The sequence below is a fragment of the Scyliorhinus torazame genome, chromosome 4 (assembly GCF_047496885.1).
Source record: "Scyliorhinus torazame isolate Kashiwa2021f chromosome 4, sScyTor2.1, whole genome shotgun sequence".
NCBI lineage: Eukaryota > Metazoa > Chordata > Chondrichthyes > Carcharhiniformes > Scyliorhinidae > Scyliorhinus > Scyliorhinus torazame.
Window position 1 is genome coordinate 371,819,629 of NC_092710.1, and position 141,767 is coordinate 371,961,395.

At 56.5% G+C, this 141,767-nt stretch overlaps 1 protein-coding gene across 1 annotated transcript; it reads left to right on the forward strand.

Moving 5' to 3' along the window:
• Positions 1-15,607: 15,607 nt before the first annotated feature.
• Positions 15,608-101,347, forward strand: LOC140411242 (protein yippee-like 5). Its single transcript, XM_072500353.1, has 3 exons — positions 15,608-15,703; positions 100,212-100,386; positions 100,548-101,347. Exons 2-3 carry the CDS (start codon positions 100,246-100,248, stop codon positions 100,770-100,772), a joined length of 366 nt encoding a protein of 121 aa, XP_072356454.1. The 5' UTR covers positions 15,608-15,703; positions 100,212-100,245; the 3' UTR covers positions 100,773-101,347.
• Positions 101,348-141,767: the final 40,420 nt, after the last annotated feature.

The following is a 141,767-nucleotide window of genomic DNA, read 5'->3' on the forward strand; positions in this document are numbered from 1 at the left end:
TCAGTACTGAGGGAGTGTCACACTGTCAGAGGTTCAGTACTGAGGGAGGGCTGCACTGTCAGAGGGTCAGTACTGAGGGAGGGCTGCACTGTCAGAGGGTCAGTACTGAGGGAGTGCCGCACTGTCAGAGGGTCAGTACTGAGGGTGCGCCGCACTGTCAGAGGGTCAGTACTGAGGGAGTGCCGCACTGTCAGAGGGTCAGTACTGAGGGAGCGCCGCACTGTCAGAGGGTCAGTACTGAGGGAGTCCCGCACTGTCAGAGGGTCAGTACTGAGGGAGCGCCGCACTGTCAGAGGGTCAGTACTGAGGGAGTGCTGCACTGTCAGAGGGTCAGTACTGAGGGAGTGCCGCACTGTCAGAGGGTCAGTACTGAGGGAGTGCCGCACTGTCAGAGGGTCAGTACTGAGGGAGTGCCACACTGTCAGAGGGTCAGTACTGAGGGTGCGCCGCACTGTCAGAGGGTCAGTACTGAGGGAGTGCCGCACTGTCAGAGGGTCAGTACTGAGGGAGCGGCGCACTGTCAGAGGGTCAGTACTGAGGGAGTGCTGCACTGTCAGAGGGTCAGTACTGAGGGAGCGCTGCACTGTCAGAGAGTCAGTACTGAGGGAGTGCTGCACTGTCAGAGGGTCAGTACTGAGGGAGCGCCGCACTGTCAGAGGGTCAGTACTGAGGGAGTGCTGCACTGTCAGAGGGTCAGTACTGAGGGAGCGCCTCACTGTCAGAGGGTCAGTACTGAGGGAGTGCTGCACTGTCAGAGGGTCAGTACTGAGGGAGTGCTGCACTGTCAGAGGGTCAGTGCTGAGGGAGTGCTGCACTGTCAGAGGGTCAGTACTGAGGGAGTGCCGCACTGTCAGAGGGTCAGTACTGAGGGAGTGCTGCGCTGTCAGAGGGTCAGTACTGAGGGAGTGCTGCGCTGTCAGAGGGTCAGTACTGAGGGAGTGCCGCACTGTCAGAGGGTCAGTACTGAGGGAGTGCTGCACTGTCAGAGGGTCAGTACTGAGAGAGTGCAGCACTGTCAGAGGGTCAGTACTGAGGGAGTGCCGCACTGTCAGAGGGTCAGTACTGAGAGAGTGCCGCACTGTCAGAGGGTCAGTACTGAGGGAGTGCTGCACTGTCAGAGGGTCAGTACTGAGAGAGTGCAGCACTGTCAGAGGGTCAGTACTGAGGGAGTGCCGCACTGTCAGAGGGTCAGTACTGAGAGAGTGCCGCACTGTCAGAGGGTCAGTACTGAGAGAGTGCCGCACTGTCAGAGTGTCAGTACTGAGGGAGTGCCGCACTGTCAGAGGGTCAGTACTGAGGGAGCGCTGCACTGTCAGAGGGTCAGTACTGAGGGAGAGCTGCACTGTCAGAGGGTCAGTACTGAGGGAGTGCCGCACTGTCAGAGGGTCAGTACTGAGGGAGCGCTGCACTGTCAGAGGGTCAGTACTGAGGGAGTGCCGCACTGTCAGAGGGTCAGTACTGAGGGAGCGCTGCACTGTCAGAGGGTCAGTACTGAGGGAGTGCCGCACTGTCAGAGGGTCAGTATTGAGGGAGAGCTGCACTGTCAGAGGGTCAGTACTGAGGGATGGTATGTTGCCTCCCTGGTGCCAGGGTCCAGGATGTCTCCGAACGGGTAGAGGGAATCCTGAAGGGGGAGGGCAAACAGGCAGAGGTCGTTGTACATATTGGTACTAACGACATAGGCAGGAAGGGGCATGAGGTCCTGCAGCAGGAGTTCAGGGAGCTAGGCAGAAAGTTAAAAGACAGGACCTCGAGGGTTGTAATCTCGGGATTACTCCCTGTGCCACGTGCCAGTGAGGCTAGAAATAGGAAGATAGAGCAGACAAACACGTGGCTAAACAGCTGGTGTAGGAGGGAGGGTTTCTGTTATCTGGACCACTGGGAGCTCTTCCGGGGCAGGTGTGACCTGTATAAGATGGACGGGTTGCATCTAAACCGGAGAGGCATAAATATCCTGGCCGCGAGGTTTGCTAGTGTCACACGGGAGGGTTTAAACTAGTATGGCAGGGGGGTGGGCACGGGAGCAATAGGTCAGAAGGTGAGAGCATTGAGGGAGAACTAGGGAATAGGGACAGTGTGGCTCTGAGGCAGCGCAGACGGGGAGAAGTTGCTGAACACAGGGGGTCTGGTGGCCTGAAGTGCATATGTTTTAATGCAAGGAGCATTACGGGTAAGGCAGATGAACTTAGAGCTTGGATTACTACTTGGAACTATGATGTTGTTGCCATTACAGAGACCTGGTTGAGGGAAGGGCAGGATTGGCAGCTAAACGTTCCAGGATTTAGATGTTTCAGGCGGGATAGAGGGGGATGTAAAAGGGGAGGCGGAGTTGCGCTACTTGTTCAGGAGAGTATCACAGCTATACAGCGAGAGGACACCTCAGAGGGCAGTGAGGCTATATGGGTAGAGATCAGGAATAAGAAGGGTGCAGTCACAATGTTGGGGGTATACTACAGGCCTCCCAACAGCCAGCGGGAGATAGAGGAGCAGATAGGTAGACAGATTTTGGAAAAGAGTAAAAACAACAGGGTTGTGGTGATGGGAGACTTCAACTTCCCCAATATTGACTGGGACTCACTTAGTGCCAGGGGCTTAGACGGGGCAGAGTTTGTAAGGAGCATCCAGGAGGGCTTCTTAAAACAATATGTAAACAGTCCAACTAGGGAAGGGGCGGTACTGGACCTGGTATTGGGGAATGAGCCCGGCCAGGTGGTAGATGTTTCAGTAGGGGAGCATTTCGGTAACAGTGACCACAATTCAGTAAGTTTTAAAGTACTGGTGGACAAGGATAAGAGTGGTCCGAGGATGAATGTGCTAAATTGGGGGAAGGCTAATTATAACAATATTAGGCGGGAACTGAAGAACATAGATTGGGGGCGGATGTTTGAGGGCAAATCAACATCTGACATGTGGGAGGCTTTCAAGTGTCAGTTGAAAGGAATACAGGACAGGCATGTTCCTGTGAGGAAGAAAGATAAATACGGCAATTTTCGGGAACCTTGGATGACGAGTGATATTGTAGGCCTCGTCAAAAAGAAAAAGGAGGCATTTGTCAGGGCTAAAAGGCTGGGAACAGACGAAGCCTGTGTGGCATATAAGGAAAGTAGGAAGGAACTTAAGCAAGGAGTCAGGAGGGCTAGAAGGGGTCATGAAAAGGCATTGGCAAATAGGGTTAAGGAAAATCCCAAGGCTTTTTACACTTACATAAAAAGTAAGAGGGTAGCCAGGGAAAGGGTTGGCCCACTGAAGGATAGGCAAGGGAATCTATGTGTGGAGCCAGAGGAAATGGGCGAGGTACTAAATGAATACTTTGCATCAGTATTCACCAAAGAGAAGGAATTGGTAGATGTTGAGTCTGGAGAAGGGGGTGTAGATAGCCTGGGTCACATTGTGATCCAAAAAGACGAGGTGTTGGGTGTCTTAAAAAATATTAAGGTAGATAAGTCCCCAGGGCCGGATGGGATCTACCCCAGAATACTGAAGGAGGCTGGAGAGGAAATTGCTGAGGCCTTGACAGAAATCTTTGGATCCTCGCTGTCTTCAGGGGATGTCCCGGAGGACTGGAGAATAGCCAATGTTGTTCCTCTGTTTAAGAAGGGTGGCAGGGATAATCCCGGGAACTACAGGCCGGTGAGCCTTACTTCAGTGGTAGGGAAATTACTGGAGAGAATTCTTCGAGACAGGATCTACTCCCATTTGGAAGCAAATGGACGTATTAGTGAGAGGCAGCACGGTTTTGTGAAGGGGAGGTCGTGTCTCACTAACTTGATCGAGTTTTTCGAGGAGGTCACTAAGATGATTGATGCAGGTAGGGCAGTAGATGTTGTCTATATGGACTTCAGTAAGGCCTTTGACAAGGTCCCTCATGGTAGACTAGTACAAAAGGTGAAGTCACACGGGATCAGGGGTGAACTGGCAAGGTGGATACAGAACTGGCTAGGCCATAGAAGGCAGAGGGTAGCAATGGAGGGATGCTTTTCTAATTGGAGGGCTGTGACCAGTGGTGTTCCACAGGGATCAGTGCTGGGACCTTTGCTCTTTGTAGTATATATAAATGATTTGGAGGAAAATGTAACTGGTCTGATTAGTAAGTTTGCAGACGACACAAAGGTTGGTGGAATTGCGGATAGCGATGAGGACTGTCTGAGGATACAGCAGGATTTAGATTGTCTGGAGACTTGGGCGGAGAGATGGCAGATGGAGTTTAACCTGGACAAATGTGAGGTAATGCATTTTGGAAGGGCTAATGCAGGTAGGGAATATACAGTGAATGGTAGAACCCTCAAGAGTATTGAAAGTCAAAGAGATCTAGGAGTACAGGTCCACAGATCACTGAAAGGGGCTACACAGGTGGAGAAGGTAGTCAAGAAGGCATACGGCATGCTTGCCTTCATTGGCCGGGGCATTGAGTATAAGAATTGGCAAGTCATGTTGCAGCTGTATAGAACCTTAGTTAGGCCACACTTGGAGTATAGTGTTCAATTCTGGTCGCCACACTACCAGAAGGATGTGGAGGCTTTAGAGAGGGTGCAGAAGAGATTTACCAGAATGTTGCCTGGTATGGAGGGCATAAGCTATGAGGAGCGATTGAATAAACTCGGTTTGTTCTCACTGGAACGAAGGAGGTTGAGGGGCGACCTGATAGAGGTATACAAAATTATGAGGGGCATAGACAGAGTGGATAGTCAGAGGCTTTTCCCCAGGGTAGAGGGGTCAATTACTAGGGGGCATAGGTTTAAGGTGAGAGGGGCAAAGTTTAGAGTAGATGTACGAGGCAAGTTTTTTACGCAGAGGGTAGTGGGTGCCTGGAACTCACTACCGGAGGAGGTAGTGGAGGCAGGGACGATAGGGACATTTAAGGGGCATCTTGACAAATATATGAATAGGATGGGAATAGAAGGATACGGACCCAGGAAGTGTAGAAGATTGTAGTTTAGTCGGGCAGTATGGTCGGCACGGGCTTGGAGGGCCGAAGGGCCTGTTCCTGTGCTGTACATTTCTTTGTTCTTTGTTCTTTGAGGGAGTGCCGCACTGTCAGAGGGTCAGTACTGAGGGAGTGCTGCACTGTCAGAGGGTCAGTACTGAGGGAGTGCCGCACTGTCAGAGGGTCAGTACTGAGGGAGAGCTGCACTGTCAGAGGGTCAGGACTGAGGGAGTGCCGCACTGTCAGAGGGTCAGTACTGAGGGAGTGCCGCACTGTCAGAGGGTCAGTACTGAGGGAGAGCTGCACTGTCAGAGGGTCAGGACTGAGGGAGTGCCGCACTGTCAGAGGGTCAGTACTGAGGGAGTGCCGCACTGTCAGAGGGTCAGGACTGAGGGAGTGCCGCACTGTCAGAGGGTCAGCACTGAGTGAGTCCCGCACTGTCAGAGGGTCAGTACTGAGGGAGAGCTGCACTGTCAGAGGGTCAGTACTGAGGGAGTGCTGCACTGTCAGAGGGTCAGTACTGAGGGAGTGCAGCACTGTCAGAGGGTCAGTACTGAGGGAGTGCTGCACTGTCAGAGGGTCAGTACTGAGGGAGTGCTGCACTGTCAGAGGGTCAGTACTGAGGGAGTGCTGCACTGTCAGAGGGACAGTACTGAGGGAGTGCTGCACTGTCAGAGGGTCAGTATTGAGGGAGTGCCGCACTGTCAGAGGGTCAGTATTGAGGGAGAGCTGCACTGTCAGAGGGTCAGTACTGAGGGAGTGCGGAACTGTCAGAGGGTCAGTACTGAGGGAGTGCTGCACTGTCAGAGGGTCAGTACTGAGGGAGTGCCGCACTGTCAGAGGGTCAGTACTGAGGGAGTGCGGCACTGTCAGAGGGTCAGTACTGAGGGAGTGCCGCACTGTCAGAGGGTCAGTACTGAGGGAGTGCCGCACTGTCAGAGGGTCAGTACTGAGGGAGTGCTGCACTGTCAGAGGGTCAGTACTGAGGGAGTGCTGCACTGTCAGAGGGTCAGTACTGAGGGAGTGTCACACTGTCAGAGGTTCAGTACTGAGGGAGGGCTGCACTGTCAGAGGGTCAGGACTGAGGGGGCGACGCACTGTCAGAGGGTCAGTACTGAGGGAGGGCTGCACTGTCAGAGGGTCAGTACTGAGGGAGGGCTGCACTGTCAGAGGGTCAGTACTGAGGGAGTGCCGCACTGTCAGAGGGTCAGTACTGAGGGTGCGCCGCACTGTCAGAGGGTCAGTACTGAGGGAGTGCCGCACTGTCAGAGGGTCAGTACTGAGGGAGTGCCGCACTGTCAGAGGGTCAGTACTGAGGGAGTGCCGCACTGTCAGAGGGTCAGTACTGAGGGAGCGCCGCACTGTCAGAGGGTCAGTACTGAGGGAGTGCTGCACTGTCAGAGGGTCAGTACTGAGGGAGTGCCGCACTGTCAGAGGGTCAGTACTGAGGGAGTGCCGCACTGTCAGAGGGTCAGTACTGAGGGAGTGCCACACTGTCAGAGGGTCAGTACTGAGGGAGTGCCGCACTGTCAGAGGGTCAGTACTGAGGGAGTGCTGCACTGTCAGAGGGTCAGTACTGAGGGAGTGCTGCACTGTCAGAGGGTCAGTACTGAGGGAGTGCCGCACTGTCAGAGGGTCAGTACTGAGGGAGTGCTGCACTGTCAGAGGGTCAGTACTGAGGGAGTGCCGCACTGTCAGAGGGTCAGTACTGAGGGTGCGCCGCACTGTCAGAGGGTCAGTACTGAGGGAGGGCTGCACTGTCAGAGGGTCAGTACTGAGGGTGCGCCGCACTGTCAGAGGGTCAGTACTGAGGGAGTGCCGCACTGTCAGAGGGTCAGTACTGAGGGAGCGCCGCACTGTCAGAGGGTCAGTACTGAGGGAGTGCTGCACTGTCAGAGGGTCAGTACTGAGGGAGCGCTGCACTGTCAGAGAGTCAGTACTGAGGGAGTGCTGCACTGTCAGAGGGTCAGTACTGAGGGAGCGCCGCACTGTCAGAGGGTCAGTACTGAGGGAGTGCTGCACTGTCAGAGGGTCAGTACTGAGGGAGCGCCGCACTGTCAGAGGGTCAGTACTGAGGGAGTGCTGCACTGTCAGAGGGTCAGTACTGAGGGAGTGCTGCACTGTCAGAGGGTCAGTACTGAGGGAGCGCCGCACTGTCAGAGGGTCAGTACTGAGGGAGTGCTGCACTGTCAGAGGGTCAGTACTGAGGGAGTGCCGCACTGTCAGAGGGTCAGTACTGAGGGAGTGCCGCACTGTCAGAGGGTCAGTACTGAGGGAGCGCCGCACTGTCAGAGGGTCAGTACTGAGGGAGTGCTGCACTGTCAGAGGGTCAGTACTGAGGGAGTGCCGCACTGTCAGAGGGTCAGTGCTGAGGGAGTGCCGCACTGTCAGAGGGTCAGTACTGAGGGAGTGCTGCACTGTCAGAGGGTCAGTACTGAGTGAGTGCTGCACTGTCAGAGGGTCAGTACTGAGGGAGTGCCGCACTGTCAGAGGGTCAGTACTGAGGGAGTGCTGCACTGCCAGAGGGTCAGTACTGAGGGAGTGCTGCATGTCAGAGGGTCAGTACTGAGTGAGTGCTGCACTGTCAGAGGGTCAGTACTGAGGGAGTGCTGCACTGTCAGAGGGTCAGTGCTGAGGGAGTGCCGCACTGTCAGAGGGTCAGTACTGAGGGAGTGCCGCACTGTCAGAGGGTCAGTACTGAGGGAGTGCTGCACTGTCGGAGGGTCAGTACTGAGGGAGTGCCGCACTGTCAGAGGGTCAGTACTGAGGGAGTGCTGCACTGTCAGAGGGTCAGTACTGAGGGAGTGCCGCACTGTCTGAGGGTCAGTACTGAGGGAGTGCTGCACTGTCAGAGGGTCAGTACTGAGGGAGTGCTGCACTGTCAGAGGGTCAGTGTTGAGGGAGTGCCGCACTGTCAGAGGGTCAGTACTGAGGGAGTGCCGCACTGTCAGAGGGTCAGTACTGAGGGAGTGCTGCACTGTCAGAGGGTCAGTACTGAGGGAGTGCTGCACTGTCAGAGGGTCAGTGCTGAGGGAGTGCTGCACTGTCAGAGGGTCAGTACTGAGGGAGTGCTGCACTGTCAGAGGGTCAGTACTGAGGGAGTGCTGCACTGTCAGAGGGTCAGTACTGAGGGAGAGCTGCACTGTCAGAGGGTCAGTGTTGAGGGAGTGCCGCACTGTCAGAGGGTCAGTACTGAGGGAGTGCCGCACTGTCAGAGGGTCAGTACTGAGGGAGTGCTGCACTGTCAGAGGGTCAGTGCTGAGGGAGTGCCGCACTGTCAGAGGGTCAGTACTGAGGGAGTGCTGCACTGTCAGAGGGTCAGTACTGAGGGAGTGCTGCACTGTCAGAGGGTCAGTGCTGAGGGAGTGCCGCACTGTCAGAGGGTCAGTACTGAGGGAGTGCCGCACTGTCAGAGGGTCAGTACTGAGGGAGTGCTGCACTGTCAGAGGGTCAGTACTGAGGGAGTGCTGCACTGTCAGAGGGTCAGTGCTGAGGGAGTGCTGCACTGTCAGAGGGTCAGTACTGAGGGAGTGCTGCACTGTCAGAGGGTCAGTACTGAGGGAGTGCTGCACTCTCAGAGGGTCAGTGCTGAGGGAGTGCTGCACTGTCAGAGGATCAGTACTGAGTGAGTGCCGCACTGTCAGAGGGTCAGTACTGAGGGAGTGCTGCACTGTCAGAGGGTCAGTACTGAGGGAGTGCTGCACTGTCAGAGGGTCAGTACTGAGTGAGTGCCGCACTGTCAGAGGGTCAGTACTGAGGGAGTGCCGCACTGTCAGAGGGTCAGTACTGCGGGAGTGCCGCACTATCAGAGGCTCAGTGCAGAGGGAGTGCTGCACTGTCAGAGGGTCAGTACTGAGTGAGTGCCGCACTGTCAGAGGGTCAGTACTGAGGGAGTGCTGCACTGTCAGAGGGTCAGTACTGAGGGAGTGCCGCACTGTCAGTGGGTCAGTACTGAGGGAGTGCCGCACTGTCAGAGGGTCAGTACTGAGGGAGTGCTGCACTGTCAGAGAGTCAGTGCTGAGGGAGTGCTGCACTGTCAGAGGGTCAGTACTGAGGGAGTGCTGCACTGTCAGAGGGACAGTACTGAGGGAGTGCTGCACTGTCAGAGGGTCAGTATTGAGGGAGTGCCGCACTGTCAGAGGGTCAGTATTGAGGGAGAGCTGCACTGTCAGAGGGTCAGTACTGAGGGAGTGCGGCACTGTCAGAGGGTCAGTACTGAGGGAGTGCTGCACTGTCAGAGGGTCAGTACTGAGGGAGTGCCGCACTGTCAGAGGGTCAGTACTGAGGGAGTGCGGCACTGTCAGAGGGTCAGTACTGAGGGAGTGCCGCACTGTCAGAGGGTCAGTACTGAGGGAGTGCCGCACTGTCAGAGGGTCAGTACTGAGGGAGTGCTGCACTGTCAGAGGGTCAGTACTGAGGGAGTGCTGCACTGTCAGAGGGTCAGTACTGAGGGAGTGTCACACTGTCAGAGGTTCAGTACTGAGGGAGGGCTGCACTGTCAGAGGGTCAGGACTGAGGGGGCGACGCACTGTCAGAGGGTCAGTACTGAGGGAGTGTCACACTGTCAGAGGTTCAGTACTGAGGGAGGGCTGCACTGTCAGAGGGTCAGTACTGAGGGAGGGCTGCACTGTCAGAGGGTCAGTACTGAGGGAGTGCCGCACTGTCAGAGGGTCAGTACTGAGGGTGCGCCGCACTGTCAGAGGGTCAGTACTGAGGGAGTGCCGCACTGTCAGAGGGTCAGTACTGAGGGAGCGCCGCACTGTCAGAGGGTCAGTACTGAGGGAATGCCGCACTGTCAGAGGGTCAGTACTGAGGGAGTGCCGCACTGTCAGAGGGTCAGTACTGAGGGAGCGCCGCACTGTCAGAGGGTCAGTACTGAGGGAGTGCTGCACTGTCAGAGGGTCAGTACTGAGGGAGTGCCGCACTGTCAGAGGGTCAGTACTGAGGGAGTGCCGCACTGTCAGAGGGTCAGTACTGAGGGAGTGCCACACTGTCAGAGGGTCAGTACTGAGGGAGTGCCGCACTGTCAGAGGGTCAGTACTGAGGGAGTGCTGCACTGTCAGAGGGTCAGTACTGAGGGAGTGCTGCACTGTCAGAGGGTCAGTACTGAGGGAGTGCCGCACTGTCAGAGGGTCAGTACTGAGGGAGTGCTGCACTGTCAGAGGGTCAGTACTGAGGGAGTGCCGCACTGTCAGAGGATCAGGACTGAGGGGGCGACGCACTGTCAGAGGGTCAGTACTGAGGGAGTGCTGCACTGTCAGAGGGTCAGTACTGAGGGTGCGCCGCACTGTCAGAGGGTCAGTACTGAGGGAGGGCTGCACTGTCAGAGGGTCAGTACTGAGGGTGCGCCGCACTGTCAGAGGGTCAGTACTGAGGGAGTGCCGCACTGTCAGAGGGTCAGTACTGAGGGAGCGCCGCACTGTCAGAGGGTCAGTACTGAGGGAGTGCTGCACTGTCAGAGGGTCAGTACTGAGGGAGCGCTGCACTGTCAGAGAGTCAGTACTGAGGGAGTGCTGCACTGTCAGAGGGTCAGTACTGAGGGAGCGCCGCACTGTCAGAGGGTCAGTACTGAGGGAGTGCTGCACTGTCAGAGGGTCAGTACTGAGGGAGCGCCGCACTGTCAGAGGGTCAGTACTGAGGGAGTGCTGCACTGTCAGAGGGTCAGTACTGAGGGAGTGCTGCACTGTCAGAGGGTCAGTACTGAGGGAGCGCCGCACTGTCAGAGGGTCAGTACTGAGGGAGTGCTGCACTGTCAGAGGGTCAGTACTGAGGGAGTGCCGCACTGTCAGAGGGTCAGTACTGAGGGAGTGCCGCACTGTCAGAGGGTCAGTACTGAGGGAGTGCCGCACTGTCAGAGGGTCAGTACTGAGGGAGTGCTGCACTGTCAGAGGGTCAGTACTGAGGGAGTGCCGCACTGTCAGAGGGTCAGTGCTGAGGGAGTGCCGCACTGTCAGAGGGTCAGTACTGAGGGAGTGCTGCACTGTCAGAGGGTCAGTACTGAGTGAGTGCTGCACTGTCAGAGGGTCAGTACTGAGGGAGTGCCGCACTGTCAGAGGGTCAGTACTGAGGGAGTGCTGCACTGCCAGAGGGTCAGTACTGAGGGAGTGCTGCATGTCAGAGGGTCAGTACTGAGTGAGTGCTGCACTGTCAGAGGGTCAGTACTGAGGGAGTGCTGCACTGTCAGAGGGTCAGTGCTGAGGGAGTGCCGCACTGTCAGAGGGTCAGTACTGAGGGAGTGCCGCACTGTCAGAGGGTCAGTACTGAGGGAGTGCTGCACTGTCGGAGGGTCAGTACTGAGGGAGTGCCGCACTGTCAGAGGGTCAGTACTGAGGGAGTGCTGCACTGTCAGAGGGTCAGTACTGAGGGAGTGCCGCACTGTCTGAGGGTCAGTACTGAGGGAGTGCTGCACTGTCAGAGGGTCAGTACTGAGGGAGTGCTGCACTGTCAGAGGGTCAGTGCTGAGGGAGTGCCGCACTGTCAGAGGGTCAGTACTGAGGGAGTGCCGCACTGTCAGAGGGTCAGTACTGAGGGAGTGCTGCACTGTCAGAGGGTCAGTACTGAGGGAGTGCTGCACTGTCAGAGGGTCAGTGCTGAGGGAGTGCTGCACTGTCAGAGGGTCAGTACTGAGGGAGTGCTGCACTGTCAGAGGGTCAGTACTGAGGGAGTGCTGCACTGTCAGAGGGTCAGTACTGCGGGAGAGCTGCACTGTCAGAGGGTCAGTGTTGAGGGAGTGCCGCACTGTCAGAGGGTCAGTACTGAGGGAGTGCCGCACTGTCAGAGGGTCAGTACTGAGGGAGTGCTGCACTGTCAGAGGGTCAGTGCTGAGGGAGTGCCGCACTGTCAGAGGGTCAGTACTGAGGGAGTGCTGCACTGTCAGAGTGTCAGTACTGAGGGAGTGCCGCACTGTCAGAGGGTCAGTACTGAGGGAGTGCTGCACTGTCAGAGGGTCAGTACTGAGGGAGTGCTGCACTGTCAGAGGGTCAGTGCTGAGGGAGTGCTGCACTGTCAGAGGGTCAGTACTGAGGGAGTGCTGCACCGTCAGAGGGTCAGTACTGAGGGAGTGCTGCTCTCTCAGAGGGTCAGTGCTGAGGGAGTGCTGCACTGTCAGAGGATCAGTACTGAGTGAGTGCCGCACTGTCAGAGGGTCAGTACTGAGGGAGTGCTGCACTGTCAGAGGGTCAGTACTGAGGGAGTGCTGCACTGTCAGAGGGTCAGTACTGAGTGAGTGCCGCACTGTCAGAGGGTCAGTACTGAGGGAGTGCCGCACTGTCAGAGGGTCAGTACTGCGGGAGTGCCGCACTATCAGAGGCTCAGTGCAGAGGGAGTGCTGCACTGTCAGAGGGTCAGTACTGAGTGAGTGCCGCACTGTCAGAGGGTCAGTACTGAGGGAGTGCTGCACTGTCAGAGGGTCAGTACTGAGGGAGTGCCGCACTGTCAGTGGGTCAGTACTGAGGGAGTGCCGCACTGTCAGAGGGTCAGTACTGAGGGAGTGCTGCACTGTCAGAGGGTCAGTGCTGAGGGAGTGCTGCACTGTCAGAGGGTCAGTACTGAGGGAGTGCCGCACTGTCAGAGGGTCAGTACTGAGGGAGTGCTGCGCTGTCAGAGGGTCAGTACTGAGGGAGTGCTGCGCTGTCAGAGGGTCAGTACTGAGGGAGTGCCGCACTGTCAGAGGGTCAGTACTGAGGGAGTGCTGCACTGTCAGAGGGTCAGTACTGAGAGAGTGCCGCACTGTCAGAGGGTCAGTACTGAGGGAGTGCCGCACTGTCAGAGGGTCAGTACTGAGAGAGTGCCGCACTGTCAGAGGGTCAGTACTGAGAGAGTGCCGCACTGTCAGAGTGTCAGTACTGAGGGAGTGCCGCACTGTCAGAGGGTCAGTACTGAGGGAGCGCTGCACTGTCAGAGGGTCAGTACTGAGGGAGAGCTGCACTGTCAGAGGGTCAGTACTGAGGGAGTGCCGCACTGTCAGAGGGTCAGTACTGAGGGAGAGCTGCACTGTCAGAGGGTCAGTACTGAGGGAGCGCTGCACTGTCAGAGGGTCAGTACTGAGGGAGTGCCGCACTGTCAGAGGGTCAGTACTGAGGGAGCGCTGCACTGTCAGAGGGTCAGTACTGAGGGAGTGCCGCACTGTCAGAGGGTCAGTATTGAGGGAGAGCTGCACTGTCAGAGGGTCAGTACTGAGGGAGTGCCGCACTGTCAGAGGGTCAGTACTGAGGGAGTGCTGCACTGTCAGAGGGTCAGTACTGAGGGAGTGCCGCACTGTCAGAGGGTCAGTACTGAGGGAGTGCTGCACTGTCAGAGGGTCAGTACTGAGTGAGTCCCGCACTGTCAGAGGGTCAGTACTGAGGGAGAGCTGCACTGTCTGAGGGTCAGTACTGAGGGAGAGCTGCACTGTCAGAGGGTCAGGACTGAGGGAGTGCCGCACTGTCAGAGGGTCAGTACTGAGGGAGTGCCGCACTGTCAGAGGGTCAGTACTGAGGGAGTGCTGCACTGTCAGAGGGTCAGTACTGAGGGAGTGCTGCACTGTCAGAGGGTCAGTACTGAGGGAGTGCTGCACTGTCAGAGGGTCAGTACTGAGGGAGTGCTGCACTGTCAGAGGGTCAGCACTGAGGGAGTGCTGCACTGTCAGAGGGTCAGTACTGAGGGAGTGCCGCACTGTCAGAGGGTCAGTACTGAGGGAGTGCTGCACTGTCAGAGGGTCAGTACTGAGGGAGTGCTGCACTGTCAGAGGGTCAGTACTGAGGGAGTGCCGCACTGTCAGAGGGTCAGTACTGAGGGAGTGCTGCACTGTCAGAGGGTCAGTACTGAGGGAGTGCCGCACTGTCAGAGGGTCAGTACTGAGGGAGTGCCGCACTGTCAGAGGGTCAGGACTGAGGGAGTGCCGCACTGTCAGAGGGTCAGTACTGAGGGAGTGCTGCACTGTCAGAGGGTCAGTACTGAGGGAATGCTGCACTGTCAGAGGGTCAGTACTGAGGGAGTGCTGCACTGTCAGAGGGTCAGTACTGAGGGAGTGCTGCACTGTCAGAGGGTCAGTACTGAGGGAGTGCTGCACTGTCAGAGGGTCAGTACTGAGGGAGTGCCGCACTGTCAGAGGGTCAGTACTGAGGGAGTGCTGCACTGTCAGAAGGTCAGTACTGAGGGAGAGCTGCACTGTCAGAGGGTCAGTACTGAGGGAGTGCCGCACTGTCAGAGGGTCAGTACTGAGGGAGTGCTGCACTGTCAGAGGGTCAGTACTGAGGGAGTGCCGCACTGTCAGAGGGTCAGTACTGAGGGAGCGCTGCACTGTCAGAGGGTCAGTACTGAGGGAGTGCTGCACTGTCAGAGGGTCAGTACTGAGGGAGTGCTGCACTGTCAGAGGGTCAGTACTGAGAGAGTGCTGCACTGTCAGAGGGTCAGTACTGAGGGAGTGCTGCACTGTCAGAGGGTCAGTGCTGAGGGAGTGCTGCACTGTCAGAGGGTCAGTACTGAGGGAGTGCCGCACTGTCAGAGGGTCAGTACTGAGGGAGTGCTGCACTGTCAGAAGGTCAGTACTGAGGGAGCGCCGCACTGTCAGAGGGTCAGTACTGAGCGAGTGCCGCACTGTCAGAGGGTCAGTACTGAGGGAGTGCCGCACTGTCAGAGGGTCAGTACTGAGGGAGAGCTGCACTGTCAGAGGGTCAGTACTGAGGGAGTGCCGCACTGTCAGAGGGTCAGAACTGAGGGAGTGCTGCACTGTCAGAGGGTCAGTACTGAGGGAGTGCCGCACTGTCAGAGGGTCAGTACTGAGGGAGTGCTGCACTGTCAGAAGGTCAGTACTGAGGGAGAGCTGCACTGTCAGAGGGTCAGTACTGAGGGAGTGCCGCACTGTCAGAGGGTCAGTACTGAGGGAGTGCTGCACTGTCAGAGGGTCAGTACTGAGGGAGTGCTGCACTGTCAGAGGGTCAGTACTGAGGGAGTGCCGCACTGTCAGAGGGTCAGTACTGAGGGAGCGCTGCACTGTCAGAGGGTCAGTACTGAGGGAGTGCTGCACTGTCAGAGGGTCAGTACTGAGGGAGTGCTGCACTGTCAGAGGGTCAGTACTGAGGGAGTGCCGCACTGTCAGAGGATCAGTACTGAGGGAGTGCCGCACTGTCAGTGGGTCAGTACTGAGGGAGTGCTGCACTGTCAGAGGGTCAGTACTGAGGGAGTGCTGCACTGTCAGAGGGTCAGTACTGAGGGAGTGCCGCACTGTCAGAGGGTCAGTACTGAGGGAGAGCTGCACTGTCAGAGGGTCAGTACTGAGGGAGTGCCGCACTGTCAGAGGGTCAGTACTGAGGGAGTGCTGCACTGTCAGAGGGTCAGTACTGAGGGAGTGCTGCACTGTCAGAGGGTCAGTACTGAGGGAGCGCTGCACTGTTAGAGGGTCAGTACTGAGTGAGTGCTGCACTGTCAGAGGGTCAGTACTGAGGGAGTGCCGCACTGTCAGAGGGTCAGTACTGAGGGAGTGCCGCACTGTCAGAGGGTCAGTACTGAGGGAGTGCCGCACTGTCAGAGGGTCAGTACTGAGGGAGTGCCGCACTGTCAGAGGGTCAGTACTGAGGGAGTGCTGCACTGTCAGAGGGTCAGTACTGAGGGAGCGCTGCACTGTCAGGGAAGTACTGAGGTGGCGCTGTCCGATTCAACTGTCATTTAATCTGGCCCCACCCTCTCTTGGCGTCACAGGCCCCGCCCCCGGATACGCTGTGTGTGTTGTTGTGGTGACGTCACGCAGCCTGGGCCTGAGTGCGGACGCGGGAGGGACAATCTGCTGCGGAAGAACCACAGGTAGGCCCGGGGGGGGGGGGGGCTCGTTTCCCCGGCAACAGGGGAGGGGGGAGCTCGTTTCCCCGGCAACAGGGGAGGGGGGAGCTCGTTTCCCCGGCAACAGGGGGGTGGGGGGCTCGTTTCCCCGGCAACAGGGGGGTGGGGGGCTCGTTTCCCCGGCAACAGGGGGGGGGTCTGGGGATCAGTATTGGGGGTGGGGGTCTGGGGTTCAGTATTGGGGGTGGGGGTCTGGGGTTCAGTATTGGGGTGGGGGTCTGGGGATCAGTATTAGGGGTGGGGGTCTGGGGAACAGTATTGGGGGTGGGGGTCTGGGGTTCAGTATTGGGGTGGGGGTCTGGGGTTCAGTATTGGGGGTGGGGGTCTGGGGTTCAGTATTGGGGTGGGGGTCTGGGGTTCAGTATTGGGGGTGGGGGTCTGGGGTTCAGTATTGGGGTGGGGGTCTGGGGTTCAGTATTGGGGGTGGGGGTCTGGGGTTCAGTATTGGGGGTGGGGGTCTGGGGTTCAGTATTGGGGGTGGGGGTCTGGGGTTCAGTATTGGGGGTGGGGGTCTGGGGTTCAGTATTGGGGGTGGGGGTCTGGGGATCAGTATTGGGGGTGGGGGTCTGGGGTTCAGTATTGGGGTGGGGGTCTGGGGATCAGTATTAGGGGTGGGGGTCTGGGGATCAGTATTGGGGGTGGGGGTCTGGGGTTCAGTATTGGGGTGGGGGTCTGGGGTTCAGTATTGGGGGTGGGGGTCTGGGGTTCAGTATTGGGGTGGGGGTCTGGGGTTCAGTATTGGGGGTGGGGGTCTGGGGTTCAGTATTGGGGTGGGGGTCTGGGGTTCAGTATTGGGGGTGGGGGTCTGGGGTTCAGTATTGGGGGTGGGGGTCTGGGGTTCAGTATTGGGGGTGGGGGTCTGGGGTTCAGTATTGGGGGTGGGGGTCTGGGGTTCAGTATTGGGGGCGGGGGTCTGGGGATCAGTATTGGGGGTGGTGGTCTGGGGTTCAGTATTGGGGTGGGGGTCTGGGGTTCAGTATTGGGGGTGGGGGTCTGGGGTTCAGTATTGGGGTGGGGGTCTGGGGTTCAGTATTGAGGGCGGGGGTCTGGGGTTCAGTATTGGGGGTGGGGCTTTGGGGTTCAGTATTGGGGGTGGGGGTCTGGGGTTCAGTATTGGGGGTGGGGCTTTGGGGTTCAGTATTGGGGGTGGGGGTCTGGGGATCAGTATTGGGGGTGGGGGTCTGGGGTTCAGTATTGGGGTGGGGGTCTGGAGTTCAGTATTGGGGGTGGGGGTCTGGGGTTCAGTATTGGGGTGGGGGTCTGGGGTTCAGTATTGAGGGCGGGGGTCTGGGGTTCAGTATTGGGGGTGGGGGTCTGGGGTTCAGTATTGGGGGTGGGGGTCTGGGGTTCAGTATTGGGGTGGGGGTCTGGGGTTCAGTATTGGGGGTGGGGGTCTGGGGTTCAGTATTGGGGTGGGGGTCTGGGGTTCAGTATTGGGGGTGGGGGTCTGGGGTTCAGTATTGGGGTGGGGGTCTGGGGTTCAGTATTGAGGGCGGGGGTCTGGGGTTCAGTATTGGGGGCGGGGGTCTGGGGTTCAGTATTGGGGGTGGGGGTCTGGGGTTCAGTATTGGGGGTGGGGGTCTGGGGTTCAGTATTTGGGGTGGGGGTCTGGGGTTCAGTATTGAGGGCGGGGGTCTGGGGTTCAGTGTTGGGGGTGGGGGTCGGGGTTCGGTACTGGGGGTGGGGGTCTGGGGTTCAGTATTGGGGGTGGGGGTCTGGGGTTCAGTATTGGGGGTGGGGGTCTGGGGTTCAGTATTGGGGTGGGGGTCTGGGGTTCAGTATTGGGGGTGGGGGTCTGGGGTTCAGTATTGGGGTGGGGGTCGGGCGTTCAGTATTGGGGGTGGGGGTCTGGGGTTCAGTATTGGTGGTGGGGGTCTGGGGTTCAGTATTGAGGGTGGGGGTCTGGGTTTCAGTATTGGGGGTGGGGGTCTGGGGTTCAGTATTGGGGGTGGGGGTCTGGGGTTCAGTATTGGGGGTGGGGGTCTGGGGTTCAGTATTGGGGGTGGGGCTTTGGGGTTCAGTATTGGGGGTGGGGGTCTGGGGTTCAGTATTGGGGGTGGGGGTCTGGGGTTCAGTATTGGGGGTGGGGGTCTGGGGTTCGGTATTGGGGGTGGGGCTTTGGGGTTCGGTATTGGGGGTGGGGGTCTGGGGTTCGGTATTGGGGGTGTGGGTCTGGGGTTCAGTATTGGGGGTGGGCGTCTGGGGTTCAGTATTGGGGGTGGGGGTCTGCGGTTCAGTATTGGGGGTGGGGGTCTGGGGTTCAGTATTGGGGTTGGAGGTCTGGGTTCAGTATTGGGGTGGGGGTCTGGGGTTCAGTATTGGGGTGGGGGCCTGGGGTTCAGTATTGGGGGAGGGGGCCTGGGGTTAAGTATTGGAGGTGGGTGTCTGGGGTTCAGTATTGAGGATGGGGGTCTGGGGTTCAGTATTGGGGGTGGGGGCCTGGGGTTCAGTATTGGGGGTGGGTGTCCGGGGTTCGGTATTGAGGGTGGGGGTCCGGGGTTCAGTATTGGGGGTGGGGGTCCGGGGTTCAGTATTGGGGGTGGGTGTCCGGGGTTCGGTATTGAGGGTGGGGGTCTGGGGTTCAGTATTGGGGGTGGGGGTCTGGGGTTCAGTACTGAGGATGGGGTCGGGTTCAGTATTGAGGGTGTGGGTCTGGGGTTCGGTATTGTGGTGGGGGTCTGGGGTTCGGTATTGTGGGTGGGGGTGTGGGGTTCGGTATTGGGGGTGGGCGTCTGGGGTTCGGTATTTGGGGTGGGGGTGTCTGGGGTTCACTATTGAGGCTGAGGGTCTGGGGTTCAGTATTGAGGGTGAAGGTCTGGGGTTCAGTATTGGGGGTGGGGGTCTGGGGTTCGGTATTGGGGGTGGGGGTCTGGGGTTCAGTATTGGCGGTGGGGGTGTCTGGGGTTCACTATTGAGGCTGAGGGTCTGGGGTTCAGTATTGGGGGTGGGGGTCTGGGGTTCAGTATTGGGGGTGGGGGTCTGCGGTTCGGTATTGGGGGTGGGGGTCTGGGGTTCAGTATTGGCGGTGGGGGTGTCTGGGGTTCACTATTGAGGCTGAGGGTCTGGGGTTCAGTATTGAGGGTGGGGGTCTGGGGTTCAGTATTGGGGGTGGGGGTCTGGGGTTCAGTATTGAGGGTGGGGTCTGGGGTTCAGTATTGGGGTTGGGGGTCTGGGGTTCAGTGTTGAGGGTGGGGGATCTGGGGTTCAGTATTGAGGGTGGGGATCTGGGGTTAAGTATTGAGGCTGGGGGTCTGGGGTTCAGTATTGGGGTGGGGGTCTGGGGTTCAGTATTGGGGTGGGGGTCTGGGGTTCAGTATTGGGGGTGGGGGTCTGGGGTTCAGTATTGTGGGTGGGGGTCTGGTGTTCACTATTGGGGGTGGGGGTCTGGGGTTCAGTATTGGGGGTGGGGGTCTGGAGTTCGGTATTGGGGGTGGGTCTGGAGTTCGGTATTGAGGGGTGTGGGTCTGGGGTTCGGTATTGGAAGGGTGGGTGTCTGGGGTTCGGTAATGAGGTGGGGGTCTGGGGTTCAGTATTGGGGGTGGGGGTCTGGGGTTCAGTATTGGGGGTGGGGGTCTGGGGTTCAGTATTGGGGGTGAGGGTCTGGGGCTCAGTGTTGGGGGTGGGGGGTCTGGGGTTCAGTATTGAGGGTGGGGGGTCTGGGGTTCAGCATTGGGGGTGGTGGTCTGGGGTTCAGTATTGGGGGTGCGGGTCTGGGGTTCAGTATTGGGGGTGCGGGTCTGGGGTTCAGTATTAGGGGTGGGGGTCTGGGGTTCAGTATTGGGGGTGGGGGTCTGGGGTTCAGTATTGGTGGTGAGGGTCTGGGGCTCAGTGTTGGGGGTGAGGGTCTTGGGCTCAGTATTGGGGTGGGGGTCTGGGATTCAGTATTGGGGGTGGGGGTCTGGGGTTCAGTATTGGGGATGAGGGTCTGGGGCTCAGTATTGGGGTGGGGGTCTGGTGTTCTGTATTGGGGTGGGGGTCTGGTGTTCAGTATTGGGGGTGGGTGTCGGGCGTTCAGTATTGGGGGTGGGGGTCTGGCGTTCAGTATTGGTGGTGGGGGTCTGGGGTTCAGTATTGGGGGTGGTGGTCTGGGGTTCAGTATTGGGGGTGGGGGTCAGGGGTTCAGTATTGGGGGTGGGGCTTTGGTGTTCGGTATTGGGGGTGGGGGTCTGGGGTTCAGTATTGGGGGTGGGGGTCTGGGGTTCAGTATTGGGGGTGGGGGTCTGGGGTTCAGTATTGGGGGTGGGGGTCTGGGGTTCAGTATTGGGGGTGGGGGTCTGGGGTTCAGTATTGGGGGTGGGGCTTTGGGGTTCGGTATTGGGGGTGGGGGTCTGGGGTTCGGTATTGGGGGTGGGGCTCTGGGGTTCGGTATTGGGGGTGGGGGTCTGGGGTTCAGTATTGGGGGTGGGGGTCTGGGGTTCAGTATTGGGGGTGGGCGTCTGGGGTTCAGTATTGGGGGTGGGCGTCTGGGGTTCAGTATTGGGGGTGGGGGTCTGGGGTTCAGTATTGGGGGTGGGGGTATGGGGTTCAGTACTGAGGATGGGGTCGGGTTCAGTATTGAGGGTGTGGGTCTGGGGTTCGGTATTGTGGTGGGGGTCTGGGGTTCGGTATTGTGGGTGGGGGTGTGGGGTTCGGTATTGGGGGTGGGCGTCTGGGGTTCGGTATTTGGGGTGGGGGTGTCTGGGGTTCACTATTGAGGCTGAGGGTCTGGGGTTCAGTATTGAGGGTGGGGGTCTGGGGTTCAGTATTGGGGGTGGGGGTCTGGGGTTCGGTATTGGGGGTGGGGGTCTGGGGTTCAGTATTGGCGGTGGGGGTGTCTGGGGTTCACTATTGAGGCTGAGGGTCTGGGGTTCAGTATTGGGGGTGGGGGTCTGGGGTTCAGTATTGGGGGTGGGGGTCTGCGGTTCGGTATTGGGGGTGGGGGTCTGGGGTTCAGTATTGGCGGTGGGGGTGTCTGGGGTTCACTATTGAGGCTGAGGGTCTGGGGTTCAGTATTGAGGGTGGGGGTCTGGGGTTCAGTATTGGGGGTGAGGGTCTGGGGTTCAGTATTGAGGGTGGGGTCTGGGGTTCAGTATTGGGGTTGGGGGTCTGGGGTTCAGTATTGAGGGTGGGGGATCTGGGGTTCAGTATTGAGGGTGGGGATCTGGGGTTAAGTATTGAGGCTGGGGGTCTGGGGTTCAGTATTGGGGTGGGGGTCTGGGGTTCAGTATTGGGGTGGGGGTCTGGGGTTCAGTATTGGGGTGGGGGTCTGAGGTTCAGTATTGTGGGTGGGGGTCTGGGGTTCAGTATTGGGGGTGGGGGTCTGGGGTTCAGTATTGGGGGTGGGGGTCTGGAGTTCGGTATTGGGGGTGGGTCTGGAGTTCGGTATTGAGGGGTGTGGGTCTGGGGTTCGGTATTGGAAGGGTGGGTGTCTGGGGTTCGGTAATGAGGTGGGGGTCTGGGGTTCAGTATTGGGGAGGGGTTCGGGGCTTCAGTATTGGGGAGGGTTTGGAGTTCAGTATTGGGGGGGTCTGAGATTCAGTATTGAGGAGACGGACAGGTGTTTGGTATTGAGGAGTGGGACAGGGGTTTGGTGTTGAGGTGTGGGGGTCTGGGGTTCAGTATTGGGGGTGGCGGTCTGGGATTCAGTATTGGGGGTGTGGGTCTGGGGTTCGGTATTGGGGGTGGGGGTCTGGGGTTCAGTATTGGGGGTGGGGGTCTGGGGTTCGGTATTGAGGGGTGGGTCTGGGGTTCGGTATTGGGGGTGGGGGTCTGGGATTCAGTATTGGGGGTGGGGGTCTGGGGTTCAGTATTGGGGAGGGGTTCTGGGGTTCAGTATTGGGGGAGGGTCTGGGATTCAGTATTTGGGAGGGTCCGGGATTCAGTAATGAGGTGTGGGTCTGGGGTTCGGTATTGGGGGTGGCGGTCTGGGGTTCAGTATTGGGGGTGGGGGTCGGGGGTTCGGTATTGGGGTGGAGGTCTGGGGTTCAGTATTGGGGTGGGGGTCTGGGGTTCAGTATTGGGGTGGGGGTCTGGGGTTCAGCATTGGGGTTGGGGTGTCTGGGGTTCAGTATTGAGGCTGGGGGTCTGGGGTTCAGTATTGAGGGTGGGGGGTCTGGGGTTCAGTATTGAGGGTGGGGGGGGTCTGGGGTTTAGTATTGGGGGTGGGGCCTGGAGTTCAGTATTGAGGGTGGGGGCCTGGGGTTCAGTATTGCGGGTGGGGGTCTGGGGTCCGGTATTGGGGGTGGGGGTCTGGGGTTCAGTATTGGGGTGGGGGTCTGGGGTTCAGTGTTGGGGTGGGTGTCTGGGGTTCACTATTGAGGCTGGGGTCTGGGGTTCAGTATTGGGGGTGGGGGTCTGGGGTTCAGTATTGGGGGTGGGGGTCTGGGGTTTCAGTATTGAGGTTGGGGGTCTGAGGTTCAGTGTTGGGGGTGGGGGTCTGGGGTTCAGTATTGGGGGTGGGTGTCTGAGGTTCAGTATTGGGGGTGGGGGTCTGGGGTTCAGTATTGAGGGTGGGGGTCTGGGGTTAAGTATTGAGGGTGGGGGTCTGGGGTTAAGTATTGAGGGTGGGGGTCTGGGGTTCAGTGTTGGGGGTGGGGGCCTGGGGATCAGTATTGGGGGTGGGGGTCTGGGGTTCAGTATTGGGGGTGGGGGTTCGGTATTGAGGGTAGGAGTCTGGGCTTTGGGGTTGGGGGTCTGGGGTTCGGTAATGAGGGGTGGGGGACTGGGATTCAGTTTTGGGGGAGGGTCTGGGATTCAGTATTGAGGGGTGGGGGTCTGGGGTTCACATTTGAGGCTGGGGTCTTGGGTTCAGTATTGGCGGTGGGGGTCTGGTGTTCAGTGTTGGGGGTGGGGGTCTGGGGTTCAGTATTGGGGGTGGGGGTCTGGGGTTCAGTATTGAAGGTGGGGGGTCTGTGGTTCAGTATCGGGGGGTGGGGGTCTGGGGTTCAGTATTGGGGGTGGGTGTCTGGGCTCCAGTATTGGGTTGGGGGTCTGGTGTTCAGTTTTGGGGGTGGGGGTCTGGGGTTCAGTATTGGGGGGGTGGTGGTCTGGGGTTCTGTATTGGGGGGTGGGGATCTGGGATTCAGTATTGGGGGTGGGGGTCTGGGGTTCAGTATTTGGTGTGGGGGTCTGGGGTTCAGTATTGGGGGTGGGGGTCTGGGGTTCAGTATTGGGGGTGGGGCTCTGGGGTTCATTATTGGGGGTGGGGGTCTGGGGTTCAGTATTGAGGGTGGGGATCTGGGGTTAAGTATTGAGGCTGGGGGTCTGGGGTTCAGTATTGGGGGTGGGGCTCTGGGGTTCAGTGTTGGGGGTGGGGGTCTGGGGTTCGGTATTGGAAGGGTGGGGGTCTGGGGTTCGGTATTGAGGGTGGGGGTCTGGGGTTCAGTATTGGGGGTGGGGGTCTGGAGTTCGGTATTGGGGGTGGGTCTGGAGTTCGGTATTGGGGGTGGGGTCTGCGGTTCGGTTTTGGAAGGTGGGTCTGGGGTTCGGTATTGTGTGGTGGGGGTCTGGGGTTCAGTATTGGGGAGGGGTTCTGGGGTTCAGTATTGGGGAGACGGACAGGGGTTTGGTATTGAGGGGTGGGTCTGGGGTTCAGTATTGAGGGGTGGGTCTGGGGTTCGGTATTGAGGGGTGGGTCTGGGGTTCGGTATTGTGTGGTGGGGGTCTGGGGTTCAGTATTGGGGAGGGGTTCTGGGGTTCAGTATTGGGGGAGGGTCTGGGATTCAGTATTGGGGGTGTGGGTCTGGGGTTCGGTATTGGGGGTGTGGGTCTGGGGTTCGGTATTGGGGGTGGGGGTCTGGGGTTCAGTATTGGGGGTGGGGGTCTGGGGTTCGGTATTGAGGGGTGGGTCTGGGGTTCGGTATTGGGGGTGGGGGTCTGGGATTCAGTATTGGGGGTGGGTGTCCGGGGTTCGGTATTGAGGGTGGGGGTCCGGGGTTCAGTATTGGGGGTGGGGGTCCGGGGTTCAGTATTGGGGGTGGGTGTCCGGGGTTCGGTATTGAGGGTGGGGGTCTGGGGTTCAGTATTGGGGGTGGGGGTCTGGGGTTCAGTACTGAGGATGGGGTCGGGTTCAGTATTGAGGGTGTGGGTCTGGGGTTCGGTATTGTGGTGGGGGTCTGGGGTTCGGTATTGTGGGTGGGGGTGTGGGGTTCGGTATTGGGGGTGGGCGTCTGGGGTTCGGTATTTGGGGTGGGGGTGTCTGGGGTTCACTATTGAGGCTGAGGGTCTGGGGTTCAGTATTGAGGGTGAAGGTCTGGGGTTCAGTATTGGGGGTGGGGGTCTGGGGTTCGGTATTGGGGGTGGGGGTCTGGGGTTCAGTATTGGCGGTGGGGGTGTCTGGGTTTCACTATTGAGGCTGAGGGTCTGGGGTTCAGTATTGGGGGTGGGGGTCTGGGGTTCAGTATTGGGGGTGGGGGTCTGCGGTTCGGTATTGGGGGTGGGGGTCTGGGGTTCAGTATTGGCGGTGGGGGTGTCTGGGGTTCACTATTGAGGCTGAGGGTCTGGGGTTCAGTATTGAGGGTGGGGGTCTGGGGTTCAGTATTGGGGGTGGGGGTCTGGGGTTCAGTATTGAGGGTGGGGTCTGGGGTTCAGTATTGGGGTTGGGGGTCTGGGGTTCAGTGTTGAGGGTGGGGGATCTGGGGTTCAGTATTGAGGGTGGGGATCTGGGGTTAAGTATTGAGGCTGGGGGTCTGGGGTTCAGTATTGGGGTGGGGGTCTGGGGTTCAGTATTGGGGTGGGGGTCTGGGGTTCAGTATTGGGGGTGGGGGTCTGGGGTTCAGTATTGTGGGTGGGGGTCTGGTGTTCACTATTGGGGGTGGGGGTCTGGGGTTCAGTATTGGGGGTGGGGGTCTGGAGTTCGGTATTGGGGGTGGGTCTGGAGTTCGGTATTGAGGGGTGTGGGTCTGGGGTTCGGTATTGGAAGGGTGGGTGTCTGGGGTTCGGTAATGAGGTGGGGGTCTGGGGTTCAGTATTGGGGGTGGGGGTCTGGGGTTCAGTATTGGGGGTGGGGGTCTGGGGTTCAGTATTGGGGGTGAGGGTCTGGGGCTCAGTGTTGGGGGTGGGGGGTCTGGGGTTCAGTATTGAGGGTGGGGGGTCTGGGGTTCAGCATTGGGGGTGGTGGTCTGGGGTTCAGTATTGGGGGTGCGGGTCTGGGGTTCAGTATTGGGGGTGCGGGTCTGGGGTTCAGTATTGGGGGTGGGGGTCTGGGGTTCAGTATTGGGGGTGGGGGTCTGGGGTTCAGTATTGGTGGTGAGGGTCTGGGGCTCAGTGTTGGGGGTGAGGGTCTTGGGCTCAGTATTGGGGTGGGGGTCTGGGATTCAGTATTGGGGGTGGGGGTCTGGGGTTCAGTATTGGGGATGAGGGTCTGGGGCTCAGTATTGGGGTGGGGGTCTGGTGTTCTGTATTGGGGTGGGGGTCTGGTGTTCTGTATTGGGGTGGGGGTCTGGTGTTCAGTATTGGGGGTGGGTGTCGGGCGTTCAGTATTGGGGGTGGGGGTCTGGCGTTCAGTATTGGTGGTGGGGGTCTGGGGTTCAGTATTGGGGGTGGGGGTCTGGGGTTCAGTATTGGGGGTGGGGGTCAGGGGTTCAGTATTGGGGGTGGGGCTTTGGTGTTCGGTATTGGGGGTGGGGGTCTGGGGTTCAGTATTGGGGGTGGGGGTCTGGGGTTCAGTATTGGGGGTGGGGGTCTGGGGTTCAGTATTGGGGGTGGGGGTCTGGGGTTCAGTATTGGGGGTGGGGGTCTGGGGTTCAGTATTGGGGGTGGGGCTTTGGGGTTCGGTATTGGGGGTGGGGGTCTGGGGTTCGGTATTGGGGGTGGGGCTCTGGGGTTCGGTATTGGGGGTGGGGGTCTGGGGTTCAGTATTGGGGGTGGGGGTCTGGGGTTCAGTATTGGGGGTGGGCGTCTGGGGTTCAGTATTGGGGGTGGGCGTCTGGGGTTCAGTATTGGGGGTGGGGGTCTGGGGTTCAGTATTGGGGGTGGGGGTATGGGGTTCAGTACTGAGGATGGGGTCGGGTTCAGTATTGAGGGTGTGGGTCTGGGGTTCGGTATTGTGGTGGGGGTCTGGGGTTCGGTATTGTGGGTGGGGGTGTGGGGTTCGGTATTGGGGGTGGGCGTCTGGGGTTCGGTATTTGGGGTGGGGGTGTCTGGGGTTCACTATTGAGGCTGAGGGTCTGGGGTTCAGTATTGAGGGTGGGGGTCTGGGGTTCAGTATTGGGGGTGGGGGTCTGGGGTTCGGTATTGGGGGTGGGGGTCTGGGGTTCAGTATTGGCGGTGGGGGTGTCTGGGGTTCACTATTGAGGCTGAGGGTCTGGGGTTCAGTATTGGGGGTGGGGGTCTGGGGTTCAGTATTGGGGGTGGGGGTCTGGGGTTCAGTATTGGGGGTGGGGGTCTGCGGTTCGGTATTGGGGGTGGGGGTCTGGGGTTCAGTATTGGCGGTGGGGGTGTCTGGGGTTCACTATTGAGGCTGAGGGTCTGGGGTTCAGTATTGAGGGTGGGGGTCTGGGGTTCAGTATTGGGGGTGAGGGTCTGGGGTTCAGTATTGAGGGTGGGGTCTGGGGTTCAGTATTGGGGTTGGGGGTCTGGGGTTCAGTATTGAGGGTGGGGGATCTGGGGTTCAGTATTGAGGGTGGGGATCTGGGGTTAAGTATTGAGGCTGGGGGTCTGGGGTTCAGTATTGGGGTGGGGGTCTGGGGTTCAGTATTGGGGTGGGGGTCTGGGGTTCAGTATTGGGGTGGGGGTCTGAGGTTCAGTATTGTGGGTGGGGGTCTGGGGTTCAGTATTGGGGGTGGGGGTCTGGGGTTCAGTATTGGGGGTGGGGGTCTGGAGTTCGGTATTGGGGGTGGGTCTGGAGTTCGGTATTGAGGGGTGTGGGTCTGGGGTTCGGTATTGGAAGGGTGGGTGTCTGGGGTTCGGTAATGAGGTGGGGGTCTGGGGTTCAGTATTGGGGAGGGGTTCGGGGCTTCAGTATTGGGGAGGGTTTGGAGTTCAGTATTGGGGGGGTCTGAGATTCAGTATTGAGGAGACGGACAGGTGTTTGGTATTGAGGAGTGGGACAGGGGTTTGGTGTTGAGGTGTGGGGGTCTGGGGTTCAGTATTGGGGGTGGCGGTCTGGGATTCAGTATTGGGGGTGTGGGTCTGGGGTTCGGTATTGGGGGTGGGGGTCTGGGGTTCAGTATTGGGGGTGGGGGTCTGGGGTTCGGTATTGAGGGGTGGGTCTGGGGTTCGGTATTGGGGGTGGGGGTCTGGGATTCAGTATTGGGGGTGGGGGTCTGGGGTTCAGTATTGGGGAGGGGTTCTGGGGTTCAGTATTGGGGGAGGGTCTGGGATTCAGTATTTGGGAGGGTCCGGGATTCAGTAATGAGGTGTGGGTCTGGGGTTCGGTATTGGGGGTGGCGGTCTGGGGTTCAGTATTGGGGGTGGGGGTCGGGGGTTCGGTATTGGGGTGGAGGTCTGGGGTTCAGTATTGGGGTGGGGGTCTGGGGTTCAGTATTGGGGTGGGGGTCTGGGGTTCAGCATTGGGGTTGGGGTGTCTGGGGTTCAGTATTGAGGCTGGGGGTCTGGGGTTCAGTATTGAGGGTGGGGGGTCTGGGGTTCAGTATTGAGGGTGGGGGTGTCTGGGGTTTAGTATTGGGGGTGGGGCCTGGAGTTCAGTATTGAGGGTGGGGGCCTGGGGTTCAGTATTGCGGGTGGGGGTCTGGGGTCCAGTATTGGGGGTGGGGGTCTGGGGTTCAGTATTGGGGTGGGGGTCTGGGGTTCAGTGTTGGGGTGGGTGTCTGGGGTTCACTATTGAGGCTGGGGTCTGGGGTTCAGTATTGGGGGTGGGGGTCTGGGGTTCAGTATTGGGGGTGGGGGTCTGGGGTTTCAGTATTGAGGTTGGGGGTCTGAGGTTCAGTGTTGGGGGTGGGGGTCTGGGGTTCAGTATTGGGGGTGGGTGTCTGAGGTTCAGTATTGGGGGTGGGGGTCTGGGGTTCAGTATTGAGGGTGGGGGTCTGGGGTTAAGTATTGAGGGTGGGGGTCTGGGGTTAAGTATTGAGGGTGGGGGTCTGGGGTTCAGTGTTGGGGGTGGGGGCCTGGGGATCAGTATTGGGGGTGGGGGTCTGGGGTTCAGTATTGGGGGTGGGGGTTCGGTATTGAGGGTAGGAGTCTGGGCTTTGGGGTTGGGGGTCTGGGGTTCGGTAATGAGGGGTGGGGGACTGGGATTCAGTTTTGGGGGAGGGTCTGGGATTCAGTATTGAGGGGTGGGGGTCTGGGGTTCACATTTGAGGCTGGGGTCTTGGGTTCAGTATTGGCGGTGGGGGTCTGGTGTTCAGTGTTGGGGGTGGGGGTCTGGGGTTCAGTATTGGGGGTGGGGGTCTGGGGTTCAGTATTGAAGGTGGGGGGTCTGTGGTTCAGTATCGGGGGGTGGGGGTCTGGGGTTCAGTATTGGGGGTGGGTGTCTGGGCTCCAGTATTGGGTTGGGGGTCTGGTGTTCAGTTTTGGGGGTGGGGGTCTGGGGTTCAGTATTGGGGGGGTGGTGGTCTGGGGTTCTGTATTGGGGGGTGGGGATCTGGGATTCAGTATTGGGGGTGGGGGTCTGGGGTTCAGTATTTGGTGTGGGGGTCTGGGGTTCAGTATTGGGGGTGGGGGTCTGGGGTTCAGTATTGGGGGTGGGGGTCTGGGGTTCAGAATTGGGGTGGGGGTCTGGGGTTCAGTATTGAGGGTGGGGATCTGTGGTTAAGTATTGAGGCTGGGGGTCTGGGGTTCAGTATTGGGAGTGGTGGTCTGGGGTTCAGTATTGGGGGTGGGGCTCTGGGGTTCATTATTGGGGGTGGGGGTCTGGGGTTCAGTATTGAGGGTGGGGATCTGGGGTTAAGTATTGAGGCTGGGGGTCTGGGGTTCAGTATTGGGGGTGGGGCTCTGGGGTTCAGTGTTGGGGGTGGGGGTCTGGGGTTCGGTATTGGAAGGGTGGGGGTCTGGGGTTCGGTATTGAGGGTGGGGGTCTGGGGTTCAGTATTGGGGGTGGGGGTCTGGAGTTCGGTATTGGGGGTGGGTCTGGAGTTCGGTATTGGGGGTGGGGTCTGCGGTTCGGTTTTGGAAGGTGGGTCTGGGGTTCGGTATTGTGTGGTGGGGGTCTGGGGTTCAGTATTGGGGAGGGGTTCTGGGGTTCAGTATTGGGGAGACGGACAGGGGTTTGGTATTGAGGGGTGGGTCTGGGGTTCAGTATTGAGGGGTGGGTCTGGGGTTCGGTATTGAGGGGTGGGTCTGGGGTTCGGTATTGTGTGGTGGGGGTCTGGGGTTCAGTATTGGGGAGGGGTTCTGGGGTTCAGTATTGGGGGAGGGTCTGGGATTCAGTATTGGGGGTGTGGGTCTGGGGTTCGGTATTGGGGGTGTGGGTCTGGGGTTCGGTATTGGGGGTGGGGGTCTGGGGTTCAGTATTGGGGGTGGGGGTCTGGGGTTCGGTATTGAGGGGTGGGTCTGGGGTTCGGTATTGGGGGTGGGGGTCTGGGATTCAGTATTGGGGGTGGGGGTCTGGGGTTCAGTATTGGGGAGGGGTTCTGGGGTTCAGTATTGGGGGAGGGTCTGGGATTCAGTATTTGGGAGGGTCCGGGATTCAGTAATGAGGTGTGGGTCTGGGGTTCGGTATTGGGGGTGGCGGTCTGGGGTTCAGTATTGGGGGTGGGGGTCGGGGGTTCGGTATTGGGGTGGAGGTCTGGGGTTCAGTATTGGGGTGGGGGTCTGGGGTTCAGTATTGGGGTGGGGGTCTGGGGTTCAGTATTGGGGTTGGGGGTCTGGGGTTCAGTATTGAGGCTGGGGGTCTGGGGTTCAGTATTGAGGGTGGGGGGTCTGGGGTTCAGTATTGAGGGTGGGGGGGTCTGGGGTTTAGTATTGGGGGTGGGTTCTGGAGTTCAGTATTGAGGGTGGGGGCCTGGGGTTCAGTATTGCGGGTGGGGGTCTGGGGTCCAGTATTGGGGGTGGGGGTCTGGGGTTCAGTATTGGGGTGGGGGTCTGGGGTTCAGTGTTGGGGTGGGGGTCTGGGGTTTCAGTATTGAGGTTGGGGGTCTGAGGTTCAGTGTTGGGGGTGGGGGTCTGGGGTTCAGTATTGGGGGTGGGTGTCTGAGGTTCAGTATTGGGGGTGGGGATCTGGGATTCAGTATTGGGGGTGGGGGTCTGGGGTTCAGTATTTGGTGTGGGGGTCTGGGGTTCAGTATTGGGGGTGGGGGTCTGGGGTTCAGTATTGGGGGTGGGGGTCTGGGGTTCAGAATTGGGGTGGGGGTCTGGGGTTCAGTATTGAGGGTGGGGATCTGTGGTTAAGTATTGAGGCTGGGGGTCTGGGGTTCAGTATTGGGAGTGGTGGTCTGGGGTTCAGTATTGGGGGTGGGGCTCTGGGGTTCATTATTGGGGGTGGGGGTCTGGGGTTCAGTATTGAGGGTGGGGATCTGGGGTTAAGTATTGAGGCTGGGGGTCTGGGGTTCAGTATTGGGGGTGGGGCTCTGGGGTTCAGTGTTGGGGGTGGGGGTCTGGGGTTCGGTATTGGAAGGGTGGGGGTCTGGGGTTCGGTATTGAGGGTGGGGGTCTGGGGTTCAGTATTGGGGGTGGGGGTCTGGAGTTCGGTATTGGGGGTGGGTCTGGAGTTCGGTATTGGGGGTGGGGTCTGCGGTTCGGTTTTGGAAGGTGGGTCTGGGGTTCGGTATTGTGTGGTGGGGGTCTGGGGTTCAGTATTGGGGAGGGGTTCTGGGGTTCAGTATTGGGGAGACGGACAGGGGTTTGGTATTGAGGGGTGGGTCTGGGGTTCAGTATTGAGGGGTGGGTCTGGGGTTCGGTATTGAGGGGTGGGTCTGGGGTTCGGTATTGTGTGGTGGGGGTCTGGGGTTCAGTATTGGGGAGGGGTTCTGGGGTTCAGTATTGGGGGAGGGTCTGGGATTCAGTATTGGGGGTGTGGGTCTGGGGTTCGGTATTGGGGGTGTGGGTCTGGGGTTCGGTATTGGGGGTGGGGGTCTGGGGTTCAGTATTGGGGGTGGGGGTCTGGGGTTCGGTATTGAGGGGTGGGTCTGGGGTTCGGTATTGGGGGTGGGGGTCTGGGATTCAGTATTGGGGGTGGGGGTCTGGGGTTCAGTATTGGGGAGGGGTTCTGGGGTTCAGTATTGGGGGAGGGTCTGGGATTCAGTATTTGGGAGGGTCCGGGATTCAGTAATGAGGTGTGGGTCTGGGGTTCGGTATTGGGGGTGGCGGTCTGGGGTTCAGTATTGGGGGTGGGGGTCGGGGGTTCGGTATTGGGGTGGAGGTCTGGGGTTCAGTATTGGGGTGGGGGTCTGGGGTTCAGTATTGGGGTGGGGGTCTGGGGTTCAGTATTGGGGTTGGGGGTCTGGGGTTCAGTATTGAGGCTGGGGGTCTGGGGTTCAGTATTGAGGGTGGGGGGTCTGGGGTTCAGTATTGAGGGTGGGGGGGTCTGGGGTTTAGTATTGGGGGTGGGTTCTGGAGTTCAGTATTGAGGGTGGGGGCCTGGGGTTCAGTATTGCGGGTGGGGGTCTGGGGTCCAGTATTGGGGGTGGGGGTCTGGGGTTCAGTATTGGGGTGGGGGTCTGGGGTTCAGTGTTGGGGTGGGGGTCTGGGGTTTCAGTATTGAGGTTGGGGGTCTGAGGTTCAGTGTTGGGGGTGGGGGTCTGGGGTTCAGTATTGGGGGTGGGTGTCTGAGGTTCAGTATTGGGGGTGGGGGTCTGGGGTTCAGTATTGAGGGTGGGGGTCTGGGGTTCAGTGTTGGGGGTGGGGACCTGGGGATCAGTGTTGGGGGTGGGGGCCTGGGGATCAGTATTGGGGGTGGGGGTCTGGGGTTCAGTATTGGGGGTGGGGGTTCGGTATTGAGGGTAGGAGTCTGGGCTTTGGGGTTGGGGGTCTGGGGTTCGGTAATGAGGGGTGGGGGACTGGGATTCAGTTTTGGGGGAGGGTCTGGGATTCAGTATTGAGGGGTGGGGGTCTGGGGTTCACATTTGAGGCTGGGGTCTTGGGTTCAGTATTGGCGGTGGGGGTCTGGTGTTCAGTGTTGGGGGTGGGGGTCTGGGGTTCAGTATTGGGGGTGGGGGTCTGGGGTTCAGTATTGAAGGTGGGGGGTCTGTGGTTCAGTATCGGGGGGTGGGGGTCTGGGGTTCAGTATTGGGGGTGGGTGTCTGGGCTCCAGTATTGGGTTGGGGGTCTGGTGTTCAGTTTTGGGGGTGGGGGTCTGGGGTTCAGTATTGGGGGGGTGGTGGTCTGGGGTTCTGTATTGGGGGGTGGGGATCTGGGATTCAGTATTGGGGGTGGGGGTCTGGGGTTCAGTATTTGGTGTGGGGGTCTGGGGTTCAGTATTGGGGGTGGGGGTCTGGGGTTCAGTATTGGGGGTGGGGGTCTGGGGTTCAGAATTGGGGTGGGGGTCTGGGGTTCAGTATTGAGGGTGGGGATCTGTGGTTAAGTATTGAGGCTGGGGGTCTGGGGTTCAGTATTGGGAGTGGTGGTCTGGGGTTCAGTATTGGGGGTGGGGCTCTGGGGTTCAGTATTGGGGGTGGGGGTCTGGGGTTCAGTATTGAGGGTGGGGATCTGGGGTTAAGTATTGAGGCTGGGGGTCTGGGGTTCAGTATTGGGGGTGGGGGTCTGGGGTTCGGTATTGGAAGGGTGGGGGTCTGGGGTTCGGTATTGAGGGTGGGGGTCTGGGGTTCAGTATTGGGGGTGGGGGTCTGGAGTTCGGTATTGGGGGTGGGTCTGGAGTTCGGTATTGGGGGGTGGGGTCTGCGGTTCGGTTTTGGGGGGTGGGTCTGGGGTTCGGTATTGTGTGGTGGGGGTCTGGGGTTCAGTATTGGGGAGGGGTTCTGGGGTTCAGTATTGGGGAGACGGACAGGGGTTTGGTATTGAGGGGTGGGTCTGGGGTTCAGTATTGAGGGGTGGGTCTGGGGTTCGGTATTGAGGGGTGGGTCTGGGGTTCGGTATTGTGTGGTGGGGGTCTGGGGTTCAGTATTGGGGAGGGGTTCTGGGGTTCAGTATTGGGGGAGGGTCTGGGATTCAGTATTGGGGAGGGTCTGGGATTCAGTATTGAGGGGGGTCTGCGGTTCAGTAATGGGGGTGGGGGTCTGGGGTTCGGTAATGAGGGTGGGTTTCTGGGGTTCAGTATTGGGGGAGGGTCTGGGATTCGGTATTGGGGAGTGGGTCTGCGGTTAGGTATGGGGGGTGGGGTCTGCGGTTCGGTTTTGGGGGGAGGGTCTGGGGTTCGGTATTGTGTGGTGGGGGTCTGGGGTTCTGTATTGGGGAGGGTTTCTGGGGTTCAGTATTGGGAGTGGGGGTCTGGGGTTCAGTATTGGGGGTGGGTGTCTGGGGTTCAGTATTGGGGTGGGGGTCTGGGGTTCAGTATTAGGGGTGGGGGTCTGGGGTTCAGTATTGGGGAGGGGTTCTGGGGTTCAGTATTGGGGTGGGTTTGGAGTTCAGTATTGGGGGGGTCTGAGCTTCAGTATTGAGGCGAGGGACAGGGGTTTGGTATTGAGGTGTGGGTCTGGGGTTCAGTATTGGGGAGTTCTGGGGTTCGGTATTGAGGGGTGGGTCTGGGGTTCAGTATTGGGGGTGGGTCTGGGATTCGGTATTGGGGAGTGGGTCTGCGGTTAGGTATTGGGGGGTGGGGTCTGCGGTTCGGTTTTGGGGGGTGGGTCTGGGGTTCGGTATTGTGTGGTGGGGGTCTGGGGTTCAGTATTGGGGAGGGTTTCTGGGGTTCAGTATTGGGGAGGGTTTGGAGTTCAGTATTGGGGGGGTCTGAGGTTCAGTATTGAGGAGAGGGACAGGGGTTTGGTATTGAGGTGTGGGTACAACTAGGGAAGGGGCGGTACTGGACCTGGTATTGGGGAATGAGCCCGGCCAGGTGGTAGATGTTTCAGTAGGGGAGCATTTCGGTAACAGTGACCACAATTCAGTAAGTTTTAAAGTACTGGTGGACAAGGATAAGAGTGGTCCGAGGATGAATGTGCTAAATTGGGGGAAGGCTAATTATAACAATATTAGGCGGGAACTGAAGAACATAGATTGGGGGCGGATGTTTGAGGGCAAATCAATATCTGACATGTGGGAGGCTTTCAAGTGTCAGTTGAAAGGAATACAGGACCGGCATGTTCCTGTGAGGAAGAAAGATAAATACGGCAATTTTCGGGAACCTTGGATGACGAGTGATATTGTAGGCCTCGTCAAAAAGAAAAAGGAGGCATTTGTCAGGGCTAAAAGGCTGGGAACAGACGAAGCCTGCGTGGAATATAAGGAAAGTAGGAAGGAACTTAAGCAAGGAGTCAGGAGGGCTAGAAGGGGTCACGAAAAGTCATTGGCAAATAGGGTTAAGGAAAATCCCAAGGCTTTTTACACGTACATAAAAAGCAAGAGGGTAGCCAGGGAAAGGGTTTGCCCACTGAAGGATAGGCAAGGGAATCTATGTGTGGAGCCAGAGGAAATGGGCGAGGTACTAAATGAATACTTTGCATCAGTATTCACCAAAGAGAAGGAATTGGTCGATGTTGAGTCTGGAGAAGGGGGTGTAAATAGCCTGGGTCACATTGTGATCCAAAAAGACGAGGTGTTGGGTGTCTTAAAAAATATTAAGGTAGATAAGTCCCCAGGGCCTGATGGGATCTACCCCAGAATACTGAAGGAGGCTGGAGAGGAAATTGCTGAGGCCTTGACAGAAATCTTTGGATCCTCGCTGTCTTCAGGGGATGTCCCGGAGGACTGGAGAGTAGCCAATGTTGTTCCTCTGTTTAAGAAGGGTAGCAAGGATAAACCCGGGAACTACAGGCCGGTGAGCCTTACTTCAGTGGTAGGGAAATTACTGGAGAGAATTCTTCGAGACAGGATCTACTCCCATTTGGAAGCAAATGGACGTATTAGTGAGAGGCAGCACGGTTTTGTGAAGGGGAGGTCGTGTCTCACTAACTTGATAGAGTTTTTCGAGGAGGTCACTAAGATGATTGATGCAGGTAGGGCAGTAGATGTTGTCTATATGGACTTCAGTAAGGCCTTTGACAAGGTCCCTCATGGTAGACTAGTACAAAAGTTGAAGTCACACGGGATCAGGGGCGAGCTGGCAAGGTGGATACAGAACTGGCTAGGCCATAGAAGGCAGAGAGTAGCAATGGAGGGATGCTTTTCTAATTGGAGGGCTGTGACCAGTGGTGTTCCACATGGATCAGTGCTGGGACCTTTGCTCTTTGTAGTATATATAAATGATTTGGAGGAAAATGTAACTGGTCTGATTAGTAAGTTTGCAGACGACACAAAGGTTGGTGGAATTGCGGATAGCGATGAGGACTGTCGGAGGATACAGCAGGATTTAGATTGTCTGGAGACTTGGGCGGAGAGATGGCAGATGGAGTTTAATCCGGACAAATGTGAGGTAATGCATTTTGGAAGGTCTAATGCAGGTAGGGAATATACAGTGAATGGTAGAACCCTCAAGAGTATTGAAAGTCAAAGAGATCTAGGAGTACAGGTCCACAGGTCATTGAAAGGGGCAACACAGGTGGAGAAGGTAGTCAAGAAGGCATACGGCATGCTTGCCTTCATTGGCCGGGGCATTGAGTATAAGAATTGGCAAGTCATGTTGCAGCTGTATAGAACCTTAGTTAGGCCACACTTGGAGTATAGTGTTCAATTCTAGTCGCCACACTACCAGAAGGATGTGGAGGCTTTAGAGAGGGTGCAGAACAGATTTACCAGAATGTTGCCTGGTATGGAGGGCATTAGCTATGAGGAGCGGTTGAATAAACTCGGTTTGTTCTCACTGGAACGAAGGAGGTTGAGGGGCGACCTGATAGAGGTATACAAAATTATGAGGGGCATAGACAGAGTGGATAGTCAGAGGCTTTTCCCCAGGGTAGAGGTGTCAATTACTAGGGGGCATAGGTTTAAGGTGAGAGGGGCAAGGTTTAGAGTAGATGTACGAGGCAAGTTTTTTACGCAGAGGGTAGTGGGTGCCTGGAACTCGCTACCGGAGGAGGTAGTGGAAGCAGGGACGATAGGGACATTTAAGGGGCATCTTGACAAATATATGAATAGGATGGGAATAGAGGGATACGGACCCAGGAAGTGTAGAAGATTGTAGTTTAGTCGGGCAACATGGTCGGCACGGGCTTGGAGGGCCGAAGGGCCTGTTCCTGTGCTGTACATTTCTTTGTTCTTTGTTTGTTCTTTGTCTGGGGTTCAGTATTGGGGTGGGGGTCTGGGGTTCAGTATTGGGGTGGGGGTCTGGGGTTCAGTGTTGGGGTGTGGGTCTGGGGTTCGGTATTGAGGGGTGTGTCTGGGGTTCAGTATTGGGGAGCGGGTCTGGGGTTCAGTATTGAGGGGGGGTTCTGGGGTTCAGTATTGGGGGAGGGTCTGGGATTCAATATTGGGGGAGGGTCTGGGATTCAATATTGGGGGAGGGTCTGGGATTCAGTATTGGGGGGTGGAGATCTGCGGTTCTGTATTGAGGGTGGGGGTCTGGGGTTCAGTATTGGGTGGGGGTCTGGGGTTCAGTACTGAGGGTGGGGGTCTGGGGTTCAGTATTGGGTGGGGGTCTGGGGTTCAGTATTGGGGAGGGTCTGGGGCTCAGTATTGGGGAGGGGTTCTGTGGTTCAGTATTGGGTGGGGGTCTGGGGTTCAGTATTGGGGAGGGTCTGGGGTTCAGTATTGGGGAGGGGTTCTGTGGTTCAATATTGGGGGTGGGTCTGGGGTTCAGTATTGGGGGTGGGTCTGGGGTTCAGTATTGGGGAGGGGTTCTGTGGTTCAATATTGGGGGTGGGGGTCTGGGGTTCAGTATTGGGGAGGGTCTGGGGCTCAGTATTGAGGGGTGGGTCTGGGGTTCACTATTGAGGGAGGTCTGGGGTTCAGTATTGGGGACGGGTTCCGTGGTTCAGTATTGGGGAGGGGTTCTGTGGTTCAGTATTGGGGGGTGGGGTCTGCGGTTCGGTTTTGTGGGGTGGGTCTGGGGTTCGGTATTGGGGGGTGGGTCTGCGTTTCGGTATTGGGGGTGGGTCTGGGGTTCGGTATTGGGGGGTGGGGACTGGGGTTCGGTATTGGGGGGTGGGTCTGCGTTTCGGTATTGGGGGTGGGTCTGGAGTTCGGTGTTGGGGACTGGGGTTCGGTTTTGGGGGATGGGGTCTGCGGTTCGGTTTTGGGGGTGGGTCTGCGTTTCGGTATTGGGGGGGTGGGTCTGGAGTTCGGTATTGGGAGGTGGGGACTGGGGTTTAGTGTTGAAGTGGGGACTGAGGTTCAGTATTGGGGGTGGGGGTCTGGCGTTCGGTATTGGGGGGACTGGGGTTCAGTCCGTGGAGGGGGTTTGTGAGACTGTGGTTAATTCTGGGGATGCAATTGGGGTTCAGTCCAGGGTGGGGAGGGGATTGGGGAGTGTTGGAGTGGATATTGAGGTGAATTTAGAGGGAGACTTGATGTTCTCGCCCTGGGCTGAAGGGTGACATGATATACAATGTCGATGTATCGCTGGAAATGGTGATAGGCTGGTTACCGGACGATTGATCTGGAAACAGGAGTATAATGTATCGCCCAGCACAGAAGCAGAGAAATTTACGTTCAGTTGATTCAGTCTCTGTAATAGTGACCACCAGATTGGGAGAGGATTTGTGTGAACGTTTACTGGCAATAGTCCATCAATTCTTTATTATCAGAGCTACCTCTCTTCCTTTGTCTGTCAGTCTTTATGAAATGTTGCATATCCATGAATATTTATTTCCAAACCTTGGTCACCTTTAAACCATGTCTCTGTAATGGTGGCCATGGTGTGGAGATGCCAGCGTTGGACTGGGGTGAGCTCAGTAAGAAGTCTTACAACACCAGGTTAAAGTCCAACAGGTTTGTTTTGAATCACTAGCTTTCGGAGCACTGCTCCTTCCTCAGGTGAATTCACCTGAGGAAGGAGCAGTGCTCCGAAAGCTAGTGATTCAAAACAAACCTGTTGCACTTCAACCTGGTGTTGTAAGACTTCTTATTCTGTCATGGTGATTAGCTTGAAATCATCGATCTCTGTTTTTGTCACTCGTTTGTCTCTCTTATTGTGGACATTTTATTTTTCTATTACTTATTCCCTGCATATACCTTACACAAAGACAGCAGTGAGAAAGGGGCTTGTCTCACTCGCAAAGCAGCATCTGTATGGGTGGAGATAAAGAATAGTCAAAACACTGGTGGGAGTAGTTTACAAGCCCGTGACAGTGATTATATCGCTGAGCATTACACAAGAAATTATTCGAGCGTATAGGCAAGATAATAATTATGGAGGACTTTAATCTTCATGTAGACTGAAATGATCAAAATGGTGAAGGTAGTGTTGAAGATGTGTTTGTGTGGTTTCCTGGAGCAATGTGTCGTGTTGCCAGCCAAGGTTAAGCCTACTGTAGATCTAGTATTGTGCATTGAGGCTGGTTTAGCACACTGGGCTAAATCGCTGGCTTTGAAAGCAGACCAAGGCAGGCCAGCAGCACGGTTCAATTCCCGTACCAGCCTCCCCGAACAGGCGCCGGAATGTGGCGACTAGGGGCTTTTCACAGTAACTTCATTTGAAGCCGACTTGTGACAATAAGCGATTTTCATTTCATTTCATGAGGTGGTGTTAATTAGTACTGTAATAGTAAAAGACACATTGGAAATAGTGATCATAATACAGCTGAATTCTAGATTAAGTTTGAAAGTGACACACTCTTTAAAAAAAGAAAAATGCCAATTTACATAGACATGAGTGGAGGAACGGCGATATATTTCCAATTCGGGATGGTGAGTGAATGGGAGGGGGACCTCCAGGGGGTGGGGTTCCCAGGTATCTGCTGCTCTTGTCCTTCTGGATGGCAGATGTCACGGGTTTGGAAGGTGTTGTCGAAGGAGCCTTGGTGAGTTACAGCAGTGAATCTTGTCGATGGTAAACATGGCTGCCACTGTGGAGGGAGTGAATGGGGGACCGATAATCGGGTTGCTTTTTCCTGAATCAGACTATCCTTCTTGAGTGTTGTTGGTGCTGTATGCATTCAGCCAAATGGAGGATATTCAATCACACTCCTGATATTATAAAAATATATTTTCCAGGGGACATGGGAATTACTGGCTCGGACAGCATTTATTGCCCTAAGCTTAGTAACACTGCTCGTCAAAAAGAATGCAGAGCGAGAATACAGATTCCAGCATTTTCCTGATGGATGGTCAGGCTAACTGACCTGTATTTTAGATTCATTGTCTCGTCCAGTGAAAAGTATTGTTCTGTGTACAATCCAGGCAGATCATGAAAAAACATAGGACATACATAAATATGCAATGTAAATACATAGACATGGGACTCTGGTGGTGGCCATGGAGTGAGTGGTCACACACAGGGCAGCTCCCACTCGAAGGTGTTGGATTCAGCCCTTTTTACCCGGAAACAGGGGAATTCGACAGGAAAATGCAACTCAAGGTGTGGAGGAGACGAGTGGCATGTCTGCTGGTTGTCAGACCCAGCAGAAAGTTAAAGACCTGGCCAAGGAACTGGAGGAGAGCCGTGGCGCAGTAGCAATTGGGAAGGTGGCGGAGGGGGAAGGGTTGCTGCAAATTGGAAAATCCCAGATGGAGCAGTTAATGCCGTTTATGAGAGAGGAGTTCCGCTAGCAGCAAAGTGAGAAGCAGGACGATTGGTCGAGGGGGCGATGGAGAGTCGACAAATGCCTGGAGGCAGGACTGGAAGGGGAGGATGGCAGACAGCAGAGGGGGGTGGAGGCACGAGCCTCCGGTAAGTTTCGTAACATGGAACGTACGAGGACTGCACGGGCTGGCAAAGAGGTCTCGGGTCTTCGCGTACTTGCGGAGCTTGAAGGTGGGGATGGTCTTTCTGTAGGAGACGCACCTCCGGGTAAAGGATCAGGTTAGCTTGAGAAAGGGATGGGTGGGTCAGGGGACGAAGGGGGAGTGGCCATCCCACTGAGCAAAAGGGTGGGGTTTGTAGGGGCCCGTGGGTGGGGGGGGAGGTATGTGATCGTGAGCGAGGTGTTGGAGGAGACGCCAGTGGTGCTAGAGAAGGTTAATGCGTCGAATTGGGACGATGTGGGGTCTGTGAAGGGGTTACTGGGAGGGATCCTGGACCTGGACACACCAGTTGTTTAATGGGGGGGGGGGTGATTATAATTGTGTGCTCGAACCGAGGGTGGACAGGTCGAGCCCTAAGTCAATGGGAAGGTTGAGGATGGCGAAGGAGCTGGGAGGGTTTATGGAAAGGATGGGAATGGTTGATCCGTGGAGGTTTAGGAACCCGGGGGAAAGGGAGTATTCCTTCTCGTATGTGTACAAGGTAGATGCCAGAATTAACTTCTTTGTGGTGAGCCTCGGTGTTGGGGGTGGAGTACGTGGGAACCGTGATCTCTGACTCTGTGCCACACTGGCTGGAGGTCAGACTCGGCTCGAGGCAGAGGCCGGGATAGAGGTTAGACTTGGGGCTTTTGGCGGACAGAAGGGGTTCTGTGAGAAGGTGTGCAGTCCGTGATCAGAGACTATGTGGAGTTGAATCAGATTGGGGAGGTACTGGCGGCCACATTTTGGTAGGCGGTGGTTCGGGGGGGAGGTTATCTCGTTCAGGGCGCACAGAGATGGGAGGAGGCGGCGGGAGGAGTATGGACGGTTGTTGGACGAGATAGTTGAGGTGGACAGGAAATAGTCAAATGCCCCCACCAAGGAGGGGTTGGCAGAGAGAAAGAGATTACAGGGGCTGTTTGACAGACTGACGATGGGGGGGGGGGGGGGGGGGGGGTGCAGTATGAACATGGAGATAAGGCAAGCTGTATGCTAGTCTATCAGCTACGGAGGCAGGCCGCAGCCAGGGAAGTTCTGAGGGTGTGGAGAGGAAAGGGGAGGTTGTGTCGGAACCTTCTCATAGCATACTCTATATTCCCCAGGGGCAGCAAGTCACCAGGTCCCCCAACCGAGCCAAAGCTTCAGGCGGTGCCGGGAACCTCCACCCGAGCAAGCCTCGCCTCCAGGCTGTTTGGGAAACAAAGGCCAAGACATGAGGCCGCCTTTTCCTCCTGCAGCTCCCGCAAGTCTGAAAGACCAACAGTGGCCACCATTGGGCACGACCCAGTTTTGTTTTGTTATTTACAGAACAGGAGGAGAACATTCGGCCCATCGTGTTGCACCAACTCCCAAAAGAGCAACCTAGCTGGTCCTATTCTCCAGCCCTACCTCCATAGCCTTCTAAATTAATCTATTTCAAATATATATATCCAGCTCTCTTCTGAAACCTCCTATGGAATCCACCTCCATCACGCTCCCAGGCAGCGCGTTCCAAACCCCAACCACTCCTCGTCTCACTCCCAGCTCTCTTGTTGGCCATCTTTGGTTCAAAAAAAGGCGACCGACAAATCATCAAGCCTGGGGCAAGGCCAAAACATGTGTGTAATGTTCACCCCCCACCCAGAACATCTCTCACACCCATCCTCCACCCCCGAGAAAATCCCACTCGTACGCGCCTGAGTCAATTGCACCACCTTAAACTGTATCAAACTTAACCTCGCACAAGAGGAGGTGGGGTTGACCCTGTGCAGAACTTCACGCCAACTCATCCTCCCACTTCCTCCTCTTCTTCTAAAAAGAAGTCCACTCCGTCGCCAACATCTGCCATAAATGTCCGAGATCCTTCCTTCCCTTGGCTCACCCAAAGACAGGACTCTGTCCACAAGCAAAGGCGTTGGAACGAGGGGAAATGAAGGATGCTCCTTCCGCACAAAATCTGGCACCTGCAAATATCCAAATACATTCCCTCTCGGGAGCTGGAGCTTCTCTGAAATCTCTTCTAACCCTCAACCGTACCTCTCTAATCCCACCCTCTCTCATCCCTGAAGGTTGAATCTAGACCAGACGGCACAATCGATGATTCCTACAGATTGGCGACGTAGTGTCTAATTTAAAATGAACATCGAACATACAGTGCAGAAGGAGGCCATTCGACCCACCGAGTCTGCATCGACCCACCTAAGCCCTCACTTCCACCCTATCCCAATAACCCCTCCTAACCTTTTTAGTCACTAAGGGCAATTTATCACGGCCAATCACCCGAACCTGCACATCTTTGGACTGTGGGAGGAAACCGGAGCACCCGGAGGAAACCCACGCAGACACGGAGAACGTGCAGACTCCGCACAGACAGTGACCCAGCCGGGAATCGACAGTGACCCTGGCACTGTGAAACAACTGTGCTAGCCACTGTGCTACCGTGCTGGCTAGGTTGGTTCCAAATTCTCAGTGGCTATTACCACCGGGCTCGACAAAACTCTTACTGGAGAGAATGGGGGTGGGGGTAACTAGAGCCCTCAGACTCATTCCCTTACCATTCTCCATCCGCTCCCATATAGAGTCCGGATCCGTAAACCACCCCCACACCTTATCAGTGTTTGCTGCCCAGAAATAACACAGCAGATTAGGTAGTGCTAACCGCACCCCCACCCCACCCCGACTGTCTATCCCTCTGCAAGAATGGGCAGCACGGTAGCATTGTGGATAGCACAATTGCTTCACAGCTCCAGGGTCCCAGGTTCGATTCCGGCTTGGGTCACTGTCTGTGCGGAGTCTGCACATCCTCCTCGTGTGTGCGTGGGTTTCCTCCGGGTGCTCCGGTTTCCTCCCACAGTCCAAAGATGTGCAGGTTAGGTGGATTGGCCATGATCAATTGCCCTTAGTGTCCAAAAAGTTTAGGGGGGGGTTACTGGATTACAGGGTTAGGGTGAAGGTGTGGGGTGCTCTTTCCAAGGGGCGGTGCAGACTCGATGGGCCGAATGGCCTTCTGCAAAGTAGGTTCTATGTCTAAGAAAGCCTTACGCACCCAAACAAAGGTAGATATAAACTTATTGACCCTACCGAAGAAAGCCTTGGAATGAAAGACTGGAAGACACGGAAACAGGGACCTTGGAAGAAATCTTCACCTTCACCATTTGGACTCTACCCACCGAAGGAAGGGCTTCCAGCTCTCCAAATCAGCCTTCGCCCCATCAATCAGACCGGCCAAGTTAAGTTTATGGATCATTGGCCACCCGAATTCCCAGATCCCTGAACCTAGTGCTGGCCAGACGAAACGGTAGCCTCCCCAGATCGGCTCCCCTTCCCAGTGGGTTCACCGGAAGAAAATCACTTTTTGCCAAGGTTTAACTTGTACCCCGAGAAGGAACAAAACTCTTCAGCACCTTCGTCATCTCCCGCACGGTGGAGGGAGGATCAGTAATGTCAAATCATCCGCACACAGGGACACCCACTGCTCCCCCTCTCAATGCTCGATCCCCCTCCACTTAGGAGACGATCTAAGCACCGATGGCCAGCGGCTCAATAGCTAAGGCAAACCGCGACGAGGATAATGGACACCCCTGCCTCGTACCCCTATCCAATTGAAAGTACCTGAGCTAAGGGTGTTGATACGGACACCCGCAGCGGGAGTCCTGTGCCTAACCCAGGATATAGATTTCGGCCCAAACCAAATCGCTCCATAATCGCAAGGGTCCCTCCACTCAACCCAATCAAACGCTTTCTCCCCGTCCATCGAGATCAGCACCTCTGGCTCGCCCACTGAGCAGGGCGACAGCACCACGGTCAAGAGTCTCCTGATGTTGTGTGACAGCCGCTGGCCTTTAACAAACCCTGAAACCACACCGGGCAGACAAGGCTCCAGACGAGTTGTCAGCACCTTACCTTAGCTAACAGTTTTACATCAACGTTTCACCAGAGAAATAGATTGGTACGACTCACACTGGATCCTTGTTCAAGATCAAGGAGATTGATGCCTGTGCCAGCGGAGCGGGCAGTATCGCCCGAGACACGGAGACGTTCCCGCTCTCCCTCCGGAAAGGTCATCTCGAAATTGTATCCGTGTCGATTCCTCCTCCAGAGGCTCAGACTGATACAGCCCACAGTCAAATGTCTCCACACCCCGAGACCATGATCTGAACGACCTCCCGGGGGGGGGAGCCTGCCGTCCCAGCCGGTGAGCTAACAGACTGCTGGCCTTCTCCCCATACTCCTACACCCCCCCTCGAGTGACAAAGCTGGCTCACGGCCTCCCCTGTTCACAGCACCTGAGCTTCCAGCTTCATTACTTTCTCTCCGCTAAAAGCTGTGGTGTTGGGGCACTCTAGTCTTGGCGATGGGCCTCCAGAATAGTCCACCAGCCTCTGCCTGTCTACCTTCCCAGGTTTATCCCAATATGATTTCGATGAAATTATCTCCTCCCCTAATAACTGTCTTCAATGCTTCTCCGAGCTGGAGGGTGAGGCCACCTCGTTCCGATGTAACTCCCGTACCAGCCTCCCCGAACAGGCACCGGAATGTGGCGACTAGGGGCTTTTCACAGTAACTTCATTGAAGCCTACTTGTGACAATAAGCGATTTTCATTTCATTCATTTTAATTTTCATACTCCCCAAAGGCAGAGAATGTCTGCTCACAAAAACCCTACTCGGCAAGCAACGCCATGTCCAACCTCCACGGGCTGCTGAGACAGCTCCAGCAACAGATCCTCCTAATGTGGGCATGATCCGCTGGTATCACCGAGTACCCCCGCATCCCTAACCTCGGGGAGGAGAGACCTACCCAGCACAAAGGAAATCAATCCGGCGAACATGGGAAAATAAAGAAAACCTCATCACTCAGATATCTGAATCTCCACCGGTCCGTCCCCCCCCAATCTGATCCGTGAACACCAACAGCTCCTTGGCCACCCCGACGTATGAAGGATCTGGGACTCGACCTGTCCAGCCTCGGGTCCAAAACGCAATCGAAGTCTCTTTCCCCACCCACCCCCATAATAATAATAATCTTTATTATTGTCACAAGCAGGCTTACATTAACACTGCAATGAAGTTACTGTGAAAAGCCCCTAGTCGCCACATTCCGGCGCCTGTTCAGGTCACAGAGGGAGAATTCAGAATGTCCAATCCACCTAACAGCACATGGGAGGAAACCGGAGCACCCGGAGGAAACCCACGCACACACGGGGAGAACGTGCAGACTCCGCACAGACAGTGACCCAAGCCGGAATCGAACCAGGGACACTGGAGCTGTGAAGCAACAGTGCTAACCACTGTGCTACCGTGCTGCCCATCCAAACCCAAACCAAACGCTCAGCAGGAACCTGCACCGTCAGCAAACTACCCCTCACGCAAGCTCTCCCCCTCCCTCCCACTTAGCCCCCACCCCACAACTCCCTCCCCCAACAAAACAAGCACCCAAAACCTAAGCGCGTTACCTTAACAACTTCCCCCCCCCCCCCCCCCCCCCCCATGGGCGTCATGGTGGCGCAGTAGTTAGCACTGGGATTACAGCACTGTGGATCGGAGTTCAAATCCCACCCTGGGTCACTGTCCGTGTGGAGTTTGCACATTCTCCCCGTGTCTGCGTGGGTCTCACCCCCACAACCCAAAGATGTGCAGGATAGGTGGATTGGCCACGCTGAATTACCCCTTAATTGGGAAAAAAAATACAATCCATGTTTATTAACAAAGTCGCTCGCTTCCTCTGACACATTGAAATAACAATCTCTATCTCTGAAAGCGAGCTGGGTACACCATCCCAAAACGCATGGTGCTTCTGTAGAGGGCCACTTTGGCCTTATTGAACACTGTGCGCCTTTGTGCTAACTCTGCCCCGACATCTTGATATAATGGGACGGCCCTCCCACCTACACTCTGGATTGTCCTGCGCCCACCCAGGAACCGATCCCCACCCAGGTACCTATGGAACTGGACAATTATCGCTGTGGCGGCTCCCCAGATCTGGGCTTCTTTCTCAGTGACCAATGGGCCTGGCCGAACTCAGGAGGGGTTGAGATGACCCCCCTCCCCCACCAACCTCCCGAACATCTCAGATATAGTCTGTGGCGTTAGTACCTCCCAGGCCTTCCGACTGACCAACCATCCTTCAATTCTGACATCTGGAGCACTTCTCCAGGTCATCGACTTTGGCCTTTAACACCTTTCGCTCCTCCGCCAACAACACCGCCTCCGCCTCCAACAAGACAACCCGATCGCCTCCTTCACCTTTAACACCTTTCGCTCCTCCGCCAACAACGCCGCCTCCGCCTCCGAGACAACCCGATCGCCTCCTTCACCTTTAACATCTTTCGCTCCTCCGCCAACAACGCTGCCTCCGCCTCCGAGACAACCCGATCGCCTCCTTCACCTTTAACACCTTTCGCTCCTCCGCCAACAACGCCACCTCCGCCTCCAACAAAACAACCCGATCGCCTCCTTCACCTTTAACACCTTTCGCTCCTCCGCCAACAACTCCGCCTCCACCTCCAACAAGACAACCCGATCGCCTCCTTCACCTTTAACACCTTTCGCTCCTCCGCCAACAACGCCGCCTCCGCCTCCGAGACAACCCGATCGCCTCCTTCACCTTTAACACCTTTCGCTCCTCCGCCAACAACGCCACCTCCGCCTCCAACAAGACAACCCGATCGCCTCCTTCACCTTTAACACCATTCGCTCCTCCGCCAACAACGCTGCCTCCGCCTCCAACAAGACAACCCGATCGCCTCCTTCACCTTTAACACCTTTCGCTCCTCCGCCAACAACGCCGCCTCCGCCTCCAACAAGACAACCCGATCGCCTCCTTCACCTTTAACACCTTTCGCTCCTCCGCCAACAACACCGCCTCCGCCTCCGAGACAACCCGGTCACCTCCTTCACCTTTAACACCTTTCGCTCCTCCGCCAACAACGCCGCCTCCGCCTCCAACAAGACAACCCGATCGCCTCCTTCACCTTTAACACCTTTCGCTCCTCCGCCAACAACGCCGCCTCCGCCTCCGAGACAACCCGATCGCCTCCTTCACCTTTAACACCTTTCGCTCCTCCGCCAACAACGCCGCCTCCGCCTCCGAGACAACCCGATCGTCTCCTTCACCTTTAACACCTTTCGCTCCTCCGCCAACAACGCCGCCTCCGCCTCCAACAAGACAACCCGATCGCCTCCTTCACCTTTAACACCTTTCGCTCCTCCGCCAACAACGCCGCCTCCGCCTCCGAGACAACCCGATCGCCTCCTTCACCTTTAACACCTTTCGCTCCTCCGCCAACAACTCCGCCTCCGAGACAACCCGATCGCCTCCTTCACCTTTAACACCTTTCGCTCCTCCGCCAACAACGCCGCCTCCGCCTCCGAGACAACCCGATCGCCTCCTTCACCTTTAACACCTTTCGCTCCTCCGCCAACAACGCTGCCTCCGCCTCCGAGACAACCCGATCGCCTCCTTCACCTTCAACACCTTTCGCTCCTCCGCCAACAACGCCACCTCCGCCTCCAACAAGACAACCCGATCGCCTCCTTCACCTTTAACACCTTTCGCTCCTCCGCCAACAACACCGCCTCGGCCTCTGAGACAACCCGATCGCCTCCTTCACCTTTAACACCTTTTGCTCCTCCGCCAACAACGCCGCCTCCGCCTCCAACAAGACAACCCGATCGCCTCCTTCACCTTTAACACCTTTCGCTCCTCCGCCAACAACGCCACCTCCGCCTCCAACAAGACAACCCGATCGCCTCCTTCACCTTTAACACCTTTCGCTCCTCCGCCATCAACGCCGCCTCCGCCTCCAACAAGACAACCCGATCGCCTCCTTCACCTTTAACACCTTTCGCTCCTCCACCAACAACTCCGCCTCCGCCTCCAACAAGACAACCCGATCGCCTCCTTCACCTTTCACACCTTTCGCTCCTCCGCCAACAACACTGCCTCCGCCTCCAACAAGACAACCCGATCGCCTCCTTCACCTTTAACACCTTTCGCTCCTCCGCCAACAACGCCGCCTCCGCCTCCAACAAAACAACCCGATCGCCTCCTTCACCTTTAACACCTTTCGCTCCTCCGCCAACAACGCCACCTCCGCCTCCAACAAGACAACCCGATCGCCTCCTTCACCTTTAACACCTTTCGCTCCTCCGATATCAACGCCGCCTCCGCCTCCAACAAGACAACCTGATCGCCTTCTTCACCTTTAACACCTTTCGCTCCTCCGCCAACAACGCCGCCTCCGCCTCCAACAAGACAACCCGATCGCCTCCTTCACCTTTAACACCTTTCGCTCCTCCGCCAACAACGCCGCCTCCGCCTCCAACAAGACAACCCGATCGCCTCCTTCACCTTTAACACCTTTCGCTCCTCCGCCAACAACGCCGCCTCCGCCTCCAACAAGACAACCCGATCGCCTCCTTCACCTTTAACACCTTTCGCTCCTCCGCCAACAACGCCACCTCCGCCTCCAACAAGACAACCCGATCGCCTCCTTCACCTTTAACACCTTTCGCTCCTCTGCCAACAACGCCGCCTCCGCCTCCAAGACAACCCGATCGTCTCCTTCACCTTTTACACCTTTCGCTCCTCCGCCAAGAACACCGCCTCCGCCTCCAAGACAACCCGATCGCCTCCTTCACCTTAAACACCTTTCGCTCCTCCGCCAACAACGCCACCTCCGCCTCCAACAAGACAACCCGATCGCCTCCTTCACCTTGAACACCTTTCGCTCCTCCGCCAACAACGCTGCCTCCGCCTCCGAGACAACCCGATCGCCTCCTTCACCTTTAACACCTTTCGCTCCTCCTCCAACAACGCCGCCTCCGCCTCCAACAAGACAACCCGATCGCCTCCTTCACCTTTTACACCTTTCGCTCCTCCTCCAACAACGCCGCCTCCGCCTCCAACAAGACAACCCGATCGCCTCCTTCACCTTTAACACCTTTCGCTCCTCCTCCAACAACGCCGCCTCCGCCTCCGAGACAACCCGATCGTCTCCTTCACCTTTTACACCTTTCGCTCCTCCGCCAACAACTCCGCCTCCGAGACAACCCGATCGCCTCCTTCACCTTTAACAGCTTTCGCTCCTCCGATATCAACGCCGCCTCCGCCTCCAACAAGACAACCCGATCGCCTCCTTCACCTTTAACACCTTTCGCTCCTCCTCCAACAACGCCGCCTCCGCCTCCAACAAGACAACCCGATCGCCTCCTTCACCTTTAACACCTTTCGCTCCTCCGCCAACAACGCTGCCTCCGCCTCCAACAAGACAACCCGATCGCCTCCTTCACCTTTAACACCTTTCGCTCCTCCGCCAACAACGCCGCCTCCGCCTCCGAGACAACCCGACGCCTCCTTCACCTTGAACACCTTTCGCTCTTCCGCCAACAACGCCACCTCCGCCTCCGAGACAACCCGATCACCTCCTTCACCTTTAACACCTTTCGCTCCTCCGCCAACAACACCACCTCCGCCTCCAACAAGACAACCCGATCACCTCCTTCACCTTTAACACCTTTCGCTCCTCCGCCAACAACACCGCCTCCGCCTCCGAGGCAACCCGATCGCCTCGTTCACCTTTAACACCTTTCGCTCCTCCGCCAACAACGCCACCTCCGCCTCCGAGACAACCCGATCGCCTCCTTCACCTTTAACACCTTTCGCTCCTCCGCCAACAACGCCACCTCCGCCTCCGAGACAACCCGATCGCCTCCTTCACCTTTAACACCTTTCGCTCCTCCGCCAAAAACACCGCCTCCAACAAGACAACCCGATCGCCTCCTTCACCTTTAACACCTTTCGCTCCTCCGCCAACAACGCCGCCTCCGCCTCCGAGACAACCAGATCGCCTCCTTCACCTTTAACACCTTTCGCTCCTCCGCCAATAACGTCGCCTCCGCCTCCGAGACAACCCGATCGCCTCCTTCACCTTTAACACCATTCGCTCCTCCGCCAACAACGCTGCCTCCGCCTCCAACAAGACAACCCGATCACCTCCTTCACCTTTAACACCTTTCGCTCCTCCGCCAACAACACCGCCTCCGCCTCCGAGACAACCCGATCGCCTCCTTCACCTTTAACACCTTTCGCTCCTCCGCCAACAACGCCGCCTCCGCCTCCGAGACAACCCGATCGTCTCCTTCACCTTTAACACCTTTCGCTCCTCCGCCAACAACGCCGCCTCCGCCTCCGAGACAACCCGATCGCCTCCTTCACATTTAACAGCTTTCGCTCCTCCGCCAACATCGCCACCTCCGCCTCCGAGACAATCCGATCACCTCCTTCACCTTTAACACCTTTCGCTCCTCCGCCAACAACGCCGCCTCCGCCTCCAACAAGACAACCCGATCGCCTCCTTCACCTTTAACACCTTTCGCTCCTCCGCCAACAACGCCGCCTCCGCCTCCGAGACAACCCGATCGCCTCCTTCACCTTTAACACCTTTCGCTCCTCCGCCAACAACGCCGCCTCCGCCTCCAACAAGACAACCCGATCGCCTCCTTCACCTTTAACACCTTTCGCTCCTCCGCCAACAACGCCGCCTCCGCCTCCGAGACAACCCGATCGCCTCCTTCACCTTTAACACCTTTCGCTCCTCCGCCAACAACGCCGCCTCCGCCTCCAAGACAACCCGATCGCCTCCTTCACCTTTAACACCTTTCGCTCCTCCGCCAACAACGCCGCCTCCGCCTCCAAGACAACCCGATCGTCTCCTTCACCTTTAACACCTTTCGCTCCTCCGCCAACAACGCCGCCTCCGCCTCCAAGACAACCCGATCGCCTCCTTCACCTTTAACACCTTTCGCTCCTCCGCCATCAACGCCGCCTCCACCTCCGAGACAACCCGATCGCCTCCTTCACCTTTAACACCTTTCGCTCCTCCCACAACAACGCCACCTCCGCCTCCAACAAGACAACCCGATCGTCTCCTTCACCTTTAACACCTTTCGCTCCTCCGCCAACAACACCGCCTCCGCCTCCAACAAGACAACCCGATCGCCTCCTTCACCTTTAACACCTTTCACTCCTCCGCCAACAACGCCACCTCCGCCTCCAACAAGTCAACCCGATCGCCTCCTTCACCTTTAACACCTTTCGCTCCTCCGCCAACAACACCGCCTCCGCCTCCAACAAGACAACCCGATCGCCTCCTTCACCTTTAACACCTTTCGCTCCTCCGCCAACAACGATGCCTCTGCCTCCAACAAGACAATCCGATCGCCTCCTTCACCTTTAACACCTTTCGCTCCTCCGCCAACAACGCCGCCTCCACCTCCGAGACAACCCGATCGCCTCCTTCACCTTTTACACCTTTCGCTCCTCCGCCAAGAACGCCACCTCCGAGACAACCCGATCGCCTCCTTCACCTTTAACACCTTTCGCTCCTCCGCCAACAACGCCGCCTCCACCTCCGAGACAACCCGATCGCCTCCTTCACCTTTAACACTTTTCGCTCCTGCGCCAACAACGCCGCCTCCGCCTCCAACAAGACAACCCGATCGCCTCCTTCACCTTTAACACCTTTCGCTCCTCCGCCAACAACGCCGCCTCCGCCTCCAACAAAACAACCCGATCGCCTCCTTCACCTTTAACACCTTTCGCTCCTCCGCCAACAATGCCGCCTCCGTCTCCAACAAGACAACCCGATCGCCTCCTTCACCTTTAACACCTTTCGCTCCTCCGCCAACAACGACGCCTCTGCCTCCAACAAGACAATCCAATCGCCTCCTTCACCTTTAACACCTTTCGCTCCTCCACCAACAACGCCGCCTCCACCTCCGAGACAACCCGATCGCCTCCTTCACCTTTAACACCTTTCGCTCCTCCACCAACAACGCCGCCTCCGCCTCCGAGACAACCCGATCGCCTCCTTCACCTTTAACATCTTTCGCTCCTCCACCAACAACGCCGCCTCCACCTCCGAGACAACCCGATCGCCTCCTTCACCTTTAACACCTTTCGCTCCTCCGCCAACAACGCCACCTCCGCCTCCAACAAGACAACCCGATCGCCTCCTTCACCTTTAACACCTTTCGCTCCTCCGCCAACAACGCCGCCTCCGCCTCCGAGACAACCCGATCGCCTCCTTCACCTTTAACACCTTTCGCACCTCCGCCAACAACGCTGCCTCCGCCTCCAACAAGACAACCCGATCGCCTCCTTCACCTTTAACACCTTTCGCTCCTCCGCCAACAACGCCACCTCCGCCTCCAACAAGACAACCCGATCGCCTCCTTCACCTTCAACACCTTTCGCTTCTCCGCCAACAACGCCACCTCCACCTCCAACAAGACAACCCGATCACCTCCTTCACCTTTAACACCTTTCGCTCTTCCGCCAACAACTCCGCCTCCGCCTCTAACAAGACAACCCGATCGCCTCCTTCACCTTTAACACCTTTCGCTCCTCCGCCAACAACGCCGCCTCCGCCTCCGAGACAACCCGATCGCCCCCTTCACCTTTAACACCTTTCGCTCCTCCGCCAACAACACCACCTCCGCCTCCAAGACAACCCGATCGCCTCCTTCACCTTAAACACCTTTCGCTCCTCCGCCAACAACTCCGCCTCCGAGACAACCTGACCACCTCCTTCACCTTGAACACCTTTCGCTCCTCCGCCAACAACGCTGCCTCCAAGACAACCCGATCGCCTCCTTCACCTTAAACACCTTTCGCTCCTCCGCCAACAACTCCGCCTCCGAGACAACCCGATCACCTCCTTCACCTTGAACACCTTTCGCTCCTCCGCCAACAACGCCGCCTCCGCCTCTAACAAGACAACCCGATCGCCTCCTTCACCTTTAACACCTTTCGCTCCTCCGCCAACAACGCCGCCTCCGCCTCCGAGACAACCCGATCGCCTCCTTCACCTTTAACACCTTTCGCTCCTCCGCCAACAACACCGCCTCCGCCTCCAACAAGACAACCCGATCGCCTCCTTCACCTTTAACACCTTTCGCTCCTCCGCCAACAACGCCGCCTCCGCCTCCGAGACAACCCGATCGCCCCCTTCACCTTTAACACCTTTCGCTCCTCCGCCAACAACACCACCTCCGCCTCCAAGACAACCCGATCGCCTCCTTCACCTTAAACACCTTTCGCTCCTCCGCCAACAACTCCGCCTCCGAGACAACCTGACCACCTCCTTCACCTTGAACACCTTTCGCTCCTCCGCCAACAACGCTGCCTCCAAGACAACCCGATCGCCTCCTTCACCTTAAACACCTTTCGCTCCTCCGCCAACAACTCCGCCTCCGAGACAACCCGATCACCTCCTTCACCTTGAACACCTTTCGCTCCTCCGCCAACAACGCCGCCTCCGCCTCTAACAAGACAACCCGATCGCCTCCTTCACCTTTAACACCTTTCGCTCCTCCGCCAACAACGCCGCCTCCGCCTCCGAGACAACCCGATCGCCTCCTTCACCTTTAACACCTTTCGCTCCTCCGCCAACAACACCGCCTCCGCCTCCAACAAGACAACCCGATCGCCTCCTTCACCTTTAACACCTTTCGCTCCTCCACCAACAACGCCGCCTCCGCCTCCGAGACAACCCGATCGCCTCCTTCACCTTTAACACCTTTCGCTCCTCCTCCAACAACGCCGCCTCCGCCTCCAACAAGACAACCCGATCGCCTCCTTCACCTTTAACACCTTTCGCTCCTCCGCCAACAACGATGCCTCTGCCTCCAACAAGACAATCCGATCGCCTCCTTCACCTTTAACACCTTTCGCTCCTCCGCCAACAACGCCGCCTCCACCTCCGAGACAACCCGATCGCCTCCTTCACCTTTTACACCTTTCGCTCCTCCGCCAAGAACGCCACCTCCGAGACAACCCGATCGCCTCCTTCACCTTTAACACCTTTCGCTCCTCCGCCAACAACGCCGCCTCCACCTCCGAGACAACCCGATCGCCTCCTTCACCTTTAACACTTTTCGCTCCTGCGCCAACAACGCCGCCTCCGCCTCCAACAAGACAACCCGATCGCCTCCTTCACCTTTAACACCTTTCGCTCCTCCGCCAACAACGCCGCCTCCGCCTCCAACAAAACAACCCGATCGCCTCCTTCACCTTTAACACCTTTCGCTCCTCCGCCAACAACGCCGCCTCCGTCTCCAACAAGACAACCCGATCGCCTCCTTCACCTTTAACACCTTTCGCTCCTCCGCCAACAACGACGCCTCTGCCTCCAACAAGACAATCCAATCGCCTCCTTCACCTTTAACACCTTTCGCTCCTCCACCAACAACGCCGCCTCCACCTCCGAGACAACCCGATCGCCTCCTTCACCTTTAACACCTTTCGCTCCTCCACCAACAACGCCGCCTCCGCCTCCGAGACAACCCGATCGCCTCCTTCACCTTTAACATCTTTCGCTCCTCCACCAACAACGCCGCCTCCACCTCCGAGACAACCCGATCGCCTCCTTCACCTTTAACACCTTTCGCTCCTCCGCCAACAACGCCACCTCCGCCTCCAACAAGACAACCCGATCGCCTCCTTCACCTTTAACACCTTTCGCTCCTCCGCCAACAACGCCGCCTCCGCCTCCGAGACAACCCGATCGCCTCCTTCACCTTTAACACCTTTCGCACCTCCGCCAACAACGCTGCCTCCGCCTCCAACAAGACAACCCGATCGCCTCCTTCACCTTTAACACCTTTCGCTCCTCCGCCAACAACGCCACCTCCGCCTCCAACAAGACAACCCGATCGCCTCCTTCACCTTTAACACCTTTCGCTCCTCCGATATCAACGCCGCCTCCGCCTCCAACAAGACAACCTGATCGCCTCCTTCACCTTTAACACCTTTCGCTCCTCCGCCAAGAACGCCGCCTCCGCCTCCAACAAGACAACCCGATCACCTCCTTCACCTTCAACACCTTTCGCTTCTCCGCCAACAACGCCACCTCCACCTCCAACAAGACAACCCGATCACCTCCTTCACCTTTAACACCTTTCGCTCTTCCGCCAACAACTCCGCCTCCGCCTCTAACAAGACAACCCGATCGCCTACTTCACCTTTAACACCTTTCGCTCCTCCGCCAAGAACACCGCCTCCGCCTCTAACAAGACAACCCGATCACCTCCTTCACCTTGAACACCTTTCGCTCCTCCGCCAACAACACCACCTCCGCCTCCAACAAGACAACCCGATCACCTCCTTCACCTTTAACACCTTTCGCTCTTCCGCCAACAACTCCGCCTCCGCCTCTAACAAGACAACCCGATCGCCTCCTTCACCTTTAACACCTTTCGCTCCTCCGCCAACAACGCCGCCTCCGCCTCCGAGACAACCCGATCGCCTCCTTCACCTTTAACACCTTTCGCTCCTCCGCCAACAACGCCGCCTCCGCCTCCAACAAGACAACCCGATCGCCTCCTTCACCTTTAACACCTTTCGCTCCTCCGCCAACAACGCCACCTCCGCCTCCAACAAGACAACCCGATCGCCTCCTTCACCTTTAACACCTTTCGCTCCTCCGCCAACAACGCCGCCTCCGCCTCCAAGACAACCCGATCGTCTCCTTCACCTTTTACACCTTTCGCTCCTCCGCCAAGAACACCGCCTCCGCCTCCAAGACAACCCGATCGCCTCCTTCACCTTAAACACCTTTCGCTCCTCCGCCAACAACGCCACCTCCGCCTCCAACAAGACAACCCGATCGCCTCCTTCACCTTGAACACCTTTCGCTCCTCCGCCAACAACGCTGCCTCCGCCTCCGAGACAACCCGATCGCCTCCTTCACCTTTAACACCTTTCGCTCCTCCTCCAACAACGCCGCCTCCGCCTCCAACAAGACAACCCGATCGCCTCCTTCACCTTTTACACCTTTCGCTCCTCCTCCAACAACGCCGCCTCCGCCTCCAACAAGACAACCCGATCGCCTCCTTCACCTTTAACACCTTTCGCTCCTCCTCCAACAACGCCGCCTCCGCCTCCAAGACAACCCGATCGCCTCCTTCACCTTTAACACCTTTCGCTCCTCCGCCAACAACTCCGCCTCCGAGAGAACCCGATCGCCTCCTTCACCTTTAACAGCTTTCGCTCCTCCGATATCAACGCCGCCTCCGCCTCCAACAAGACAACCCGATCGCCTCCTTCACCTTTAACACCTTTCGCTCCTCCGCCAACAACGCTGCCTCCGCCTCCAACAAGACAACCCGATCGCCTCCTTCACCTTTAACACCTTTCGCTCCTCCGCCAACAACGCCGCCTCCGCCTCCGAGACAACCCGATCGTCTCCTTCACCTTTAACACCTTTCGCTCCTCCGCTAACAACGCTGCCTCCGCCTCCAACAAGACAACCCGATCGCCTCCTTCACCTTTAACACCTTTCGCTCCTCCGCCAACAACGCTGCCTCCGCCTCCAACAAGACAACCCGATCGCCTCCTTCACCTTTAACACCTTTCGCTCCTCCGCCAACAACGCCGCCTCCGCCTCCGAGACAACCCGACGCCTCCTTCACCTTGAACACCTTTCGCTCTTCCACCAACAACGCCACCTCCGCCTCCGAGACAACCCGATCACCTCCTTCACGTTGAACACCTTTCGCTCCTCCGCCAACAACACCGCCTCCGCCTCCAACAAGACAACCCGATCACCTCCTTCACCTTTAACACCTTTCGCTCCTCCGCCAACAACACCGCCTCCGCCTCCGAGACAACCCGATCGCCTCGTTCACCTTTAACACCTTTCACTCCTCCCCCAACAACGCCACCTCCGCCTCCGAGACAACCCGATCGCCTCCTTCACCTTTAACACCTTTCGCTCCTCCGCCAACAACGCCACCTCCGCCTCCGAGACAACCCGATCGCCTCCTTCACCTTTAACACCTTTCGCTCCTCCGCCAACAACACCGACTCCGCCTCCAACAAGACAACCCGATCGCCTCCTTCACCTTTAACACCTTTCGCTCCTCCGCCAACAACGCCGCCTCCGCCTCCGAGACAACCAGATCGCCTCCTTCACCTTTAACACCTTTCGCTCCTCCGCCAACAACGTCGCCTCCGCCTCCGAGACAACCCGATCGCCTCCTTCACCTTTAACACCATTCGCTCCTCCGCCAACAACGCTGCCTCCGCCTCCAACAAGACAACCCGATCACCTCCTTCACCTTTAACACCTTTCGCTCCTCCGCCAACAACACCGCCTCCGCCTCCGAGACAACCCGATCGCCTCCTTCACCTTTAACACCTTTCGCTCCTCCGCCAACAACGCCGCCTCCGCCTCCGAGACAACCCGATCGTCTCCTTCACCTTTAACACCTTTCGCTCCTCCGCCAACAACGCCGCCTCCGCCTCCGAGACAACCCGATCGCCTCCTTCACCTTTAACACCTTTCGCTCCTCCGCCAACAACTCCGCCTCCGAGAGAACCCGATCGCCTCCTTCACCTTTAACAGCTTTCGCTCCTCCGATATCAACGCCGCCTCCGCCTCCAACAAGACAACCCGATCGCCTCCTTCACCTTTAACACCTTTCGCTCCTCCGCCAACAACGCTGCCTCCGCCTCCAACAAGACAACCCGATCGCCTCCTTCACCTTTAACACCTTTCGCTCCTCCGCCAACAACGCCGCCTCCGCCTCCGAGACAACCCGATCGTCTCCTTCACCTTTAACACCTTTCGCTCCTCCGCTAACAACGCTGCCTCCGCCTCCAACAAGACAACCCGATCGCCTCCTTCACCTTTAACACCTTTCGCTCCTCCGCCAACAACGCTGCCTCCGCCTCCAACAAGACAACCCGATCGCCTCCTTCACCTTTAACACCTTTCGCTCCTCCGCCAACAACGCCGCCTCCGCCTCCGAGACAACCCGACGCCTCCTTCACCTTGAACACCTTTCGCTCTTCCACCAACAACGCCACCTCCGCCTCCGAGACAACCCGATCACCTCCTTCACGTTGAACACCTTTCGCTCCTCCGCCAACAACACCGCCTCCGCCTCCAACAAGACAACCCGATCACCTCCTTCACCTTTAACACCTTTCGCTCCTCCGCCAACAACACCGCCTCCGCCTCCGAGACAACCCGATCGCCTCGTTCACCTTTAACACCTTTCACTCCTCCCCCAACAACGCCACCTCCGCCTCCGAGACAACCCGATCGCCTCCTTCACCTTTAACACCTTTCGCTCCTCCGCCAACAACGCCACCTCCGCCTCCGAGACAACCCGATCGCCTCCTTCACCTTTAACACCTTTCGCTCCTCCGCCAACAACACCGACTCCGCCTCCAACAAGACAACCCGATCGCCTCCTTCACCTTTAACACCTTTCGCTCCTCCGCCAACAACGCCGCCTCCGCCTCCGAGACAACCAGATCGCCTCCTTCACCTTTAACACCTTTCGCTCCTCCGCCAACAACGTCGCCTCCGCCTCCGAGACAACCCGATCGCCTCCTTCACCTTTAACACCATTCGCTCCTCCGCCAACAACGCTGCCTCCGCCTCCAACAAGACAACCCGATCACCTCCTTCACCTTTAACACCTTTCGCTCCTCCGCCAACAACACCGCCTCCGCCTCCGAGACAACCCGATCGCCTCCTTCACCTTTAACACCTTTCGCTCCTCCGCCAACAACGCCGCCTCCGCCTCCGAGACAACCCGATCGTCTCCTTCACCTTTAACACCTTTCGCTCCTCCGCCAACAACGCCGCCTCCGCCTCCGAGACAACCCGATCGCCTCCTTCACCTTTAACAGCTTTCGCTCCTCCGCCAACATCGCCACCTCCGCCTCCGAGACAATCCGATCACCTCCTTCACCTTTAACACCATTCGCTCCTCCGCCAACAACGCCGCCTCCGCCTCCGAGACAACCCGATCGCCTCCTTCACCTTTAACAGCTTTCGCTCCTCCACCAACAACGCCGCCTCCGCCTCCGAGACAACCCGATCGCCTCCTTCACCTTTAACACCTTTCGCTCCTCCGCCAACAACGCCGCCTCCGCCTCCAACAAGACAACCCGATCGCCTCCTTCACCTTTAACACCTTTCGCTCCTCCGCCAACAACGCCGCCTCCGCCTCCAAGACAACCCGATCGCCTCCTTCACCTTTAACACCTTTCGCTCCTCCGCCAACAACGCCGCCTCCGCCTCCAAGACAACCCGATCGTCTCCTTCACCTTTAACATCTTTCGCTCCTCCGCCAACAACACCGCCTCCGCCTCCAAGACAACCCGATCGCCTCCTTCACCTTTAACACCTTTCGCTCCTCCGCCAACAACGCCGCCTCCGCCTCCAATACAACCCGATCGCCTCCTTCACCGTTAACACCTTTCGCTCCTCCGCCATCAACGCCGCCTCCACCTCCGAGACAACCCGATCGCCTCCTTCACCTTTAACACCTTTCGCTCCTCCCACAACAACGCCACCTCCGCCTCCAACAAGACAACCCGATCGTCTCCTTCACCTTTAACACCTTTCGCTCCTCCGCCAACAACACCGCCTCCGCCTCCAACAAGACAACCCGATCGCCTCCTTCACCTTTAACACCTTTCACTCCTCCGCCAACAACGCCACCTCCGCCTCCAACAAGACAACCCGATCGCCTCCTTCACCTTTAACACCTTTCGCTCCTCCGCCAACAACACCGCCTCCGCCTCCAACAAGACAACCCGATCGCCTCCTTCACCTTTAACACCTTTCGCTCCTCCGCCAACAACGATGCCTCTGCCTCCAACAAGACAATCCGATCGCCTCCTTCACCTTTAACACCTTTCGCTCCTCCGCCAACAACGCCGCCTCCACCTCCGAGACAACCCGATCGCCTCCTTCACCTTTAACACTTTTCGCTCCTGCGCCAACAACGCCGCCTCCGCCTCCAACAAGACAACCCGATCGCCTCCTTCACCTTTAACACCTTTCGCTCCTCCGCCAACAACGCCGCCTCCGCCTCCAACAAAACAACCCGATCGCCTCCTTCACCTTTAACACCTTTCGCTCCTCCGCCAACAACGCCGCCTCCGTCTCCAACAAGACAACCCGATCGCCTCCTTCACCTTTAACACCTTTCGCTCCTCCGCCAACAACGACGCCTCTGCCTCCAACAAGACAATCCGATCGCCTCCTTCACCTTTAACACCTTTCGCTCCTCCGCCAACAACGCCGCCTCCGCCTCCGAGACAACCCGATCGCCTCCTTCACCTTTAACATCTTTCGCTCCTCCACCAACAACGCCGCCTCCACCTCCGAGACAACCCGATCGCCTCCTTCACCTTTAACACCTTTCGCTCCTCCACCAACAACGCCGCCTCCGCCTCCAACAAGACAACCCGATCGCCTCCTTCACCTTTAACACCTTTCGCTCCTCCGCCAACAACGCCGCCTCCGCCTCCGAGACAACCCGATCGCCTCCTTCACCTTTAACATCTTTCGCTCCTCCACCAACAACGCCGCCTCCACCTCCGAGACAACCCGATCGCCTCCTTCACCTTTAACACCTTTCGCTCCTCCGCCAACAACGCCACATCCGCCTCCAACAAGACAACCCGATCGCCTCCTTCACCTTTAACACCTTTCGCTCCTCCGCCAACAACGCCGCCTCCGCCTCCGAGACAACCCGATCGCCTCCTTCACCTTTAACACCTTTCGCACCTCCGCCAACAACGCTGCCTCCGCCTCCAACAAGACAACCCGATCGCCTCCTTCACCTTTAACACCTTTCGCTCCTCCGCCAACAACGCCACCTCCGCCTCCAACAAGACAACCCGATCGCCTCCTTCACCTTTAACACCTTTCGCTCCTCCGATATCAACGCCGCCTCCGCCTCCAACAAGACAACCTGATCGCCTCCTTCACCTTTAACACCTTTCGCTCCTCCGCCAAGAACGCCGCCTCCGCCTCCAACAAGACAACCCGATCACCTCCTTCACCTTCAACACCTTTCGCTTCTCCGCCAACAACGCCACCTCCACCTCCAACAAGACAACCCGATCACCTCCTTCACCTTTAACACCTTTCGCTCTTCCGCCAACAACTCCGCCTCCGCCTCTAACAAGACAACCCGATCGCCTACTTCACCTTTAACACCTTTCGCTCCTCCGCCAAGAACACCGCCTCCGCCTCTAACAAGACAACCCGATCACCTCCTTCACCTTGAACACCTTTCGCTCCTCCGCCAACAACACCACCTCCGCCTCCAACAAGACAACCCGATCACCTCCTTCACCTTTAACACCTTTCGCTCTTCCGCCAACAACTCCGCCTCCGCCTCTAACAAGACAACCCGATCGCCTCCTTCACCTTTAACACCTTTCGCTCCTCCGCCAACAACGCCGCCTCCGCCTCCGAGACAACCCGATCGCCCCCTTCACCTTTAACACCTTTCGCTCCTCCGCCAACAACACCACCTCCGCCTCCAAGACAACCCGATCGCCTCCTTCACCTTAAACACCTTTCGCTCCTCCGCCAACAACTCCGCCTCCGAGACAACCTGACCACCTCCTTCACCTTGAACACCTTTCGCTCCTCCGCCAACAACGCTGCCTCCAAGACAACCCGATCGCCTCCTTCACCTTAAACACCTTTCGCTCCTCCGCCAACAACTCCGCCTCCGAGACAACCCGATCACCTCCTTCACCTTGAACACCTTTCGCTCCTCCGCCAACAACGCCGCCTCCGCCTCTAACAAGACAACCCGATCGCCTCCTTCACCTTTAACACCTTTCGCTCCTCCGCCAACAACGCCGCCTCCGCCTCCGAGACAACCCGATCGCCTCCTTCACCTTTAACACCTTTCGCTCCTCCGCCAACAACACCGCCTCCGCCTCCAACAAGACAACCCGATCGCCTCCTTCACCTTTAACACCTTTCGCTCCTCCGCCAACAACGCCGCCTCCGCCTCCGAGACAACCCGATCGCCCCCTTCACCTTTAACACCTTTCGCTCCTCCGCCAACAACACCACCTCCGCCTCCGAGACAACCCGATCGCCTCCTTCACCTTAAACACCTTTCGCTCCTCCGCCAACAACTCCGCCTCCGAGACAACCTGACCACCTCCTTCACCTTGAACACCTTTCGCTCCTCCGCCAACAACGCTGCCTCCAAGACAACCCGATCGCCTCCTTCACCTTAAACACCTTTCGCTCCTCCGCCAACAACTCCGCCTCCGAGACAACCCGATCACCTCCTTCACCTTGAACACCTTTCGCTCCTCCGCCAACAACGCCGCCTCCGCCTCTAACAAGACAACCCGATCGCCTCCTTCACCTTTAACACCTTTCGCTCCTCCGCCAACAACGCCGCCTCCGCCTCCGAGACAACCCGATCGCCTCCTTCACCTTTAACACCTTTCGCTCCTCCGCCAACAACACCGCCTCCGCCTCCAACAAGACAACCCGATCGCCTCCTTCACCTTTAACACCTTTCGCTCCTCCACCAACAACGCCGCCTCCGCCTCCGAGACAACCCGATCGCCTCCTTCACCTTTAACACCTTTCGCTCCTCCTCCAACAACGCCGCCTCCGCCTCCAACAAGACAACCCGATCGTCTCCTTCACCTTTAACACCTTTCGCTCCTCCGCCAACAACGCCGCCTCCGCCTCCGAGACAACCCGATCGCCTCCTTCACCTTTAACACCTTTCGCTCCTCCACCAACAACGCCGCCTCCGCCTCCAACAAGACAACCCGATCGCCTCCTTCACCTTTAACACCTTTCGCTCCTCCGCCAACAACGCTGCCTCCGCCTCCAACAAGACAACCCGATCGCCTCCTTCACCTTTAACACCTTTCGCTCCTCCGCCAACAACTCCGCCTCCGCCTCCAACAAGACAACCCGATCGCCTCCTTCACCTTTAACACCTTTCGCTCCTCCGCCATCAACGCCACCTCCGCCTCCAACAAGACAACCCGATCGTCTCCTTCACCTTTAACACCTTTCGCTCCTCCGCCAACAACGCCGCCTCCGCCTCCAACAAGACAACCCGATCGCCTCCTTCACCTTTAACACCTTTCGCTCCTCCGCCAACAACGCCACCTCCGCCTCCGAGACAACCCGATCGCCTCCTTCACCTTTAACACCATTCGCTCCTCCGCCAACAACACCGCCTCCGCCTCCGAGACAACCCGATCACCTCCTTCACCTTTAACACCTTTCGCTCCTCCGCCAACAACGCCGCCTCCGCCTCCAACAAGACAACCCGATCACCTCCTTCACCTTTAACACCTTTCGCTCCTCCGCCAACAACGCTGCCTCCGCCTCCGAGACAACCCGATCGCCTCCTTCACCTTTAACACCTTTCGCTCCTCCACCAACAACTCCGCCTCCGAGACAACCCGATCGCCTCCTTCACCTTTAACACCTTTCGCTCCTCCGCCAACAACACCACCTCCGCCTCCAACAAGACAACCCGATCGCCTCCTTCACCTTTAACACCTTTCGCTCCTCCGCCAACAACACCGCCTCCGCCTCCGAGAAAACCCGATCGCCTCCTTCACCTTTAACTACTTTCGCTCCTCCGCCAACAACGCCGCCTCCGCCTCCGAGACAATCTGATCGCCTCCTTCACCTTTAACACCTTTCGCTCCTCCGCCAACAACGCTGCCTCCGCCTCCAACAAGACAACCCGATCGCCTCCTTCACCTTTAACACCTTTCGCTCCTCCGCCAACAACACCACCTCCGCCTCCGAGACAACCCGATCGCCTCCTTCACCTTTAACACCTTTCGCTCCTCCGCCAACAACGCCGCCTCCGCCTCCAACAAGACAACCCGATCGCCTCCTTCACCTTTAACACCTTTCGCTCCTCCGCCAACAACGCCGCCTCCGCCTCCGAGACAATCTGATCGCCTCCTTCACCTTTAACACCTTTCGCTCCTCCGCCAACAACGCCACCTCCGCCTCCGAGACAACCCGATCGCCTCCTTCACCTTTAACACCTTTCGCTCCTCCACCAACAACGCCGCCTCCGCCTCCAACAAGACAATCCGATCGCCTCCTTCACCTTTAACACCATTCGCTCCTCCGCCATCAACGCCACCTCCGCCTCCGAGACAACCCGATCGCCTCCTTCACCTTTTACACCTTTCGCTCCTCCGCCAACAACACCGCCTCCGCCTCCAACAAGTCAACCCGATCACCTCCTTCACCTTTAACACCATTCGCTCCTCCGCCATCAACGCCACCTCCGCCTCCAACAAGACAACCCGATCGCCTCCTTCACCTTTAACATCATTCGCTCATCCGCCATCAACGCCACCTCCGCCTCCGAGACAACCCGATCGTCTCCTTCACCTTTAACACCTTTCGCTCCTCCGCCAACATCGCCACCTCGTCTCCAACAAGACAACCCGATCGCCTCCTTCACCTTTAACACCTTTCGCTCCTCCACCAACAACGCCGCCTCCGCCTCCGAGACAACCCGATCGCCTCCGTCACCTTTAACACCTTTCGCTCCTCCGCCAACAACGCCGCCTCCGCCTCCAACAAGACAACCCGATCGCCTCCTTCACCTTTAACACCTTTCGCTCCTCCACCAACAACTCCGCCTCCGAGACAACCCGATCGCCTCCTTCACCTTTAACACCTTTCGCTCCTCCGCCAACAACACCGCCTCCGCCTCCAAGACAACCCGATCGCCTCCTTCACCTTTAACACCTTTCGCTCCTCCGCCAACAACGCCGCCTCCGCCTCCAACAAGACAACCCGATCGCCTCCTTCACCTTTAACACCTTTCGCTCCTCCGCCAACAACGCCACCTCCGCCTCCGAGACAACCCGATCGCCTCCTTCACCTTGAACACCTTTCGCTCCTCCGCCAACAACGCCGCCTCCACCTCCAACAAGACAACCCGATCGCCTCCTTCACCTTTAACACCTTTCGCTCCTCCGCCAACAACGCCGCCTCCGCCTCCGAGACAATCTGATCGCCTCCTTCACCTTTAACACCTTTCCCTCCTCCGCCAACAACGCTGCCTCCGCCTCCAACAAGACAACCCGATCGCCTCCTTCACCTTTAACACCTTTCGCTCCTCCGCCAACAACACCACCTCCGCCTCCGAGACAACCCGATCGCCTCCTTCACCTTTAACACCTTTCGCTCCTCCTCCAACAACGACGCCTCCGCCTCCAACAAGACAACCCGATCGCCTCCTTCACCTTTAACGCCTTTCGCTCCTCCGCCAACAACGACGCCTCCGCCTCCGAGACAACCCGATCGCCTCCTTCACCTTTAACACCTTTCGCTCCTCCGCCAACAACGCTGCCTCCGCCTCCAACAAGACAACCCGATCGCCTCCTTCACCTTTAACACCTTTCGCTCCTCCGCCAACAACGCCACCTCCGCCTCCAACAAGACAACCAGATCGCCTCCTTCACCTTTAACACCTTTCGCTCCTCCGCCAACAACACCACCTCCGCCTCCAACAAGACAATCCGATCGCCTCCTTCACCTTTAACACCTTTCGCTCCTCCGCCAACAACGCCGCCTCCGCCTCCGAGACAACCCGATCGCCTCCTTCACCTTCAACACCTTTCGCTCCTCCGCCAACAACGCCGCCTCCGCCTCCGAGACAATCTGATCGCCTCCTTCACATTTAACACCTTTCGCTCCTCCGCCAACAACGCCGCCTCCGCCTCCAAGACAACCCGATCGCCTCCTTCACCTTTAACACCTTTCGCTCCTCCGCCAACAACGCCGCCTCCGCCTCCAACAAGACAACCCGATCGCCTCCTTCACCTTCAACACCTTTCGCTCCTCCGCCAACAACGCCGCCTCCGCCTCCAAGACAACCCGATCGTCTCCTTCACCTTTTACACCTTTCGCTCCTCCGCCAAGAACACCGCCTCCGCCTCCAAGACAACCCGATCGCCTCCTTCACCTTAAACACCTTTCCCTCCTCCGCCAACAACGCCACCTCCGCCTCCAACAAGACAACCCGATCGCCTCCTTCACCTTGAACACCTTTCGCTCCTCCGCCAACAACGCTGCCTCCGCCTCCGAGACAACCCGATCGCCTCCTTCACCTTTAACACCTTTCGCTCCTCCTCCAACAACGCCGCCTCCGCCTCCAACAAGACAACCCGATCGCCTCCTTCACCTTTTACACCTTTCGCTCCTCCTCCAACAACGCCGCCTCCGCCTCCAACAAGACAACCCGATCGCCTCCTTCACCTTTAACACCTTTCGCTCCTCCTCCAACAACGCCGCCTCCGCCTCCGAGACAACCCGATCGTCTCCTTCACCTTTTACACCTTTCGCTCCTCCGCCAACAACGCCGCCTCCGCCTCCAAGACAACCCGATGGCCTCCTTCACCTTTAACACCTTTCGCTCCTCCGCCAACAACTCCGCCTCCGAGACAACCCGATCGCCTCCTTCACCTTTAACAGCTTTCGCTCCTCCGATATCAACGCCGCCTCCGCCTCCAACAAGACAACCCGATCGCCTCCTTCACCTTTAACACCTTTCGCTCCTCCGCCAACAACGCTGCCTCCGCCTCCAACAAGACAACCCGATCGCCTCCTTCACCTTTAACACCTTTCGCTCCTCCGCCAACAACGCCGCCTCCGCCTCCGAGACAACCCGATCGTCTCCTTCACCTTTAACACCTTTCGCTCCTCCGCTAACAACGCTGCCTCCGCCTCCAACAAGACAACCCGATCGCCTCCTTCACCTTTAACACCTTTCGCTCCTCCGCCAACAACGCTGCCTCCGCCTCCAACAAGACAACCCGATCGCCTCCTTCACCTTTAACACCTTTCGCTCCTCCGCCAACAACGCCGCCTCCGCCTCCAACAAGACAACCCGATCGCCTCCTTCACCTTTAACACCTTTCGCTCCTCCGCCAACAACGCCACCTCCGCCTCCGAGACAACCCGATCACCTCCTTCACCTTTAACACCTTTCGCTCCTCCGCCAACAACACCGCCTCCGCCTCCAACAAGACAACCCGATCACCTCCTTCACCTTTAACACCTTTCGCTCCTCCGCCAACAACACCGCCTCCGCCTCCGAGACAACCCGATCGCCTCGTTCACCTTTAACACCTTTCGCTCCTCCGCCAACAACGCCACCTCCGCCTCCGAGACAACCCGATCGCCTCCTTCACCTTTAACACCTTTCGCTCCTCCGCCAACAACGCCACCTCCGCCTCCGAGACAACCCGATCGCCTCCTTCACCTTTAACACCATTCGCTCCTCCGCCAACAACGCTGCCTCCGCCTCCAACAAGACAACCCGATCACCTCCTTCACCTTTAACACCTTTCGCTCCTCCGCCAACAACACCGCCTCCGCCTCCGAGACAACCCGATCGCCTCCTTCACCTTTAACACCTTTCGCTCCTCCGCCAACAACGCCGCCTCCGCCTCCGAGACAACCCGATCGCCTCCTTCACCTTTAACAGCTTTCGCTCCTCCGCCAACATCGCCACCTCCGCCTCCGAGACAATCCGATCACCTCCTTCACCTTTAACACCATTCGCTCCTCCGCCAACAACGCCGCCTCCGCCTCCGAGACAACCCGATCGCCTCCTTCACCTTTAACATCTTTCGCTCCTCCACCAACAACGCCGCCTCCGCCTCCGAGACAACCCGATCGCCTCCTTCACCTTTAACACCTTTCGCTCCTCCGCCAACAACGCCGCCTCCGCCTCCAACAAGACAACCCGATCGCCTCCTTCACCTTTAACACCTTTCGCTCCTCCGCCAACAACGCCGCCTCCGCCTCCGAGACAACCCGATCGCCTCCTTCACCTTTAACACCTTTCGCTCCTCCGCCAACAACGCCGCCTCCGCCTCCAAGACAACCCGATCGTCTCCTTCTCCTTTAACACCTTTCGCTCCTCCGCCAACAACGCCACCTCCGCCTCCAACAAGACAACCCGATCGCCTCCTTCACCTTTAACACCTTTCGCTCCTCCGCCAACAACGCCGCCTCCGCCTCCAAGACAACCCGATCGCCTCCTTCACCTTTAACACCTTTCGCTCCTCCGCCATCAACGCCGCCTCCACCTCCGAGACAACCCGATCGCCTCCTTCACCTTTAACACCTTTCGCTCCTCCCACAACAACGCCACCTCCGCCTCCAACAAGACAACCCGATCGTCTCCTTCACCTTTAACACCTTTCGCTCCTCCGCCAACAACACCGCCTCCGCCTCCAACAAGACAACCCGATCGCCTCCTTCACCTTTAACACCTTTCACTCCTCCGCCAACAACGCCACCTCCGCCTCCAACAAGACAACCCGATCGCCTCCTTCACCTTTAACACCTTTTGCTCCTCCGCCAACAACACCGCCTCCGCCTCCAACAAGACAACCCGATCGCCTCCTTCACCTTTAACACCTTTCGCTCCTCCGCCAACAACGATGCCTCTGCCTCCAACAAGACAATCCGATCGCCTCCTTCACCTTTAACACCTTTCGCTCCTCCGCCAACAACGCCGCCTCCACCTCCGAGACAACCCGATCGCCTCCTTCACCTTTAACACCTTTCGCTCCTCCGCCAAGAACGCCACCTCCGAGACAACCCGATCGCCTCCTTCACCTTTAACACCTTTCGCTCCTCCGCCAACAACGCCGCCTCCGCCTCCAACAAGACAACCCGATCACCTCCTTCACCTTTAACACCTTTCACTCCTCCGCCAACAACGCCACCTCCGCCTCCAACAAAACAACCCGATCGCCTCCTTCACCTTTAACACCTTTCGCTCCTCCGCCAAGAACGCCACCTCCGAGACAACCCGATCGCCTCCTTCACCTTTAACACTTTTCGCTCCTGCGCCAACAACGCCGCCTCCGCCTCCAACAAGACAACCCGATCGCCTCCTTCACCTTTAACACCTTTCGCTCTTCCGCCAACAACTCCGCCTCCGCCTCTAACAAGACAACCCGATCGCCTACTTCACCTTTAACACCTTTCGCTCCTCCGCCAAGAACACCGCCTCCGCCTCTAACAAGACAACCCGATCACCTCCTTCACCTTGAACACCTTTCGCTCCTCCGCCAACAACACCACCTCCGCCTCCAACAAGACAACCCGATCACCTCCTTCACCTTTAACACCTTTCGCTCTTCCGCCAACAACTCCGCCTCCGCCTCTAACAAGACAACCCGATCGCCTCCTTCACCTTTAACACCTTTCGCTCCTCCGCCAACAACGCCGCCTCCGCCTCCGAGACAACCCGATCGCCTCCTTCACCTTTAACACCTTTCGCTCCTCCGCCAACAACACCACCTCCGCCTCCAAGACAACCCGATCGCCTCCTTCACCTTAAACACCTTTCGCTCTTCCGCCAACAACTCCGCCTCCGAGACAACCTGACCACCTCCTTCACCTTGAACACCTTTCGCTCCTCCGCCAACAACGCCGCCTCCGCCTCTAACAAGACAACCCGATCGCCTCCTTCACCTTTAACACCTTTCGCTCCTCCGCCAACAACGCCGCCTCCGCCTCCGAGACAACCCGATCGCCTCCTTCACCTTTAACACCTTTCGCTCCTCCGCCAACAACACCGCCTCCGCCTCCAACAAGACAACCCGATCGCCTCCTTCACCTTTAACACCTTTCGCTCCTCCACCAACAACGTCGCCTCCGCCTCCGAGACAACCCGATCGCCTCCTTCACCTTTAACACCTTTCGCTCCTCCTCCAACAACGCCGCCTCCGCCTCCAACAAGACAACCCGATCGTCTCCTTCACCTTTAACACCTTTCGCTCCTCCGCCAACAACGCCGCCTCCGCCTCCGAGACAACCCGATCGCCTCCTTCACCTTTAACACCTTTCGCTCCTCCACCAACAACGCCGCCTCCGCCTCCAACAAGCCAACCCGATCGCCTCCTTCACCTTTAACACCTTTCGCTCCTCCGCCAACAACGCTGCCTCCGCCTCCAACAAGACAACCCGATCGCCTCCTTCACCTTTAACACCTTTCGCTCCTACGCCAACAACTCCGCCTCCGCCTCCAACAAGACAACCTGATCGCCTCCTTCACCTTTAACACCTTTCGCTCCTCCGCCATCAACGCCACCTCCGCCTCCAACAAGACAACCCGATCGTCTCCTTCACCTTTAACACCTTTCGCTCCTCCGCCAACAACGCCGCCTCCGCCTCCAACAAGACAACCCGATCGCCTCCTTCACCTTTAACACCTTTCGCTCCTCCGCCAACAACGCCACCTCCGCCTCCAACAAGACAACCCGATCGCCTCCTTCACCTTTAACACCTTTCGCTCCTCCGCCAACAACACCGCCTCCACCTCCGAGACAACCCGATCACCTCCTTCACCTTTAACACCTTTCGCTCCTCCACCAACAACTCCGCCTCCGAGACAACCCGATCGCCTCCTTCACCTTTAACACCTTTCGCTCCTCCGCCAACAACACCACCTCCGCCTCCAACAAGACAACCCGATCGCCTCCTTCACCTTTAACACCTTTCGCTCCTCCGCCAACAACACCGCCTCCGCCTCCGAGAAAACCCGATCGCCTCCTTCACCTTTAACACCTTTCGCTCCTCCGCCAACAACGCCGCCTCCGCCTCCGAGACAATCTGATCGCCTCCTTCACCTTTAACACCTTTCGCTCCTCCGCCAACAACGCTGCCTCCGCCTCCAACAAGACAACCCGATCGCCTCCTTCACCTTTAACACCTTTCGCTCCTCCGCCAACAACACCACCTCCGCCTCCGAGACAACCCGATCGCCTCCTTCACCTTTAACACCTTTCGCTCCTCCGCCAACAACGCCGCCTCCGCCTCCAACAAGACAACCCGATCGCCTCCTTCACCTTTAACACCTTTCGCTCCTCCGCCAACAACGCCGCCTCCGCCTCCGAGACAATCTGATCGCCTCCTGCACCTTTAACACCTTTCGCTCCTCCGCCAACAACGCCACCTCCGCCTCCGAGACAACCCGATCGTCTCCTTCACCTTTAACACCTTTCGCTCCTCCGCCAACACCTCCGCCTCCGAGACAACCCGATCGCCTCCTTCACCTTTAACACCTTTCGCTCCTCCACCAACAACGCCGCCTCCGCCTCCAACAAGACAACCCGATCGTCTCCTTCACCTTTAACACCTTTCGCTCCTCCACCAACAACGCCGCCTCCGCCTCCAACAAGACAATCCGATCGCCTCCTTCGCCTTTAACACCATTCGCTCCTCCGCCATCAACGCCACCTCCGCCTCCGAGACAACCCGATCGCCTCCTTCACCTTTAACACCTTTCGCTCCTCCGCCAACAACACCGCCTCCGCCTCCAACAAGTCAATCCGATCACCTCCTTCACCTTTAACACCATTCGCTCCTCCGCCATCAACGCCACCTCCGCCTCCAACAAGACAACCCGATCGCCTCCTTCACCTTTAACATCATTCGCTCCTCCGCCATCAACGCCACCTCCGCCTCCGAGACAACCCGATCGTCTCCTTCACCTTTAACACCTTTCGCTCCTCCGCCAACATCGCCACCTCGTCTCCAACAAGACAACCCGATCGCCTCCTTCACCTTTAACACCTTTCGCTCCTCCACCAACAACGCCGCCTCCGCCTCCGAGACAACCCGATCGCCTCCTTCACCTTTAACACCTTTCGCTCCTCCGCCAACAACGCCGCCTCCGCCTCCAACAAGACAACCCGATCGCCTCCTTCACCTTTAACACCTTTCGCTCCTCCACCAACAACTCCGCCTCCGAGACAACCCGATCGCCTCCTTCGCCTTTAACACCTTTCGCTCCTCCGCCAACAACACCGCCTCCGCCTCCAACAAGACAACCCGATCGCCTCCTTCACCTTTAACACCTTTCGCTCCTCCGCCGACAACGCCACCTCCGCCTCCGAGACAACCCGATCGCCTCCTTCACCTTGAACACCTTTCGCTCCTCCGCCAACAACGCCGCCTCCACCTCCAACAAGACAACCCGATCGCCTCCTTCACCTTTAACACCTTTCGCTCCTCCGCCAACAACGCCGCCTCCGCCTCCGAGACAATCTGATCGCCTCGTTCACCTTTAACACCTTTCGCTCCTCCGCCAACAACACCACCTCCGCCTCCGAGACAACCCGATCGCCTCCTTCACCTTTAACACCTTTCGCTCCTCCTCCAACAACGACGCCTCCGCCTCCGAGACAACCCGATCGTCTCCTTCACCTTTAACACCTTTCGCTCCTCCGCCAACAACGACCCCTCCGCCTCCGAGACAACCCGATCGCCTCCTTCACCTTTAACACCTTTCGCTCCTCCGCCAACAACGCTGCCTCCGCCTCCAACAAGACAACCCGATCGCCTCCTTCACCTTTAACACCTTTCGCTCCTCCGCCAACAACGCCACCTCCGCCTCCAACAAGACAACCAGATCGCCTCCTTCACCTTTAACACCTTTCGCTCCTCCGCCAACAACACCACCTCCGCCTCCAACAAGACAATCCGATCGCCTCCTTCACCTTTAACACCTTTCGCTCCTCCGCCAACAACGCCGCCTCCGCCTCCGAGACAACCCGATCGCCTCCTTCACCTTCAACACCTTTCGCTCCTCCGCCAACAATGCCGCCTCCGCCTCCGAGACAATCTGATCGCCTCCTTCACATTTAACACCTTTCGCTCCTCCGCCAACAACGCTGCCTCCGCCTCCAACAAAACAACCCGATCGCCTCCTTCACCTTTAACACCTTTCGTTCCTCCGCCAACAACGCTGCCTCCGCCTCCAACAAAACATCCCGATCGCCCCCTTCACCTTTAACACCTTTCGCTCCTCCGCCAACAACGCTGCCTCCGCCTCCGACAAAACAACCCGATCGCCTCCTTCACCTTTAACACCTTTCGCTCCTCCGCCAACAACGCTGCCTCCGCCTCCGAGACAACCCGATCGCCTCCTTCACCTTTAACACCTTTTGCTCCTCCGCCAACAACGCCGCCTCCGCCTCCGAGACAACCCGATCGCCTCCTTCACCTTTAACACCTTTCGCTCCTCCGCCAACAACACCGCCTCCGCCTCCAACAAGACAACCCGATCGCCTCCTTCACCTTTAACACCTTTCGCTCCTCCGCCAACAACACCGCCTCTGCCTCCAACAAGACAACCCGATCGCCTCCTTCACCTTTAACACCATTCGCTCCTCCGCCAACAACGCCGCCTCCGCCTCCGAGACAACCAGATCGCCTCCTTCACCTTTAACACCTTTCGCACCTCCACCAACAACGCCGCCTCCGCCTCCAACAAGACAACCCGATCGCCTCCTTCACCTTTAACACCATTCGCTCCTCCGCCAACAACGCCGCCTCCGCCTCCGAGACAACCAGATCGCCTCCTTCACCTTTAACACCATTCGCTCCTCCGCCAACAACGACGCCTCCGCCTCCGAGACAACCCGATCGCCTCCTTCACCTTTAACACCTTTCGCTCCTCCGCCATCAACGCCACCTCCGCCTCCGAGACAACCCGATCGCCTCCTTCACCTTTAACACCTTTCGCTCCTCCGCCAACAACGCCACCTCCGCCTCCAACAAGACAACCCGATCACCTCCTTCACCTTTAACACCATTTGCTCCTCCGCCATCAACGCCACCTCCGCCTCCGAGACAACCCGATCGCCTCCTTCACCTTTAACACCTTTCGCTCCTCCGCCAACAACACCGCCTCCACCTCCGAGACAACCCGATCGCCTCCTTCACCTTTAACACCTTTCGCTCCTCCGCCAACAACGCCGCCTCCGCCTCCGAGACAATCCGATCGCCTCCTTCACCTTGAACACCTTTCGCTCCTCCGCCAACAACTCCGCCTCCGCCTCCAACAAGACAACCCGATCGCCTCCTTCACCTTTAACACCTTTCGCTCCTCCACCAACAACTCCGCCTCCGAGACAACCCGATCGCCTCCTTCACCTTTAACACCTTTCGCTCCTCCGCCAACAACGCCGCCTCCGCCTCCAACAAGACAACCCGATAGCCTCCTTCACCTTTAACACCTTTCGCTCCTCCGCCAACAACACCGCCTCCGCCTCCAACAAAACAACCCGATCGCCTCCTTCACCTTTAACACCTTTCGCTCCTCCGCCAACAACGCTGCCTCCGCCTCCGAGACAACCCGATCGCCTCCTTCACCTTTAACACCTTTCGCTCCTCCGCCAACAACGCCGCCTCCGCCTCCGAGACAACCCGATCGCCTCCTTCACCTTTAACACCTTTCGCTCCTCCGCCAAGAACACCGCCTCCGCCTCCAACAAGACAACCCGATCGCCTCCTTCACCTTTAACACCTTTCGCTCCTCCACCAACAACACCGCCTCCAACAAAACAACCCGATCGCCTCCTTCACCTTTAACACCTTTCGCTCCTCCGCCAAGAACACCGCCTCCGCCTCCAACAAGACAACCCGATCACCTCCTTCACCTTTAACACCTTTCGCTCCTCCGCCAACAACACCGCCTCCGCCTCCAACAAGACAACCCGATCGCCTCCTTCACCTTTAACACCATTCGCTCCTCCGCCAACAACGCCGCCTCCGCCTCCGAGACAACCCGATCGCCTCCTTCACCTTTAACACCTTTCGCTCCTCCGCCAACAACGCCACCTCCGCCTCCAACAAGACAACCCGATCACCTCCTTCACCTTTAACACCATTCGCTCCTCCGCCATCAACGCCACCTCCGCCTCCGAGACAACCCGATCGCCTCCTTCACCTTTAACACCTTTCGCTCCTCCGCCAACAACGCCGCCTCCGCCTCCAACAAGACAACCCGATCGCCTCCCACCTTTAACACCTTTCGCTCCTCCGCCAACAACACCGCCTCCACCTCCGAGACAACCCGATCGCCTCCTTCACCTTTAACACCTTTCGCTCCTCCGCCATCAACGCCACCTCCGCCTCCGAGACAACCCGATCGCCTCCTTCACCTTTAACACCTTTCGCTCCTCCGCCAACAACGCCGCCTCCGCCTCCGAGACAACCCGATCGCCTCCTTCACCTTTAACACCTTTCGCTCCTCCACCAACAACACCGCCTCCAACAAAACAACCCGATCGCCTCCTTCACCTTTAACACCTTTCGCTCCTCCGCCAAGAACACCGCCTCCGCCTCCAACAAGACAACCCGATCGCCTCCTTCACCTTTAACACCTTTCGCTCCTCCGCCAACAACACCGCCTCCGCCTCCAACAAGACAACCCGATCGCCTCCTTCACCTTTAACACCTTTCGCTCCTCCGCCAACAACACCGCCTCCGCCTCCAACAAGACAACCCGATCGCCTCCTTCACCTTTAACACCATTCGCTCCTCCGCCAACAACGCCGCCTCCGCCTCCGAGACAACCCGATCGCCTCCTTCACCTTTAACACCTTTCGCTCCTCCGCCAACAACGCCACCTCCGCCTCCAACAAGACAACCTGATCACCTCCTTCACCTTTAACACCATTCGCTCCTCCGCCATCAACGCCACCTCCGCCTCCGAGACAACCCGATCGCCTCCTTCACGTTTAACACCTTTCGCTCCTCCGCCAACAACACCGCCTCCACCTCCGAGACAACCCGATCGCCTCCTTCACCTTTAACACCTTTCGCTCCTCCGCCATCAACGCCACCTCCGCCTCCGAGACAACCCGATCGCCTCCTTCACCTTTAACACCTTTCGCTCCTCCGCCAACATCGCCACCTCGTCTCCAACAAGACAACCCGATCGCCTCCTTCACCTTTAACACCTTTCGCTCCTCCGCCAACAACTCCGCCTCCGCCTCCAACAAGACAACCCGATCGCCTCCTTCACCTTGAACACCTTTCGCTCCTCCGCCAACAACTCCGCCTCCAGCAAGACAACCCGATCGTCTCCTTCACCTTGAACACCTTTCGCTCCTCCGCCAACAACTCCGCCTCCGCCTCCAACAAGACAACCCGATCGCCTCCTTCACCTTGAACACCTTTCGCTCCTGTGCCAACAACTCCGCCTCCGCCTCCAACAAGACAACCCGATCGCCTCCTTCACCTTTAACACCTTTCGCTCCTCCACCAACAACTCCGCCTCCGAGACAACCCGATCGCCTCCTTCACCTTTAACACCTTTTGCTCCTCCGCCAACAACACCGCCTCCGCCTCCAACAAGACAACCTGATCGCCTCCTTCACCTTTAACACCTTTCGCTCCTCCGGCAACAACGCCGCCTCCACCTCCAACAAGACAACCCGATCGCCTCCTTCACCTTTAACACCTTTCGCTCCTCCGCCAACAACGCCGCCTCCACCTCCAACAAGACAACCCGATCGCCTCCTTCACCTTTAACACCTTTCGCTCCTCCGCCAACAACGCCGCCTCCACCTCCAACAAGACAACCCGATCGCCTCCTTCACCTTTAACACCTTTCGCTCCTCCGCCAACAACGCCGCCTCCGCCTCCGAGACAATCTGATCGCCTCCTTCACCTTTAACACCTTTCGCTCCTCCGCCAACAACGCCACCTCCGCCTCCGAGACAACCCGATCGCCTCCTTCACCTTTAACACCTTTCGCTCCTCCGCCAACAACGCCGCCTCCGCCTCCAACAAGACAACCCGATCGCCTCCTTCACCTTCAACACCTTTCGCTCCTGCGGCATCAACACCGCCTCCGCCTCCGAGACAACCCGATCGCCTCCTTCACCTTTAACACCTTTCGCTCCTCCGCCAACAACGCTGCCTCCGCCTCCAACAAAACAACCCGATAGCCTCCTTCACCTTTAACACCTTTCGCTCCTCCGCCAACAACGCTGCCTCCGCCTCCAACAAGACAACCCGATCGCCTCCTTCACCTTCAACACCTTTCGCTCCTGCGGCATCAACACCGCCTCCGCCTCCGAGACAACCCGATCGCCTCCTTCACCTTTAACACCTTTCGCTCCTCCTCCAACAACGCCGCCTCCGCCTCCGAGACAATCCGATCGCCTCCTTCACCTTTAACACCTTTCGCTCCTCCGCCAACAACGCCACCTCCGCCTCCAACAAGACAACCCGATCGTCTCCTTCACCTTTAACACCTTTCGCTCCTCCGCCAACAACACCGCCTCCGCCTCCAACAAGACAACCCGATCGCCTCCTTCACCTTTAACACCTTTCGCTCCTCCGCCAACAACTCCGCCTCCGCCTCCGAGACAACCCGATCGCCTCCTTCACCTTTAACACCTTTCGCTCCTCCGCCAACAACGCCGCCTCCGCCTCCGAGACAACCCGATCGCCTCCTTCACCTTTAACACCATTCGCTCCTCCGCCATCAACGCCACCTCCGCCTCCGAGACAACCCGATCGCCTCCTTCACCTTTAACACCTTTCGCTCCTCCGCCAACAACGCCACCTCCGCCTCCAACAAGACAACCCGATCACCTCCTTCACCTTTAACACCATTCGCTCCTCCGCCATCAACGCCACCTCCGCCTCCGAGACAACCCGATCGCCTCCTTCACCTTTAACACCTTTCGCTCCTCCGCCAACAACACCGCCTCCACCTCCGAGACAACCCGATCGCCTCCTTCACCTTTAACACCTTTCGCTCCTCCGCCATCAACGCCACCTCCGCCTCCGAGACAACCCGATCGTCTCCTTCACCTTTAACACCTTTCGCTCCTCCGCCAACATCGCCACCTCGTCTCCAACAAGACAACCCGATCGCCTCCTTCACCTTTAACACCTTTCGCTCCTCCGCCAACAACGCCGCCTCCGCCTCCAACAAGACAACCCGATCGCCTCCTTCACCTTTAACACCTTTCGCTCCTCCGCCAACAACGCCGCCTCCGCCTCCAACAAGACAACCCGATCGCCTCCTTCACCTTTAACACCTTTCGCTCCTCCGCCAACAACGCCGCCTCCACCTCCAACAAGACAACCCGATCGCCTCCTTCACCTTTAACACCTTTCGCTCCTCCGCCAACAACACCGCCTCCGCCTCCGAGACAACCCGATCGCCTCCTTCACCTTTAACACCTTTCGCTCCTCCGCCAACAACGCCGCCTCCGCCTCCAACAAGACAACCCGATCGCCTCCTTCACCTTTAACACCTTTCGCTCCTCCGCCAACAACTCCGCCTCCGCCTCCAACAAGACAACCCGATCGCCTCCTTCACCTTGAACACCTTTCGCTCCTGTGCCAACAACTCCGCCTCCGCCTCCAACAAGACAACCCGATCACCTCCTTCACCTTTCACACCTTTCGCTCCTCCGCCAACAACGCCGCCTCCGCCTCCAACAAGACAACCCGATCGCGTCCTTCACCTTTAACACCTTTCGCTCCTCCGCCAACAACGACGCCTCCGCCTCCGAGACAATCTGATCGCCTCCTTCACCTTTAACACCTTTCGCTCCTCCGCCAACAACGCCACCTCCGCCTCCAACAAGACAACCCGATCGCCTCCTTCACCTTTAACACCTTTCGCTCCTCCGCCAACAACACCACCTCCGCCTCCGAGACAACCCGATCGTCTCCTTCACCTTTAACACCTTTCGCTCCTCCGCCAACAACGCCGCCTCCGCCTCCGAGACAACCCGATCGCCTCCTTCACCTTTAACACCTTTCGCTCCTCCGCCAACAACGCCGCCTCCACCTCCAACAAGACAACCCGATCGCCTCCTTCACCTTTAACACCTTTCGCTCCTCCGCCAACAACGCTGCCTCCGCCTCCAACAAGACAATCCGATCGCCTCCTTCACCTTTAACACCATTCGCTCCTCCGCCAACAACACCGCCTCCGCCTCCGAGACAACCCGATCGCCTCCTTCACCTTTAACACCTTTCGCTCCTCCGCCAACAACACCGCCTCCGCCTCCAACAAGACAACCTGATCGCCTCCTTCACCTTGAACACCTTTCGCTCCTCCGGCAACAACGCCGCCTCCGCCTCCGAGACAATCCGATCGCCTCCTTCACCTTTAACACCTTTCGCTCCTCCGCCAACAACACCGCCTCCGAGACAACCCGATCGCCTCCTTCACCTTTAACACCTTTCGCTCCTCCGCCAACAACGCCGCCTCCGCCTCCGAGACAACCCGATCGTCTCCTTCACCTTTAACACCTTTCGCTCCTCCGCCAACAAGACCGCCTCCGAGACAACCCGATCGCCTCCTTCACCTTTAACACCTTTCGCTCCTCCGCCTACAACGCCACCTCCGCCTCCGAGACAACCCGATCGCCTCCTTCACCTTTAACACCTTTCGCTCCTCCGCCAACAACGCTGCCTCCGCCTCCAACAAGACAACCCGATCGCCTCCTTCACCTTTAACACCTTTCGCTCCTCCGCCAACAACGCCGCCTCCGCCTCCAACAAAACAACCCGATCGCCTCCTTCACCTTTAACACCTTTCGCTCCTCCGCCAACAACACCGCCTCCGCCTCCAACAAGACAACCCGATCGCCTCCTTCACCTTTAACACCTTTCGCTCCTCCGCCAACAACACCGCCTCCGCCTCCAACAAGACAACCCGATCGCCTCCTTCACCTTTAACACCTTTCGCTCCTCCGCCAACAACGCCGCCTCCGCCTCCAACAAGACAACCCGATCGCCTCCTTCACCTTTAACACCTTTCGCTCCTCCGCCAACAACGCCGCCTCCGCCTCCGAGACAACCCGATCGCCTCCTTCACCTTTAACACCTTTCGCTCCTCCGCCAACAACGCCGCCTCCGCCTCCAACAAGACAACCCGATCGCCTCCTTCACCTTTAACACCATTCGCTCCTCCGCCATCAACGCCGCCTCCGCCTCCGAGACAACCCGATCGCCTCCTTCACCTTTAACACCTTTCGCTCCTCCGCCATCAACGCCACCTCCGCCTCCGAGACAACCCGATCACCTCCTTCACCTTTAACACCATTCGCTCCTCCGCCATCAACGCCACCTCCGCCTCCGAGACAACCCGATCGTCTCCTTCACCTTTAACACCTTTCGCTCCTCCGCCAACATCGCCACCTCGTCTCCAACAAGACAACCCGATCGCCTCCTTCACCTTTAACACCTTTCGCTCCTCCGCCAACAACACCGCCTCCGCCTCCAACAAGACAACCCGATCGCCTCCTTCACCTTTAACACCTTTCGCTCCTCCGCCAACAACACCGCCTCCGCCTCCAACAAGACAACCCGATCGCCTCCTTCACCTTTAACACCTTTCGCTCCTCCGCCACCAACGCCGCCTCCGCCTCCGAGACAACCCGATCGCCTCCTTCACCTTTAACACCTTTCGCTCCTCCGCCAACAACGCCACCTCCACCTCCAACAAGACAACCCGATCGCCTCCTTCACCTTTAACACCTTTCGCTCCTCCGCCAACAACGCCGCCTCCGCCTCCGAGACAACCCGATCGCCTCCTTCACCTTTAACACCTTTCGCTCCTCCGCCAACAACGCCACCTCGTCTCCAACAAGACAACCCGATCGCCTCCTTCACCTTTAACACCTTTCGCTCCTCCGCCAACAACGCCACCTCGTCTCCAACAAGACAACCCGATCGCCTCCTTCACCTTTAACACCTTTCGCTCCTCCGCCAACAACACGGCCTCCGCCTCCAACAAGACAACCCGATCGCCTCCTTCACCTTTAACACCTTTCGCTCCTCCGCCAACAACTCCGCCTCCGCCTCCAACAAGACAACCCGATCGCCTCCTTCACCTTGAACTCCTTTCGCTCCTCCGCCAACAACACCGCCTCCAACAAGACAACCCGATCGCCTCCTTCACCTTTAACACCTTTCGCTCCTCCGCCAACAACACCGCCTCCGCCTCCAACAAGACAACCTGATCGCCTCCTTCACCTTGAACACCTTTCGCTCCTCCGCCAACAACGCCGCCTCCGCCTCCGAGACAATCCGATCGCCTCCTTCACCTTTAACACCTTTCGCTCCTCCGCCAACAACGCCGCCTCCGCCTCCGAGACAACCCGATCGCCTCCTTCACCTTTAACACCTTTCGCTCCTCCGCCAACAACTCCGCCTCCGCCTCCGAGACAATCTGATCGCCTCCTTCACCTTTAACACCTTTCGCTCCTCCGCCAACAACGACGCCTCCTCCTCCGAGACAACCTGATCGCCTCCTTCACCTTTAACACCTTTCGCTCCTCCGCCAACAACGACGCCTCCGCCTCCGAGACAATCTGATCGCCTCCTTCACCTTTAACACCTTTCGCTCCTCCGCCAACAACGACGCCTCCGCCTCCGAGACAATCTGATCGCCTCCTTCACCTTTAACACCTTTCGCTCCTCCACCAACAACTCCGCCTCCGAGACAACCCGATCGCCTCCTTCACCTTTAACACCTTTCGCTCCTCCGCCAACAACGACGCCTCCGCCTCCGAGACAACCTGATCGCCTCCTTCACCTTTAACACCTTTCGCTCCTCCGCCAACAACGCCACCTCCGCCTCCAACAAGACAACCCGATCACCTCCTTCACCTTTAACACCTTTCGCTCCTCCGCCAACAACGCCACCTCCGCCTCCGAGACAACCCGATCGCCTCCTTCACCTTTAACACTTTTCGCTCCTGCGCCAACAACGCCGCCTCCGCCTCCAACAAGACAACCCGATCGCCTCCTTCACCTTTAACACCTTTCGCTCCTCCGCCAACAACGCCGCCTCCGCCTCCGAGACAACCCGATCGCCTCCTTCACCTTTAACACCTTTCGCTCCTCCGCCAACAACGACGCCTCCACCTCCGAGACAACCCGATCGCCTCCTTCACCTTTAACACCTTTCGCTCCTCCGCCAACAACTCCGCCTCCGAGACAACCCGATCGTCTCCTTCACCTTTAACACCTTTCGCTCCTCCGCCATCAACGCCGCCTCCACCTCCAACAAGACAACCCGATCGCCTCCTTCACCTTTAACACCTTTCGCTCCTCCGCCAACAACGCCGCCTCTGCCTCCAACAAGAGTCGATTCCTCTGCAGTGAAGCAGGGGAGTGGGACTGAGTCGATTACTCTGCAGTGAAGCAGGGGAGTGGGACTGAGGCGATTACTCTGCAGTGAAGCAGGGGAGTGGGACTGAGCCGATTACTCGGCAATGAAGCAGGGGAGTGGGACTGAGTCGATTACTCTGCAGTGAAGCAGGGGAGTGGGACTGAGCTGATTACTCTGCAGTGAAGCAGGGGAGTGGGATTGAGGCAATTACTCTGCAGTGAAGCTGGGGCGTGGGACTGAGCCGATTCCTCTGCAGTGAAGCAGGGGAGTGGGACTGAGTCGATTACTCTGCAGTGAAGAAGGGGAATGGGACTGAGTCGATTACTCTGCAGTGAAGCAGGGGAGTGGGACTGAGCCGATTACTCTGCAGTGAAGCAGGGGAGTGGGACTGAGCCGATTACTCTGCAGTGAAGCAGGGGAGTGGGACTGAGTCGATTACTCTGCAGTGATGCAGGGGAGTGGGGCTGAGTCGATTACTCTGCAGTGAAGCAGTGGAGTGGGACTGAGTCGATTACTCTGCAGTGAAGCAGGGGAGTGGGACTGAGTTGATTACTTTGCAGTGAAGCAGGGGAGTGTGACTCAGCCGATTACTCTGCAGTGAAGCAGGGGAGTGGGGCTGAGCCGATTACTCTGCAGTGAAGCACGGGAGTGGGACTGAGCCGATTACTCTGCAGTGAAGCAGGGGAGTGGGACTGAGTTGATTACTCTGCAGTGAAGCAGGGGAGTGGGACTGAGCCAATTACTCTGCAGTGAAGCAGGGGAGTGGGACTGAGTTGATTACTCTGCAGGGGAGTGGGACTGAGTCGATTACTCTGCAGGGGAGTGGGACTGAGTAGATTACGCTGGAAGGGAGTGGGACTCAGCCGATTACTCTGCAGGGGAGTGGGACTGAGTCGATTACTCTGCAGTGAAGCAGGGGAGTGGGACTGAGTCGATTACTCTGCAAGGCAGTGGGACTGAGCCGATTACTCTGCAGGGGAGTGGGACTCAGCCGATTACTCTGCAGGGGAGTGGGACTGAGTCAATTACTCTGCAGTGAAGCAGGGCAGTGGGGCTGAGTCTATTACTCTGCAGTGAAGCAGGGGAGTGGGACTGAGCCGATTACTCTGCAGTGAAGCAGGGGAGTGGGACTGAGTCGATTACTCTGCAGTGAAGCAGGGGAGTGGGACTGAGCCGATTACTCTGCAGTGAAGCAGGGGAGTGGGACTGAGTCGATTACTCTGCAGTGAAGCAGGGTAGTGGGACTGAGTAGATTACTCTGCAGTGAAGCAGGGGAGTGGGACTGAGTCGATTACTCTGCAGTGAAGCATGGGAGTGGGAATGAGTTGATTAGTCTGCAGTGAAGCAGGGGAGTTGGACTGAGCCGATTACTCTGCAGTGAAGCTGGGGAGTAGGGCTGAGTATATTACTCTACAGTGATGCAGGGGAGTGGGGCTGAGTCGATTACTCTGCAGTGAAGCAGGGGAGTGGGACTGAGTCGATTACTCTGCAGTGATGTAGGGGAGTAGGGCTAAGTCGATTACTCTGCAGTGAAGCAGGGGAGTGGGGCTGAGTCGATTACTCTGCAGTGAAGCAGGGGAGTGGGATTGAGGCAATTACTCTGCAGTGAAGCAGGGGAGTGGGACTGAGTCGATTACTCTGCAGTGAAGCAGGGGACTGCGACTGAGTCGATTACTCTGCAGTGAAGCAGGGGAGTGGGACTGAGTCGATTACTCTGCAGTGAAGCAGGGGAGTGGGACTGAGCCGATTACTCTGCAGTGAAGCAGGGGAGTGGGACTCAGTCGATTACTCTGCAGTGAAGCAGGGGAGTGGGACTGAGTCGATTACTCTGCAGTGAAGCAGGCGAGTGGGACTGAGCCGATTACTCTGCAGTGAAGCAGAGGAGTGGGACTGAGGCGATTACTCTGCAGCGAAGCAGGGGAGTGGGACTGAGCTGATTACTCTGCTGTGAAGCAGGGGAGTGGGACTGAGCCGATTACTCTGCAGTGAAGCAGGGGAGTGGGACTAAGCCGATTACTCTGCAGTGAAGCAGGGGAGTGGGACTGAGGCGATTACTCTGCAGTGAAGCAGGGGAGTAGGGCTGAGCCGATTACTCTGCAGTGAAGCAGGGGAGTGGGACTGAGTCGATTAGTCTGCAGTGAAGCAGGGGAGTGGGACTGAGCCGATTACTCTGCAGAGAAGCAGGGGAGTGGGACTGAGTCGATTACTCTGCAGTGAAGCAGGGGAGTGGGACTGAGTTGATTACTCTGCAGGGGAGTGGGATTGTGTTGATTACTCTGCAGGGGAGTGGAACTGAGCCGATTACTCAGCAGTGAAGCAGGGGAGTGGGACTGAGTCGATTAGTCTGCAGTGAAGCAGGGGAGTGGGACTGAGTCGATTACTCTGCCGTGAGGCAGGGGAGTGGGATTGAGGCGATTACTCTGCAGTGAAGCAGGGGAGTGGGACTGAGTCGATTACTCTGCAGTGAAGCAGGGGAGTAGGGCTCAGCCGATTACTCTGCAGTGAAGCAGGGGAGTGGGACTGAGCCGATTACTCTGCAGTGAAGCAGGGGAGTGGGACTGAGCCGATTACTCTGCAGTCAAGCAGGGGAGTGGGACTGAGTCGATTACTCTGCAGTGATGCAGGGGAGTGGGACTGAGCCGATTACTATGCAGTGAAGCAGGGGAGTAGGGCTGAGCCGATTACTCTGCAGTGAAGCAGGGGAGTGGGACTGAGCCGATTACTCTGCAGTGAAGCAGGGGAGTGGGACTGAGCCGATTACTCTGCAGTGAAGCAGGGGAGTGGGACTGAGTCGATTACTCTGCAGTGATGCAGGGGAGTGGGGCTGAGTCGATTACTCTGCAGTGAAGCAGGGGAGTGGGGCTGAGTCGATTACTCTGCAGTGAAGGAGGGGAGTGGGATTGAGGCAATTACTCTGCAGTGAAGCAGGGGAGTGGGACTGAGTCGATTACTCTGCAGTGAAGCAGGGGAGTGCGACTGAGGCGATTACTCTGCAGTGAAGCAGGGGAGTGGGACTGAGTCGATTACTCTGCAGTGAAGCATGGGAGTGGGACTGAGCCGATTACTCTGCAGTGAAGCAGGGGAGTGGGACTGAGTCGATTACTCTGCAGTGAAGCAGGGGAGTGGGACTGAGTTGATTACTCTGCAGTGAAGCAGGGGAGTGGGACTGAGCCGATTACTCTGCAGTGAAGCAGAGGAGTGGGACTGAGGCGATTACTCTGCAGTGAAGCAGGGGAGTGGGACTGAGCCGATTACTCTGCAGTGAAGCAGGGGAGTGGGACTGAGGCGATTACTCTGCAGTGAAGCAGGGGAGTAGGGCTGAGCCGATTACTCTGCAGTGAAGCAGGGGAGTGGGACTGTGTCGATTAGTCTGCAGTGAAGCAGGGGAGTGGGACTGAGCCGATTACGCTGCAGAGAAGCAGGGGAGTGGGACTGAGTCGATTACTCTGCAGTGAAGCAGGGGAGTGGGACTGACTTGATTACTCTGCAGGGGAGTGGGATTGTGTTGATTACTCTGCAGGGGAGTGGAACTGAGCCGATTACTCAGCAGTGAAGCAGGGGAGTGGGACTGAGTCGATTAGTCTGCAGTGGGCAGCACGGTAGCACAAGTGATTAGCACTGTGGCTTCACAGCGCCAGGGTCCCAGGTTCGATTCCCCGCTGGGTCACTGTCTGTGCGGAGTTTGCAAGTTCTCCCCGTGTCCGCGTGGGTTTCCTCCGGGTGCTCCGGTTTCCTCCCACAGTCCAAAGACGTGCAGGTTAGGTGGATTGGCCATGCTAAATTACCCGTAGTGTCCATAAGGGTTGGGAGGGGTTATTGGGTTGCGGGGATAAGGTGGAAGTGAGGGATTAATGTGGGTCGGTGCAGACTCGATGGGCCGAATGGCCTCCTTCTGCACTGTATGTTCTATGAGTCTATGAAGCAGGGGAGTGGGACTGAGCCGATTACTCTGCAGTGAAGCAGGGGAGTGGGATTGAGGCGATTACTCTGCAGTGAAGCAGGGGAGTGGGACTGAGTCGATTACTCTGCAGTGAAGCAGGGGAGTAGGGCTCAGCCGATTACTCTGCAGTGAAGCAGGGGAGTGGGACTGAGCCGATTACTCTGCAGTGAAGCAGGGGAGTGGGACTGAGCCGATTACTCTGCAGTGAAGCAGGGGAGTGGGACTAAGTCGATTACTCTGCAGTGAAGCAGGGGAGTGGGACTGAGCCGATTACTCTGCAGGGGAGTAGGGCTGAGCCGATTACTCCGCAGTGAAGCAGGGGAGTGGGACTGAGCCGATTACTCTGCAGTGAAGCAGGGGAGTGGGACTGAGCCGATTACTCTGCAGTGAAGCAGGGGAGTGGGACTGAGTCGATTACTCTGCAGTGATGCAGGGGAGTGGGGCTGAGTCGATTACTCTGCAGTGAAGCAGGGGAGTGGGACTGAGTCGATTACTCTGCAGGGGAGTGGGACTGAGTCGATTACTCTGCAGTGAAGCAGGGGAGTGGGACTGAGTAGATTACTCTTCAGGCGAGTGGGACTGAGTCGATTACTCTGCAGGGGAGTGGGATTGAGTTGCTTACTCTGCAAGGGAGTGGGACTCAGCCGATTACTCTGCAGGGGAGTATGGCTGAGTCGATTAGTCTGCACTGAAGCAGGGGAGTGGGACTGAGTCGATTACTCTGCAGTGATGCAGGGGAGTGGGGCTGAGTCGATTACTCTGCAGTGAAGCAGGGGAGTTGGACTGAGTCGATTACTCTGCAGTGAAGCAGGGGAGTGGGACTGAGTCGATTACTCTGGAGTGAAGCAGGGTAGTGGGACTGAGTCGATTACTCTGCAGTGAAGCAGGGGAGTGGGGCTGAGTCGATTACTCTGCATTGAAACAGGGGAGTGGGACTTAGCCGATTACTCTGCAGTGAAGCAGGGGACTGGGACTGTGCCGATTACTCTGCAGTGAAGCAGGGGAGTGGGACTGAGTCGATTACTCTGCAGTGAAGCAGGGTAGTGGGACTGAGTCGATTACTCTGCAGTGAAGCAGGGGAGTGGGGCTGAGTCGATTACTCTGCATTGAAACAGGGGAGTGGGACTGAGCCGATTACTCTGCAGTGAAGCAGGGGAGTGGGACTGAGTTGATTACTCTGCAGTGAAGCAGGGGAGTGGGACTGAGCCGATTACTCTGCAGTGAAGCAGGGGAGTGGGACTGAGGCGATTACTCTGTAGTGAAGCAGGGGAGTGGGACTGAGCCGATTACTCTGCAGTGAAGCGGCGGAGTGGGACTGAGTCGATTACTCTGCAGTGAAGCAGGGGAGTGGGACTGAGCCGATTACTCTGCAGTGAAGTCGGGGAGTGGGACTGAGCCGATTACTCTGCAGTGAAGTAGGGGAGTGGGACTGAGCCGATTACTCTGCAGTGAAGCAGGGGAGTGGGGCTGAGTCGATTACTCTGCAGTGAAGCAGGGGAGTGGGACTGAGTCGATTACTCTGCAGTGATGCAGGGGAGTGGGGCTGAGTCGATTACTCTGCAGTGAAGCAGGGGAGTGGGACTGAGTCGATTACTCTGCAGTGAAGCAGGGGAGTGGGACTGAGTCGATTACTCTGCAGTGAAGCAGGGGAGTGGGACTGAGTCGATTACTCTGCAGTGAAGCAGGGGAGTGGGACTGAGTCGATTACTCTGCAGGGCAGTGTGACTGAGCCGATTACTCTGCATGGGAGTGCGACTCGGCCGATTACTCTGCAGGGGAGTGGGACTGAGTCGATTACTCTGCAGTGAAGCAGCGGAGTGGGGCTGAATCTATTACTCTGCAGTGAAGCAGGGGAGTGGGACTGAGCCGATTACTCTGCAGTGAAGCAGGGGAGTGGGACTGAGCCGATTACTCTGCAGTGTAGCAGGGCAGTGGGACTGAATCGATTACTCTCCAGTGAGGCAGGGGAGTAGGGCTGAGCCGATTACTCTGCAGTGAAGCAGGGGAGTTGGACTGAGTTGATTACTCTGCAGTGAAGCAGGGGAGTGGGACTGAGTCGATTACTCTGCAGTGAAGCAGGGGAGTGGGACTGAGCCGATTACTCTGCAGTGAAGCAGGGCAGTGGGACTGAATCGATTACTCTGCAGTGAGGCAGGGGAGTAGGGCTGAGTTGATTACTCTGCAGGCGAGTGGGACTGAGTCGATTACTCTGCAAGGGAGTGGGACTCAGTCGATTACTCTGCACGGGAGTGGGACTGAGTCGATTACTCTGCAGTGAAGCAGGGGAGTGGGACTGAGTCGATTACTCTGCAGGGGAGTGGGACTCGGCCGATTACTCTGCAGGGGAGTGGGACCGATTCGATTACTCTGCAGTGAAGCAGGGGAGTGGGGCTGAGTCGATTACTCTGCAGTGAAGCAGGGGAGTGGGACTGAGCCGATTACTCTGCAGTGAAGCAGGGGAGTGGGGCTGAGCCGATTACTCTGCAGTGAAGCAGGGGAGTGGGACTGAGTCGATTACTCTGCAGGGGAGTGGGACTCTGCCGATTACTCTGCAGGGGAGTGGGACTGATTCGATTACTCTGCAGTGAAGGAGGGGAGTGGGGCTGAGTCGATTACTCTGCAGTGAAGCAGGGGAGTGGGACTGAGCCGATTACTCTGCAGTGAAGCAGGGGAGTGGGACTGAGTCGATTACTCTGCAGTGAAGCAGGGGAGTGGGGCTGAGCCGATTACTCTGCAGTGAAGCATGGGAGTGGGACTGAGGCGATTACTCTGCAGTGAAGCAGGAGAGTGGGACAGAGCCGATCACTCTGCAGTGAAGCAGGGGAGTGGGACTGAGTCGATTACGCTGCAGTGAAGCAGGGGAGTGGGACTGAGTCGATTACTCTGCAGTGAAGCAGGGGAGTGGGGCTGAGTCGATTACTCTGCATTGAAACAGGGGAGTGGGACTGAGCCGATTACTCTGCAGTGAAGCAGGGGAGTGGGGCTGAGTCGATTACTCTGCAGTGAAGCAGTCGACTGGGACGGAGCCGATTACATCTGCAGTGAAGCAGGGGAGTGGGACTGAGTCGATTACTCTGCAGTGAAGCAGGGTAGTGGGACTGAGTCGATTACTCTGCATTGAAACAGGGGAGTGGGACTGAGCCGATTACTCTGCAGTGAAGCAGGGGAGTGGGGCTGAGTCGATTACTCTGCATTGAAACAGGGGAGTGGGACTGAGCCGATTACTCTGCAGTGAAGCAGGGGACTGGGACTGAGCCGATTACTCTGCAGTGAAGCAGGGGAGTGGGACTGAGTCGATTACTCTGCAGGGGAGTGGGATTGAGTTGCTTACTCTGCAAGGGAGTGGGACTCAGCCGATTACTCTGCAGGGGAGTATGGCTGAGTCGATTACTCTGCAGTGAAGCAGGGGAGTGGGACTGAGTCGATTACTCTGCAGTGATGCAGGGGAGTGGGGCTGAGTCGATTACTCTGCAGTGAAGTAGGGGAGTTGGACTGAGTCGATTACTCTGCAGTGAAGCAGGGGAGTGGGACTGAGTCGATTACTCTGCAGTGAAGCAGGGTAGTGGGACTGAGTCGATTACTCTGCAGTGAAGCAGGGGAGTGGGGCTGAGTCGATTACTCTGCATTGAAACAGGGGAGTGGGACTGAGCCGATTACTCTGCAGTGAAGCAGGGGACTGGGACTGAGCCGATTACTCTGCAGTGAAGCAGGGGAGTGGGACTGAGCCGATTACTCTGCAGTGAAGCAGGGTAGTGGGACTGAGTCGATTACTCTGCAGTGAAGCAGGGGAGTGGGGCTGAGTCGATTACTCTGCATTGAAACAGGGGAGTGGGACTGAGCCGATTACTCTGCAGTGAAGCAGGGGAGTGGGACTGAGTCGATTACTCTGCAGTGAAGCAGGGGAGTGGGAGTGAGCCGATTACTCTGCAGTGAAGCAGGGGAGTGGGACTGAGGCGATTACTCTGCAGTGAAGCAGGGGAGTGGGGCTGAGTCGATTACTCTGCAGTGAAGCAGGGGAGTGGGACTGAGTCGATTACTCTGCAGTGATGCAGGGGAGTGGGGCTGAGTCGATTACTCTGCAGTGAAGCAGGGGAGTGGGGCTGAGTCGATTACTCTGCAGTGAAGCAGGGGAGTGGGACTGAGTTGATTACTCTGCAGGGGAGTATGGCTGAGTCGATTACTCTGCAGTGAAGCAGGGGAGTGGGACTCGGCCGATTACTCTGCAGGGGAGTGGGACTGAGCCGATTACTCTGCAGTGAAGCAGGGGAGTGGGACTGAGTCGATTACTCTGCAGTGAAGCAGGGCAGTGGGACTGAGCCGATTACTCTGCAGTGAAGCAGGGGAGTAGGATTGAGTCGATTACTCTGCAGTGAAGCAGGGGAGTGGGACTGAGCCGATTACTCTGCAGTGAAGCAGGGGAGTGGGGCTGAGTCGATTACTCTGCAGGCGATTGGGACTGAGTCGATTACTCTGCAGGGGAGTGGTATTGAGTTGCTTACTCTGCAAGGGAGTGGGACTCAGCCGATTACTCTGCAGGGGAGTGGGACTGAGTCGATTACTCTGCAGTGAAGCAGGGGAGTGGGACTGAGCCGATTACTCTGCAGTGAAGCAGAGGAGTGGGACTGAGCCGATTACTCTGCAGTGAAGCATTGGAGTGGGACTGAGTCGATAACTCTGCAGTGAAGCAGGGGAGTGGGACTGAGTTGATTACTCTGCAGTGAAGCAGGGGAGTGGGACTGAGTTGATTACTCTACAGTGAAGCAGGGGAGTGGGACTGAGCCGATTACTCTGCAGTGAAGCAGGGGAGTGGGACTGAGTTGATTACTCTGCAGGCGAGTGGGACTGAGTCGATTACTCTGCAGGGGAGTGGGACTGAGTCGATTACTCTGCAGTGAAGCAAGGGAGTGGGACTGAGTCGATTACTCTGCAGGGCAGTGGGACTGAGCCGATTACTCTGCAGGGGAGTGGGACTCGGCCGATTACTCTGCAGGGGAGTGGGACTGAGTCGATTACTCTGCAGTGAAGCAGGGGAGTGGGACTGAGTTGATTACTCTTCAGGCGAGTGGGACTGAGTCGATTACTCTGCAGGGGAGTGGGATTGAGTTGCTTACTCTGCAAGGGAGTGGGACTCAGCCGATTACTCTGCAGGGGAGTGGGACTGAGTCGATTACTCTGCAGTGAAGCAGGGGAGTGGGACTGAGCCGATTACTCTGCAGTGAAGCAGAGGAGTGGGACTGAGCCGATTACTCTGCAGTGAAGCAGGGGAGTGGGACTGAGCCGATTACTCTGCAGTGAAGCAGAGGAGTGGGACTGAGGCGATTACTCTGCAGTGAAGCAGGGGAGTAGGACTGAGCCGATTACTCTGCAGTGAAGCAGAGGAGTGGGACTGAGCCGATTACTCTGCAGTGAAGCAGGGGAGTGGGACTGAGTCGATTACTCTGCAGTGAAGCAGGGGAGTGGGACTGAGCCGATTACTCTGCAGTGAAGCAGAGGAGTGGGACTGAGGCGATTACTCTGCAGTGAAGCAGGGGAGTGGGACTGAGCCGATTACTCTGCAGTGAAGCAGCGGAGTGGGACTGAGTCGATTACTCTGCAGTGAAGCAGGGGAGTGGTACTGAGCTGATTACTCTGCAGTGAAGTCGGGGAGTGGGACTGAGCCGATTACTCTGCAGTGAAGTTGGGGAGTGGGACTGAGCCGATTGCTCTGCAGTGAAGCAGGGGAGTGGGGCTGAGTCGATTACTCTGCAGTGAAGCAGGGGAGTGGGACTGAGTCGATTACTCTGCAGTGATGCAGGGGAGTGGGGCTGAGTCGATTACTCTGCAGTGAAGCAGGGGAGTGGGACTGAGTCGATTACTCTGCAGTGAAGCAGGGGAGTGGGACTGAGTCGATTACTCTGCAGTGAAGCAGGCGAGTGGGACTGAGTTGATTACTCTGCAGGGGAGTATGGCTGAGTCGATTACTCTGCAGTGAAGCAGGGGAGTGGGACTCGGCCGATTACTCTGCAGGGGAGTGGGACTGAGCCGATTACTCTGCAGTGAAGCAGGGGAGTGGGACTGAGTCGATTACTCTGCAGTGAAGCAGGGCAGTGGGACTGAGCCGATTACTCTGCAGTGAAGCAGGGGAGTAGGATTGAGTCGATTACTCTGCAGTGAAGCAGGGGAGTGGGACTGAGCCGATTACTCTGCAGTGAAGCAGGGGAGTGGGGCTGAGTCGATTACTCTGCAGTGAAGCAGGAGAGTGGGACTGAGCCGATTACTCTGCAGTGAAGCAGAGGAGTGGGACTGAGGCGATTACTCTGCAGTGAAGCAGGGGAGTGGGACTGAGCCGATTACTCTGCAGTGAAGCAGCGGAGTGGGACTGAGTCGATTACTCTGCAGTGAAGCAGGGGAGTGGTACTGAGCCGATTACTCTGCAGTGAAGTCGGGGAGTGGGACTGAGCCGATTACTCTGCAGTGAAGTAGGGGAGTGGGACTGAGCCGATTACTCTGCAGTGAAGCAGGGGAGTAGGGCTGAGTCGATTACTCTGCAGTGAAGCAGGGGAGTGGGACTGAGTCGATTACTCTGCAGTGAAGCAGGGGAGTGGGACTGAGTCGATTACTCTGCAGTGAAGCAGGGGAGTGGGACTGAGTCGATTACTCTGCAGTGAAGCAGGCGAGTGGGACTGAGTTGATTACTCTGCAGGGGAGTATGGCTGAGTCGATTACTCTGCAGTGAAGCAGGGGAGTGGGACTCGGCCGATTACTCTGCAGGGGAGTGGGACTGAGCCGATTACTCTGCAGTGAAGCAGGGGAGTGGGACTGAGTCGATTACTCTGCAGTGAAGCAGGGCAGTGGGACTGAGCCGATTACTCTGCAGTGAAGCAGGGGAGTAGGATTGAGTCGATTACTCTGCAGTGAAGCAGGGGAGTGGGACTGAGCCGATTACTCTGCAGTGAAGCAGGGGAGTGGGGCTGAGTCAATTACTCTGCAGGCGATTGGGACTGAGTCGATTACTCTGCAGGGGAGTGGTATTGAGTTGCTTACTCTGCAAGGGAGTGGGACTCAGCCGATTACTCTGCAGGGGAGTGGGACTGAGTCGATTACTCTGCAGTGAAGCAGGGGAGTGGGACTGAGCCGATTACTCTGCAGTGAAGCAGAGGATTGGGACTGAGCCGATTACTCTGCAGTGAAGCATTGGAGTGGGACTGAGTCGATTACTCTGCAGTGAAGCAGGGGAGTGGGAATGAGTTGATTACTCTGCAGTGAAGCAGGGGAGTGGGACTGAGTTGATTACTCTACAGTGAAGCAGGGGAGTGGGACTGAGCCGATTACTCTGCAGTGAAGCAGGGGAGTGGGACTGAGTTGATTACTCTGCAGGCGAGTGGGACTGAGTCGATTACTCTGCAGGGGAGTGGGACTGAGTCGATTACTCTGCAGTGAAGCAGGGGAGTGGGACTGAGTCGATTACTCTGCAGGGCAGTGGGACTGAGCCGATTACTCTGCAGGGGAGTGGGACTCGGCCGATTACTCTGCAGGGGAGTGGGACTGAGTCGATTACTCTGCAGTGAAGCAGGGGAGTGGGGCTGAGTATATTACTCTGCAGTGAAGCAGGGGAGTGGGACTGAGCCGATTACTCTGCAGTGAAGCAGGGGAGTGGGACTGAGCCGATCACTCTGCAGTGAAGCAGGGGAGTGGGACTGAGTTGATTACTCTTCAGGCGAGTGGGACTGAGTCGATTACTCTGCAGGTGAGTGGGATTGAGTTGCTTACTCTGCAAGGGAGTGGGACTCAGCCGATTACTCTGCAGGGGAGTGGGACTGAGTCGATTACTCTGCAGTGAAGCAGGGGAGTGGGACTGAGCCGATTACTCTGCAGTGAAGCAGGGGAGTGGGACTGAGGCGATTACTCTGCAGTGAAGCAGGGGAGTGGGACTGAGCCGATTACTCTGCAGTGAAGCAGCGGAGTGGGACTGAGTTGATTACTCTGCAGGGGAGTAAGGCTGAGTCGATTACTCTGCAGTGAAGCAGGGGAGTGGGACTGAGTCGATTACTCTGCAGTGAAGCAGGGCAGTGGGACTGAGCCGATTACTCTGCAGTGAAGCAGGGGAGTGGGATTGAGTCGATTACTCTGCAGTGAAGCAGGGGAGTGGGACTGAGCCGATTACTCTGCAGTGAAGCAGGGGAGTGGGGCTGAGTCGATTACTCTGCAGGCGATTGGGACTGAGTCGATTACTCTGCAGGGGAGTGGTATTGAGTTGCTTCCTCTGCAAGGGAGTGGGACTCAGCCGATTACTCTGCAGGGGAGTGGGACTCAGCCGATTACTCTGCAGGGGAGTGGGACTGAGTCGATTACTCTGCAGTGAAGCAGGAGAGTGGGACTGAGTCGATTACTCTGCAGTGAAGCAGGGGAGTGGGACTGAGTCGATTACTCTGCAGTGAAGCAGGGGAGTGGGACTGAGCCGATTACTCTGCAGTGAAGCAGGGGAGTGGGACTGAGGCGATTACTCTGCAGTGAAGCAGGGGAGTGGGACTGAGCCGATTACTCTGCAGTGAAGCAGCGGAGTGGGACTGAGTTGATTACTCTGCAGGGGAGTAAGGCTGAGTCGATTACTCTGCAGTGAAGCAGGGGAGTGGGACTCGGCCGATTACTCTGCAGGGGAGTGGGACTGATCCGATTACTCTGCAGTGAAGCTGGGGAGTGGGACTGAGTCGATTACTCTGCAGTGAAGCAGGGCAGTGGGACTGAGCCGATTACTCTGCAGTGAAGCAGGGGAGTGGGATTGAGTCGATTACTCTGCAGTGAAGCAGGGGAGTGGGACTGAGCCGATTACTCTGCAGTGAAGCTGGGGAGTGGGACTGATCCGATTACTCTGCAGTGAAGCTGGGGAGTGGGACTGAGTCGATTACTCTGCAGTGAAGCAGGGCAGTGGGACTGAGCCGATTACTCTGCAGTGAAGCAGGGGAGTGGGGCTGAGTCGATTACTCTGCAGTGAAGCAGGGGAGTGGGACTGAGTCGATTAATCTGCAGTGAAGCAGGGGAGTGGGACTGAGGCGATTACTCTGCAGTGAAGCAGGGGAGTGGGACTGAGTTGATTACTCTTCAGGCGAGTGGGACTGAGTCGATTACTCTGCAGGGGAGTGGGATTGAGTTGCTTACTCTGCAAGGGAGTGGGACTCAGCTGATTACTCTGCAGGGGAGTATGGCTGAGTCGATTACTCTGCAGTGAAGCAGGGGAGTGCGACTGAGTCGATTACTCTGCAGTGAAGCAGTGGAGTTGGACTGAGTCGATTACTCTGCAGTGAAGCAGGGTAGTGGGACTGAGTCGATTACTCTGCAGTGAAGCAGGGGAGTGGGGCTGAGTCGATTACTCTGCATTGAAACAGGGGAGTGGGACTGAGTCGATTACTCTGCAGGGGAGTGGGACTGAGCCGATTACTCTGCAGTGAAGCAGGGGAGTGGGACTGAGTCGATTACTCTGCAGTGAAGCAGGGCAGTGGGACTGAGCCGATTACTCTGCAGTGAAGCAGGGGAGTAGGATTGAGTCGATTACTCTGCAGTGAAGCAGGGGAGTGGGACTGAGCCGATTACTCTGCAGTGAAGCAGGGGAGTGGGGCTGAGTCAATTACTCTGCAGGCGATTGGGACTGAGTCGATTACTCTGCAGGGGAGTGGTATTGAGTTGCTTACTCTGCAAGGGAGTGGGACTCAGCCGATTACTCTGCAGGGGAGTGGGACTGAGTCGATTACTCTGCAGTGAAGCAGGGGAGTGGGACTGAGCCGATTACTCTGCAGTGAAGCAGAGGATTGGGACTGAGCCGATTACTCTGCAGTGAAGCATTGGAGTGGGACTGAGTCGATTACTCTGCAGTGAAGCAGGGGAGTGGGAATGAGTTGATTACTCTGCAGTGAAGCAGGGGAGTGGGACTGAGTTGATTACTCTACAGTGAAGCAGGGGAGTGGGACTGAGCCGATTACTCTGCAGTGAAGCAGGGGAGTGGGACTGAGTTGATTACTCTGCAGGCGAGTGGGACTGAGTCGATTACTCTGCAGGGGAGTGGGACTGAGTCGATTACTCTGCAGTGAAGCAGGGGAGTGGGACTGAGTCGATTACTCTGCAGGGCAGTGGGACTGAGCCGATTACTCTGCAGGGGAGTGGGACTCGGCCGATTACTCTGCAGGGGAGTGGGACTGAGTCGATTACTCTGCAGTGAAGCAGGGGAGTGGGGCTGAGTATATTACTCTGCAGTGAAGCAGGGGAGTGGGACTGAGCCGATTACTCTGCAGTGAAGCAGGGGAGTGGGACTGAGCCGATCACTCTGCAGTGAAGCAGGGGAGTGGGACTGAGTTGATTACTCTTCAGGCGAGTGGGACTGAGTCGATTACTCTGCAGGTGAGTGGGATTGAGTTGCTTACTCTGCAAGGGAGTGGGACTCAGCCGATTACTCTGCAGGGGAGTGGGACTGAGTCGATTACTCTGCAGTGAAGCAGGGGAGTGGGACTGAGCCGATTACTCTGCAGTGAAGCAGGGGAGTGGGACTGAGGCGATTACTCTGCAGTGAAGCAGGGGAGTGGGACTGAGCCGATTACTCTGCAGTGAAGCAGCGGAGTGGGACTGAGTTGATTACTCTGCAGGGGAGTAAGGCTGAGTCGATTACTCTGCAGTGAAGCAGGGGAGTGGGACTGAGTCGATTACTCTGCAGTGAAGCAGGGCAGTGGGACTGAGCCGATTACTCTGCAGTGAAGCAGGGGAGTGGGATTGAGTCGATTACTCTGCAGTGAAGCAGGGGAGTGGGACTGAGCCGATTACTCTGCAGTGAAGCAGGGGAGTGGGGCTGAGTCGATTACTCTGCAGGCGATTGGGACTGAGTCGATTACTCTGCAGGGGAGTGGTATTGAGTTGCTTCCTCTGCAAGGGAGTGGGACTCAGCCGATTACTCTGCAGGGGAGTGGGACTCAGCCGATTACTCTGCAGGGGAGTGGGACTGAGTCGATTACTCTGCAGTGAAGCAGGAGAGTGGGACTGAGTCGATTACTCTGCAGTGAAGCAGGGGAGTGGGACTGAGTCGATTACTCTGCAGTGAAGCAGGGGAGTGGGACTGAGCCGATTACTCTGCAGTGAAGCAGGGGAGTGGGACTGAGGCGATTACTCTGCAGTGAAGCAGGGGAGTGGGACTGAGCCGATTACTCTGCAGTGAAGCAGCGGAGTGGGACTGAGTTGATTACTCTGCAGGGGAGTAAGGCTGAGTCGATTACTCTGCAGTGAAGCAGGGGAGTGGGACTCGGCCGATTACTCTGCAGGGGAGTGGGACTGATCCGATTACTCTGCAGTGAAGCTGGGGAGTGGGACTGAGTCGATTACTCTGCAGTGAAGCAGGGCAGTGGGACTGAGCCGATTACTCTGCAGTGAAGCAGGGGAGTGGGATTGAGTCGATTACTCTGCAGTGAAGCAGGGGAGTGGGACTGAGCCGATTACTCTGCAGTGAAGCTGGGGAGTGGGACTGATCCGATTACTCTGCAGTGAAGCTGGGGAGTGGGACTGAGTCGATTACTCTGCAGTGAAGCAGGGCAGTGGGACTGAGCCGATTACTCTGCAGTGAAGCAGGGGAGTGGGGCTGAGTCGATTACTCTGCAGTGAAGCAGGGGAGTGGGACTGAGTCGATTAATCTGCAGTGAAGCAGGGGAGTGGGACTGAGGCGATTACTCTGCAGTGAAGCAGGGGAGTGGGACTGAGTTGATTACTCTTCAGGCGAGTGGGACTGAGTCGATTACTCTGCAGGGGAGTGGGATTGAGTTGCTTACTCTGCAAGGGAGTGGGACTCAGCTGATTACTCTGCAGGGGAGTATGGCTGAGTCGATTACTCTGCAGTGAAGCAGGGGAGTGCGACTGAGTCGATTACTCTGCAGTGAAGCAGTGGAGTTGGACTGAGTCGATTACTCTGCAGTGAAGCAGGGTAGTGGGACTGAGTCGATTACTCTGCAGTGAAGCAGGGGAGTGGGGCTGAGTCGATTACTCTGCATTGAAACAGGGGAGTGGGACTGAGTCGATTACTCTGCAGGGGAGTGGGACTGAGCCGATTACTCTGCAGTGAAGCAGGGGAGTGGGACTGAGTCGATTACTCTGCAGTGAAGCAGGGCAGTGGGACTGAGCCGATTACTCTGCAGTGAAGCAGGGGAGTAGGATTGAGTCGATTACTCTGCAGTGAAGCAGGGGAGTGGGACTGAGCCGATTACTCTGCAGTGAAGCAGGGGAGTGGGGCTGAGTCAATTACTCTGCAGGCGATTGGGACTGAGTCGATTACTCTGCAGGGGAGTGGTATTGAGTTGCTTACTCTGCAAGGGAGTGGGACTCAGCCGATTACTCTGCAGGGGAGTGGGACTGAGTCGATTACTCTGCAGTGAAGCAGGGGAGTGGGACTGAGCCGATTACTCTGCAGTGAAGCAGAGGATTGGGACTGAGCCGATTACTCTGCAGTGAAGCATTGGAGTGGGACTGAGTCGATTACTCTGCAGTGAAGCAGGGGAGTGGGAATGAGTTGATTACTCTGCAGTGAAGCAGGGGAGTGGGACTGAGTTGATTACTCTACAGTGAAGCAGGGGAGTGGGACTGAGCCGATTACTCTGCAGTGAAGCAGGGGAGTGGGACTGAGTTGATTACTCTGCAGGCGAGTGGGACTGAGTCGATTACTCTGCAGGGGAGTGGGACTGAGTCGATTACTCTGCAGTGAAGCAGGGGAGTGGGACTGAGTCGATTACTCTGCAGGGCAGTGGGACTGAGCCGATTACTCTGCAGGGGAGTGGGACTCGGCCGATTACTCTGCAGGGGAGTGGGACTGAGTCGATTACTCTGCAGTGAAGCAGGGGAGTGGGGCTGAGTATATTACTCTGCAGTGAAGCAGGGGAGTGGGACTGAGCCGATTACTCTGCAGTGAAGCAGGGGAGTGGGACTGAGCCGATCACTCTGCAGTGAAGCAGGGGAGTGGGACTGAGTTGATTACTCTTCAGGCGAGTGGGACTGAGTCGATTACTCTGCAGGTGAGTGGGATTGAGTTGCTTACTCTGCAAGGGAGTGGGACTCAGCCGATTACTCTGCAGGGGAGTGGGACTGAGTCGATTACTCTGCAGTGAAGCAGGGGAGTGGGACTGAGCCGATTACTCTGCAGTGAAGCAGGGGAGTGGGACTGAGGCGATTACTCTGCAGTGAAGCAGGGGAGTGGGACTGAGCCGATTACTCTGCAGTGAAGCAGCGGAGTGGGACTGAGTTGATTACTCTGCAGGGGAGTAAGGCTGAGTCGATTACTCTGCAGTGAAGCAGGGGAGTGGGACTGAGTCGATTACTCTGCAGTGAAGCAGGGCAGTGGGACTGAGCCGATTACTCTGCAGTGAAGCAGGGGAGTGGGATTGAGTCGATTACTCTGCAGTGAAGCAGGGGAGTGGGACTGAGCCGATTACTCTGCAGTGAAGCAGGGGAGTGGGGCTGAGTCGATTACTCTGCAGGCGATTGGGACTGAGTCGATTACTCTGCAGGGGAGTGGTATTGAGTTGCTTCCTCTGCAAGGGAGTGGGACTCAGCCGATTACTCTGCAGGGGAGTGGGACTCAGCCGATTACTCTGCAGGGGAGTGGGACTGAGTCGATTACTCTGCAGTGAAGCAGGAGAGTGGGACTGAGTCGATTACTCTGCAGTGAAGCAGGGGAGTGGGACTGAGTCGATTACTCTGCAGTGAAGCAGGGGAGTGGGACTGAGCCGATTACTCTGCAGTGAAGCAGGGGAGTGGGACTGAGGCGATTACTCTGCAGTGAAGCAGGGGAGTGGGACTGAGCCGATTACTCTGCAGTGAAGCAGCGGAGTGGGACTGAGTTGATTACTCTGCAGGGGAGTAAGGCTGAGTCGATTACTCTGCAGTGAAGCAGGGGAGTGGGACTCGGCCGATTACTCTGCAGGGGAGTGGGACTGATCCGATTACTCTGCAGTGAAGCTGGGGAGTGGGACTGAGTCGATTACTCTGCAGTGAAGCAGGGCAGTGGGACTGAGCCGATTACTCTGCAGTGAAGCAGGGGAGTGGGATTGAGTCGATTACTCTGCAGTGAAGCAGGGGAGTGGGACTGAGCCGATTACTCTGCAGTGAAGCTGGGGAGTGGGACTGATCCGATTACTCTGCAGTGAAGCTGGGGAGTGGGACTGAGTCGATTACTCTGCAGTGAAGCAGGGCAGTGGGACTGAGCCGATTACTCTGCAGTGAAGCAGGGGAGTGGGGCTGAGTCGATTACTCTGCAGTGAAGCAGGGGAGTGGGACTGAGTCGATTAATCTGCAGTGAAGCAGGGGAGTGGGACTGAGGCGATTACTCTGCAGTGAAGCAGGGGAGTGGGACTGAGTTGATTACTCTTCAGGCGAGTGGGACTGAGTCGATTACTCTGCAGGGGAGTGGGATTGAGTTGCTTACTCTGCAAGGGAGTGGGACTCAGCTGATTACTCTGCAGGGGAGTATGGCTGAGTCGATTACTCTGCAGTGAAGCAGGGGAGTGCGACTGAGTCGATTACTCTGCAGTGAAGCAGTGGAGTTGGACTGAGTCGATTACTCTGCAGTGAAGCAGGGTAGTGGGACTGAGTCGATTACTCTGCAGTGAAGCAGGGGAGTGGGGCTGAGTCGATTACTCTGCATTGAAACAGGGGAGTGGGACTGAGTCGATTACTCTGCAGGGGAGTGGGACTGAGCCGATTATTCTGCAGTGAAGCAGGGGAGTGGGACTGAGCCGATTACTCTGCAGTGAAGCGGGGGAGTAGGACTGAGCCGATTACTCTGCAGTGAAGCAGGGGAGTGGGACTGAGTTGATTACTCTGCAGTGAAGCAGGGGAGTGGGACTGAGTTGATTACTCTGCAGTGAAGCAGGGGAGCGGGACTGAGTTGATTTCTCTGCAGGGGAGTGGGACTGAGCCGATTACTCTGCAGTTAATTGACATGATGTAAATAGGCCTTCTCCTGTAATATTGTAACCTCTTTTCCGTAGATCTTACCTGAGTACAATTGGAAGGCTGGGAATCATGGGCAGAATTTTCCTTGACCACATTGGCGGCACCCGTCTGTTCTCCTGTGCGAACTGTGACACCATCCTGACCAACCGATCTGAGCTGATTTCCACACGTTTCACAGGAGCTACAGGGAGGGCCTTCCTCTTTAACAAGGTGAGTTGTGACAGGAGCGAGCTGGCGACAAAATCTCCAATCACTGCCACCCCAGCTCTGCAATCCTCCGGAATCAAACGTATCGACCCAACATTTCCTGTCGGGCCGAGAGTCTCTGCCCAGTGAGGTGTGGGTGAGATTAATGTCTGTCTCTTTCCCAGGTGGTGAATCTACAGTACAGCGAGGTACAAGATCGGGTGATGCTGACCGGCCGTCACATGGTACGAGACGTTAGTTGCAAGAACTGCAACAGTAAACTGGGCTGGATTTACGAGTTTGCGACCGAGGACAGTCAGCGGTACAAGGAGGGCCGCGTGATCCTGGAGCGAGCTTTGGTGCGTGAGAGTGAGGGTTTCGAAGAGCACGTTCCCTCTGATACCTCCTGAGGAGAAACTCCTTCATGGATACTTTCCATTCTCTTTCCGAAAGAAAAAGAATACTTTTAATTTTAAAAAGTCATTTCTCTCTCATGTACAGTGTCACTTTAGCATTAAGTCTAGCTTTGTGTTGTAAATTGAGAGACCCGAGAGTGTGTCTCTCATTCTAGACGGTGCTTTTAACTCCCACTATCTACTTACCTTAGGGGAAAAGGCGTTTTGCAATGCTCAGCTTTTATTTAATTTTTTAAGTATATTTCCTTGCTGTTTGTAAAATGCCGAGTGCCAGCTCGTCTTTGCTTGCCGGCTGTATGTGACTCGAAGGGAAGGGTTTAACAGCATGAGTTGGGCTGTCAGTGCAGAGAGCGGGTGTTCCTGGGTTCCGGGAGACTCTGGGCTGAGTTGGGGATTGTCCGGATGTTATCCGGTGTCACGCAGGGTTCCAGGTCCGACCACCCAGGCCGGGGCCTGGCTGCCGATTCCACAGCAGTCCCGGCTCGGTGTCTGCTGAAGTTATTGTTTCCACTCAGGAGCCTGACTCCATCTGTGTAACTTATAAATAATTTAATAAAAGGAAAATGTTATTCCAGACTCTGAATGTTCCTGACTGAAACCTACATATCTCTCTCTCAACACAGAGTGTCGATGCTCGTTATCCGTAAGACAGAAGATTTAATCTGTCTCAACAGCTTCACTATTAAAACAGTCCCCTCTCCTACCCATTTAAAATACTGGAAAGTTACAAACCCAAACTTAAAGTGGAGGGTAGAAGTGCAGGTTAATGATGAGGACTTTAAACTCGTTAAAGCGCCGAGGGCCCAGGAGAAATTCATGAAGTTTCCAGAGCAAGTAATAGGACAGAGAGCATAGAAAGCGGCAAGAATCCAACTTAATGCGCGCAGTATACGGAACAAGGTAAATGAGCTTGTTGCACATTGAAATTGGCCGGTACGATGTTGTGGGAGTCACAGAGACGTGGCTGCAAGGGGATCAGGGCTGGGATCTAAATATCCAAGGATATGTGTCCTATCGAAAGGACAGGCAGATTGGCAAAGGGGGCGGGGTTGCATTGTCAGTAAGGAATGAAGTTAAATCGCTAGCAAGGAGCGATATAGTCGAAAGGGGTCGAATCTGGGTAGAGTTCAGAAATTGGAAAGGAAAAAAGACCCTGATGGAAATAATTCACCCTGCAGTTTGAGAGGGAGAAGCTGCAATCAGATGTAACGGGATTACAATTAAATAAGGGTAACTACAAAGACATGAGGGAGGAGCTGGCCAGAGTTGATTGGAAAAGGAGCCTAGCAGGGAAGACAGTGGAACAACAATGGCAGGAGTTTTTGGGGTTTATTCAGGAGAAACATGCTCAGGGGAGGACAAGGCATCCATGGCTGACGAGGGAAGTCGAGGACAGCATAAAAGCTAAAGAAAAAGCAGACAAAGTGGCGAGTATTATGGGGAAGCCTTTAAAAGCAAGCAGAGGGCAACTATAATAATCTTTATTGTCACAAGTAGGCTTACATTAACACTGCAATTAAGTTACTGTGAAAAGCCCCTAGTCGCCACATTCCGGCGCCTGTTCGGGTCACAAGAGGGAGAATTCAGAATGTCCAAATCACCTAACAGCACGTCTTTCGGGACTTGTGGGAGGAAACCGGAGCACCCGGACGAAACCCACACAGACACAGGGAGAACGTGCAGACTCTGCACAGACAGCGACCCAAGCTGGGAATCAAACCCGGGTCCCTGCTGCTATAAAGCAACAGTGCGAACCACTGTGCTACCGTGCCGCCATGGTCACTAAAAAAGCAATAAGGGGGGAGAAGATGAAATATGAGTGCAAGTTAGCTAGTATTATGAAAGAAGATGGGAAGAGTTTTTTTCAATACATAAAAGGTAAGAGAGAGGCAATAATAGACATTGGGCCACTGGAAAACGTGGCTGGAGAAGTAATAATAGGAAACAAAGAAATGGCAGAGGAACTGAATAGTTACTTTGCATCAGTCTTCACGGTGGAAGACACCAGTGGGATGTCAGAGCTCCAGAACCAGGGGGGAGAGGTGAGTGCAGTGACCATTACTAAGGAGAAGGTTGTGGGGAAACTGGAAGATCTGAAGGTGGATAAGTCAGCTGGCCCGGATGGTCTACACCCCAGGGTTCTAAACGAGATAGCTGAGGAGATTGTGGAGCAGGAAGGGTCCCAGAGGACTGGAAAGTAGCTAATGTAACACCGTGTTTCAGAAGGGAGGGAGGCAGAAGACAGGAAATTATAGGCCGGTTAGCCTGACTTCGGCCATTGGTAAGATTTTAGAGTCTGTTATTAATGATGAGATCGCGGAGTACTTGGACGTGCACGGTAAAATAGGACTGAGTCAGCACGGCTTCGTCAAAGGAAGGTCGTGTCTGACAAATCTGTTAGAGTTCTTTGAGGAAGTAACAAGGAAGTTAGACAAAGGAGAACCAGTGGACGTGATTTATTTAGATTTCCAGAATCATAGAATTTACCGTGCGGAAGCAGGCCATTCGGCCCATCGAGTCTACACCAGCCCTTGGAAAGAGCACCCTACTTAAGCCCATATCTTCACCCTGTCCGTGTAACCCAGCAACCCCACATGTTTGGACACTACAGGGAAATTTGACATCACCAATCCACCTAACCCACACAGCTTTGGACTGGGAGGAAACCGGAGCACCCGCAGGAAACCCACGGAGACACTGGGAGAAGGCCTTCGAAAAGGTGAAGTACAGGAGGCTGCAAAATAAGGTAAGGCCCATGGTGTTAGGGGCAAGGTACTGGCATGGACAGAGGATTGGCTGACTGGCAGAAGGCAGAGAGTGGGGATAAAGGGGTCTTTTTCAGGATGGCAGCTGGTGACTAGTGGTGTGCCTCAGGGGTCTGTGCTGGGACCACAACTTTTCAGGGGCAGCACGGTAGCATTGTGGATAGCACAATTGCTTCACAGCTCCAGGGTTCCAGGTTCGATTCCGGCTTGGGTCACTGTCTGTGCGGAGTCTGCACATCCTCCCCGTGTGTGTGTGGGTTTCCTCCGGGTGCTCCGGTTTCCTCCCACAGTCCAAAGATGTGCAGGTTAGGTGGATTGGCCAGGATAAATTGCCCTTAGTATCCAAAATTGCCCTTAGTGTTGGGTGGGGTTACTGGGTTATGGGGATAGGGTGGAGGTGTTGACCTTGGGTCGGGTGCTCTTTCCAAGAGCCGGTGCAGACTCGATGGGCCGAATGGCCTCCTTCTGCACTGTAAATTCTATGACATGAATGATCTGGAAGAAGGAACTGAAGGCTCTGTTGCTAAGTTTGCAGATGATACAAAGATCTGTCGAGGGACAGGTAGTATTGAGGAAGCAAGGGGGCTGCAGAAGGACTTGGACAGGCTAGGAGAGCGGGCAATGAAGTGGCAGATGGAATACTATGTGGAAAAGTGTGAGGTTGTGCACTTTGGAAGGAGGAATTTAGCCAGACTATTTTCTAAATGGGGAAATGCTTCGGAAATCAGAACCACAAAGGGACTTGGGAGTCCTTGTTCACAATTCTCGAAAGGTTAACGTGCAGGTTCAGTCGGCAGTTAGGAAGGCAAATGCAATGTTAGCATTCATGTCGAGAGGGCGAGAATACAAGACCAGGGATGTACTTCTGAGGCTGTATAAGGCTCTGGTCAGACCCCATTTGGAGTATTGTGAGCAGTTTTGGGCCCCGTATCTAAGGAAGGATGTGCTGGCCTTGGAAATGGTCCAGAGGAGGTTCACAAGAATGATCCCTGGAATGAAGAGCTTGTCGTATGAGGAATGGTTGAGGACTCTGGGCCTGTACTCGTTGGAGTTTAGAAGGATGAGGGGGATCTTATTGAAACTTACAGGATACTGCGAGGCCTGGATAGAGTGGACGTGGAGAGGATGTTTCCACTTGTAGGAAAAACTAGAACCAGAGGACACCATGTTCGGCTGAAGGGACGATCCTTTAAAACCGTGTTGAGGAGGAATTTCTTCAGCCGGAGGGTGGTGAATCTGTGGAACACTTTGCCGCAGAAGGCTGTGGAGGCCAAATCACAGTGTGTTTAAGACAGAGATAGATAGGTTCTTGATCAATAAGAGGATCGGGGTTATGGGGCGAAGGCAGGAAAATGGGGATGAGAAAAATAGCAGCCATGATTGAATGGCGGAGCAGACTCGATGGGCCGAGTGGCCTAATTCTGCTCCTATGTCTTATTGTCTTATGGATACCTGGGGAAGGCCCAGTCCCACATGGCACCAGGGGGAGCATGGCACCAGGGGGAACATGGCACCAGGGGGAACATGGCACCAGGGGGAACATGGCACCTTACCTCCTCATCGGAGTCTTCGTAATCACAGCCAGTTCCGTTTTGGTCTCCTTACCTGAGAAAGGACGTACTGGCACTGGAGGGTGTGCAGAGGAGATTCACTAGGTTAATCCCAGAGCTGAAGGGGTTGGATTACGAGGAGAGGTTGAGTAGACTGGGACTGTACTCGTTGGAATTTAGAAGGATGAGGGGGGATCTTATAGAAACATAAAATTATGAAGGGAATAGATAGGATAGATGCGGGCAGGTTGTTTCCACTGGTGGGTGAAAGCAGAACTAGGGGGCATAGCCTCAAAATAAGGGGAAGTAGATTTAGGACTGAGTTTAGGAGGAACTTCTTCACCCAAAGGGTTGTGAATCTATGGAATTCCTTGCCCAGTGAAGCAGTAGAGGCTCCTTCATTAAATGTTTTTAAGATAAAGATAGATAGTTTTTGAAGAATAAAGGGATTAAGGGTTATGGTGTTCGGGCCGGAAAGTGGAGCTGAGTCCACAAAAGATCAGCCATGATCTCATTGAATGTCGGAGCAGGCTCGAGGGGCCAGATGGCCGACTCCTGCTCCTAGTTTTAATGTTCTTATCTCCAGTGAGTAATACGGACTGAAACAATCTCTCATCTACATCATTCTCCACTCCTGCACCCACAGCTGTGTTTATCTCAGGCCTCCTAAGTCCAGTTAAAGCTACAGTCTGCCCTAGAGTATTCTCTACTTTCTCAGAGTCCTCCCAGTGAATGAACATGTCCCACCTAGTTACAATGGTAAGAGCTAGGCTTCCAAGTGTCACCTCCATCCTCGCTACCTTCCTGGTCTGAGGAGGAGATCTGGGAGCATTCCCAGCCGTCCTTTACCTTGGCTACCAGCCTTCCTCTCATTCTCCCAAAATGTTGGTGATGGAACAACGGTCTACATTAGAATCATAGTATTTACAGTGCAGAAGGAGGCCATTCGGCCCATCGAGTCTGCACCGGCTCTTGGAAAGAGCACCCTACCCAAGGTACACACCTCCACCCTATCCCCATAACCCAGTAACCCCACCCAACACTAAGGGCAATTTTGGACACTAAGGGCACTTTATCATGGCCAATCCACCTAACCCGCACATCTTTGGACTGTGGGAGGAAACCGGAGCACCCGGAGGAAACCCACGCACACACGGGGAGGATGTGCAGACTCCGCACAGACAGTGACCCAAGCCGGGAATCGACCCTGGAGCTGTGAAGCAATTGTGCTAACCACTGTGCTACCGTGCTGCCCTAAAACAATCACCTAATTATTCTAATCCCTTTTTCATCACTGCCCCATAGCCCTGGGATCACAAGTGTACAGAGTACCCAATTCATTTTTTTTTCCAATTAAGGGGCAATTCAGCGTGGCCAATCCACCTACCCTGCACATCTTTTGGGTTGTGGGGGTGAGACCCACACAGACACGGGGAGAATGTGCAAACTCCACACGGACTGACCCAGAGCCGGGATCGAACCTGGGACCTTGGCGCCGTGAGGCAGCAGGTCTAACCCACTGCGCCACCGTGCTGCCCTCGGAATCATTAGCTCGGAATCATCCTCCATAATTGCTGCCTGCCGAGCCTCTGGTCCTCAACGTAGAAACTAGAAGCAGGAGGAGGCCATTCGGCCCTTCGAGCCCGCTCCGCCATTCATTGTGATCATGGCCGATCATCAAGTTCAATGTCCTGATCCCACCTTCCCCCATATCCCTTTGTGGTAATATAATCAGGGTCTAGTTTTAAGGCTGATTAAAACGGATATCCTAAATTAAAGAATTGGGCATATTAATAACAATAATAATCGCTTATTGTCACAAGTAGGCTTCAATGAAGTTACTGTGAAAAGCCCCTAGTCACCACATTCCGGCGCCTGTTCGGGGAGGCCGTTACAGGAATTGAACCGTGCTGCTGGCCTTATTCTGCAGTGCAAGCCCCTGTACTAAACCAGCCCCTGGTATTAAAATCAAACGCAGTCAAACCTCAGGCAGACTTGACTAAGGTCAAATATGCAAAGACGCAGGAACATGTCTGGGCCTGTCCCATCAATCACCCACCAAAGATCATCGCACTCGACTGAGACGCAGCAGAAGATCATCGCACCCCATTGAAATGCACCGGCCTTCTGTTAGAAGCCCAGATCGGGTCAGACGTTCTGTTACCTAGAGTTCCTGCCGTTACCTTATATGGCACAGGTCACATGTAAGCAACACGAGGTGGAGATGACACCTGGGGACAGGGGCCCCGGCGTCCTATCAAGGAACCCGCTGGGTGTTAGGACCCCCCTCCTGAGACTCATTGGCCGGAAGCCAGAGAAGTTTCTGGAAAGGTGAGGAGAGAGGGGATAAAGGTGCACAGCTCCGACGCGCCAGCAGCGAAGACTCGACGCGGGAGGTGGCCGTGACCATCTGGAAGACCTACCAGAGAAGGAAGAAGCTGCCATCGACGGACCAGAGGGACTCAGACAATCGGCCTGCAGTTCAACCAAGCCACCTCGGGTAGTATACTTGATCTGGTGTCTCCCCTTGTTTTATGTGGGTAATTTAAGGGTAAATAGTATTATTATTAATAAACTTATTGAACCTTTACTTGTGTTTGTCCTTTGTTCATCTTGCAACTAAGGACACCTGGGTAAAACTTTGATTGATATACTGGTTGAATTATCTGAGATTTAGCAGATACAACACCTCGATCCCTTTGCCCAAGAGGCGTACCTAATTCCTTCTTCAAATTGCACAATGTTTTGGCCTCAACTACTTTTTGTGGGAGTGAATTCCACAGATTCACCGCTCTCTGGGTGGAGAAATCTCTCCTCACCTCAGTCCTAAAAGGTTTACCCCTTATCCTCAAACTATGACCCCTCGTTCTGGACTCCCCCACCATCGGGAACGTTCTTTCTGAATCTGTCTAATCCTGGTAGAATTGTGTAAGTTTCTATGAGACCCCCTCATTCTCTAAACTCTAATGAATATAATCCTAACCGACTTAGTCTCTCCTCATATGACAGTCCCGCCATCCCAGGAATCAGCCTGGTTAACCTTCGCTGCTCTCCCTCCACAGCAAGAACATCCTTCCTCAGATCAGGACACCAAAACTGGGCACAATACTCCAGGTGTGGCCTCACCAATGCCCGATACAATTGCAGTAAAACATCTCTATTCCTAGACTCAAATCCTCTCGCTATGAAGGCCAACATACCATTTGCCTTCTTTCCTGCCTGCTGTACCTGCGCGCTTACTTTCAGCGACTGATGCACGAGGACAGCAAGGTCTCGCTGAGTATCCACCTCTCTCAATTTACACCCATTCAAATAATAATCTACCTTCCTATTTTTGCTCCCGAAGCGGATAATCTCACATTTATCCACATTATACTGCATCTGCCGTGCATGTGCCCACTCACTCAGCCTGTCCAAATCCCGCTGAAGCATCTCTGTATCCTCCTCACAGCTCACTCTCCCCCCCTGTAACTAATTATCAGCTGTAAATGTTTTATCTCTAAATGTTTTCTCTTGTCCGAATCATTAATCTATAATGTGAACAGTTGGGGTCTGAGCACAGATCCCTGCGATACCCCACTAGTCACTGCCTGACAATCAGAAAAAGACCCATTTGTTCCAACTTTTTGCTTCCTGTCTGCTGACCAGCTTTCTATCCATCTCAAAACCTTGTCGAAACATGGGCTCTTACCAGAGAAGATAGGGAATTCGTAAATTCCTCTAAGAGAATGACCTCCCTCACAGCCGTATAGACAGTCTGAACTCCCAATGCTCATACCCACCTACTGAAATTGTGCTGTTAACCCTTTCGAATTCGGCATAGTCTGTCCCGTCTGTCTCCTCAAGTTCCCAAACTTTTGCCCATATGCTTCAGGAAGCAATTTATAATCCTCAGACTTCCGCTCTGACAGAGAAGCATAAACCTCCTGTGCCCGCCCCCTCAGTTTGCTCTGAGTGGGTAACATCCACGTTGCTCTGGGCCGATAAACCTCCTGTGCCCGCCCCCTCAGTTTGCTCTGTGTGGGTAATATCCACCTTGCTCTGGGCCGATCCGTTTGAGTTGCTATTTTCTCAAAAGCCCTAAAAAAGTTTCTACCTCCTTCCCAGTGGTGATTTTAACATATCACCATTGGGTTAATCTCCTCTCTAGTTCCCATCAGTTCCCTCTAATCCACCCAGAACCTCCCACCCCTCACCTTGAACTTGTGTCCCCCTCGTAACCGATCCTTCAACTAAGGGGACCAGCTGCTCCCTATCCACCCGTCCACCCCCCTCATAATCTTGTCCACCTCGATCAGATCGCCCCTCAGTCTTCTCTGCTCCAGCGAAAACAGCCCAAGCCCCAACCTCTCTTCATAACTGAAATGTTCCGTCCCAGGCACCATCCTGGTGAATCTCCTCTGCACCCCCTCCAGCACCCCCTCCTTCCTATAATGTGGTGCCCAGAATTACACACAGTACTCCAGCTGTGTCCTCACCAATGTTCTGTACAACTCCAACATCACCTCCCTGCTGTTGTAATCTCTGTCCCGATTGAGAAAAGCCAGTGTCCCATTTGCCTTTTCCACCCCCCTATTAACCTGCCCTCTCCCTTCAGAGATCTCTGGACAAACACACCAAGGTCCCTTTGTTCTTCGGGACATCCCAGTGGCGGATCTTCCACAGTATAATTCCTTGTTAAATTACTCCTTCCAAAGTGTGTCACCTCACACTTTTCAGGGTTAAATTCCATCTGGACTAATCCGCCTATTTGACGATCCCGTCGATATCTTCCTGTACCCAAGACACTCAACCTCACTGTTAACCACCCGGCCAGTCTTTGTGTCATCCGCAAACTTACTGATCCTACCCCCACATAGTCATCTGTGTCATTTGTATAAATGATAAACAATAGGGCTGCACGGTAGCACAGTGGTTAGCACTGTTGCTTCACAGCGCCAGGGTGCCAGTTTCGATTCCCGTCTTGGGTCACTGTCTGTGCGGAGTCTGCACGTTCTCCCCGTGTCTGCGTGGGTTTCCTCCGGGTGCTCCGGTTTCCTCCCACAAGTCCCGAAAGATGTGCTGTTGGTGAATTGGACATTCTGAATTCTCCCTCTGTGACCCGAACAGGCGCCGGAATGTGGCGACGAGGGGATTTTCACAGTAACCGCATTGCAGTGTTAGTGTAAGCCTACTTGTGTCAGTAAGATTATTAGTATTATACGGAGCCCTGCTGGATCCCTGTGGTACGTCACTGGACACTGTCTTCCAGACACGAAAGTCTGTCATCGCCCTCTGTCTCCTACAGCTCAGCCAATTTTGAATCCACCTTATCAAGTTCCCCTGTATCCCATGTAAATTTGCCTTTGTAAGCCTCCCATGTGGGACCTTGTCAAAGGCTTTGCTGAAATCCATGTGAACTACATCAACTACACTACCCTCATCTACACACTTGGTCACATGCTCAAAAAATGCAATCAAATGTGTTAGGCGTGACCTCCCTCTGACAAAGCCATGCTGACTATTCCTGATCAAACCCTGCCTGTCCCAGTGGAGATTCTCTCCTTCAGAATCTTCTCCAGTAGTTTCCCCACCACTGACGTGAGACTCACTGGCCTGTAGTTCTCTGGCTTGTCTCTACAACCTTTCTTAACTAGTGGGACCACATTAGCTGTTCTCCAGTCCTCTGGCACCTCCCCAGTGGCCAGAGAGGAATTAAAAATTCGGGTCAGAGCCCCAGCAATCTCCCCCCTCACCTCCCACAGCATCCTGGGACACAATTCATCCGGACCTGGAGACTTGTCCACTTTTAAGCCCGCCAATACCTTGTCACTCTGCCAATTTGCTCACGAGCCTCACAATCTCTCTCCCAGAGTTCTATAACTATCTCCTCATTCTCTTGGGTGAAGACAGATGTGAAATATTTGTTCAACCAGTTTCCAGTACCTTAATCTGGAACTCTCGCTCTCTCTCTCTTGATTTTTCCCCCTCTCTCTCTCTCTCATTCCAATCTCCTCATTTCCATCTCCTTTCATTTTCTATTCTTTTTCATTCCCTCTCATGCTCAAACTGCAACTGAACTGGATTGGAGAAACTTGGATTGTTCCCTCTGGAACGACGGAGGTTGAGGGGCGACCTGATAGAGGTATACAAAATTATGAGGGGCATAGACAGAGTGGATAGTCAGAGGCTTTTCCCCAGGGTAGAGGGGTCAATTACTAGGGGGCATAGGTTTAAGGTGAGAGGGGCAAGGTTTAGAGTAGATGTACGAGGCAAGTTTTTTACACAGAGGGTAGTGGGTGCCTGGAACTCGCTACCGGAGGAGGTGGTGGAAGCAGGGACGATAGGGACATTTAAGGGGCATCTTGACAAATGCATGAATAGGATGGGAATAGAGGGATACGGACCCAGGAAGTGTCGAAGATTGTAGTTTAGTCGGGCAGCATGGTCGGCAAGGGCTTGGAGGGCCGAAGGGCCTGTTCCTGTGCTGTACTTTTCTCTGTTCTTTGTTCAATCATGTCAGTTCTCTCCACCTTCCGAGCACTAGCTGGTATCTCTATTTGTAATTCCTCTGCCAATTCGACTAGCTTGCCTTTTCGAAGCTGTTTTAAATAAACCAGAGGTAAGTCCTCCACCTGAAGAAATCACTCCGCAGCTTCCAGAGCCGTCCTGTTATTTCCCTGGGGCAGGATTCCCCGTCAGCTGACGCCGGAATCACGAATCGCGGCCGGGCGAAAATCGAGCTGGGTGCCGGGAACGCCATTTTCCGGCACCTCGATAGCGGCGTGAATCCAGTGCACACCGTGTGTCGGTGTGACCATGCGTCATGCACAGTAGCATGCTGTGGTAGTACCAGGTATTGCGGTACCTGAGAGGCTGATGACCATTGGTTAGACCCAGGAGTCTACCATTGGCTGTTTTACGTAGCTCCGCCCTGACAGGCGGAGTATAAGAGCTGGTGCCGCCCCAGCAGCCTTCACTTTCTGTACCGAAGCTGCTGGGGACAAGTTCTAGTAGATTAAAGCCTTCAGTTATGAAATCACTTCGTCTTGAGTGTAATTGATCGCGCATCAATTTAATCGACTAGACTTAAGCTGGAAGGATGGATCTCCGAATCAAACCGGAGTGCCTTCAACTCAGCCCCCACGCGGAGAACTCGGCTGCGATATTTAAACACTGGCTGGCGTGCTTTAAAGGCTACCTCGAGACGGCCGGAGGCACCCCCTCAGAAGGACAGAAAATGCACCTCCTGCGCTCAAGGGTCAGCCCTGGGATCTACCCCCTTATCGAGGAGGCGGAGGACTATGATGCCGCGATCAAACTGCTAGAAGGACATTATATCTGCCCTGTAACTCAGGTCTACGCTCGTCACCTGCTTGCAACTAGACGCAAAGCCCCGGGGAATCGTTGGAGGATTTCTACCGGGCGCTACTGGTGCTGGGCCGAAACTGGCTGCCCGCAAGTTTCGGGGAACGAGCACATGGAACTTTTAATCAGGGATGCTTTCGTAGCAGGTATGAGCTCCCCAGATATCCGCCGAAGACTCCTAGAAAGGGACACTCTGGAACTTAGAGAGGCACGGGCCCTGGCAGGGTCCATGGACATTGCCTACAGAAACGCGCAGTCCTATGCACCCGACCACACGGCAGCCCCCTGGGCTGCGTGGCACCCCGCAGCGGAAGCCCCACAGACCTTCCCCCTGACCCCGCAGGCCTGCGCTACGAGACGGCCCGCTAACACCGCCGGGGCCCGCTAACACCGCTGGGCCCCGCTGTTTCTTCTGCGGGCAGCCGAATCATCCCCGCCCGCGCTGCCCGGCCCGCACCGCCGCCTGCAAAGGGTGTGGCAAGAAGGGCCACTTTGTGGGGGTCTGCCGGGCCCGCGCCTCTGGCAACTCCGGACCGCCGCGGCAACCCCCCCTTCAGGCCCCGACTGGCCAGCGCTCACCGCCACCCCCTATCCTCGGGCCACGTGCGACCCACGGGCGTGGCCATCTTTCCCCCCCGGACACCACGCTGGACGGGTGGGCGCCGCCATTTTGTCCATCGCCGCCGCCATCTTGTTCCTCCCCGGACACCATGTGCAACCCATGGGTGACGCCATCTTGGATGGGGCCCCAGGCCCCCAGCACGGCCGACTACACGCTGCCCGATCAGAACTCGCAATTGCTTCATCTGGCCTCGGGGACACTGGACCGAAGTCGACCCCGGACACTCGCAACAGCTACAACGACGGTCTTCATCAACGGCCACGAGACGTCTTGCCTGATTGACTCTGGGAGCACGGAAAGCTTTGTTCACCCCGACACGGTAAGGCGCTGTTCACTTGTTACCCACCTTGGAAATCAAAGGATCTCCCTGGCCTCCGGGTCACACTCGGTGGAGATACAGGGGTTCTGCTAGCGAACCTCACTGTCCAAGGCAGGAAATTCAACCAACAATTTCCGCCTGTACATCCTGCCGCACCTCTGCGCGGCTACCCTCCTGGGGCTGGACTTCCAACGCATATTTTATTCGTTCCAGTCTTCTGAACCCTGCCATGTTGTTTACCCAGGCCTCCACTCCCGGGGGCTTCGCTTCCTTCCACATGAGTAGGAACCTACGCCGGGCTACTAGGGACGCAAAGGCCAAGACGTCGGCCTCTCTCGCCTCCTGCACTCCCGGCTCTTCTGCAACCCCAAATATAGCCAACCCCCAGCTTGGCTCGACCCGGACCCCCACCACCTTGGAAATCACTCTTGCCACACCCTCCCAGAACTCATGCAGTGCCGGACACGACCAGAACATGTGGGTGTGGTTCGCCGAGCTTCCCGAGCACCTCCCGCACCTGTCCTCGACCCCGGAAAACCTGCTCAGTCTTGCTCCCGTCATATGCGCTCTGTGTAGAACCTTAAATTGAATCAGGCTAAGCCTGGCACACGAGGACGGGGAATTTACCCTACTTAGGGCATCTGCCCACAGCCCCTCGCAACTCGCAAACGTCCCATCCACAAACAGGTCCTTCAGCTTCCTAATTCCTGCTCGCTGCCAACATTGAAATCCCCCATCTATCCTCCCCGGGACGAACCTGTGGTTATTCCTTATCGGGGACCACACCGAGGCACTCGTCACTCCCCTGTGTCGTCTCCACTGCCCCCAGATCTTCAAGGTCGCCACCACCACTGGGTTTGTGGTGTACCTTTTCGGGGAGAATGGTAGCGGCGCCGTCGCCAGCGCTTTTAGGCTCGTTCCCTTACAGGACGCCGTCTCCAACCTTTTCCACGCTGCTCCTTCTTCTTCCCTCATCCACTTACGGACCATCGACACATTGGCGGCCCAATAGTAGTCACTCAGACTCGGCAGTGCCAATCCCTCTCTGTCCCTACTGCGCTGCAGGAACCCCCTCTTTACCCTCGGGGTCTTTCCCGCCCACACAAAGCCCATAATGCTCCTGTCTATTTTTTTGAAAAAGGCCTTTGTAATCAGGATGGGGAGGCACTGAAACACGAAAAGAAACCTCGGGAGGACCACCATTTTAACCGCCTGTACTCTGCCCGCCAATGACAGGGGCACCATATCCCACCTCTTAAAGTCCTCCACCGTCTGCTCTACCAATCGCGTCAGGTTAAGTTGATGTAGGGTTCTCCAGTTCCTGGCCACCTGAATCCCCAGGTATCGAAAGTTCCTTGCCACTCTCCTCAGTGGCAGAGCATCTATCCCCCTGCCCTGTTCCCCGGGGTGCATCACAAAAAGTTCGCTCTTTCCCATATTTAATTTGTAACCCGAGAATTCTCCAAACTCCCTGAGTATCTGCATTACCTCTGGCATCCCCTCTACCGGGTCCGCCACATATAGCAGCAAATCGTCTGCATATAGTGACACTCGATGTTCCTCTCCCCCTCTAAGCACCCCCCTCCACCTCTTAGAGTCCCTCAGCGCTATGGCCAATGGTTCAATTGCCAACGCGAACAGTAACGGGGACAGGGGGTACCTATTAGCCCCTATGTAATAGAAAGTATCCCGATCTTTGCCTGTTTGTAACGACGCTTGCCACCGGGGCCGCGTACAAGAGTCTAACCCATCTAATGAACCCCTCCCCGAACCCAAATCTCTTCAGCACCTCCCACAGATAGTCCCACTCCACCCTATCGAATGCCTTCTCTGCATCCATCGCCACCACTATCTCTGCCTCCCCCTCCGGTGGGGGCATCATTATCACCCCCAGCAGCCTTCGTACATTGGCATTCAATTGTCTCCCCTTTACAAACCCTGTCTGGTCGTCATGTACCACCCCTGGGACGCACTCCTCTATCCTTGTCGCCATCACTTTGGCCAGCAGCTTGGCGTCTACGTTTAGGAGGGAGATGGGCCTGTATGACCCGCACTGCAGCGGGTCTTTGTCTCGTTTCAGGATTAGCGATATCGTCGCCTCCGACATTGTCGGGGGTAATGTCCCCTTTCCTTAGCCTCATTAAAGGTTCTCGCCAAGAGCGGGGCCAGCAGGTCCATATACTTCCTGTAAAATTCCATCGGGAACCCGTCTGGTCCCGGGACCTTCCCTGCTTGCATGTTCCTTATTCCTTTGATCACCTCCTCCACCTCAATCTGCGCCCCCAGACCTGCCACCTCCTGCCCCTCCACCCTCGGGAACTCCAGCTGGTCCAAAAAGTTTATCATTCCTTCTTTCCCCTCCGGGGGTTGGGACTTGTACAGCCTCTCATAGAATGTCTTGAACACCTCGTTCACTTTCCCTGCTCTCTGCTCCATCTTTCCCGTTTCGTCCCTAACTCCCCCGATCTCTCTCGCCGCCCCCCCCTCTTCCGAAGTTGTTGGGCCAGCAGCCGGCTCGCCTTTTCCCCATATTCATATTGTATCCCCTGTGCCTTCCTCCACTGTGTCTCTGCCTTTCCCGTAGTCAGCAGGTCAAACTCCGTCTGTAATCTTCGTCTTTCCCTGTATAGCCCTTCGTCTGGGGCCTCTGCATACTTCCTATCCACCCTCAAAATTTTCCCCACTAATCTCTCTCTTTCTTTACCCTCTTGTTTCCCCTTGTGGGCCCTGGTGGAGATCAGCTCTCCTCTAACCACCGCCTTCAGCGCTTCCCATACTACACCCACCTGGACCTCCCCATCGTCATTGACCTCCAGGTATCTTTCGATACATCCCCTCACCCTTCCGCATACCCCCTCGTCCGCCAGTAGTCCCATGTCTAATCGCCAGAGTGGGCGCTGGTCCCTTTCCTCTCCTAGTTCCAGATCCACCCAATGCGGGGCGTGATCTGACACGGCTATGGCCGAGTACTCCGTTCCTGCCACCCTCGGGATCAGTGCCCTTCCCAAAACAAAAAAGTCTATCCGGGAATATACCTTGTGGACGTGGGAGAAAAAGGAAACCTCTTTACCCATCGGCCTGGCGAATCTCCAGGGATCCACTCCCCCCATTTGCTCCCCCCCTTAAGCACCTTGGCCGCTGCCGGCCTTCTCCCGGTCCTGGATCTGGACCGGTCCAGCCCTGGATCCAGCACTGTGTTAAAGTCCTCCCCCCATTAACACGTTTCCCACCTCCAGGTCCGGGATACGTCCCAGCATTCGCTTCATGAATCCCGCGTCATCCCAGTTCGGGGCATATACGTTCACCAGCACAACCGCCTCTCCCTGCAATCTGCCACTAACCATCACATATCTGCCCCCACTGTCCACCACTGTGGTCTTAGCCTCGAGCGATACCCGTTTCCCCACCAGTATTGCCACCCCTCTGTTTTTCGCGTCCAACCCTGAGTGGAATACCTGTCCCACCCAACCTTTTCTTAGTCTAACCTGATCCGCCACCTTCAGGTGCGTCTCCTGGAGCATGACTACGTCCACCTTCAGTCTCTTTGTGCGCAAACACCCTTGCCCTCTTAATCGGCCCATTTAAACCTCTCTCATTCCACGTGATCACCCGAATTGGGGGCCCATTTACCCCCCCCCCCCTCGTCAACTAGCCATCCCCTTTTTTAAGCCATCTCCTCACCCAGGTCCCGCGCACCCGTCTGTCCCCCAGACAGCGCCCTCCCGCCCCGACCACCTCGTCTCGTATCAGCTCCCCCTTGCCCTCAGCAGCAGCAACCCAGTTAATCCCCCCCCCCCCCGCTAGATCCCCCTCTAGCTCGATTACTCCCCCCATATTGCTTCCGGAAGTCAGCTAACTCTGGCTGACCTCGGCTTCCCCCTTTCATTCTTTGACCTCCCTGCGTGTGGGGCTCCCTTCCTTCCTGCGCCCCTTTTCCCGCTATAATTTCCATAGCGCGGGAAAATACCCGCGCTTTCCTCTCGGCCCCCCCCCCCCCTAATGGCGCAGTTCCCTCATTCCCCTTCCCTGTCCCCTTTTCCACCGGCGCCCACATTTCTTCGTGTCCCCCACATCGGGGGGAGAAAAATTCCCCGCCCAACATTATTATACAGTAGCCCTCCCCTCTCCCCACTTTACATTTCTGTGCCACCACCTCGCTACATCTCTCCGGGCAATTTCTCAAGTCTAGTCCAATTTCTCTTCCTGAATAAATGTCCATGCCTCCTCCGCCGTCTCGAAGTAGTGGTGTTTGCCCTGATGTGTGACCCACAATCTCGCCGGCTGCATCCCAAATTTGACTTTCTTCCTATGGAGCACCGCCTTGGCCCGGTTGAAACTCGCCCTCCTTCTCGCCACCTCCGCACTCCAGTCCTGATACACACGTATCACCGCATTCTCCCACTTGCTACTCCGTGCCTTCTTGGCCCAGCTCCGGACCATCTCCCTGTCCCTGTAGCGATGGAACTTCACCACCATTGCTCTTGGTGTTTCCCCTGCCTTTGGTCTTCTCACGAGGACCCGGTACGCTCCCTCCACTTCCAGGGGGCCCGTTGGGGCCTCAGCTCCCATTAGAGTATGGAGCATCGTGCTCACATACGCCCCAGCATCAGCTCCCTCTGTCCCTTCGGGGAGACCTAAAATCCGTAGGTTCTTCCTCCTCGAGCTGTTCTCCAGGGCTTCCAGCCTTTCTATGCACCTCTTATGTAGTGCCTCTTGCGTCTCCGTTTTTACCACCAGGCCCTGTATCTCGTCTTCGTTCTCGGCTGCCTTTGCCTTCACTCCACAGAGCTCCATCGCCTGGACCTTTTGTGTTTCCTTTAGTCCCTCGATTGCCAGTAACATCGGCGCCAGCACCTCGTTCTTGAGCTCCTCCACACATCGTCGGAGGAACTCCTGCTGTTCCGGGCCCCATACCATCTGGGCTCCCTCGGCCGCCATCTTGCTTCTCCCTTCTCTTCTCTGCCGCTGCTCCAAAGGATCCTCCGTAATCTGGCCGCTACTGCCGCTCCTTTCCATCCACCCCCGGGGGGACTGCTTCCTTTGTCACCTCACAGTGGGTTTGGCCAAAAAAAGTTCCCGTTGGGGCTCCCGATAAGAGCCCAAAAGTCCGTTGAAACGGGAGGTGCCGAAACGTGCGGCTTAGCGATGCATCGCCGCAACTGGAAGTGGCCTCGCGATCCTTAAGGTCGACCCACCTTCCCTGTGTGCGAACCTCACCCCGGATTGCAAACCCGTCGCCACCAGGAGCAGACGGTACAGCGCCCAGGACCGGACCTTCATCAGGTCAGAGGTCCAAAGGCTGCTGGGGGAAGGGGTCATTGAAGCCAGTAACAGCCCCTGGAGAGCTCAAGTCGTGGTGGTAAAGACCGGGGAGAAACATAGGATGGTCATCGACTACAGTCAGACCATCAACAGGTTTATGCAGATGGACGCGTACCCTCTCCCCCGTATAGCCGACCTGGTGAACAGGAGCGCGCAATCCAAGGTCTTCTCCACGGTGGATCTCAAGTCCGCCTACCACCAGCTACCCCTCCGCACTAGTGACCGCAAGTACACTGCCTTCAAAGCAGATGGGCGGCTCTATCAATTTTTAAGGGTTCCCTTTGGTGTCACTAATGGGGTCTCGATCTTCCAACACGAGATGGACCGAATGGTTAACCGGTACGGCTTACGCGCAACGTTCCCGTATCTTGATAACGTCACCATCTGCGGCCATGACCAGCAGGACCACGACACCAACCTCAGAAAATTTCTCCAGACAGCGAAAATCCTTAATGTGACATACAATAAGGATAAATGCGTCTTTAGCACCGACCATCTAACCATTCTCGGCTACGTAGTGCGAAGTGGAGTCATAGGCCCCGACCCTGAGCACATGCGCCCCCTCATGGAGTTCCCCCTCCCTCACTGCCCCAAGGCCCTGAAGCGCTGCCTCGGGTTCTTCAGCGACTATGCACAATGGGTCCCCAATTACGCAGTCAAAGCCTGACCCCTGATCCAGTCCACAACCTTCCCCCTGTCGACGGAGGCCCGCCAGGCCTTCTGCCGCATCAAAGCGGACATTGCAAAAGCCACGATGCGCGCCATCGACGAGTCCCTCCCCTTCCAGGTCGAGAGCGATGCGTCCGACGTAGCTCTGGCGGCCACCCTCAACCAAGCAGGCAGGCCCGTGGCCTTCTTCTCCCGGACCCTCCACGCCTCCGAAATTCGCCACTCCTCGGTCGAAAAGGAGGCCCAGGCCATAGTGGAAGCTGTGCGACATTGGAGGCATTACCTGGCCGGCAGGAGATTCACTCTCCTCACCGACCAACGGTCGGTTGCCTTCATGTTCGATAATGCTCAGCGGGGCAAGATTAAGAACGAAAAGATCTTGCGGTGGAGGATCGAGCTCTCCACCTACAATTACGAGATCTTGTACCGTCCCGGGAAGCTGAACGAGCCTCCTGACGCCCTGTCCCGCGTGTAAGGTTTTCGGGCAATTCGGCCCTTTTTGGACTGTTCAAGAATAAAACCCAGAGACTGTAAACTGGACACTTTTCAGCCAAAGGAACGTAACCAGATTTCCCAGCAGGCTTGGTCCGCTGAGCCGAGTAGGGGCATAGGTATTTACAAACCCCCCCCAGGAGCTACAAGGAAGAAGGAGCCAGACAACGAGATAAGATTAAACACAGAGACAAAGGGGCATGGTAATGCTGTGAGGGGCCTGCCTGCAAGCAGGACAATGGGATGGTCATAGCCCCATGCAGATGTAAATGACTTGGCCTCCACCAGAGCAGAATCCAATCAACACCCCATCAACATAGCAGCGATCTCCAGAGCAGATGGAAGACTTTGAAAATCTTCACAAGGGAGCTCAACCTCGTTATCCCAAAAGGCAGACTTTCTGGGCTTAGTATATTGCGCTGGAAAAGCCCCGGAAAGATAAACGGTAGAAAAAACCAAGTTGGAGGCGGACCTGGGGGAGGTACTCCAATCTTGACAGAAGCCACCGGCAGGAACTCACTGGGTGGAGGGGGCGGAGTCGGTGCCAAATTCAAATCGGGACAGGTCTGCCTGGCTGGAAGGAGCGGACCTGCGAGGAAAACCCGGAAGTCGACAGCTCTGACCGGCTCAAAGGGGGCGGGACCAGCGGGACCTTTAAACCTTACCGATTCAATGCAAAAGGGGCTGGCCGAACACAGGAAAAAGCCAGGTAAAACAATATAAAAGGGGCTGTGTGTCGATTGAGGGTCTCTTGGCTTGACCTCTCCACCTTCGACCTGACCTCCCGCTCGAGCCGCAGCCTTGGACTGTAAGTACCCTGCAGCAGCGAGCGAAACTCCCGGGACTTTGATAGTGGTTGAGGCTTTGGGGCAGGGGACTTGATTTGTGTTTTGTGCCATTGCTAAATTGTGTAACAATAAGATTTTACGTTGTGTCCGTTATAGTACTTCCTGATCGACATAGTTTGTTAGAGTTTAAGGTTTTATTGTATTTTCTTCTGTTTGATGATTTTGACCTGGGTTTTGCAATAAACCTCGATTTGATTGTAATTGGAGTCGTTTAAATTCTTCAATCTCTCACCAACAATCTCTGACCAAGTCATATTTAAAACTCTCCTCACCCTAATTCCGGGGTTGAGAATCTAGGGTCATCTTGAACGATTCACTCAGGACAGGCTGCTGGTTAGGTAATAAACAGCAGTGTCCTATTCTCTCTCTTGGGAAAGCTACTCCAGTGAAGTAGGAACCGGGTGGGTGTTGTACCACCGGCAAGAGAGAGAATCACCTGGGCATTGGTGGGGGTCTGGATATCTGTGTGATATAAGCCTCAGGCTTCCGGTTAGGGATAAACGGCAGGCTTGATTCAGTGCTCTCTCCCGCGGAGGTGTCCCAGTGCGGCATCCCCTGGCCTCTGAAGTTTCAGTGCCAGCTGGAGAGAGACACACACAGATACTCAAACCCCAGATATCGGCCCAGTGGTGGAGTAAAGCAAGAATGGAACCCGCCACACGCGGCACTTGTGCCACCGCACAAGTGGGCCGCCTCCGATCCCTCCACGAGGACCTCTGCCACCCGGGGTTCACTCGCTTTTTCCATTTTGTCAAGACCCGCAACCTGCCCTACTCCATCGAGGAGGTCAGGACGGTTACCAGGGACTGCCGAATCTGCGCGGAGTGCAAACCGCACTTCTACCGGCAGAGAGGGCGCATCTGATAAAGGCTTCCCTTCCCTTTGAACGCCTCAGTATGGACTTCAAAGGCCCCCTCCCCTCCACCGACCGCAACACGTACTTCCTGAACGTGATTGAAGAGTACTCCCGGTTCCCATTCGCCATCCCCTGCCCCGACATGACCACAACCACCGTCATCAAGGCCCTCCAGGGTATCTTTACACTGTTCGGTTTCCCCGCGTACATACACAGTGACAGGGGGTCCTCCTTTATGAGCGACGAACTGCGTCAATTCCTGCTCAGCAAGGGCATCGCCTCGAGCAGGACGACCAGTTACAACCCCCGGGGAAACAGACAGGTAGAGAGGGAGAACGGAACGGTCTGGAAGACCCTCCTGCTGGCCCTATGGTCCAGGAATCTCCCAGTCTCCCGCTGGCAGGAAGTCCTCCCGATGGCCCTCCACGCCATCCGGTCGCTGCTCTGTACAACTACCAATCAGACACCTCATGAACGTCTCCTTGTTTTCCCCAGGAAGTCCTCCTCCGGGACCTCGCTCCCAACCTGGCTAGCGACACCTGGACCCGTCCTGCTTCGGAAGCACGTGCGGGCGCACAAGTCGGACCCGTTGGTCGAGAGGATCCACCTGCTGCACGCTAACCCCCAGTACGCCTAAGTGACGTTCCCTGACGGCCGGCAAGATACAGTCTCCCTTCGGGACCTGGCGCCCGCCGGAACCCCCCGAACAATTACCCCCCCCCCCCCCATGGTAATGCCAGCCAATGGTACCACTGCCAGCAGGGACGGGTGCCAGGGACTGATGGGGCCAGGGGGGCGTGCGGAGGCCAAAGTGCCAGGGGAATGGTTGGAGGTGGAGTTGAGCAAACGGGGGCAGGGGCAACAGTGCCAGCCGTGACTACCGGGCAGCCCGTTGGACTCGGTTAGGCACGGAGGCATCCACCATGTCTGTCCCTCACCCCCTGAAGGGACTGGAGCTTGGTATCCAGCCAGGAATCGTTGGCACTGCCTGGCCACGGTGGACCGCGTGGAGGCACTGACTCGGTACGGTCAGGAGGAGCCCCGGGAGGACCCCGCAGAACAGGAGCCTGTCCCAGAGGAGCAGCCCGGGGGGGGGGGAACCCTGCAGAACAGGAGCCTGTCCCAGAGGAGCAGCCCGGGGGGGGACCCTGCAGAACAGGAGCCTGTCCCAGAGGAGCAGCCCGGGGAGGACCCCGCAGAACAGGTGCCTGTCCCAGAGGAGCAGCCGGGGGGGGGGGGACCCTGCAGAACAGGAGCCTGTCCCAGAGGAGCAGCCCGGGGAGGACCCCGCAGAACAGGTGCCTGTCCCAGAGGAGCAGCCGGGGGGGGGGGACCCTGCAGAACAGGAGCCTGTCCCAGAGGAGCAGCCCGGGGAGGACCCCGCAGAACAGGTGCCTGTCCCAGAGGAGCAGCCGGGGGGGGGGACCCTGCAGAACAGGAGCCTGTCCCAGAGGAGCAGCCCGGGGAGGGGGACCCTGCAGAACAGGAGCCTGTCCCAGAGGAGCAGCCCGGGGGGGGGGACCCTGCAGAACAGGAGCCTGTCCCAGAGGAGCAGCCCGGGGAGGGGGACCCTGCAGAACAGGAGCCTGTCCCAGAGGAGCAGCCCGGGGGGGACCCTGCAGAACCGGAGCCTGTCCCAGAGGAGCAGCCCGGGGAGGGGGACCCTGCAGAACAGGAGCCTGTCCCAGAGGAGCAGCCCAGGGGGGGGACCCTGCAGAACAGGAGCCTGTCCCAGAGGAACAGCCCGGGGGGGACCCTGCAGAACAGGAGCCTGTCCCAGAGGAGCAGCCCGGGGGGGGGGACCCTGGAGAACAGGAGCTTGTCCCAGAGGAGCAGCCCAGGGGGGACCCTGCAGAAAAGGAGCCTGTCCCAGAGGAGCAGCCCGGGGAGGACCCCGCAGAACAGGAGCCTGTCCCAGAGGAACAGCCCGGGGAGGACCCTGCAGAACAGGAGCCTGTCCCAGAGGAGCAGCCCAGGGGGGACCCTGCAGAACAGGAGCCTGTCCCAGAGGAGCAGCCCGGGGAGGGGGACCCTGCAGAACAGGAGCCTGTCCCAGAGGAGCAGCCCAGGGGGGACCCTGCAGAACAGGAGCCTGTCCCAAGGAGCAGCCCGGGGAGGACCCCGCAGAACAGGAGCCTGTCCCAGAGGAGCAGCCCGGGGAGGACCCTGCAGAACAGGAGCCTGTCCCAGAGGAGCAGCCCGGGGAGGGGGACCCTGCAGAACAGGAGCCTGTCCCAGAGGAGCAGCCCGGGGGGGACCCTGCAGAACAGGAGCCTGTCCCAGAGGAGCAGCCCGGGGAGGGGGACCCTGCAGAACAGGAGCCTGTCCCAGAGGAGCAGCCCAGGGGGGGGGACCCTGCAGAACAGGAGCCTGTCCCAGAGGAACAACCCGGGGGGGACCCTGCAGAACAGGAGCCTGTCCCAGAGGAGCAGCCCGGGGGGGGGGGACCCTGGAGAACAGGAGCTTGTCCCAGAGGAGCAGCCCGGGAGGGGGGGACCCTGCAGAACAGGAGCCTGTCCCAGAGGAGCAGCCCAGGAGGGGGGACCCTGCAGAACAGGAGCCTGTCCCAGAGGAGCAGCCCGGGGAGGGGGACCCTGCAGAACAGGAGCCTGTCCCAGAGGAGCAGCCCAGGGGGGGGGACCCTGCAGAACAGGAGCCTGTCCCAGAGGAACAGCCCGGGGGGGACCCTGCAGAACAGGAGCCTGTCCCAGAGGAGCAGCCCGGGGGGGGGGGACCCTGCAGAACAGGAGCCTGTCCCAGAGGAGCAGCCCAGGGGGGACCCTGCAGAACAGGAGCCTGTCCCAGAGGAGCAGCCCGGGGGGGACCCTGGAGAACAGGAGCTTGTCCCAGAGGAGCAGCCCGGGAGGGGGGGACCCTGCAGAACAGGAGCCTGTCCCAGAGGAGCAGCCCAGGGGGGACCCTGCAGAACAGGAGCCTGTCCCAGAGGAGCAGCCCAGGGGGGGGGGACCCTGCAGAACAGGAGCCTGTCCCAGAGGAGCAGCCCGGGGGGGGACCCTGCAGAACAGGAGCCTGTCCCCGAGGAGCAGCCCGGGGGAGGACCCTGCAGAACAGGAGCCTGTCCCAGAGGAGCAGCCCAGGGGGGACCCTGCAGAACAGGAGCCTGTCCCAGAGGAGCAGCCCAGGGGGGGAGACCCTGCAGAACAGGAGCCTGTCCCAGAGGAGCAGCCCGGGGGGGGGGGGGGGGGGGGGCGGGGGGGGGACCCTGCAGAACAGGAGCCTGACCCAGAGGAGCAGCCCGGGTGGGACCCTGCAGAACAGGAGCCTGTCCCAGAGGAGCAGCCCGGGGAGGACCCTGCAGAACAGGAGCCTGTCCCAGAGGAGCCCCCGGGGAGGACCCTGCAGAACAGGAGCCTGTCCCAGAGGAGCAGCCCGGGGGGGGGGGGGGACCCTGCAGAACAGGAGCCTGTCCCTAAGGAGCGGCCCGGGGGAGGACCCTGCAGAACAGGAGCCTGTCCCTGAGGAGCAGCCCGGGGGGGGGAGGGACCCTGCTGAACAGGAGCCTGTCCCAGAGGAGCAGCCCGGGGGGGACCCTGCAGAACAGGAGCCTGTCCCAGAGGAGCAGGAGCCGTGTCCAGGGAGTGATCGACGGGACTCATGATGCCTACTTGAATGGCCACATAGGGGTTGCCCTTCCCAAACCAGATGGATTTGTAAACGTAAACACAATTTCTGTTTATTTATAACTAGAACTATCATGAAATCTTCAGCAAATACAACTGGTTAATTGTTATCTATTTTCCACTTTAAGTTTCCTCCCTACCCTCTATACACACACAGTCTTTGTTTCAGACAGTGGTGTTTAACACACCTTCCTTCACAGCGAGCTTGTAGGTTATAGTCTCAGCTTGCCACCTGTACTCGTCTTCTCTGTAGATTCGTTCATTCAGGTCTCTGTAGTTTCAGAAATGCAGCAACTCGCAGGCTTTCTGGAGAGAGAGAGAGAGAGCAGGTCCTGCAATTTGTGCTGCTGGAATTAAAACTGAGACTCCGTTTGACCCTGAAACTCATTTCACTGGGATAGAATTCAATCGGCACCTGTTTCCCGGCAGAGTACGGCCTTTTGGGTCAACCACTCTTTACCCCGTCTCTCTCTCTCTGGTGGCAGCAAGACTGCAGCTCCTGTTTGGGCAGGGTCCCGGGTTCGATTCCCGGCTTGGGTCACTGTCTGTGCGGAGTCTGCACGTTCTCCCCGTGTCTGCGTGGGTTTCCTCCGGGTGCTCCGGTTTCCTCCCACAAGTCCCGAAAGACGTGCTGTTGGTGATTTGGACATTCTGAATTCTCCCTCTGTGACCCGAACAGGCGCCGGAATGTGGCGACGAGGGGATTTACACAGTAAGCTCATTGCAGTGTTAATGTAAGCCTCCCTGTGACAATAATGAAGATTATTACTATTAAACCAGCTGAGACTAGCAGAGTGTTCTCTCCTGTAACTTCTGAATTCTAATGCCTGACTTAAAGTTACATGTCCATTAATCATCCACGGATCAAAAATAATAAATGACAAAATAAAAGGAAGTGAAAATAAGAGAATAAATATGAAAGACCCAAACACACAATTGAGCACGAATGTCAATGAGCACTGATGCAAATAGTTTAGACTTAGGTTTTATTGTCACGTTTACCGAGTGAAAAGTATTGTTCCGCGTACAGTCCAGACAGGTCGTTCCAGATGTGAAAAATCATAGGACAAATGATAAGTACCCCAAAATTAAGTACATAGACACAGGCATCGGGTGAAGCAGACAGGGTGTAGTGTTAATGAGGTCAGTCCATAAGAGGGTCATTTAGGAGTCTGGTGACAGTGGGGAAGAAGCTGTTTTTGAGTCTGTTCGTGCGTGTTCTCAGACTTCTGTATCTCCTGCCCGATGGAAGAAGTTGGAAGAGCGAGTAAGCCGGGTGGGAGGGGTCTTTGATTATACTGCCCGCTTTCCCCAGGCAGCGGGAGGTGTAGATGGAGTCAGTGGATGGGAGGCAGGTTTGTGTGATGGACTGGGCGGTGTTCACGACTCTCTGAAGTTTCTTGCGGTCCTGGGCCGAGCAGTTGCCATACCAGGCTGTGATGCAGCCTGATAGGATGCTTTCTATGGTGCATCTGTAAAAGTTTTTGTCACACCATGGGCGGGTCATTTCCATTCCCACAGACCCCAGAGTCCCAACATAAGTGAACTAACCAATAATTAATGTTGATCTTTAACCTGTGACTGCTCCAATGAGTTACAGACAGCAGATTTATAAGTGAAATATTAACAAACTGTTTATTAATAAAAAGAAAAAAGATAACCATGTAAGGAAAAAACAGGGTAATCATCTATCAGACTACCTAATCCCAAGATCCCATCCCACCCCCTACACAGACACACACAGAACAGACACAAGGTAAGGGTCGGTGAGGAATAAAAAGAAGGGATTAAAGGGGTAGGTCTGAGATGAGTTTTCACTACTGTGGTTACATCTTCTGGAAAATAGGTTTACTCGAGAGGTTCAGGTTGGGGCAATTCCGTCCTTCGACCACCAAATGGCGTTTCACCTAAGAATTCCAGGTAGGAACTGATACTAAGGGACTTGCACAATGGGCATCCGGGTGTGACCAAAATGAAAATGTTGGCCCGGAGTTATGTCTGGTGGCCAGGCCTCGACACCCGCCATGTGCGACCCGTGGGCGCCGCCATCTTTAATTTGGGCTGACACGTGCGACCCACGAGGGCCGCCATCTTGGACACCATCGCAGATGCCACCCGCCACGCGCGACTCATGGGGGGGCCGCCATCTTGGGACCAGTCCGCTGCCTCCCGGGAGCTGGTCGGCGCTACCTCTGACAGGCCTACCGACCGTCTTCCGGCACCCGCCTCCGTCACACTCGACCAGTCCCGGCCGCACCACCTCGCGAAGTCCACGATGACCGTCCGGATCAAAGGGCACGAGACGGCCTGCCTTTTCGACTCCTGGAGCACAGACAGCTTCATACACCCAGACACGTAAGGCGCTGCTCCTTCCCAATGTTACCCGCGACCCAGAAAATCTCTCTGGCTTCCGGATCACTTCAGTAAAATCCGGGGGGTACTGTGTCGCAACCCTGACTGTACAAGGCGTAGAGTACACTAACTTTAAGCTCTACGTCCTTCCCCATCTCTGCACTGCTCTACTGGGGCTCGACTTCCAGTGCCACCTCCAGAGCCTTACCTTAAAGTTCGACGGACCCCTGCCCCCCCTCGCCGTCTGTAGCCTTGCGACCCTTAAGGTCGCCCCACCCCCGCTCTTCGCAAACCTCACCCCGGACTGTAAGCCCGTCGCTACTAGGAGCAGATGGTACAGTGCCCGGGACAGGGCCTTTATCAGGTCGGAGGTCCAGCGACTCCTCCGAGAGGGGATCACTGAGGCTAGTACCAGCCCCTGGAGAGCCCCAGTGGTGGTCGTCAAGACTGGGGAGAAGCACCAGATGGTCATCGACAGTCAAACCATCAACCGGTACACGCAGCTCGATGCGTACCCTCTCCCCCGCATATCTGATATGGTCAACCAGATTGCGCAGTATCGAGTCTTCTCCACAGTCGACTTGAAGTCCGCGTACCACCAGCTCCCTATCCGCCCGGAGGACCGCCAATACACTGCCTTCGAGGCAGATGGCCGCCTCTACCACTTCCTCAGGGTTCCCTTCAGCGTCACCAATGGGGTCTCGGTCTTCCAAAGGGAAATGGCCCGAATGGTTGACCAGTACGGGCTGCGGGACACGTTCCCGTACTTAGATAATGTCACCACCTGCGGCCATGACCAGCAGGACCATGACGAGAACCCCCGGCACCTCCTCCACACCGCTAAACCCCTGAACCTAACCTGTAATAGAGAGAAATGCGTCTCCCGCTACGTCGGCTACGTGGTGGAACACGGAGTCCTAGGGCCCGACCCCGACCGCATGCACCCCCTCCTCGAACTGCCCCTCCCCCACTGCCCCAAGGCCCCCAAAGAGATGCCTGGGGTTCTTCTCGTACTATGCCCAGTGGGTCCCCAATTATGCGGACAAGGCCCGCCCACTGTCAAATCCACCATTTTTCCCCTGACGGCCGAGGCCCACCTGGCCTTCAACTGCATCAAGGCCGATATTGCCAAGGCCGCGATGCAGGCTGTGGATGAGTCCATCCCCTTCCAGGGGGAGAGCGATGTGTCGGACTTTGCTCTGGCCGCTACCCACAATCAGGCAGGTAGGCCCGTGGCCTTCTTCTCACGTACCCTCCACGCCTCAGAAATCCGCCACTCCTCAGTGGAAAAGGAAGCCCAGGCCATTGTGGAAGCTGTGCGACATTGGAGGCATTACCTGGCCGGCAGGAGATTCACTCTCCTCACTGACCAACGGTCGGTTGCCTTCATGTTTAACAACACACAGCGGGGTAAGATCAAGAACGACAAGATCCTGATGTGGGGGATCGAGCTCTCCACCTACAGCTACGATATCTTGTACCGACCGGGGAAACTCAATGAGCCCCCAGATGCCCTATCCCGCGGTACATGTGCCAGTGCACAGGTAGACTGACTCCGGGCCCCTCCACAATGACCTCTGTCACCCGGGGGTCACCCTTTTTTTTCATTTTATCAAGGCTCGCAACCTGCCCTACTCCACCGAGGAGGTCAGGTCCGTGACCAGGGATTACCAGGTCTGCGCGGAGTGCAAACCGCACTGCTATCGGCCAGTCAGAGCACACCTGGTGAAGGCCTCCCGCCCCTTTGAGCGCCTCAGCATCGATTTCAAAGGGCCCCTCCCCTCCACTGACCATAACGTGTACTTCCTCAACATTGTTGACGAGTACTCCCGTTTCCCATTCGCCATCCCCCAGACATGACCTCTGCCACCATCATCAAGGCCCTGCACAGTCTCTTCACCCTGTTCGGGTTTCCCACCTACATCCACAGTGATCGGGGTTCCTCCTTTATGAGCGATGCGTTGCGTCAACAAAGAACAAAGAACAAAGAAATGTACAGCACAGGAACAGGCCCTTCGGCCCTCCAAGCCCGTGCCGACCATGCTGCCCGTCTAAACTACAATCTTCTACACTTCCTGGGTCCGTATCCTTCTATTCCCATCCTATTCATGTATTTGTCAAGATGCCCCTTAAATGTCCCTATCGTCCCTGCTTCCACCACCTCCTCCGGTAGCGAGTTCCAGGCACCCACTACCCTCTGCGTAAAAAACTTGCCTCGTACATCTACTCTAAACCTTGCCCCTCTCACCTTAAACCTATGCCCCCTAGTAATTGACCCCTCTACCCTGGGGAAAAGCCAGTCAGTTCCTGCTCAGCAAGGGCATCGCCTCGTGCAGGCCGACCAGCTACAACCCCCGGGGCAACGGACAGGTGGAGAGGGAGAATGCGATGGTCTGGAAGGCCGTCCTCCTGGCCCTATGGTCCAGAAGTCTCCCAGTCTCCCGTCTCCCGCTGGCAGGAGGTCCTTCCCGATGCGCTCCGCTCCATCCGGTCGCTTCTCTGCAGCGCACTAACGAGGCTCCTCACAAACGTTTGTTTGTCTTCCCAGGAAGTCCACCTCCGGGGTCTCGCTTCCGTCCTGGCTGACAGTCCCAGGGTCCGTCCTCCTCAGGAAGCACGCGAGGAGCCATAAGTCCGACCCCCTGGTCGAGAGGGTTCAGCTCCTCCATGCAAACCCTCAGTATGCACTCGTGGCGCACCGCGACGGACGGCAGGGCACAGTCTCCCTCCGGGATTTGGCACCGGCAGCCCTCCCTGGGGCCGTCACCACCGCCCCCGCCCCTACACCGTCTCCCTCTCCGGCAACGCGGCGCGGTGAAGCTGCAGACGGCACGTTCCCGGAGTCGAAGGTCCCGACACCCGTGCCCACACCGCAGCCGGGGAATTGATGGAGCATCAGTTCACACGAGTCGAGTTGTAGGAGAGAACAGTGGTTTTAATAAGCTAAGGAGTATGTCAGCCTGCTGCTGCTCCCGCACTGAGAGCTGGCCACAGGTCTGCCAATTATATACCTCCCCCGAGGGGCGGAGCCAACAGAAGCTTCAACACAACAACAGTAAGTAACAGTGATTAAGAACAACAGTGAACATATATTCAGTGGTGGATAACAGTGGGACGAATAACGAATAACGGTAAATATATATATATAGTAGCAATGCGTGGTTCACCACACTTCTCTCTCTCCCCTAAGCCCTGCAGCACCTTCTCTCTCTCCCCTGGGCCCTGCAGCACCTTCTCTCTCTCCCCTGGGCCCTGCAGCACCTTCTCTCTCTCCCCTGGGCCCTGCAGCACCTTCTCTCTCTCCCCTGGGCCCTGCAGCACCTTCTCTCTCTCCCCTGGGCCCTGCAGCACCTTCTCTCTCTCCCCTGGGCCCTGCAGCACCTTCTCTCTCTCCCCTGGGCCCTGCAGCACCTTCTCTCTCTCCCCTGGGACCTACAGCACCTTCTCTCTCTCCCCTGGGACCTACAGCACCTTCTCTCTCTCCCCTGGGCCCTGCAGCACCTTCTCTCTCTCCCCTGGGCCCTGCAGCACCTTCTCTCTCTCCCCTGGGCCCTGCAGCACCTTCTCTCTCTCCTTTGGGACCTAGAGCACCTTCTCTCTCTCCCCTGGGACCTACAGTACCTTCTCTCTCTCTCCCCTGGGCCCTGCAGCACCTTCTCTCTCTCCCCTGGGCCCTGCAGCACCTTCTCTCTCTCCCCTGGGCCCTGCAGCACCTTCTCTCTCTCCCCTGGGCCCTGCAGCACCTTCTCTCTCTCCCCTGGGCCCTGCAGCACCTTCTCTCTCTCCTCTGGGCCCTGCAGCATCTTCTCCCTCTCCTTTGGGACCTACAGCACCTTCTCTCTCTCCCCTGGGCCCTGCAGCACCTTCTCTCTCTCCTTTGGGGCCTAGAGCACCTTCTCTCTCTCCCCTGGGCCCTGCAGCACCTTCTCTCTCTCCTCTGGGCCCTGCAGCACCTTCTCTCTCTCTCCTTTGGGACCTACAGCACCTTCTCTCTCTCCCCTGGGCCCTGCAGCACCTTCTCTCTCTCCTTTGGGACCTTGAGCACCTTCTCTCTCTCCCCTGGGACCTACAGTACCTTCTCTCTCTCCCCTGGGCCCTGTAGCACCTTCTCTCTCTCCTTTGGGACCTAGAGCACCTTCTCTCTCTCCCCTGGGCCCTGCAGCACCTTCTCTCTCTCCTTTGGGACCTAGAGCACCTTCTCTCTCTCCCCTGGGCCCTGCAGCACCTTCTCTCTCTCTCCCCTGGGCCCTGCAGCACCTTCCCTCTCTCCCCTGGGCCCTGCAGCACCTTCTCTCTCTCCTCTGGGCCCTGCAGCACCTTCTCTCTCTCCTTTGGGACCTACAGCACCTTCTCTCTCTCCCCTGGGCCCTGCAGCACCTTCTCTCTCTCCTTTGGGACCTTGAGCACCTTCTCTCTCTCCCCTGGGACCTACAGTACCTTCTCTCTCTCCCCTGGGCCCTGTAGCACCTTCTCTCTCTCCTTTGGGACCTAGAGCACCTTCTCTCTCTCCCCTGGGCCCTGCAGCACCTTCTCTCTCTCCTTTGGGACCTAGAGCACATTCTCTCTCTCCCCTGGGCCCTGCAGCACCTTCTCTCTCTCTCCCCTGGGCCCTGCAGCACCTTCTCTCTCTCCCCTGGGACCTACAGTACCTTCTCTCTCTCTCCCCTGGGCCCTGCAGCACCTTCTCTCTCTCCCCTGGGCCCTGCAGCACCTTCTCTCTCTCCCCTGGGCCCTGCAGCACCTTCTCTCTCTCCCCTGGGCCCTGCAGCACCTTCTCTCTCTCCCCTGGGCCCTGCAGCACCTTCTCTCTCTCCTCTGGGCCCTGCAGCATCTTCTCCCTCTCCTTTGGGACCTACAGCACCTTCTCTCTCTCCCCTGGGCCCTGCAGCACCTTCTCTCTCTCCTTTGGGGCCTAGAGCACCTTCTCTCTCTCCCCTGGGCCCTGCAGCACCTTCTCTCTCTCCTCTGGGCCCTGCAGCACCTTCTCTCTCTCTCCTTTGGGACCTACAGCACCTTCTCTCTCTCCCCTGGGCCCTGCAGCACCTTCTCTGTCTCCTTTGGGACCTTGAGCACCTTCTCTCTCTTCCCTGGGACCTACAGTACCTTCTCTCTCTCCCCTGGGCCCTGTAGCACCTTCTCTCTCTCCTTTGGGACCTAGAGCACCTTCTCTCTCTCCCCTGGGCCCTGCAGCACCTTCTCTCTCTCCTTTGGGACCTAGAGCACCTTCTCTCTCTCCCCTGGGCCCTGCAGCACCTTCTCTCTCTCTCCCCTGGGCCCTGCAGCACCTTCTCTCTCTCCCCTGGGCCCTGCAGCACCTTCTCTCTCTCCTCTGGGCCCTGCAGCACCTTCTCTCTCTCCTTTGGGACCTACAGCACCTTCTCTCTCTCCCCTGGGCCCTGCAGCACCTTCTCTCTCTCCTTTGGGACCTTGAGCACCTTCTCTCTCTCCCCTGGGACCTACAGTACCTTCTCTCTCTCCCCTGGGCCCTGTAGCACCTTCTCTCTCTCCTTTGGGACCTAGAGCACCTTCTCTCTCTCCCCTGGGCCCTGCAGCACCTTCTCTCTCTCCTTTGGGACCTAGAGCACATTCTCTCTCTCCCCTGGGCCCTGCAGCACCTTCTCTCTCTCTCCCCTGGGCCCTGCAGCACCTTCTCTCTCTCCCCTGGGCCCTGCAGCACCTTCTCTCTCTCCCCTGGGCCCTGCAGCACCTTCTCTCTCTCCCCTGGGCCCTGCAGCACCTTCTCTCTCTCCCCTGGGCCCTGCAGCACCTTCTCTCTCTCCCCTGGGTCCTGCAGCGCCTTCTCTCTCTCCCCTGGGCCCTGCAGCACCTTCTCTCTCTCCCCTGGGCCCTGCAGCACCTTCTCTCTCTCCCCTGGGCCCTGCAGCACCTTCTCTCTCTCCCCTTGGCCCTGCAGCACCGTCTCTCTCTCCCCTGGGTCCTGCAGCACCTTCTCTCTCTCCCCTGGGTCCTGCAGCACCTTCTCTCTCTCCCCTGGACCCTGCAGCACTTTCTCTCTCTCCCCCATGTGGTACATGCGTACCTGGTACCCGCATCCGTGGTGCATGTGTCTGTGATTCATGCATGTGTGCATGGTCCATGCATGGATGGTGCATGCGTATGTGGTACTTGCATGGGTGGAAATGTGTGTGTGGTACATGCGTGTGCAGTACATGCGTGTGTGGTATATGTGTGGGACCATGTGTGTGGACCATGTGTGCGGTACATGCACGTGCAGTATGTTCGTGCGCACTACCTGTGTGTGCGATACATGTGTGTGGTTAATGTGTGTGCAGTATATGTGTGTGCCGCACATGCAGGTGTGGTACATGTGTGTGCGGTACATGTGTGTGGTACATATGTGTATGGTACATGTGTGTGGCACATGCATGTGTGGATCATGAGGGTGGGTTCATGCGTGTGCGGTATATGTGTGCTGTACATGTGTTTGTGTGTTACATCTATGTGCGGTACACGTGTATGGTACATATGTGTATGGTACATGCATGTGTGGTACATGTGTGCGGTACAGACATGCATGTTACATGATGTGTGGTGCATGTGTGCGGTACAGGCGTGCGTGTTACATGATGTGTGGTGCATGTGATTGTGGTACATGTGAGTGTGGTACATGTGTGTGTGCTGCATGCATGTGCGGTATGTGTGTGCGGTACATGTGCATGTGGTACATGCCTGTACGGTACATGCATGTATGGTACATGCATGTGCGGTACATGCATGTGAGGTACCTGTGTGTGCGGTATATGCATGTTCAGTACATGCATTTGTGGTATATTCCCAGAGCTGAAGGGGTTGGATTACGAGGAGAGGTTGAGTAGACTGGGACTGTACTCGTTGGAATTTAGAAGGATGAGGGGGGATCTTATAGAAACATATAAAATTATGAAGGGAATAGATAGGATAGATGCGGGCAGGTTGTTTCCACTGGCGGGTGAAAGCAGAACTAGGGGGCATAGCCTCAAAATAAGGGGAAGTAGATTTAGGACTGAGTTTAGGAGGAACTTCTTCACCCAAAGGGTTGTGAATCTATGGAATTCCTTGCCCAGTGAAGCAGTAGAGGCTCCTTCATTAAATGTTTTTAAGATAAAGATAGATAGTTTTTGAAGAATAAAGGGATTAAGGGTTATGGTGTTCGGGCCGGAAAGTGGAGCTGAGTCCACAAAAGATCAGCCATGATCTCATTGAATGGCGGAGAAGGCTCGAGGGGCCAGATGGCCGACTCCTGCTCCTAGTTCTTATGTTCTTATGTTCATGTGTGGTTAAAACGTGTGTGGTACATATGTGCACGTTACATGTGTTTGTGGTTCATGCATGAGGAACTAATCGTCCAGTCCCACATATTCAGCCCTGAACAGCCGATTACTACAGGCAGTGAGGAGAACGGAGACGGAGCTGTTGTTTCTCTGTGTGTTCACCGAGGCACAGCTCAAAATCAGAGACAGGAGGGATCACTGCTGTTATTGATCCACATTAATGACCGAGACTTGGTACAGGGAACAATTGTACAATTTGCAGATGACACAAAGCTTGTGTGCACGGTGAACTCTGAGGGGGATAGTGATAGACTGGTGAAGAATGTAACAGGCAGAGCAGAAACAAATGCTTTTGAAGCTGGTAAGGGCGCAGTGACAGAGATTCCCCAGCAGAGGGAAACCTCACACCATCGTCCAGCTCAAAGGGCTTTGTCACTTTGTGAGTTTCGAGGATCAGCGGGAATGAGGGAAAGGGATTGGGAGATGTTTCCTCTGGAACTGATCAATCATTTTATCACCAGGGACAACCTTCCAACTCTAATATCTTCATTAAACATTAGCACTCATGCCTAAGGCAAGTCAGAATTCCGGATCCCGAACTCCGTTTCCTGTTCCCGATCCCAATGCAGAATTCTTCAACTTGATCAATGTTTGGAATTCCTAATCCTGATTGCTGCTTTTGATCATGATCCGGGGATTCCCGCACTTCCTGACATATCCAGCATTGTTCCTGATTCCGATCCAGGATTTCTTTTCCAGACCAGTATCTGGGATTCCTGATCCCAATTCCAATGTGGGATTCATATACCTGATGCACTATCAACGACCACTAAAGCGGGGTTGTAGTCCAACTGAAGGCTTTAATAAGTTCGATGTTTCCCCCAGCAGCTCAGCTACAGAATGGGGGCTGCTGGGGCGGCACGGGCTCTTATACCCCGCCTAGCAGGGCGGAGCTACCATACATCTTAACCAATAGAAAGCATACAATATCTACCAATGGTGCTCCAGCCTATCAGGCACCGTAATACCTCTACTACCACATTCACCCCCTGTTAAAAAAGAGGGGGTAGTGGCCTGAAACTACAAAACATGGCAACGTAGTATAATACCTCCGTACAGTGTTTAGTAACTATTTACAATTCTGGTAGCTATGTACATTTGGTGTTTTATATTTACAGTTTACAATTTAAAATGAAGCAATCAGTCGATCGGGGGCCCTGGTCGTCCTCTGTGATCGTCGGAGCTTCGGTGGTGACTCCGGTGGAGGCTCGGGCGTCTGTGACTCCGGGAGCGTGGCCTCGATCTCCATGGCAGCTTCGGCACCCCTAGACGGCGCTGGTGGGGAAAACGGTTGACCTGGGAAGGGAGCGCCTGCGGGGGGCGTCGGTGGGTGGGGGGGCCTAGACGGGGCCGGCGGAAGGACCGATCCTCCTGGAAGGTGCACTGGTGGGAGGGAGGGTGGGACTGGTGGCTGGGGTGTGCGTGGGACTCCGGCGGGCGCCAGGTCTCGTAGGGAGACCGTATCTTGTCGGCTGTCGGGGTACGCCACGTAGGCGTACTGGGGGTTAGCGTGGAGAAGATGGACCCTCTCGACCAACGGGTCCGACTTGTGCACCCGCACGTGTTTTCGGAGCAGGATGGGTCCGGGAGCTGCCAGCCAGGTCGGGAGCGAGGTCCCAGAGGAGGACTTCGTGGGGAAGACAAGGAGACGTTCGTGAGGTGTCTAATTGGTGGTGGTACAGAGCAGTGACCGGATGGAGTGGAGGGCCACCGGGAGGACTTCCTGCCAGCGGGAGACGGGGAGATTCCTGGACCGTAGGGCCAGTAGGACGGTCTTCCAGACCGTTCCGTTCTCCCTCTCTACTTGTCCGTTTCCCCGGGGGTTGTAACTGGTCGTCCTGCTCGAGGCGATGCCCTTGCTGAGCAGGAATTGACGCAGTTCGTCGCTCATACAGGAGGACCCCCTATCACTGTGTATGTACGCGGGGAACCCGAACAGTGTAAAGATACCCTGGAGGGCCTTGATGACGGTGGTTGCGGTCATGTCGGGGCAGGGGATGGCGAATGGGAACCGGGAGTACTCGTCAATCACGTTCAGGAAGTACGTGTTGCAGTCGGTGGAGGGGAGGGGGCCTTTGAAGTCCATGCTGAGGCGTTCAAAGGGACGGGAAGCCTTTATCAGATGCGCTCTCTCTGGCCGGTAGAAGTGCGGTTTGCACTCCGCGCAGATCTGGCAGTCCCTGGTGACTGTCCTGACCTCCTCGATGGAGTAGGGCAGGTTGCGGGTCTTGACAAAATGGAAAAAGCGAGTGACCCCCGGGTGGCAGAGGTCCTCGTGGAGGGCTCGGAGGCGGTCCACTTGTGCGATGGCACAAGTGCCGCGGGACAGGGCATCAGGAGGCTGTTCAGCTTCCCCGGACGGTACAAGATCTCGTAGTTGAAGGTGGAGAGTTCGATCCTCCACCGCAAGATCTTGTCGTTCTTTATCTTGCCCCGCTGTGCATTATCGAACATGAAAGCAACCGACCGTTGGTCAGTGAGGAGAGTGAATCTCCTGCCGGCCAGGTAATGCCTCCAGTGTCGCACAGCTTCATCTATGGCCTGGGCCTCCTTTTCGACTGAGGAGTGGCGGATTTCGGAAGCATGGAGGGTACGGGAGAAGAAGGCCATGGCCTGCCCGCTTGGTTGAGGGTGGCCGCCAGAGCTACGTCAGACGCATCGCTCTCGACCTGGAAGGGGAGGGACTCGTCGATGGCGTGAATCGTGTCTGCTTTGATGCGGCTGAAGGCCTGGCGGGCCTCTATCGACAGGGGAAAAGCTGTGGATTGGATCAGGGGTCTGGCTTTGTCTGCGTAGTTGGGGACCCACTGGGTGTAGTAGCTAAAAACCCCTAGGCAACGTTTCAGGGCCTTGGAGCAGTGAGGGAGGAGGAACTCCATAAGGAGTTCCATAGAAGTGATGCGGGGGGATCTTATAGAAACATATAAGATTATGAAGAGAATAGACAGGATAGATGCGGGCAGGTTGTTTCCACTGGCGGGTGAAAGCAGAACTAGGGGGCATAGCCTCAAAATAAGGGGAAGTAGATTTAGGACTGAGTTTAGGAGGAACTTCTTCACCCAAAGGGTTGTGAATCTATGGAATTCCTTGCCCAGTGAAGCAGTTGAGGCTCCTTCTTTAAACGTTTTTAAGATAAAGATAGATAGTTTTTTTGAAGAATAAAGGGATTAAGGGTTATGGTGCTCGGGCAGGAAAGTGGAGCTGAGTCCACAAAAGATCAGCCATGGTCTCATTGAATGGCGGGGCAGGCTCGAGGGGCCCGATGGCCGACACCTGCTCCTAGTTCTTATGTTCTTATGTTAAGGGGGCGCATGCGTTCAGGGTCGGGGCCAGTAACTCCATTTCGCACTACGTAGCCGAGGATGGCTAGACGGTCGGTGCTAAACAAGCATTTATCCTTGTTGTATGTAAGGTTAAGGATCTTTGCGGTCTGGAGGAATTTTCGGAGGTTGGTGTCGTGGTCCTGCTGGTCGTGGCCGCAGATGGTGACATTATCGAGATACGGGAATGTTGCCCGTAAATCGTACCGGTCAGCCATTCGGTCCATCTCGCGCTGGAAGACCGAGACCCCGTTAGTGACACCGAAGGGAACCCTTAAGAAGTGATAGAGCCGCCCATCTGCCTCGAAGGCAGTGTATTTGCGGTCACTAGTGCGGATGGGGAACTGGTGGTGGGCGGACTTAAGATCCACCGTGGAGAAGACCTTGTAATGCGCGATCCTGTTTACCAGGTTGGATATGCGGGGGAGGGGGTACGCGTCCAGCTGCGTAAACCTGTTGATGGTCTGACTGTAGTCGATGACCATCCTATGCTTCTCCCCGGTCTTTACCACCACTGCTTGAGCTCTCCAGGGGCTGTTACTGGCTTCAATGACTCCTTCCCTCAGAAGCCTTTCGACCTCTGACCTAATAAAGATTCGGTCCTGGGCGCTGTACCGCCTGCTCCTGGTGGCAACGGGTTTGCAATCCGGAGTGAGGTTCGCAAACAGGGAAGGCGGATCGACCTTGAGGGTCGCGAGGCCGTAGACAGTGAGGGGGGGTATAGGGCCGCCGAATTTAAAGGTTAGGCTTTGCAAGTTACATTGGAAGTCCAACCCCAGGAGTGTGGCCGCGCAGAGGTGGGGAAGGACGTAGAGACGGAAATTTTTGAACTCCCTTCCCTGGACCATGAGGTTTGCTACACAAAACCCCTTTATCTCCACTGAGTGGGAACCGGAGGCCAGGGAGATTTTTTGATTAATGGGGTGGATGAGGAGAGAACAGCGCCTTACCGTATCTGGGTGTATGAAGCTCTCCGTGCTCCCAGAGTCGATTAGGCAGGACGTCTCGTGCCCGTTGATGAATACGGTCGTGGTAGCAGTTGAGAGTGTTCGAGGTCGGGACTGATCCAGGGTCACCGAGGCTAATCGCAGCAGTTGAGAGTTCTCTTCGGGCAGTGCATGGACAGCCGAGCTGGGGTCCTGGGAGTCCATCCAAGATGGCGACTCCCATTGGTCGCACATGGCTGGGGGTGCACAAAATGGCGGCGCCCATCCCTCCAACGGAAGGAACAAGATGGCGGCGCCCAGGGTCCGCACGTGGCCCTGGAATAGGAAGATGGTGGTGACCGCTGGCCGCACGGGGACCGTGGGGAAGTTTATGATTGTGGTCCGCATTCGCCGCCGGAGACCGCGGCAACCGCACGGGCCTGACATACCCCCACAAAATGGCCCTTTTCACCGCATCCCTTGCAGGTGGATGTGCGGGCCGGGCAGCGCTGGCGGGGGTGCTTGACCTGCCCGCAAAAGTAGCAGCGGGGCCCTTCGGGGTTGCCAGGCCGCCTTGCAGCGCAGGCCTGTGGGGGCATGGGGGGAAGTCTCAGGGTCGGCCGCGGATGGGTTCCACGCTGCCCAGTGGGCAGCCGCACGGTCGGGAACGTAAGCGCGGGCGTTTCTGGAGGCCACGTCCAGGGAGCCTGCAAGGGCCCGTGTCTCCCCGAGACCCAGAGTGTCTTTTTCTAACCGTAATGGCGGATTTGTGAGGATAGCATACCTGCCACGAAAGCGTCCTGGACTAAGAGTGTGTTCAGTTTCTCCCCAACACCAGCAGTGTACGGTAGAATTCTTCCAGCGATTCCCCAGGGGGTGGTCGCCTTGTTGCTAGCAGGTGCCGGGCGTAGACCTGGTTTACCCGGCGAATATAATGTCCTTTTAGCAGCTCTATTGCTGCATCGAAGTCTTCTGCTTCCTCGATGAGTGTGTAAATCTCCGGGCTCACCCTCGAGTGCAGGACTTGCAATTTCTGTTCTCCCCTGGGTGTGTTTTCGGCCGTCCCGAGATATCCTTTAAAACACGCCAGCCAGTGTTTGAAGATTGCTGCTGAGTTCGCCACGTGGGGGCTGAGTTGCAGACACTCCGGCTTGAGTCGGAGCTCCATCCTTTTAAATCTAGCTTATTAAATTGATGCACGATCAATGACCACTAAAGCGAGGTTGTAGTCCAACTGAAGGCTTTAATAAGCTCGATGTTTCCCCCAGCAGCTCAGGTACAGAATGGGGGCTGCTGGGGCGGCACGGGTTCTTATACCCCGCCTAGCAGGGCGGAGCTACCATACATCCTAACCAATAGAAAGCATACAGTTTCCACCAATGGTGCTTTAGCTTATCAGGTAAAACCTCTACTACCACAATACCCAAGCAACATCTGGGGTTCTTGTTCCTGAACCCAGATTGTACCATCTACAGGATGCACTGCAGTAACTCACCAAGGTTCCTTAGACAGCACCTTCCTTTACCGGGATCGACCTGCGTTTGGATTATTTACCTGGGTCTGGACTGTGTTTGGATTATTTACCTGGGTCTGGACTGTGTTTGGATTGTTATCTGGGTCAGGACTGTGTTTGGATTGTTATCTGGGTCAGGACTGTGTTTCGATTGTTTATCTGGGTCGGGTCTGTGATTGGATTAGTTATCTGGGTCGGGTCTGTGTTTGGATTGTTTATCTGGGTCGGGTCTGTGTTTGGATTGTTTATCAAGGCGGGTCTGTGTTTGTATAAGTTATCTGGGTCAGGACTGTGTTTGGATTGTTATCTGGGTCAGGACTGTGTTTGGATTAGTTATCTGGGTCAGGACTGTGTTTCGATTGTTTATCTGGGTCGGGTCTGTGATTGGATTAGTTATCTGGGTCGGGTCTGTGTTTGGATTGTTTATCTGGGTCGGGTCTGTGTTTGGATTGTTTATCAAGGCGGGTCTGTGTTTGTATAAGTTATCTGGGTCAGGGCTGTGTTTGGATTGTTATCTGGGTCAGGACTGTCTGTGGCTTGTTTATCTGGGTCAGGACTGTGTTTGGATTGTTATCTGGGTCAGGACTGTCTGTGGCTTGTTTATTTGGGTCAGGACTGTGTTTGAATTGTTTATCTGTGTCAGGGCTGTGTTTGGATTGTTTATCTGGGTCAGGACTGTGTTTGAATTGTTTATCTGTGTCAGGGCTGTGTTTGGATTGTTTATCTGGGTCGGGTCTGTGTTTGGATTGTTTATCTGGGTCGGGTCTGTGTTTGGATTGTTTATCAAGGCGGGTCTGTGTTTTTATAAGTTATCTGGGTCAGGGCTGTGTTTGGATTGTTATCTGGGTCAGGACTGTCTGTGGCTTGTTTATCTGGGTCAGGACTGTGTTTGAATTGTTTATCTGTGTCAGGGCTGTGTTTGGATTGTTTATCTGGGGTCAGGCCTGTGTTAGGATTGTTTATCTGGGTCAGGGCTGTGTTTGGATTGTTTATCTGGGGTCAGGCCTGTGTTAGGATTGTTTATCTGGGTCAGGGCTGTGTTTGGATTGTTTATCTGGGGTCAGGCCTGTGTTAGGATTGTTTATCTGGGTCAGGGCTGTGTTTGGATTGTTTATC

What these genes read in the sequence shown, in the direction of transcription:
- LOC140411242 (XM_072500353.1), top strand. Translation starts at nt 100,246, where the DNA reads ATGGGCAGAATTTTCCTTGACCACATTGGCGGCACCCGTCTGTTCTCC. An exon ending in GGGCCTTCCTCTTTAACAAG is followed by an intron (nt 100,387 to 100,547) that starts GTGAGTTGTGAC and finishes TCTCTTTCCCAG; the next exon opens with GTGGTGAATCTACAGTACAG.